The sequence below is a fragment of the Gorilla gorilla genome, chromosome 16 (genome assembly GCF_029281585.2).
Source record: "Gorilla gorilla gorilla isolate KB3781 chromosome 16, NHGRI_mGorGor1-v2.1_pri, whole genome shotgun sequence".
Lineage (NCBI taxonomy): Eukaryota > Metazoa > Chordata > Mammalia > Primates > Hominidae > Gorilla > Gorilla gorilla.
In genome coordinates, this window is record NC_073240.2 from 74872502 (window position 1) to 75013410 (window position 140909).

Below are 140909 nucleotides of genomic sequence, written 5' to 3' on the forward strand. Positions count from 1 at the left end.
TTTCAATTATTTTATTTTTACTTTTAAAACCTTATTGTTAAAAACTAAGACACAAATACACACATTAGCCTAAACCTACAGAGGGTCAGGACCATCAATATCACTGTCTTGCACCTCTACACCTTGTCCCACTGGAAGTTCTTCATAGGCAACAACACGCATGGAGCTGTCACCTGCTATTGCAACAACGCTTGTTTTCTTTTTTTTCTTTCTTTCTTTCTTTCTTTTTTTTTTTTTTTTTTTGAGATGGAGTCTTACTCTGTCGCCCAGGCTGGAGTGCAGTGGCACGATCTCAGCTCACTGCAGCCTCCACCTCCAAGGTTCAAGGGATCCTCAAGCCTCAGCCTCCCAAGTAGCCGGGAGTACAGGCACGCGCTACCATGCCCAGCGACGGGGTTTCGCCGTATTGGCCAAGCTGGTCTCGAACTCCTGACCTCAGGTGATCCACCTGCCTCGGCCTCCCAAAGTGCTGGGATTACAGGCGTGAGCCACCACACCCAGCGGACAATGCTTTCTTCTGCAATCTCTCCTAAAGGACCTGCCTGAGGCACTTCTTGAAGAAGTGTCCGTCTTTTCAGAAGTATGTCCATGGTGGTTTGCCAAGTTTGTTTCTTTCTTCCGTCATAGATTTGCATGAGTAATGCTTTGTGTCAGCTAAAATGTTAGATCGGCTATGACGTCACTAGGTGATAGGAATTTGTCAGCTCCATTATAATCTTATGGGACCGCCATCGGATACGCAGCCCATCACTGACCTGAGACGTCGTTATTTAGGGTGTGACTGTACTTTAAGAATGCAAATGAATACCCAGGGAGGGCTGAGAACGCGTAGGTAATTACACCATAAATGAATTACTCTTAGCCAAGTAATTTTCAAGGCAAACATACAAAAATCACCTCGTGTTACCTTACAGTGCTATGTTATATTTAACGTAGGAAATCTGTGTATTTTAATATTTAATAAGGTGTGGGAAGGAACTTCCAAAGGTAATAACATCTGGTCCTAGGAAGGTCTTAAAACGCCGTTTGATTTCAGAATGCCTCATTTTGAAGATTTAATCCAGAATCTGCAGTTTCTGGCGACGCAGTAGTCCGTCTCCCCCAGTTTCTCCTGGCCAAAGCCTCCCACTTTCCTCTCTACCCCCACAACCCTGTCAAGCGCACCTGGACCAGGTACAACAGGGGTGTGTGCGTGAGTGTGAGTGTGTGTGTGAATGCATTTGGGAAAGGCTAGGCAGGGTGAATATTCCCTAGACCCCGCTCTTCACCGTCACTCTACCACAGCAGCTCACTGCCCTGCCCCACCCCTCCCCGGCCCTGGAAAGCAGCCTCCGGAAAGAGAAAACCAGCTATCTCCCGTGTCGCCACAAGATGGCACCACAAGCTCGGGACTGGCTTTCTTTGCGTTCCCGTCAGAAAAAAACGAGAGCTCTGACCTAGGAGCCGAGGCTCCCGGGGAGACCTCTGGACGCCACTCCCCGGGCTGCTTCTCCTCCTCGGGGTGACTCGGGCCCTCTGGAGTGACCTGCATAGCTTTGTGGTTCGGGCTCCCATGGGGCCCAGAAGCCAGCATGGAGACTTAGGGCTTCTCTTGGGCCACTTTTCTCCTCATACCCAGCATGCAGACCAAGGTTGGGGATGAATTCTGAACGTGGGGCAGAGTCCCTGTCCCCAGAGCAACTCTGAGAGCACCTTGCCCTTCTTCCCACGGCACAGGCACCAGCCTTCCTCACCAGCTCAGTCCCTGCTTCTTTCTAAGACAGCTTCTTGCTCTGTTGCCCAGGCTGGAGTGCAGTGGTGCAATTATGGCTCACTGCAGCCTCGACCTCCTCCTGGTGAGAGGTGACAGCGCGCCTGCAGCCCTCGCTCTCGGCGCCTCCTCGGCCTTGGTGCCCACTCTGGCCGCGCTTGAGGAGCCCTTCAGCCCACCGCTGCACTGTGGGAGCCCCTTTCTGGGCTGGCCAAGGCCGGAGCCGGCTCCCTTAGCTTGCGGGGAGGTGTGGAGGGAGAGCCGCGGGCGGGAACCGGGGCTGCGCGCGGCGCTTGCTGGCCAGCGCGAGTTCCGGGTGGGCGTGGGCTCCGCGGGCCCCGCATTCGGTGCGGCCGGCCGGCCGGCCCGCAAGCCCCGGGCAGTGAGGGGCTTAGCACCTGGGCCAGCAGCTGCTGTGCTCGATTTCTCGCCAGGCCTTAGCTGCCTTCCCGCGGGGCAGGGCTCAGGACCTGCAGCCCGCCATGCCTGAGCCTCCCCCCAGCTCCGTGGGCTCCTGTGCAGCCCAAGCCTCCGCGATGAGCACCGCCCCCTGCTCCATGGAGCCCAGTCCCATCAACCACCCAAGGACTGAGGAGTGCAGGCACACAGCGTGGGACTGGCAGGCAGTTCCACCTGCAGCCCCCGTGTGGGATCCACTGGGTGAAGCCAGCTGGGCTCCTGAGTCTGTTGGGGACTTGGAGAACCTTTATGTCTAGCTAAGGGATTGTAAATACACCAATCGGCACTCTGTATCTAGCTCAAGGTTTGTAAACACACCAATCAGCACCCTGTGTCTAGCTCAGGGTTTGTGAATGCACCAACTGACACTCTGTATCTACCTGCTCTGCTGGGGACTTGGAGAACTTTTGTGTCTACACTCTGTCTCTAACTAATCTAGTGGGGACATGGAGAACTTTCCTGCCTAGCTCAGGGATTGTAAACGCACCAATCAGCACCCTGTCAAAACGGACCAATCAGCTCTCTGTAAAATGGGCCAATCGGCTCTCTGTAAAATGGACCAATCAGCAGGATGTGGGTGGGGCCAGATAAGAGAATAAAAGCAGGCTTGCCCAAGCTGGCACCGACAACCCGCTGGGGTCCAGGTTCACGTTGGGGGAAGCTTTGTTCTTTCACTGTTTGAGATAAATCTTGTTGTTGCTGGTTGTTTGGGTCCATGCTGCCCTTATGAGCTGTAATACCCAACCGCGAAAGTCTGCAGCTTCACTCCTGAAGCTAACGAGACCACGAACCCACCGGGAAGAAGAAAAAACTCCAGACGCGCCGCTTTAAGAACTGTAACACTCACTAAGAAGGTTTGTGGTTTCAGTCCTGAGCCCGTGAGACCGCAAACCGAGCAGTGGAAAGAAACTCCGCACACATTTGAACATCAAAAGGAACAGACTGTGGACAGGCCGCGTTTAAAAACTATAACACTTACCACGAGGGTCCGCGGCTTCATTCTTGAAGTTAGTGAGACCAAGAACCCATCAATTCCCGAAACACTGGGCGCAAATCTTCCCTTCTCAGCTTTCCAAGTAGCTGGTACTACAGGCGCCAACCACCACGCCTGGCTATTTTTTTTTGTATTTTTAGTAGAGATGGGGTTTCACTGTGTTAACCAAGATGGTCTCAAACTGACCTCGTGATCCACCCGCCTCGGATTCCCAAAGTGCTGAGCTTACAAGCGTGAGCCCGCGCACCTGGCCGCCAGTTATTTTTCAATTGTTCTGTTTCCCTGTTCTTGCCTTACTAAGAAAGTAATTTTGAAATGAGCGATCCGTTCTTTGTTTTTTGTTTCTGGTTTTTTCAGCTTATTTTGTCTGTAAAACCTGTGTCCTCTGCTCGGCTCCGTAAAGACGCTCATTCTGTTTTATAGAAGTAAGTGTGATATATCTATTCTTTGTTTTTGTCTATAGTTCCTGGCTGACAGCCCATATAACCATTGTAATTTCGTAGGAGACTAGAGTGTGTTAAGAGTATCTTTCCTTAAAATATTTGGCCTTTCATCCTTTGTTCTTGAAACAGCTCTGGAGCAGCTCCAGAGTAAGCATAAAGGTGAAAGATGGGCCGGGCGGAGTGGCTCACGTTTGTAATCCCAGCACTTTGGGAGGCCAAGGTGGCAGATCACGAGGTCAGGAGTTCGAGACCAGCCTGACCAACATGGTGAAACCCTGTCTCTGCTAAAAATACAAAAATTAGGTGGGCGTGGTGGTGCATACCTGTAATCCCAGCTGCTCAGGAGGCTGAGGAGGAGAATTGCATGAACTCGGGAGGGAGAGGTTGCAGTGAGCTGAGATCGCCACTGCACTCCAGCCTGGGCAACAGAGCGAAACTCCATCTCAAAAAAAAAAAAAAAAAAAAAAAAAAAAAGTGAAAGTCGGGCTTGTTGTTTGGAGCCACAACTGAGCTTAACGTTTATAACCACAGGATGGATGGCTGCTTGCCTGGGGAACCAACCATCTGCTCAAAGCCCCAGCCTCCACCTTCGGGGAGGAGAGAGGAACCGAAGGTTGATCACCAATGGCCAATGATGTAATTGATCATGCCTACATAATGAAATCGCCATAAAAACCCGTAACGACTGAGTTCAGGGGTTTCCCAGGAAGGTGGTCTTGTATGGAAGATTTTGTATTCGGGGATGGAAGCTTTTGTATTTGAGGCCCTTCCAGAGTGTGCCCCGTTTATCTCTTCATCTGGCTTTTCATTTGTATCCTTTAAAATATGCTTTATGATAAACTGCTAAACGTAAGCAAATGCTTCCCTGCATTCTGTGAGGTGCTCTAGCAAATTAATCAAACCCAAGAAGAGGGTCATGAGAATCCTGATTTATAGCCAGTTGGCCGGAAGTACAGGTAACACAACCTGGGGCTTGTAATTGGCACTGGAAGTGGGGGACGGTCTTGTGGGAGTGGGATCTGACGCTATCTCCAGGTAGATAGTGTTGGAATTGAATTAAGAACACCCAGCTGGTGGCCACTGCAGAACTGGCTCCTTGCTTGATATGGGTGGGTGGGGGAACCCCACACATGTGGTATCAGAAGTGTGTTTCTGGAGTATAGTAGGAGAAATTGAGTTTGTTTTCTACTCATACACAGAGAAACAAAATCACTAAAGAGCAACAAATTGTATTCTGTTCAGATAATATAGTGGAAGAAATATTCCATTTATAGTAGTACCAAAAAGGATAAAGTACCTAAGAATAAATGTTCAGACGATATAAAGGACATTTCAAAACTTCTAAAGGACACAAAAGACATCAAAACACACCATGTTCAAGGATAGGAAGACTCAATATCATAAAGATTGTCATTTTCTTTTTTTTTTTTTTGAGATGGAGGCTCGCTCTGTTGCCAGGCTGGGTGGAGTGCAGTGACTCAATCTCGGCTCACTGCAACCTCCAACTCCCGGATGCAAGCGATTCTCCTGCCTCAGCCTCTCAAGTAGCTGGGACTACAGGTGCATGCCACCACGCCCAGCTAATTTTCGTATTTTTAGTAAAGACGGAGTTTTACCCATGTTGGCCAGAATGGTCTCAATCTCTTAACCTCGTGATCCACCTGCCTCAGCCTCCCAAAGTGCTGGGATTACAGGCCTGGGCCACCATGCTTGGCCAAAGATTGCAATTTTCTATGAGTTACTTGACACATTTAATATAATCCCAATAAAGATACTGACAATATTCTTTTTAAAAAACTACACCAGGTCATTCTAAAGTTCATTGAAAAACAAACACTAGTCAGATAAAGACACTGACAATATTCTTTTTTAAAAACTACACCAGGTAATTCTAAAGTTCATTGAAAAAACAAACACTAGTCAGCCATGGTAAGTGGCTTGCATCTGTAGTCCCAGCTACTTGGGAGGCCAAGGTAGGAGGATCACTTGAACCCAGGAATTTGAGGCTGCAGTAAGCTATGATCACACCTGTGAATAGCCACTACACTCCAGCCTGGGCAACATAGCAAGACTCTGTCTCTTAAAAAAAGGCAGAAGGTCTTTCTTAAGAAGCATTAAAAAGAATTACTCCTATAGATATTTAACATTTTATGGCACCCCAATAATTAAAGTGGTCCTAGAGAATGGATAAACATTAGCCCAATGGAACTGAGCAGAAAGCCCCACTATAGACCTCAACACAAAAAATTCATGGTGTTGAAAAAAGGGGATCAATATTTTATACTTTATACTTATTTAAATTCCAAATGAGTTTACAATTTTACAAGTAAAAAATAGAGATTACATTAAATTCTGTTATGATCTCAGAATGGAGGTTTTTTTTACTTATGACTCAAAATCCAGAAGTCATAAAATATTAATTCAAATACATTTTTAAAATTTCATGAGAAAACATAAGCAAAGACAAAATGCAAACCAACAAATTGGGTGAAAAATTTACAGCTCATATCAAAAATGGCTAATCTTCCTAATATTGAAAGAGCTCCCAAATGTCAAAAACAGAAATAGAAACAACCAGCACTGGAAAAATGAACATAGTAGATAAAATAACAGTTTGTAGCAAAGGAGACACATGGCTCTTAAACATATTAGAAGATGCTCAACCTCACTCAAAATAACACAAAAGCAAATGAAAAGGTTTCTAGGTAATTCAATGGGGAAAAGATACCTTTAAACAAAAAGTGCTGGAACGATTGGATATCACCATGAAAAAAAAGAATGTCAACTTTTACTTCACACCATATACAAAAATTAATTCAAAAATGGATCACAGGTCAGGCAAGGTGTCTCATGCCTATAATTCCAGCACTTTGAGAGGCCAAGGCAGGTATATAACTTGAGCTCAGGTGTTTAAGACCAGCCTGGGCAATGTGGCAAAACCCTGTTTCTACAAAAAATATAAAAATTAGCCAGGTTTGGTAATGTATACCTATAATGCCAACTACTTGGGAGGCTGAGTGGGGAGGATTGCTTGAGCCCAGGAGGTTGAGGCTGCAGTGAGCCAGGATTGTGCCACTGCACTCAGCCTAGGCAACATATCAAGAGTCTCTCTCTCTCTCTTTTCTTTCTTTCTTCTTCTTTTAAGAGATCAGGTCTTGCTATGTTGTCCAGGCTGGCCTCGAACTTCTGGGCTCAACTGATCCTCCCTTAGCCTCCCAAGTACCTGGGAATACAGGCATGTGTCACTGCATCCAGCTATACTAAGAACCTTTAAAGCTCAACAATATTAATAGCCCATTTCTTAAATAAGCAAAATATTGAACAGATAGTTCACAAAAGAAGACACGTGCCCAATAAGCAAATTAAAAGTGGCTCAACATTGTCAGTCACACCTGTTAGAGTGGCTAAAGTTTAAAAGACTGACTATACCGCATGTTGACAGGACCACTTTGGAAATGTTTGACAGTTTTTCAATCCAGCAATTCTACTTCTAGGTATTTACCCAGATGAAAATGTATGTCCAAACAAAGACTTGTACACAGATGTCTGGAGGAGCTTTATTTAATAACCAAACCTGAAAACTACTCAAATGTTCATCAATGGATGAATGAATACATTGTGCCTCTATCTAGACAATGGAATGTGTTGGCAATACAACAAACTACAGATACACAGAATAACATGTATTACTCTCAAAACCATTACAGTGAGGGGGAAAAAGCTAGACACAGAAGAGTACTGTGTACTCATTTCATTCATATGAAATGCTAGAAAAGTGAAATGTGATCAGCGGTTATGGAAAGGCCGAGGCAGGTGGATCACCTGAGGTCAGGAGTTTGAGACCAGCCTGACCGATATGGTGAAACCCCATCTCTACTAAAAATACAAAATTTAGCCAGGCATGGTGGTACACGGCTGTAGTCCCAGCTACTCGGGAGGCTGAGACAGGAGAATTGCTTGAACCCGGGAGGTGGAAGTTGCAGTGAGTTGAGATCATGCCACTGCACTTTAGCCTGGGCAACAGAGACTCCATCTCAAAATTAAATAAATAAAGATAAAATAAAAATAAAATGTGTCATTTGAGGTGCTTTGACAAATGTGAACACCTGAGTAACCACCACCCCGTACAATGAAATACAAAACATTCCCATCCACTCACAAAGTTCTCCACGTCACTTCCCGTCAGTGCTCGCCACCTCCAGCTTTGAGCACATTTTAAAAGGGTGTTTGTTGTATGTAAATTACACCTTTAAAAAATATGTAAATGCTAGGGGAAGAGAAACCAAACCAAACCAAACCCTGTTCTTTGCTGGAGCTAGAAATCCAAGACTTACAAAGCAATAAACAATTGGACAATAAACAGGCTGGGCTAGATGGCTCATGCCTGTAATCCTAGCAGTTAGCAGGCCGGGGCCAGGTGGGAGGATCACTTGAGGCCAGGAGTTAGAGACCAGCTTGAGAAGGCCCTGTCTCTACAAAAAAAAAAAAAAAAAAAAAAAAAAAAAGCCAGGCATGGTGATCCTTTAAGCCTGGGAGGTTGAGGCTGCAGTGAGCCACAATCACTGCACTGCACTCCAGCCTGGGTGACAGAGTGAGACCCTGTCTCAAAACAAACAAAAAACAAAAACATAACTTGAACAATAAAAAAATTACACTGAGATACAAATTTTCACTTTCCAGAATGTCAAAAGACCCAAAAGTTTAATAACACAGTGTATTGACATGACTATGAGAAAAAAACACCACTGACAATGGGAGTGTAAATTGGTATAATCCCCAGAGAAGGTATTCTGGCAATATTTACTAAATTATAAATGCTTTGATTTAGCAATTCCACTTCTAGGATTTTATCTTATAGATAAACTCGACCACAAATAGCACATGTTAAAGGTTATTCATTGCAAAAGTATTTAAAATAGGAAAACACAAGAAATAATCGAAATGTCTATCAGTCCACGACAGGTTGAATAATTTATGATACATCCATACTATGGAATCCTATGTAAGTACAAGAAAGCACAGGGAAAGGCTGTCTGTGGTAACATGGAAAGATCCTCAGTGGGTGATGTTAAGTGAAAAGGCAACATTGTGTTTCTGTGTTGCCATTTGTATAAAAACAGGAACAACAAAAACCCAGAAGATACATATTTGGATTTTCTTGCATATATTTTTTTTTAAAAAAACAAAACCTTCAGGAAGAATTACCAAGAAACTAATCGCAGGGGATGGGGGAAGGCATGGGAAATATGTGTGGAGGGAGAATTTTCATAATATGCTTTCCTATCTTTTTAAATGTTTAGCCAACCAAAATTTAAATATTGGCTTGGTACAGTGGCTCACACCTATAATCCCAGCACTTTGGGAGGCTGTGGTGGGAGGATCCTGCGAGCCCAGGAGTTCAAGACCAGCCTGAGCAACATGGGGAGACATCCTTATTTCTACAAAAGAGATTTTAAAAATTAGCCGGTTGTGGTGGCACAACCTGTGGTCCCAGCTACTCAGGAAGCTGAGGCAAGAGGATCGCTTGAGCCCCAGAGTTCAAGGCTACAGTGAGCTATGATCATGCCACTGCACTCCAGCCTGGGTGATAGAGCAAGACGGTCTAAAAAAAATTTTTTTAAATGCTTAAAAATAAGGCCAGGTGCGGTGGCTCACACCTATAATCCCAGCACTTTGGGAGGCCTAGGCAGGCAGATCACTTGAGGTCAGGAGTTCGAGACCAGCCTGGTCAACATGGTGAAATCCCATCTCTACTAAAAATACAAAAATTAACCAGGTGTGGTGGTATGCGCCTATAACCCTGGCTACTCAGGTGTCTGAGGCAGGAGAATCACTTGAATCCGGGAGGTAGAGGTTGCAGTGAGCTGAGATTGTACTGTACTCTAACATGGGCGACAGAGTAAGACTCTTGTTTCAAAAATAAAATAAAATACTTTTCAATAACATCAAAATAACACATTATATATTAATATATTAACTAGGATACTTAAACTATTATCATTATTCACCAGGTTATCTGGAAGAAAAATATAATAAGTGTCTAGTCCGGTATAAGGACATATTTGGCACACAGTAATGGTTACTATTTCTATACCCTGCCCCTCAAATGCCCACACACAACCTGTCTCGTACTTCAGGTTCTAGTTCCCCGAAGCCCAGTTGCCTGACTGCCTCATCCAGCTGTGCCCTTGCAAGGACTTCTCCTCTGCTGAATGATTTTCCCCGTCTCTTCTTATTGTCCACCTACTTGGTAGCTGGGATGTGGAGGACATCACCTCCTCAGGAAAGCCTTCTCTGATTGACACACACCCTCCTCCTCCCTCTTCACACCGACCCTTTAGGTGGCCCTTGTCCTTCCTCCCCCGTGGACTGCAGGGTCTGCTCAGTCCTCTGTAGTCCTGGAGTGCTGGCCAAGGATCGAGCTCCCCTCCACAGGGTGGGGATTCATGGCAGGGGCAGGCCTTACTCTCCACCCACACAGACATCCAGAAAAGTTTCGGTTTCCCCTAAACGTTATGTTGATCTTCCCATGCTCACAAAGAAGAGTTTGGGTTTCCCCTAAGTTGTGATCTCATTTTTCCTGTCTTCCCTACCCTCCAGCCCTACCCCAGCCAAGGGGCCATGCCAGCTTTCATGGTGAAGATGCCTGGGGTTTCCTGGGCAGCCCTTCATATACTGTGTAATAGCAATGGAAGGAATCCACAGGTGAATGCTGATGCGGGAAGCTCCCAGTCCAGCAGGGAGGGCAGCCATATATGCAAGGAGCAGAAACACACAATGTGGAATGGGTGCAGAGAGCCAGGCAAGGGCACAGAGGACAAGTCTCACTGGGCCTCAAAGGGTGGCCACAGTGTGGCTGCGGGGATTGGAGGGCAGGCTTTGGAACAGACAGCCTCAGCTAGAAAGCCCTGGGAGGGCCCATGAGAGGCCTCCAAGTAGGCAAAGGGGCAACAGCAGGTGCAGCAGCCTGGGACTCTAGGAAGGGGCCCTGGAAACCTGAACCTCAATGGCCATGGCAGTGACAGAGGGGTATGTGCTGGGCTTTAGGGAGGTGCCTCAGGCAATGTGGAGGACCTCCAGGAGGCGGGACAAGGCAGTGTCTGGCAAAGGCAGGGACAGACAGCAAACAAGACAGAGCCAGGCACCCAGGAAGGGCAGAGACCCCTTGGGGGAGAGGGAAGTTACGGTGCCACAGGACAGGCTGGGGGCTGTTCTTAAGGGGAGGCTTTGATTTTTGTGGTTTTGTTTTTCCCAGAAGTCTCTCCAAGGAGTAAGATTCCTTTCTTAGGACTCAAGAAGTCAGAGGCCCCCTTCTCTGGGGCCCCTGGGGTTTGGGCGAGAGTACTGGAGCAGAAAGCAGGGCTGGGCTGGGCCTGGGGCCAGACCTCGATGACTGTTTCCTTCCCGTCAGCCAGCGGAGAAGCAGTGACAGAGTGTACCAGGAGGGGAAGCTGATGGTGGCCCCAACTCCTCTCTTGAATGGGATATGACCACCCCGCCTGCCCCTCAGTGTTTGCAGGACACTCTGGCACACTCATGCCTTCCTTTCCTGGTGAACCTGTATCCCACTACAAAGAGGAACAGAACTCCCCACCCAGCCCCACCCCTGCTTCCAGGGGCTTTGAGACACTCAGGAGAAGGAGCTTCAAATATTGTGAGGGTCTGTCTGTGTCAGCCACCAGGATGTCAATCCCTGCCTGGGCTGGCAGCAGGGACCTTGTGGACCCTCCTAGCCCACCCCATGCCCCCAGGAGCCCCGCTTGGCTTCTTCTCTTTTATACATTGTAAACACCACATTTATTTGTCTGAGGCTTGCAAACCTCTGGTAAGAAGCACAGAACGCAGGGCTCTCCTTCATGCTGCCCTGGGCCCCAGCTCGCCAGGCATGCAGGACAGAGCTGGCAGATGAGTCAGAAATCTTTGGGAGCAGCGCCAGGGAAGCAGCAGGCCCTGATCCTTCCCATGCCCAATCCCGCCAGCACGGGCCTGGACTGCAGCCAGGAAGGCGGGCCAGCCAGGATCCCCAGGTAACTTCGCCACAGGGACCTCTTCTTGGAGCTACCTTCCCTTCCCTCCCCATCCCTCTCCAATCCCCGCAGAGCTTAGAGCCTGGGCCACATGCTTGGTCCCTCACACAAGGACCAAACCAGCTGCTGTCAGGCTGTTTCTGTGGGTCCTGTCTCTCCAGTCAGGAAGCCAGCAGGGCAGGGCAGGGCAGGCCTGGCTCTCCTCCTGGAATCACAGCGTGTACCCAGCTCAGCGCTGGGCACTCAGCTGGGGGCCGGGATGGACAAAGGCTTGTCCAGAGAACCACTGTAGGGGAGACATGCATGGCAGCCGGACTCAGCCTCCCGCAGCCTCCATTCATGGGCTTTGGCTGGGCCTGAAACTTGTTAGGGCCTCAACTCTCCGTGGTGCAGATGAACACCTCCTCCTCCAAGAGGCCCCTCGGGCTTGGTGCCAGGCTTGGGACTGGGCTCTGGAAAGTCAGCCAAGGCTGCTACTTCAAGGCCCTGAGGACAGCCTCCAGCTTCATGGCCATAGCCAGGTCACCTTTCACCTTCAGCCGTCCGCTCATGTAGGCCCCCAGAGGCCGCAGCTCTCTGCATAGCAGGGCCCGCAGGTCTGCCTCGGCCATCTCCACCACCACATCAGGTATGCCATCAGGCACCCCGTGTCCCACTCTTCCTCGTCCTGTGGGGCAAAAGAAAACCGAGTGTCAGTAGGGGAATGGAGGAACGTGAAGGAGAGCTATGGGGGTGGGAGGGGCTGGCATTTCCCATTGGGAGGGGAGTACTGGTTAAGAGTTTGGGTTCTAATACCCTGGGTTTGAGTCTTATTGGCTGTGTGAACTCTTGGATCCTCAGTTTCCAAATCTGTGATGATAATTCCTTTAGAGATGACAATTCCTAAAGCATAGGCTCATGGTGAGAAGTGGGTGAGATAATGTACAAAAAGTACTTGGCACAGAGCCTGACAGGCAGCAGGCCTGTAACACGGGCAGGCCTCTTGGTATTGGAAGCCTGGCTGCATTGTCCTGTGGATGGCGGGGAGACCAGGGCATAGTTAATGCCTGGAAATGGTGTCTGAGCCCCTGCCTGCCATGGGTTCACCCCAAATTATTGGCAGGAGCAGGGGGCAGTCTACGAGAGCACCACTGGGGTAGGTAACAAGAAACCTAGCAAGCTGGATGGGAAGGAGAGGCAAGGAGGGCAGCGGCACCTGTAGTGAGGTCCAGGAAGTAGGCGCTTTGGGTGCCGCTGGGCAGGACGACATTGAACTGGTAGCAGGCCCCGACTTGGCTGACCAGGGCCTCAGACAGGAAGGGCTGTAGAGCAGTCAGTAGCCCCTCCGCCAGAGGCTGCTTCGGACTGGACCTGGCACCAACTTGAGGGGCAGGTGGCTCAACTTCACTCACCATCTCCACAGTGTCTGCTGGGGGTGGCCAACAGGGTTGGGGAAGGAGGCAGAGAGGAGGTCATCGTGTTGCCAAGGTCAGGACCACTCACTGTGGCCTCTGCACCTTTTGTGGCAGTTTCCTCTTAGATCCCCTTCAGGCCTCTGTTCAACTTCCTCCTCTACCAGAAAGGTGCCCCTGAGTTTTCAGCCTAAACTGCAAACTCAGTTTCTAAACTTCTCCAGCCTCAGATATAAAATTCTTTCCAGCTGCCCTTCTGGTGATGTCGCCTCCTCCCATGGAGGCTGCCAATGGCCTCTACACACTCAGACACCTGGCCTCCTCTCACTGCCTTGGCTGTGGTCATTGTGGGCTGAACATCTGTGCAGGGTGTGTACTGCACAGAGCTGCTGGGATAGCGAGCAAAGTCTATGCTGGCACCAAGCTGGTAAACACCCCCGCTCTCCTCCCCAGGGCTCCTCACCTGGCCTCGGGGATGGGGCACCTCCTGCCACTGAGTTCATGCTTCCTCCCAGGAAGTGCAGGGCCAGCTGCTGGAGGGTGCTGTCCAGGTTGGGCCCAGCTGGGCTGTCCTGGGGCGGCTGGAGCACAGCCTCCACCGCCAGCTCCATGCGGTCTACCTCCAGCCCCCAGGCCCTGGTCACATCGTTGATCTCCAGCTGGAGGACCGTGTGGGGAGAAATGTAATTAATTCAACAAACCTTTCCTGAGCACCTTCTTTGGGCAGACTGTGTGGCCGTGCATGGACATGGAGGCACCACACCGCCCTTGAGATGCTCCTAGCCTGGGAACACAGGCAGAGGGCAATGACCTTTCAGCTGTGGTAAGTGCCAAGACAGAAGCAAGGCCTGTGGTGAGCCCCCAGCAGAGGAGGGTGGTGCCAGCAGGAGGGAGTCCTCAGGTGGAGGAGGACCCTTCCAGGCAACAGGAACAGCATGTGCAAAACCCCAGACAAGAAAACCTGGCATGTTCGTGGAGCTGCGAGGAACCAGAGTTCCATTTAGCTGGACCCTCACATGTTGGCTGAGGACTGGAGACAGCTGAGGGGTCAGAGTTGGGGTGTTTCTGCTTACTTTGATTTATTCTGAGGCAACAAAGAGCCCCAGGGAGGAGTTTGAGCAGGGAGGTGACACAGCAGACTTGCTTTAAGGCAAGATCCTCCTGGCTGCTGTGGATGCTGGATTATAGGGGGCTGAGGGGAGGGATGGAGACCAAGGAAGACATGGTTTCAAAATACAGCCAAGGAATGATGCAGCTCTGGCAAGGGTGGAGGGGAGCTGTGAAGCCAAGATCCACTGAGGGAGGCATGCCTCTATCAACTGTACTGAGCCACAACAGGGCACTAGAGAAGTGCAAGCACCAGGCTCGGGGCTGCCTCGATGTGTGCAATGATATGAGAGGGGGCGGGAGTGGGGAGGAGTCAGGTTCCTGAATGGATGAGTGTGGCATTCACTAGAGAGGACACACGGGGGTGGGAAGGGAGGGATGGCAACTTTTTTTTTTTTTTTTTTTTTTTTACTACTGTAAGCTTGAGGTGTCTGTGGCGCAGTCAACTGTCCAGTAGGCAGCTGGAGAAATGGCCCAGGGTACAGAAGCATCAGGGCTAGGGCAGGACATTGTGAATAATCAGCATCCACAGGCAGCAGACAGCCCAGATGGATGAGCTCTCCCAGGGAGGTCACAGATGAGAAGAGGCCAGTGATGAAACCCTGGAAACTCAAGGGCAGGAGAATAAGTGGCAGTAACCAGGGGTGACAGGGAAGGAGGAAGTGCAGGGGGTTCTGGGGGCTGGGGGCTGGGTCGACCATGTCAAATGCTGCCACCAGGTGATGTAAGGGAAGGGCTGAGAGGTGCCCACTGGGCTGGCATGTGGGAGGTCACTGTGATGTTGGCCAGCGCTGTCTTGGGAGCCCAAGGAGGCCAGGATGAAGGATGTAGGGGCAGGGGCTGGGAGCATGGATGAAAGTCTTGCAGAAGACAAGGGGAGAAAGGGAGTGGGAGCTAGAGGGCACTGGGGCAAAGGGAGGGCACATTTCTACACAGAAAGGAGAGGTGACAGAGAGAGAGTGCATGGAGTGGAGGGAAGGCATCCTGGGATAGCAGGGGGCCCACAGCACTGCGCAGTACAGGGATGAGCCTCAGAGAGGGGAGGCAGAAAGGCAAGGAGGCAGGAAAGCAGCACAGAGGCAGGTGGGTTTGAAGGGGTGAAACTGGAGGAAGCAGAGTGCTCATCCTAGAGTTTTTCTCCTGAGTGTTAGGAGGCAAGGCCTGCTGCAGAGAGCAATGGGTAGTGGTGGGGCTGGAGGAGGGCAGTGAAGGGCTAAGGCAGCTGGCCTGGAGCACTGGCAGGTAAGGAGTGGTAACTGGCTAAGGAGGGTCCAGCAGGTGAGAGATGGGGACTCTGATTTCTCTAGAAGAAAATCAGGCAAAAAGGGGCATGTGAATAAGTGTACGCCTGAACCAGGGCCTGAGGGCGGTGTGCTGGACTTCCTGAGGTTCTGTCTCAACCACAGGCACAGCTCTCACTCTACCAGGTGCTCACTCAGTCTGGGAAATGGGACTTAAAGGACTCTCACATCCTGGTGTGGGACTGACCTCCCCAAACTGCCTGTCTCACATCAAAACAATGTGCAACAAGACCGAGATCAGTTTTCTCTTCCTAAAGGTGAATTAACACGGGACATGGTTTTATGAATAAAAGTTGTTATCCACTTGCTATCTGAGTTGTGTTAGATCAAGCACTGGATTGAGGGGGGATGGTGGGATGGAGGCAGGTGGTCTAGCTATGGCTCAGCTCTGCCCTTGACCATAGCTCTCAGAGGCAAGTCAAATTATTTCTTAGCCTTAGTTTCCTCCCTCCAAAATAAAACAGTAGTACCGACTTGCAGCAAAAAATGTGAAGCTCAGAAATGCTGGGCCAGACAAAAGGACTTTGTAAACCATAAACTGCTAAGCACGTAAGAGCTACTGTTAGGATCTCAAATAGTATTTCCTCAGGAATTTCCCCTCGCTGCTTCCAGTGGGACCTCCAGGACTGGCATTTATCCCATTCCCCCGCCTGTCCTCTAACCTTGATTCCCCAGGGCAAAGCAGAGCCAAGAGGAATGGGGAGAAACATCACCTACATTCCCCTGTCAGGACACAAGAGGAAGCACAAGTTGAGTGTGGCTGCAGGGGACACAACTCTGCATGTGTATTTATTTCTACCCCATCTTATAGCAGAAGAGATTTAGGGCAAACTCCAATATACACATGGAGAAGAGGCAGGAAAAAGATCCAAATGTCCTCATGTGCCTTTGTTCTGTTCCAAACAAGGAAACAAAAGTCACAGGCATGCACACGCTGCATGGTGAGCCTGGAATTCCCCAGAAGGTGACTGGGCTGGGAGGGTCCCTGCTCCGTCACCCACCTGCCTGCCCCATGAGTCAGGCCCGGAATGAGAGCTGTAGAGGCCAGTGTCATCATGGCAGAGCAGTGAGGGGTAAAAACTAAGGGGCAGACCCCAAGAATGTCTGCCAAGGCCACTTCCTCTTCTCAGGGACAAGTTTGCCCAAGATCGTTATGGTCTACGCCCACCTGCCATTCCTCAACTCATGGCCCCACTCAGGCACTGGCTCTTCAAAGGTGGTTACACTATTGGGACATATGGTAAACTGAGGCCCAGAGTGGTCTGACTCTTTGCTCAAAGTGACCTGGCAGGTGGAGCCAGGCTGGTGCCACCCCTCAAGCTCCGTCTTGTGAGGGGCTGCCTACCAGAAGCTGGTCGCTGATCTTGAGCTTCTCCATCTGGATCTCCCGCAGCGGCCTCTTGAGCAGGGCCTTGGTCATGGCGTTCTGGGCTGTCATGCGTGTGGCTGTGTTCAGGTCTTTCACAGTCATCACCGACAGCACCGGGTCCCAGATGCGAAACTGGACATCGGCTCCCACGGACAGCACAGCCCCGTCCTTAGAGGCCAGCTGTTGGGGGAGGCCATGAGAGAGAGACACTCAAGGGGCTGGGGGTGCAGGGAGGTCAGGCCCACTGGGGCCACCCAGCTTGACCCATCTGCTTGGCAGCTAGCTCCTCAAGGGCAAATGGTGTCACCAAGTATGTAGGGTTAGCTGTATGAAGCAAGGATGTCCTCCTAGCTTCCATCAATTTTCTGATCTCTTCTTCCCCCTTCCCCCCTCAGATGGTGACTCACAGGCTGAGGTCCTGGCACCACAGTACATTCTGGACAGGCCCCCAATTCCTCTGTCAAGGTAGCTGAGAAGCCCCTCACCTTGCAGGGAGGGACGTTGAAGGCTCGTGTCCTCAGATCCACCCTCTGAAAGGAGTCAATGAAGGGCAAGAGCAGAACCATGCCAGGTCCCTGGGGGGTGCGGATCCGGCCCAGGCGGAACACAATCATCCGCTCGTAGGTGGGCACAATCTGTCCACGATGGCAAGGGAAAGAGTTCAAAGTGGTCAGCCTAGGTTGGCCAATGCCGTCTGCCTAGGTCCCTTCCTCACTTCTCTCCTCCTCACCTGGGTCACAGTTAGGTATCCCTAGCTCTGTTTCCAGATGAGAAAACCAAGGCTCAGGGAGGCTAAGTGACTTGCTCAAAAATTGCATAGCCCTAAGTGAAATAGTGAAGATTTGAATGCAGTTCCGAATAACTCCAAAGGCCATGTGTCTTAACCACTGCACTGTATTGACTTGATCCTTAGAGAAACTTTTCATCTCTGTGGTCTGAAGTTAGACATGATTCATACCAGGAAACTGTCTGTCCTTGGACTAGTTAGGAGAAAAGGCTGGGCTGCCCTAACAGCACCCCCGGGGAAAGGGCTTTGTCAACTTTAGGTCCCTGGACCTCCTAGAGAAGTAGTGATGTCCAAATTGAGAAATGAAGGCCCAGAGAGGCAAAGAAACCTGTTCAAGGTCACATGGCATTTGTTTCTGTGGCAGTTTTAGAACTAGGATATAAGGCCATTTAAGGACTCCCTTGCAGACCACACCAAACCCAGAGGTTTTCTAGAGAGGGACTGTTGCCTAGGGCTACACAAAGGGCAAGGCCTCCTTGGGCTTCCACCTTCCCCCAGCTTTCACGTGCGATGCTGAACTATAGTTCCATGGTTCATCCTTTTCCCACTGTACCACCCCTTATGGAATAATGAGGCCTGAATTCCTATTATGCATTACCAGCTGGGCTAAGTTGGGTGTTTTCATTTCTAATTTATTCTAACCCAAAGAGAAGATAATTTGGCAAAGACATCTGCGTGCACCTTAAAGCCAGTGTCCAGATCCCAGGACTTAGGAGTTTGGGACTTGCTTCTACCCCTTACTGGCTCCCAGTATGACTTTAGACAAGCCCAAGCCTTAGTTTCCTCCCCTGAACAATGTGAATGAATGGTTCTTGCCTAGCCCATTACACAAAGGGGTAATAATATTTAGGGAAAGGGGACAGAGGATAGGCAAATTTATTCATCAATGCCAAAGCTCTCAGTGTGGCCCAACCACCCTGGGGGCTGACCCAGCCAGCCTTACCTTCAGGGCAAACCAGCCGGAAATGGGGAAGGTGACCAACAGCAGCAAGAACCCCAGGAAACTGATGAGGCCATGACAGAGGCAGGAGGGCCAGCTCTGGGGTGCATCTGCAGGTGAGAGCAGAGGTGGTCAACTGGACCTACCACGACAGCTGCCAAGCGGAGTGAACTTGGGCAAGTGTACCTTACGCCCACCTTCCCCTCGAGAGGCTCCTTCCTTCTCAGGGCTCTCAATCTGGCTCCTTGCCTAATATTCCCGTATCTTTGGGCAGCTGCAAATTAGGGTCTGTTCCCTCCTCCCATACATCAACACTCATTTGTCCCAAGTCCAACAACCCTCACAAGGCCTTATTCTCTGCTAGGCAACAGCCATTCGATCTCAGAATCCAGTCCGGGTGATGATGCTCTCCTCACTGGACTGAGTAGGGGTCAATCCTCTCGTTTAATTTATATTGCCTACCCATACCTGGCATGGAGCCAGGAGCACCTGGGCATCTGTAAACATGCACTGAATACTGCTGGCAAAACACATTCCTCCTATACCATCAGCCCCAGAAGTGTGCTTTCCAGGAGTCCTTATGAAGATGATGCCTTAGCCTACAGGGATAAAGCATAAATAGCTTATCAACGGGAGCCATAGATGAGGAATTAGATTATTATTTTCTATTCCGCACCCAACTTTAATGCCTTAATGACCATTAAAAAATGCCTATTTCACGAGATGGCGCCACTGCACTCCAGCCTGGGGGACAGAGCGAGACTCCATCTCAAAAAAACAACAAACAACAAAAAACAAAAACAAAAAAACCCCTGCCTATTTCAATTCAAGAAAATTGTTAGGGGTCGGGGTCAGGGGCAGGGCTAGAAAGATGAGGCTTATCCAAGCCAAATGTCCTGGCCCCTGGAGAATCAGGAGCCCAAGTTGGGAGCAAAGCCGAGACAGCTCCAGAATCTGGGATGAGGTTATTTGCCGCTTTCCTCCCAACCCTGGACAGGAAGCAGTCGGGAGCCCTGCTCCATTCTTCCAGGAAGCCCTGCCCTCTGGGCTAAGCCCCAGAGCACTGAGGCTCCACTTTGTGCCTGGCTCTGATCCAACAGGCCTCTCAAGAGACTTCTGGATAGGGAGAGCTTTCAGGACAGGAAGGCCAGGGAGGGATCAAATCCAAGGTTAGGCGGTTAGGCTGAACAGCGTGGGATCTGGCCTGTAGGCCAAAGGAGCCACAGAAGACTTTGAGGGCAAGACAGAAGCAGGGCAGATCCAACAGGCAGCTGAGGACCTGTCATTTTGGCCTGCACATCCAGGAGATGCCTAGTTCCCGGGCTTCTAGAGGTGCCCCCTAGGGCGAAAATTCTTCCATTTCCCTGCAGCAGGTGCCTTTAGGGTGCTGGTGGCCTCCTCTGCCTAGACCTCGGTTTCTTCTATGCGAAATAGAAACCTGAAACGTCTTCCCAGGCCTAAAGGGCTGATAAGAGCCGAGGACAAATGTGGTGAGGTGAGGTTTTGGAAGATAGGAGCAACGCTGGCTGGCTCTGGGGCCAAAGCCCCATGACGCTAGGGAGGGCGGATCGGCGCTAGCACCAGGCGCCGGGTCCAGCCCCCTCTCCACATCGTATCCCTTTCTCAGTCCCCCCTCGTAGGGTGCGACGGCACCGGGCCGGCCGACTCCTCGGAGGCAGAGATTCGGGCCTGGGGGTTGCCGGCCGGTCCCCCCCGGGTCCGCCGTGCCAGGCGGCCACTCACCGGCCCCTGTCCCCACGCCGCCCCGCTCCGGGGACAAGCAGCCCTTCTGCGAGCCCAGAAAGCCGAAGCTCGACTGCTGGAAGCGGTCAAAATCTCCCAGGGGCAGCGCCCGGTACCCAGACCTGCCGAGCATGGCTTTTGACAGGAGACACGCCCCGCGCCTCCGCGCGGCGCCCTCCCTGGCCAGTGGGCCCTACGCGGCCCCGCCCTCCTGGCTGCTGCTTCCGGCTTCACCCGCGCGGCCACCCGCGGCGGCGCGGGCGCAGGAAGAGGAGGCCGGCCGGGGCCCGCTTCCGCCGTCGCATGGCTCCCCCTGCGCTTGGAGGACCGAACTGCAGCCGAGGGCTAGTGGGTGTGATCGGCGTTCCTGGGAGCCCGCTGGGGTCATCGCCTCCTCCCCTCTTCTCCTACTCAGCCCTAGAAAAGCTGGAGGGGAAGCTGGGCACGGTGGCTCACGCCTATAATCCATCAATTTGGGAGACTCAGGCAGGAGGATCGCTTGAGGCCAGGAATTCAGGACCAGCCTGAGCAACATAGTGAGAGCCCATCTCTACAAAAAACTTTTAAAAATTAGCCTGGCGTGGGATGCCTGCCTGTGGTCCCAGCCACTTGGGAGGCTGAGGCGGGAGGATCTCTTGAGTCCAGGAGTTTGAGGCTGCAGTGAGCTATGATCGTGCCACTGCACTGCAGTCGGAGCGAGAGAGCAAGATCTCATCAGGGTTTACAGGAAGCGAATCTTCTCCAGGATCAAGGACATGCTATATCAGCCTTCTCAGCACTCCTTCTCTCACACTGGAGGCAGGACATGCCATATCTGGACTTTGGGTTTCTCTGGGACATAGTCTGCAAATTATTCCTCTTTGTGAACCCACAGCCCAGCAAGCAGGGACTGGCATAGGGCAGGTCTCAGTACTTATTTGTTAAGTAATGGCCTAGCCAGGTCACCGTGATCAAGGTGGAGTAGGAAGGCCTGAACTTTGGCACAAAAAGAAAGAAGTTTCACATGCAGACCTCGGGGAGCATGGGAGTGTAAGGAAGAAGGGGATAGCACAGAGCTACATGAGGGCAGGGGCCCCAGAGCACCACAGAGGTGAGGCCCTCAGTCCTGCAGGTCCAGAAAGAGCATGCCCCTTGATCCAGGTACCTGGAATTAACTTGCCTCTCCAGGGCTTGAGAAAACCTGAATGCAACTCGTGAATTTCCTTTGAGAAGTGTTAACTTCCAACAGGACTTTGGGGTAGTCTGGGAGCAGGCTATCTTCCAAAGCAAGCAAAGAAATGAATAAAGCTTCCCCAGCTCTGCCTCCTCAGCCAATCGCCTCTGGCCTCCGAAGCCCCATCCTGCCATAGCCCACTTCCAGGTCCCTTGTGCAGATGGCTGCCCACCATATTTGGCTTTCATGGACTGATTCTCTAAAGGCCTGGGAGTACTGACTAGGCTGGAGGGAAGGGCAGGCTCCTGAGGCCTTACAGTCCCTAGGAAGTTGCGTATCTGCCCCAACCCCTGCTCTCCACCCTGCAGACTGTAAGGTTTACAAGAGCCAGGCCCTATCATCATCCTTTCTAGTCTGTTTCTAAGTTGGAACAGAGTACGGAATGGGTACACAGGAGCCAGCACAGTGGTTGCGATGGTTTAAGTTTGAAGCCGGGGCGCTGACCCAGTGAGGTCACCTGGAGCTGTGCCCCTTTCCCCTTACCAGCTGGGAGTCTGACATGCTTTTCCATTGGCGAAGACCTAGCTGGCTCTCCCCTCACCCTCTTCATACCCGCTCTCCAGCTCTCCCCCTCCCTCCTGCCCCCACCACCTCAGATCCACCAGCCTTTCCAGCTGTCACTCAAGGCATCATCCTGCTCCCTCACCTCCAGTCACTGGCTTCCCAGGATCTCTGAATCAAGTCCCTCCTCTGCATCCCACAACCACTGTCCTAGACCAGGGCACCTGCTCCTAGGTTGTCAGAGTGACTGTCCCATCATGCACAGCTGACAGTGTTGTTCCCTGGTTCCAAATCCTTCACCAACTTCCCATCACTCACAGAACTGGTTCAATCTCCTTAGCTAGGATCTTGTCCCAGCACACTCCTTGGGTATCATTTCTCATGAATTCCGTCTTAAATCTGAAAATGGCCAAAATTAGTTCCCAAACAGGCTTTTGCAAGAGCTATCTTTTCTGTTTCAAGTGTCCCCTGTACCCCACCACCTACAACCCTAAATCCCTGGTGAATTTCCACTGCTTTTTCAGGTCCCAGCTGAGGGCTCCCCTTTCCAGAATGTCTCCGTTTGCAGGCTTGCTCTTCCATTACATCTACGGCTCTTAGAAAGCAGGGTCTGCGTGTGGCTCATCTTTGTACGCCCAGCTCGCGGCAGGAGGTGGCACGAAGCAGTGCCAGTGTGAACGGATGAATGGATCAAAGCCGGGAGCAGGGCTGCCCCCCTGCAGCTCTGCCCTACCTCTCCCGCTTTACCGTAAGTCAGCGGTAGGTCTGCAGCTCCCCGCCTCTACCTCCTCCCCGCTCTGGGCGTGTCTTTAAAACCCACAGTCGGCCTCTCTGCCCCCTAGAACCGCCCCCAGCTTCTGTCTCACTTCCTCTCCAGAGGCGGGCCCTGAGCCGGCACCTCCCCTTTCGGACAGCTCAAGGGGCTCAGCCAACTGGCTCACGCCTCCCCTTCAGCTTCTCTTCACGCACTCCAAGATCTAAACCGAGAATCGAAACTAAGCTGGGGTCCATGGAGCCTGCACCCGCCCGATCTCCGAGGCCCCAGCAGGACCCCGCCCGGCCCCAGGAGCCCACCATGCCTCCCCCCGAGACCCCCTCTGAAGGCCGCCAGCCCAGCCCCAGCCCCAGCCCTACAGAGGTACTATTGGGTTAGGGGATGATGGGGTTAAGCTTTGTTGGTTTGCTGTGGTGGGGAGAGGGGGGAAGAGAGGGTCTAACGGAGGATTTGGTCAAGTACCCTAGAGAGTGACACAAAGCGGGAAGACCAGACACCAGGGTCCTGACCGTCTCGGCTGGGGCAGGGAAGGGAGGGTAGGATAGAGTAGAAAAGAGGACACGGAGGAGTTGGGGCGGCCTCGCTGGGCTGCGGTTTCTCCACTGAGCAGTTGGGCAAGGTGAGAAGGGTCAGTGGCCTCCGGGCCTGGGCCCTTCCGCCCACCCTCGAGCCCTGCCTCAGCTTTGCCTCAGATGCAAGACTTCAGATTAGGGAGGATGGAGGTAGTACCCCTGTTGCGCTGGCCTGAAGCCAGGGGCATGTCCCAGGCACGGCAAAACTAAAACCAACTTCCCAGATCCGAGGTGAGAAACTGGCTCAGACTGAAGAGGTATCTTTGCCAAGGCCTCCCAGCTCATGTGGTTTCTGCTTAAGGAAGCCTCCCCAACGAACCCTTCTCTTGCCACACCTTTCCTGCCCGCCTCCCACCTCCCCCGACAAAGGAACTACTTGGGTTTCTTGCTCTGCTGCCTTTCAGGCCCTTTTACTCCCCTTCATGAAAGTACAGAGGACACCGTATTACAGTAACTTTTATAAACATTATTACAACTAAGAATAACATTACTTAACAATACTAGGTAACATTTATGAGCACTTCAAATGTGCCAGGTACTGTATTAAGCACTTTGTTTTTTTGTTGTTGTTGTTTGTTTTGCTTTGTTTTTTGTTTGTTTATCTGTTTGTTTTTGAGACGGAGTCTCACACTGTCGCCCAGGCTGGAGTGCAATGGTGCGATCTCGGCTCACTGCAACCTCCTCCTTCCGGGTTCACGCCATTCTCCTGCCTCAGCCTCCCGAGTAGCTGGGATTACAGGCCACGCCACCATACCTGGCTATTTTTTATATTTTTAGTAGAGATGGGGTTTCACTATGTTGGCCAGATTGGTCTCTAACTCCTGACCTCGTGATCCACTCACCTCGGCCTCCCAAAGTGCTGGGATTACAGGCATGAGCCACCATGCCCGGCCTGTTTTTGTATTTTACAAAATGTGGTAAAATATACCTAATGGATAAGTTCCTATGTTAGCCATTTCTAAGTGTACCATTCAGTGGCATTAAGTAGATTCACAATATTGTGTAACCATCACCACCATCTATTTCCAGAACTTTTTCATTACTCCAGAAACTCTGTACTCTTTAAACCATAGGGGAGGGAAAGATGGCTTCCCTCCACCCGTCTAGTTTCCTTGGCTGGGCTATGAATTAAATAGCCTATGAATTAAATAGTCATAAAATAGATTACCAGCGGAAAACCCATATTTAATTACATATGTATACTCAGGAGTCCCACAATATATGAGACTCAAAGAAAGGTCAGATGATTGAAGCCTGTATAACATCCTGAGCTACGGAAAAGAGCCTGGAGCTTCTGGGTGATGGTGATAACACAAGTTATGGGAGGGTGAGGAGGGGAGCTGTTTGGTGAATAGAGGTTGTCTTGCTATGTAGATAAAAAGTTCTTAGATAATAAAAGTTGTCTGGAGCAGCCCTCTTTTAATATAGATCATTTTACTAATGTAGATTTTCTTTTAAGATATAAATGCCTTTCTTTTTTACAAAAGGAGAGCTTTTCAGAGCTATTCCTGTATCAGCAGTTTCTCAGAATAACCAGCTTAAAATATGCCAAAGAAGTATATTTCAAGAGCCTCCTGCAGTCATACTTTGAAGTGGTGTGTCCTGAGCCCCAGTCATGCAATAGCTCCTCATTTTCTCCTTCCCCTAGCCCTTGGTAACTTCTAATCTACCTTCTGTCCCTATGAACTTACTTATTCTAGACATTTCATGTAAGTGGAATTGTTACCAGTAGAGGATCTTGACTGCAAATTGTTCAGGTTCTTGGCATTTTGAACAAAGAATTGGACAAAATGTACAGCAAAGCAAGGAAAGAGTGAAGCAATGAAAGCAGAGATTTATTGAAAATGAAAGTACACCCCACAGGGTGGGAGCAGCTGGAGCAGGGCTCAAGGACCCCAGTTACAGAATCTTCTGGGTTCCAAATACCCCCTAGAGGTTTCCCATTGGCCACTTGGTGTTCACCCCATTGGTTGCAGAAAGCAACCAACCAGACGTACTTTCAATTTTCCATCTGCCCTGCAGGAAATGGGGTGGTTTGCAAAGAGAGTAGCCTCTCTTCCTTTTGTTACTGAGGCATGGAGAGTTGCGGTTTTCCTTTCGATTTAGTTCTAGGAAGTCAGAGGGAATCGGCCTTAGGTTCCCTGCCTCCAGACCCTATTCTCCTGCCTCAGAATCATACAGTATTTGACCTTTTGTGACTGGCTTATTTCACTTAGCATAATGTCATTGAGGTCTATCTATGTTGTAGCATGTATCAGAATTTCATTTCTTTCTAACACTGAGTAATATTCCATTATATGTGTAGACCACATTTTGTTTATCTATTCATCTGTTGATGGATACTTGGATTGTTTCTACATTTTGTCTATTGTGAATAGTGTTGCTGTGGACATTGTTGTACAAGTATCTGTTTGGGCCTTGTTTTTACATCTTTTGGTTATATATCTAAGAGTGGAATTGCTGGGTCATATTGTTGTTCCATGCTTACCTCTTTAATGAACCCCCAAACTGTGCATTAAGCACTTTATATGAGGTTGGTACTTAGTGTATCTACCTTCCAAACTGAGTTCCTTGAAGGCAGAATGTATCCTACACCTCTTATATCTCAGAGCCTATTACTGTGGGTGATGAGAAGTAGATGCTCAATAAATGGTGCAGTGAGAGCTGGAGGGCCTGAATAAATGGGAGTATTGGGGTGCTGATAAGCCAGGGTTTTGCATCATCCAATGACTGGCTGGAATGGAATATGAGGTCCTACTCCAGGGTCCAGCTGTAAGGGTGGTTGGCCGGTAGGTGGGGGCTTTTGGGACTTCTCCAGGCCTCACCTGCCTCTCTGGTCCCCCAGCGAGCCCCCGCTTCGGAGGAGGAGTTCCAGTTTCTGCGCTGCCAGCAATGCCAGGCGGAAGCCAAGTGCCCGAAGCTGCTGCCTTGTCTGCACACGCTGTGCTCAGGATGCCTGGAGGCGTCGGGCATGCAGTGCCCCATCTGCCAGGCGCCCTGGCCCCTAGGTGCAGACACACCCGCCCTGGATAACGTCTTTTTCGAGAGTCTGCAGCGGCGCCTGTCGGTGTACCGGCAGATTGTGGACGCGCAGGCTGTGTGCACCCGCTGCAAAGAGTCGGCCGACTTCTGGTGCTTTGAGTGCGAGCAGCTCCTCTGCGCCAAGTGCTTCGAGGCACACCAGTGGTTCCTCAAGCACGAGGCCCGGCCCCTAGCAGAGCTGCGCAACCAGTCGGTGCGTGAGTTCCTGGACGGCACCCGCAAGACCAACAACATCTTCTGCTCCAACCCCAACCACCGCACCCCTACGCTGACCAGGTGAGTAGGCCGGCACAGGGTGGGGTGGTGCATCCAAGTACCAGGTAGAGGGCGAGAGGAGCAAAGATCCAAAGAGTCACACAGCTGAGGACAAGGAGCTTCTGGGGCCTTGCAACTCTAAATGTGGTCTGCAGATATGCAGCGTCCGTGTTGATGACCACAATTTATGCTGCCAGTCCCCACGCAGGTGGATAGTAAGTTTCCAATTTCCTCCTGTAATAAATAATGCTGCAGAATCATCTTTGCATCTTTATCCAGTAACTTCTTTAGGATAAATTTTTAGAAGTGCCACTGCTGGGTGTAGGGGGACGGGAATTCTACATTTGATACATGTTACCAAACTGCCCTTTAGAATTTAGTGGAATTTTCCGAGAGCACTGACACGGAATCTCAGTAAGGCTGGATTCTAGGATCAGAGACAGGTAGTTTCTGTCTGAAAAGTTGAAACCATTAACACCAGGCAGCGCTATCTGAGAATGTCTGTATGGGGAAAAAAAATCACATCCAGTTGTAATTATTTTTATTAAACAGATTTTAACTCAGTTTTTTAATAGGTAATACATTCGTACAGTTCACGAACAAAATTTGTAAAGAGGAGAGAGAGAGTGCAATCTTCTGTCCGTGCCCAACTGCCTAATTCCCACCACTTCTCCCTCTTCCCATCCACAGGTAGCCATTGTTACTAGTTTTGAATGTTTCTTCTGAGAGTTTCTTTATGAATATATATGCAGGTAGGAGCAGTCTTATCAGGTCCTATTTTCCCTCTTTTAGCCAAAAAGGCAGCATAACTATGTGAACTTTTCACCATTAGAAATAGATTGTTCATAGAAGGCGCTTCTTGGTTCTTAGAGATCCACTTGCAAAATGAAAACATTATTCGCTGGTTTTTGACAACTCAGAACTATATATGGCTAAACCACATATCTGCTAAACTACATATCTGCTAAACTGACTGTGATTTGTTTCCTGCTTTAGGATAAACTTCCCACACTATCAGAATAAGCTTTCCCCTCCGACTCCTCAACAGCTGGTATCACCACGTTTCTTAGCTTATTGTAAAGGTTGAGTGGCTTTCCACTTGTTTATTGGCCATTGTGTTTCTGCATTTGCGAATGGCGTGTTTAGGTCCTTTGCCTGTTGTTGTTGTTGTTTCCTTTGAGGAATTAAGGGACTAATTAAAGAATTCGGGAACAAATTCCTCGAAAGAAAAAAATTTATGCATTTCTTTTGCTCTTACAATTTATGCAGTTTTAAAACTTACATATTTATTGGATTTTGATTGAAATTGCAATGAATTAGGAGAAATTGGCTTTATCTCTGGTTATATCTTTTGGATTTAAAAAATTTTTTTAATTTTTTTTTTTTTTTTTGAGATGGAGTCTCGCTGTGTCACCCAGGCTGGAGTGCAGTGGCGCGAACTCGGCTCACTGCAACCTCCACCTCCCGGGTTCACGCCATTTTCCTGCCTCAGCCTCTCAAGTAGCTGCGATTACAGGTGCACATCATCATGCCTGGCTAATTTTTTGGCATTTTTAGTAGAGAAGGGTTTCACTATAATGGTCAGGCTGGTCTCCTGACCTCAGGTGATCCACCTGCCTCGGCCTCCCAAAGTTCTGGGATTACAGGCATGAGCCACCATGCCCAGCCTTATACTAATTTCTTAATGAATTTGTAAGCTTTCAAGTTTTGAACATAATGCAGCCATCCCTCGGGATCCATGGGAGTCTGTTTCAAATTCATAGATGCTCAAGTCTCTGATATAAAATGGCATAGTATTTGTATATAACCTCTACACATCCTCCTGTATACTTTATTTTTTATTTTATTTTTATTTTTTGAGACGGGGTCTTGCTCTGTTGCCCAGGCTGGAGTGCAGTGCTGCACTCGTGGCTCACTGCAGCCTCAATCTCTTGGGTTCAAACAATCCTCCCACCTCAGCCACCAGATTATACAGGACTGCAGGTGTGCACCACCACGCTCAGCTAATTTTTAAATTTTTTGTAGAGACAGGGTTTCACGACATTGCCCAGACTGGTCTTGAGAACTCTTGGGCTCAGGCAGCAACCCTCCCTAGGCCTCTCAAAGTGCTGGGATTACAGGTGTGAGCCACTGTACCCATCTCCTCCTGTATACTTTAAATCATCTCTAGATTACTTATAATGCCTAATACAATGTAAATACTATGTAAAGAGTTGTTTTACTATATTTTTGAATTTGTATATTTTTTTATTGTGGTACTTTTTTAATTGATTTTTTTTCGCCTGAATATTTTTGATCCAAGATTTGTTGAATCCACGGGTGCGTAACCTGCAGATACTGAGGGCCAACTGTACATATAAATTGTTTAGCGTAGTGCCTGGCACATATTAAATACTCAGTGAATGTTAAAATTCTATTATAATTTCTCTGCTCTACAACAGTTTGAAGAATATAAGAAATTTAGGCTTATAAAAGTTTTTTGAAAAACCATCTTGGAACTGGTGCCTTTTTTATAGTAGATTTTTGGGAACTTTTCCCATTTTTGCCATGGCATTAATCTGTTTTGGCTCTTGTGTCAGATTTTTGGAAGATTTTCCAGTTCATCCTGAGTTATCTTTCATTATTTAAAAATCTCCTATATGCCTGTAACTATACCCCCTTTTTTTATTTCTGATGTTGTATATTTGTGGTTTAGCGGTCTTTTCAAAGTACTGTACTTTTAGTCTTTCCTTAGATTGCTTACTGATTTTAATGTTTTCCTTCTTTCTGTTTGATCATTTTATTTTTGTCATTTTCTTCCTTCTAACTTTTGTCATTATTCATTTTCTAGCTTCTTGAACTTATAATTCATTTATTTGCAATCTTTATTGTTTAATAATAATAACTTTTTTTTTTTGAGAATCTCCCTCTGTCACCCAGACTGGAGTGCAGTGGTAGATCTTGGCTCACTGCAACCTGTGCCTCCTGGGTTCAAGTGATTCTTCTGCCTCAGCCTCCCCAGTAGCTGAGACTACAGGTGCCCACCACCACGCCTGGCTAATTTTTTTTATTTTTAGTAGAGACGGGGTTTCCCCATGTTAACCAGGCTGGTCTCGAACTCCTGGCCTCAAGTGATCCACCCGCCTTCTGGGATTACAGGCGTGAGCTACAATGCCCTGCCTAATAATAACTCTTTTAAGGCATAAGTTCTCTGTATATGGTTTTGGCTGTATGCCATAACTTTGATAACTTCATTAGTGTTCTCATAGTCAATCATTTCTCAAATTTCATTTCAGTCTTTTCTGAAAAGTGTTCTCTTGCTTAAGGTCAAGAGTTCGAGATCAGCCTGGGCAACATAGCAAGACCTCATCTTTACAAAAAATAAAAAAAATTAGCCAGGCATGGTCGGTGGTACATGCTTGTAGTCCCAGTTATTTGGGAGGTTGAGGCAGGAGGGTTGCTTGAACCTAAGAATTTGAGCCTGCAGTGAGCTGTGATGGTGCCACTTCACTCCAACCGGAGCATCAGAACCGGACCCTGACTCGAAAAAAAAAAAAAAAGAAATTTTTTTCTCTTGAAAAGTTTTAGAGAATAGTGTTTTCTAAAATTTTCAAGTGGTTTTGATGTTTGGTTTCTTGTTCTGTCACCCAGGCTGGAATGTGATGGTGCGATTTCATACTTGTTAATTTCTGCACTATGGCCAGTTTATACAGTTTGTATGAGTTCTACATCTAAGACTATATTGAGATTTTCTTAGCGGCCTAGGATATTCCTTGGACTCACATATTCCTAGCAATAATCCTTAGAGTTGAAAAGTTGTATTTGTTGTACACACATATATATACATACACAAATATATGTATATAATATATGTATATATAATGTATATATGCATATATCTATATGTATATATCCATATATATGTAAGTTCTAGTGCTTGTGTGTGTGTGTGTATCTCCACGCTATTGAAACTTTCTACCTTTCTTTCTTTTCTTTTTTTTTTTTTTTTTTTTTTGATGGAGTCTTGCTCTGTCATCCAGGTTGGAGTGCAGTGGCATGATCTCGGCTCACTGCAACCTCCTCCTCCCGGGTTCAAGTGATTCTCCTGCCTCAGCCTCCTGAGTAGCTGGGATTACAGGCGTGTGCCACCATGCCCGGCTAAGTTTTTTTTTTTTTTTGTATTTTTAGTAGAGACGGGGTTTCATTATGTTGGCCAGGATGGTCTTGATCTCCTGACCTTGTGATCCACCCGCCTCAGCCTCCCAAAGTGCTGGGATTACAGGCGTGAGCCAACACGTCTGGCTGAAACTTTCTACCTTTCCTTCCATTCTGTTTCACCAGTTCTCTAAATGATAATTACAGAGTGGTAACTTCCCCATCAAAACATATATATAGGCCAGATGTGGTGGCTTCCACCTGTAATCCCAACACTTTGGGAGGCCAAGGCTGGTGGATCTTTTGAGCCCAGGAGTTTGAGGCCAGCCTGGGCAATATGGTGAAACCCCGTCTCTACAAAAAAATACAAAATTAGCTGGACATGGTGGCACATGCCTCTCGTCCCAGCTATTCGGGAGGTGGAGGTATTCCTCAGAGAGGATCACCTGAGCCTGGCAGTTCAAGGATGCAGTGAGCCATGATCACGCCACTGCACTCCAGCCTGGGTGACACAATGAGACTCTGTCTTAAAAAAAGAAAAAAAGTGGGCCAGGCGCAGTGGCTCACGCTTGTAATCCCAGCACTTTGGGAGGCTGAGGCGGGCGGATCATGAGGTCAGGAGTTCAATACCAGCCTCACCAACATGGTGAAACCTCATCTCTATTAAAAATACAAAAATTAGCCGGGCGTGGTGGCGGGCGCCTGTAATCCCAGCTACTCGGGAGGCTGAGGTAGGAGAATTGCTTGAAACTGGAAGGCGGAGGTTGCAGTGAGCTGAGATTGTGCCACTGCACTCCAGCCTGGGCAACAAGAGTGAAACTCCATCTCAGAAAAAAAAAGTGTATACACACACCAACACACACACACATGCACACTCTAGAACCTATCTCATCTATCACCACAAAGAGTAGAATATAACTATTCTTTCAGAGAAAATAAAACATTTAGCACACTTTTATAGTTTTTCTTCTTCCCTCTTCCTTCTCACTTTCAGATTTAGTTGAAATAATGTGAACTTTTAGTTCCAGATTACTACCAAATTATTAATTTTTTTTCTATTGTAAACATCCTTTCTGAACAGGTATTAAGCTTCATGGTCATATTACAACGCACTTGTTAGCCATACCTTATACTTTAATTGGTTTCATTGCTCATGATAATTTTTCCTATAGCTTTTCTTCTCCTTTCTTGAATTATTTAAGGTGATTAATTTTCCATTTGGCAGGAATACTCCATCAAGTAATTAAAAAAATTATTCCAGAGTTTACTTTCTGAGACCTTAAGTGTCTTTACTTGTATGTCCTTCTTTTGCTGTCACATATGAGGGAAAGTTTAGCTAGGTGTAAAATTCTGAGGTCATAATCACAGTGCTTTCACCTCAGAATGTATAAACCTTGCTTCATAAATTTCTAGTCTCTGGTGTTGTAGATGAGAAGTCCACTAATGGTCTATTTTTTCTCTGTGAGTAGTCTGTTTTTGTTTGTTAAGGATCTTTATTTATTTTTATTTATTTTACTTTTTAGAGATGGGGTCTCACTCTGTCACCCAGGATGGAACGCAGTGGTGCAATCAGAGTTCACTGCAGCCTCAAACTCCTGGGCTCAAGCAATCCTCCCACCTTGACCTCCCAAGTAGCCAGGACTACAGGCACCTGCCACCGCGCCTGGCTAATAAATATAGTTGGATGGTTTTCATTTGTTTATTTGTTTGTTTAGAGATAAGGTCTTGCTCTGTTGCCCAGGCTGGTGTGCAGTGGTGTGATCATAGCTCAATGTAACCTCGAACTCCTAGACTCAAGAGGTCTGCTAGCCTTAGTCTCTGAGTAGCTAGGACTATAGGTGCCTGCCACCATGCCTGGCTAATTTTTAAAATTTTATGTAGAGATAGGGTCTCACTATATTGCCCAGGCTGGTCTAAACTCCTGGCTTCAAGTGATCCTCCTGCCTTAGCCGCCCAAAGCACTGGGATTACAGGCTTGAGCCCATGCCCAGCCTGCTAAAGATCTTTATATAATTTTTTCTTTTTTCAATAATCTTCTATCGCCATTGTTGATCTGAAAAACTCAAGTCTTTCTTCAGCTTTTCATCTCAGGGAAATTGTATTCTGCTTTTTAATTTTTTTTTTTTTTTTTGAGATAGAGTCTTGCTCTTGGAATATAGTGGCATGATCTTGGCTCATTGCAACCTTTGCCTCCCAGGCTCAAGCAGTTCTCATGCCTCAGCCTCCCAAGTAGCTGGAACTACAGGAATGCGCCACTACACCTGGCTAATTTTTGCATTTTCTTTTTAGTAGAGACAAGGTTTTGCCATATTGGCCAGGCTGGTCTTGAATTCCTGGCCTCAAGTGATCTGCCCGCCTTGGCCTCCCAAAGTGCTGGGATTATAGGCGTGAGCCACTGTGCCTGGCCATACTTTTTAATGTACTGATAGCCTTTCATTTGTTTATTTTATTTTTTATTTTTTTTTTTGAGACAGGGTCTCACTCTCACCCAGGCTGGAGTGCAATGGCACGATCTCGGCTCACTGCAACCTCCGCCTCCCGGGCTCAAGTGATTCTCCTGCCTCAGCCTTCCGAGTAGCTGGGACTACAGGTGCGCACCACCATGCCCAGCTAATTTTTGTATTATTAGTAGAGACGGGGTTTCACCATATTGGCCAGGCTGGTCTCGAACTCCTGACCTCGTGATCCACCCGCCTCAGCCTCCCAAAGTGCTGGGATTACAGGTGTGAGCCACTGCACCCGGCCCATTTGTTTATTTTTAAAATTTTTACTACTGTTGTTATATGGATATTGGAACTCCAAGAACATATTTTACATCTTTTAAATTTTTTCCCCATTAATTCTGTTGCCTTGCTTTTTTCCCCGAGATTCTCAGAGAGCTCCTCGAATTGTTTTTCTAACTCGCCAGCTCATCTTTTCGCCGCTGACTCCATTCTTCTATCTGCTACCCCTGTAGAGTTGTTGTGGGTTTTTTTCCCCCCAGCAATCTTTTTTTTTTTTTTTAATTTCCAAAAGAGCTTAATGCTCTCAGGATGCTTTTTCTTGGCAGCCTGCTCTTGTTTTCTCATTGTAGTGTGTTCTTAAGTCTCCCTGAAAAACACAGTTGGCATTTACAGAGGTGTATGTTTCCTACATGATCCCCTTTTCAATGGGTACTTGCTCAGTTTGGCTGCTGATTCTCTTCATAGATCCTGCGGTCTGTGCTATCTGCTCCCATGTAAAGGTTGACATCTAGATTGTTCAGTGTTTGTAGCTAGCGTGGGCTGGCAGCAATTGTGTAAAGCACAATTTATACCCCACATTCAATCCCTGCAGTGGAACAGGGCTGCTCCCCACAAGCCCCAGATGGTGCCAGCTTGTAAGTAGTCCCACCTCTGCTGTGGGGGTCAGAGGTGGATTTCTCTCCATTAGGGATGGAAAAAAACCTTTTGTCTGTACCCATTTTAGATGTCCAGCTAGGTCCCTGTAAATTAGACTAACAAGATATAGATTAACACGAGAAAAGCAGGCTGGGCTCTGCAGCTCACACCTGTAGTCCCAGCGCTTTGGGAGGCCAAGGTGGGTGGATCACCTGAGGTCAGGAGTTCGAGACCAGCCTGGCCAACATGGTGAAACCCCATCTCTACCAAAAATATAAAAACTCGCCAGGCGTGGTGTCACACACCTGTAATCCCAGCTACTCAGGAGGCTGAGGCAGGAGAATTGCATGAACCCTGGAGGTGGAGGCTGCAGTGAGCCGAGATCACACCACTGCACTCCAGCCTGGGTGAAAGAGCGAGACTCTGTCTCAAAAAAAAAAAAAAAAAAAAAAAAAGAGAGAAAAACAGGAGCTTTTTAGCATGTGCATCTAGCATGGGTATCACATCTAGCATGGGAATCGTGCATATACCTGGGAGTATCCAGAGATGAGTAACTCAAAGCGTTGGTTAGAACTTCAGCTTACACAGCATCTTAATGAAAGAAAAAGAAATGTTTAGAGAAGTGGCAGGGTAAAAGAAAGGGGTTTTAGGCTTGCAAAGGTGGCAAACTGTTGGAAGTTGTGTTTCTGTTTTGCATTGCTAGAAGGAATACCTGAGGCTGGGTAATTTGTAAAGAAAAGAGGTTTATTTGGCTCATGTTCTGCATGCTGTACAATCATGGCACCAGAAACCTGCTTGGCCTCAGGTGAGGCTGCAGGTAGGTTTTACTCATGGCGGAAGGTGAAGGGGGAATAGGCGTGTCGCATGGCAAGAGAGGGAGCAAGAGAGAGAGAAGGAGAAAGCAAGAGAAGGAGGTGCCAGGTGCCTTTAAATAACCAGCTCTCCCTTGAACTACCAAAGAGAGGATTTACTCTTTACCATGGGATGGCCCCAAGCCATTCATAAGGCATCCACCCTCATGACCCAAACACCTCCCACTAGACCCCACCTTCAACATTGGAGGTCACACTTCAACATGAGATTTGGTAAATATATGGGAACTCTAATGGAGTAAGGTTTGTTTGTGCGGGCCTACTTGGTGCCAGCTTTCCATCTTCGCGGCTGTAAAACTTCCCTGAGAGAGGAGATTTATGGTAGTTCTTGTTTCTCAGAAGTTTCTGTTTTTAGTCATAAGAGCAAAGAGCGTAAGAGTCAAAAGAGTTTCTGTTTTTAGTCATGAGAGAAGCTCTTAGAAGGCTCCTTTCTGTGTCTGTTGGTTTTCATTTGCCTGCAGCTCAAAACAATCATATGCCAAAGTGGCATATTTTGGAGTGGCATATTTTTATCCCTTATGTCAGGTACAATGGGCAGGGAAGGTTCAGCCAGCAAGAGGGCAGGATTCCTGTTCCTTGAGCACGGTGCATGGCCTTAACAAACCTGAAAAATCATGTGCTCCCACTCCCATTTCACATTGTTTCACAATTTACCAGTGGTTACTGGACAAACTCAACTTATTTTTTCTGCACAAAACTTCAATGCCATAAATAAGAGCTCACAACTTTCCTCTGGTCACAAGTCAGTTAGCAGCCACCTCGCTCTTTGACACTGGGCTGATTTAGAGCTCACACTGGGGAGCAGCCCCAGAGGTGGCTTTAAACCTGGGACTTGGGGTGTCTGCCCTGGGATGGCTGCCCTGGGGCCATTGGTATTTGCTCCACATGCCTGTGGAGCCCATTTTTTCATGTTCATGTCACACCTACTGTGTTGCATGTTCTTTACTAGGGGGTGGGGTAGAAATATGAATGGACATAGCCCCTCCTTGAGATCACAGCCTGGTAAACAGATCAGCCATTAACAATTGAGGCAGCAGGGTTCCGTGCAGAAGGCTGCATGACTTTGCTGTCTATTGTGACTGCGTTTTGATAGTTACCTTTGTCACACTGTGTTCTGTATTATGTTTGCCCTCAGCAACATGTCATATCTGGCACAGGGCTGACATCCTGTTTGTGCTCAGTCATTTGTGGAAGGAAGAAGTTAGGCAGGCACAAAGGTGGCTGAGCTCAGAAAAGGCCACTTACCCTGCTGGGATCAGCTGGGGAAGGTGGCTTCCAAGAGGCCATCACACTTAGTGTGATGTATAAGGAAATAGAAAGGCCACAGACAGGAGGGACTGCACGTGCAAGGAAGGGGCACTAGTGAGTTTGCAGCATCTCAGGAACTGCAATAGAAGGTTGATGTGAGGGCAGGCACTAGAAGGGTGAGTTGGGGTCAGATGTGGCAGGCTTGGAAGGAGTCATGACTCTATGCTACAATTTCCAGAACACTCAGTGTTCTCAGCTTTCTCCTTTGTCATGCCTTCATACCACCTAATCTTCTCACCAATGACTGTCCTCTGGAAGACAATGGCAATGGGACCCTGTGGAGGGCTCTGTTGAAAACCCATTGATGGGGCCGGGCGTGGTGGCTCACGCCTGGAATCCCAGCACTTTGGGAGGCCGAGGTGGGCAGATCACGAGGTCAGGAGATCGAGACCATCCTGGCTAACATGGTGAAACCCCGTGTCTACTAAAAATACAAAAAAATTAGCCAGGCGTGGTGGCGGGTGCCTGTAGTCCCAGCTACTTAGGAGGCTGAGGCGGGAGAATGGCGTGAACCCAGGAGGTGGAGCTTGCAGTGAGCCAAGATTGCGCCGATGCACTCCAGCCTGGGTGACAGAGCGAGACTCTGTCTCAAAAAAAAAAAAAGGAAAACCCATTGATGGGCATTGAGGAGTGGTGGGATGATCAGAGCCTCTCTCTGCACTCTGGTACTTTGACAAGAGTGGGCAAGTTTGGGAACAGGGAGATCAGTATTTCTTTGGCTGCATACTTATTTATATTTCACCCCATTCCACGGAGAATTTGAGGGGATTTATCACCAGATGTGGGATACTTATCCAATAGAAACTGAAGCAAAGAATCTGGACAAGGGAAAGGGAGCCTCATGAGTACACTAGGTCTTAGGTCCAGGTGGGGGTGAGGCCTGCAAGAATGCAGAGATGGAGGGGTGTGGAGACGGCTGTGGTCCCACACTGCCAGCACTTGCCTGACCGGACATTCTCAGGACTGCTTCCACCCAAGCATGGTGTGGGTCTAGGGCTGCAGGTGGAGCTAAGTCCTGTCTGTGTCTGGGTGTCAGATCCTAAAATTTGCTGGATGGAGTGGGGCAATTAATCCAGCTGAAAGAGCTTGAATTATCATTGAATGGAGGAAACAAAAGGCCTATTAATCAAGTTTAAGAGGTGTGATTGAAGGATTGGCACCTATCCCTGCTTGGTGCTCTCTTGGTGCCCTCTGTGAAGTTAGCGGTAAATTGCATTTTATTGGGGATTGATATTATTGGGATTGCTTCCTGGCCTGCAAGGAGCATTACATGGGCAGAAGAAAGGCTGCTGCCAGGAGTTGGGCAACATGATGAAAGATGTGGACAATAAATGACCCATTTCCTAGTTTTTCTACGAACTTATCTTGAAGGTAGATTTATAGAATAATATGTGGATAAAAGGGGTTTTCCTCCTGGTCTCCTTTGATGTTTTGGAGAAAGAAGCAAGGACTTTATTTATTTATTTGTTTATTTTTGAGACAGTGTCTTGATCTGACACCCAGGCTGGAGTGCAGTGGCACAGTCATGGCTTGCGGCAGCCTCAACCTCCCAGGTTCAAGTGATCCTCCTATCTTAGCCTTGCTAGTTTGCAGAGACGAGTTTTCACCATGTTGCCCAGGTTGGTCTCGAACTCCTGGGTTCCACCCACCTCGGCTTCTCAAAGTGCTGCGATTACAGGCTTGAGCCACCACGCCCAGCCAGAAGCAGGGAATTTAAAGCAGCGCAAGCCAAGATCAGGATTAGGGCTGGTGCTCCAGTCTCACTTCTCCTGAAGGCCAATCTCCTCTACTTTCTGCAGCTATGGGAGTGGGCTTTGCTATTCAGGGATGGAGGCCTGGGACATTTTAGAACAATTTGGGTTTTTTAGTTTTGTTTTTTTGAGACAGGGGCTTGCTCTGTCACCCAGGCTGGAGTGCAGTGTGCGATGATAGCTTACTGAAGCCCTGACCTCCCAGGCCCAAGTTATCCTCCCACCTCAGACCCCCAAGTATAATAGCTGGGACTACAGACATGCACCACCATGCCCAGCTAATTTTTTTTTTTTTTTTTTTTTTGTAGAGATGGGCTTTCACTATGTTCTCTAGGCTGGTCTCAAACTACTGAGCTCGGGCAATCCACCTGCCTGGGCCTCCCAAAGTGCTGGGATTACAGGCGTGAACCACTGTGCCCAGCCTTTAGAACAATTTTTAACAAGACTTGAAATTAACAAGCTTTTGGCATAGTGGTGCACGCCTGTAGTCCCAGCTACTAGGGAGACTGAGGTGGGAGGATCACTTGAGCCTCAGAGGTTGAGGCTGCAGTAAGCCATAATCATGCCATTGCACTCCAGCCTGGGCAACAGAGCGAGGCCTTGTCTCTAAAAAAAAAAGAAAGAAATTAACAAGCTTTTCTCATTGATTGCTAACTGATGAAATTAAAAACTATTAATAGAACCATGGCCAGCCAGCCAGACAGCCATTGAGCAATCACTTATTGAGCATTTATTTCATGACTGGTGTTATGATAGCTATTGCCAGATGAAAAAGAATGCCTGCCTTCAAAGCTTGAATTTGTGGAGAGTTTCAGTCTATGGATAAGTTGCATGTGTGTGCAGCCTTGTACTCTATGGCAAGAACCCAGAGGTCCCAGAAGACACATTCAGATGAAGTGCTGTGGCAGTTTTAAGAAGAGAAAACTTGTATTTATGTGGGAGGGTCAGGGAAACCCTGATATTTTAGCATTTGGGCTACACCTTGAAGGGTTTATTTGTCTCTATAAGTTGCATCTAAAACAAACTGTATAAATCAGTGACTTTTTTTTAGTTAGTAGCTTAAGCAAAAGCTGGATTGATGGCTGATGTAAGTGAATAGGGGTCAAGCTGGCCTCTGACCTGACCAATTAGATATTCAGATTGTGTCACCAGGAGGTACTTTCTCTGTATTTCTTGTGACCTGGCTTTCTTCCAAGACTGGTCCATTCACGGAAGGGTTTACTCCTCATGGGTGCCAGATGATTGCAACAACTCCAGAGGTTACACCCTCAGCCCCAAATTCAAGGGGAAAAGAGTGTGAATCTCTCCCAGCATTCCAAGCTAAATCTCAGTGTGTCTTTGATTGGGTCAGGTTCCTCTCCCTGCAAAGGTGGCTCAGGCTAGGGGGGGTTCTCAGATTAGCTTAAGCCTGAGTCATATGCTCCCCCAAAGCTCATGGACTGAGAACAGGAATGTGTGGCTACCTAAAGGCAAAGTCCAGTTTCATATTGGTACAAGAAGAAAGAAGAATGTGCCTTTAATACATCTTAGAAAAAATGTCCAATAGCCACCGTAAATGACAGCAAAGAAGAAAAAAACACTCCAGGTATATGGAAGGCAGTGGAACAGAAACTGAAGTGCAGGGGACAGGTTTGAAGCCAGCCTCAAGTGAAACACCCTGACCCCTTGGTGCCTGGGTAAACTCTTTTCAATAGAAAGCCATCCTTTTCCAGCCAGGTTAGGGAATGGGCTGTTCAGGCTGCATGCAACCTTTCCTGTTGACAAAGTAGAGCACTATCCTGCCATTTGAGATGTTTTTCCTGTGCTATTCTCCTAATTCCCACACCCTCCTGTAAGATTATCAGGAAGAGAGAACTGTTCCCTTTGTACAAACAAGGCGAGAGGCCAGAGAGTTAACAGGAGCTTCCCAAAAGGGAGAGCTTGCCAGAGCCGGGGCCAGAACAGGATGCAGGGTTTCCTGATTGCAGAATGGGTGCCCCTTTCCTACTCCTGCTGGACTCTACATTCAGGCAGCCCACAGCTAATGACTGCACTGAGTTGCAAAAAGAATTCTAAAAGTTGTTTCTTAAGAATTTAGAGTGTATCTTAAGTAAGCATGCAATTTAAGCAATGTTGAACTTAATTTTCCCTTTTACAGAAGATAAAGAAACTAAAGTGAAATTAGACTTGCTGAACTTCAAAGAAATAATTCTTCATCTTAAAATATTTTCCTAAAAGGTCCCTCTAAGATTAAGAAAAAAACCCCCAAGACATTAAGTGGTTGGACTCATTTTGTTTTTTGAAACAGAGTCTCGCTCTGTTGCCCAGGCTGGAGTGCAATGGCGCAATCTTAGCTCACTGCAACCTCCGCCTCCCGGGTTCAAGCAATTTGCCTGCCTCAGCATCCCGAGTAGCTGGGATTACAAGCGCCTGCCACCACTCCTGGCTAATTTTTGTGTTTTTAGTAGAGACAGGGTTTCACCATCTTGGCCAGGCTGGTCTTGAACTCCTGACCTCGTGATCCACCCACCTTGGCCTCCCAAAGTGCTGGGATTACAGGCGTGAGCCACCGTGCCTGGCCATTTTTTTGTATTTTTAGTAGAGATGGGGTTTCGCCATGTTGGCCAGGCTGGTCTCGAACTCCTGATTTCAGGTAATCCACCCACCTCGGCCTCCCAAAGTGCTTGGATTACAGGCAGAAGCCACCATGCCCAGCCTCATATCGTTTGTTTTTAATGAAATGCTTCTATTTTACATGGTAGTAACTGAGTCTCTGCAATGAAAGATCAAGATGGTTGGCTTCCATCCTTCTAGTTTTGGTTCTATGTCAATAGGACTGTAAAGTTCACCACTGGTCTTTTTACTTTAACATCACTTTTCCCAAGTTTTGTATTTTGATTGAGCTCTTAATTGGATAGATATTATCAATAAGCAATTTTTTTTTTCCAAGAAGGACTTTTTTGTTCTGAATTCCTTGAGTCTCTTGGTGTTGAGAATGTCTTTGGGTTACTCTGATACTTGAATAATATCTCGGCTGGGTATAATATTCTTAGGTCACAATCACTTTCACAATTTTGTAGACACTGCTGCATTATCTTCCAGCATCAAATGTTCATTAGGACAGCTCTGGGGTCAAACTGACTTGCTTTTTCTGTCTTTATGCCTAAAGATATTTTTTATTCTTGAAATTTATTAATTTAACCAAGCTGTCTTGGTGTTTAACATTTTGTATCAAATTATTCTGGAACCTAGCATGCTCCTTCAATCTAAAAATTATCTTTATTTCAATTGCTTAAATTACTTCTCCTCCATCTTCCTTTTCTTCCTTCTCATTTTCTTCTTTTTCTTGCTCTATTACCAATAGTATCACAATTTGTAATTTATTAACTTTAGGTGTGTTCAGTTTAGTAATATAATAGTACTACTACCATTTAGGGTGGGGGAACTTATTTACTTAATGACTTAATGAATGAGTAACAAAGATTAGAACCACCATATACATTCACTTGATACATATTTTTATAAAAGTGCTTGAGAATATCAGAATTATTTATGTCACACAAGGAGTTACTGCCTGTTTTCTGTGTCACCAGATTCTATTAACATTTAATGATTACCTTTACTCTTTGAATTTTGAATTTTGTAACAAATTCCTGCTGTGGCATATTTTGCAATTTGGTTATGTTCTGCCAAAGCTGTAACAGTAGGTGAGGTGTTTCAAATTTGGCATGACTGAATAGAAGAGCTGCCCGTTCTCACCATATGTTACTCAACTCATATATTGCTATGTTATTTTTACCTTACTCATCAAATTATCTTTTCTCTTATACATGGCTTTAATTAATTGATTATTTTAGGTATTTCCATCTCTGGACATTTCATGTACTGAAAATAGATCAGATTTAAATAAAATAGCTTTATAATCAGTATTTATGTGATAAACTCTGTCTTATTTCTTGCAACATTTACCGGCATGTAAATCCAAATTGAATATTGGTTAATGTTCAGCAATATTCAATACTATATAATTGTAGTGTATTGTTATGAAAGTCAATGAATTTCCCCCCATGATGTACTTTGTTCCAAAATTTGAATCTCCTTTAATAACATATAACACATAAGATGCTTAACAAATTTCTCACTGCTGACACTATTTGGATTGTACTTATGACAGGCATACTGGCCATCACCTCAGCATATGAGGATAACCATATTTTAGAAATACCATGCTGGTGGCACTGGGGAGAGCTGATTGGAGCTGGAGAGACCAGAGGCAGGGAGGCCTCTTAGGACATCGTGCTCAAGGAGATAAGCAATAATTGAGGCAAGAACAGAGGCAGTAGCAGTGGGAACTGCTGGGACAGGTTTAGGAGCCAGCATTCTGCCTTAATCATCTTTACACCCTTGCCGCATGCCTAGACCTAGTTGGTACTTAGTAATTTTGGGGGGGGGCAGGTTTTGAGATGGAGTCTCACTCTGTCTCCCAGGCGGGAGCGCAGTGGCGTGATCTCAGCTCACTGCAACCTCTGCCTCCTGGGTTCAAGTGACTCTGTTACCCTCAGCCTCCCGAGTAGCTGGGATTACAGGTGCCCGCCACCACACTCAGCTAATTTTTGTATTTTTATTAAAGACGGGAGGCCGAGGCGGGTGGATCACAAGGTCAGGAGTTCGAGACGAGCCTGACCAATATGGTGAAAACGCGTCTCTACTAAAAATACAAAAATTAGCTGGGCGTGGTGGCGGGTGCCTATAGTCCCAGCTACTCAGTAGGCTGAGGCAGGAGAATCGCTTGAACCTGGAAGGCAGAGGTTGCAGTGAGCCGAGATCATGCCACTGCACTCTAGCCTGGGTGGCAGAGCGAGACTCTTTCTCAAAAAAAAAAAAAAAAAAAAAAGAAAAGAAAAGAAATCGTTGAAGCCATAGAGGACAGGGAGGCATCCAGGAGTGGCCATTGAATGGTGGTGCCATTCCCCACCATAAAGATGGCAGGAGAAACAGGGAACCCACGTGGCAGTGTACCCGCCGCCTATTGAATGAGTGACATGATCCAGGGGAACACTGCCCACTATGGATACACCAGCCATATGCCTCGGGAGCAGGTACCTGTGTAGAAAAGAGTGGAGAAGAAAAAGCACAAACTTTCTCCTCCCCATTCCTGGGTGTGGCACCAGCATCAGACAGGAGTTCAAACAGTGCTTCCTTTCACTGCTTTCCTTGCTGCTTTTCTATTCTGGTATCTTCTTCTCCAAGACCTCAGGCTTTCCCCTCTCCAACACTACCTTCTCAGCCAATAAATCACTGGAGGGGAGGTCCATAGGAATAATGCATTCACTCTCTTCAAATATCCCTGGCTCTAGAATTACCCATCTCCTCTCCTGGTTTCAGAAATCTTGTTTTTTCAATGGTGAGATAGCAGGAAACTGATCTGGTAAAATGCATTCATACTACTGTATAAATGATTGATGGATCCTTTTAACTGTAGTTACTTGAATTTCCAAAAGAGCTCTCTTTTACCACTCTACCAAAGTGAAAGTGCCAAGTTGCTGCATGGAAATGGGACCGGTAGAGGAGAGTTTTTGGTCACCATTCAGGCAAGCCAGGTGGTACCAGCTCTCCTTCACTGGTCCTATTTCATAACATTTTTTGCTTCTTGCATTTTAGAGCTACCAGTTTCCTAGAACAGCAGAAGTAGCATGCTCCCCTGGCCCAACCAACAGGTGCGGCTATAGTGGCCTATCTGTACTGGGGAGGGGACACCCCAAATCTGACACTGACAGGTTCACCCAACAGCAGGGATGTCCTGTGCCATGTGTAATACCCCCTCTTCTTTCATAGCTCCAGAATGTCCAATGACTACATAGCACTGTGCTGAGTCCTTCACATACACCAGCCTGTCTTTGTGCTTGTAACAGTCTATAAGGGAAGCATTATTACTCCCATTCTACAGGTGGGGAAATTAAGACTCAGAGAGAAAAGGTAATTTGCTCAAGGCCTTGTAGCTAGAAATTTGGAAGAGCTAACACATACCACTCTTGGCATGGCAGTTTAGACATGGACAGCTTTAGGATGGGGAGACTGAGAACCCAGGAAACATGTTGAGGCTTCTATTAAAATACACTACTCGGCCAGGTGAGGTGACTCATGCCTGTAATCCCAGCAATTTGGGAGGCCGAGGTGGGCAGATCACGAGGTCAAGAGATTGAGACCATCCTGGCCAACATGGTGAAACCCTGTCTCTACTAAAAATACAAAAATTAGCTGAGTGTGGTGGTGCACGCCTATAGTCCCAGCTACTCAGGAGGCTGAGGCAGGAGAATCGCTTGAACCCAGGAGGCAGAGGTTGCAATGAGCCGAGATTGCCCCACTTTACTCCAGCCTGGCAACAGAGCGAGACTCCATCTCAAAATAAATAAATAAATAATAAAAATAAATAAATAAAATAAAATACACTACTCAGGAGGCTGAGGTGAGAAGATCACATGAGCCCAGGAATTCAAGTCCAGCCTGGGCAACATAGCAAGACCCTGTCTCTGAAAAAAAAATTAACAGTGTGGCTATTTCACTGAAGAATCATAAAGGGATAAATGAAACAATACATTCCAGAGACGAGAAAGAGCTTTGTTGTAATACCTAGATGGGATGTTCTTTGAGTGTTCCCCATTGCTTCCTATTTAAAGTCCAAACTCCTTTACTTAGAATTGATTATAGAAAGTTTAGGAAAATCTAAATAGGTGAAAAGGAGGGACGAGAGAAAGAGGAAACTACTATCACTCCAGACCTTTTCCTTTCTTTTTTGCTATCTCTGTGATCATCTAAAACAAAATGAACAATATTTAGTGTTGTATAACTTGCTTTTCTTATAAATAGTCATGAAGATCTTTCAAAAAATATATAGTTTTGAATTTTTTAGGCAGTGGCATCTTTTTTTTTTTTTTTTTTTTTTGAGATGGAGTCTCGCCTGTCGCCCAGGCTGGAGTGCAGTGGCACGATCTCGGCTCACCGCAAGCTCCACCTCCCGGGTTCATGCCATTCTCCTGCCTCAGCCTCCTGAGTAGCTGGGACTACAGGCACGTGCCACCACGCCCGGCCAATTTTTTGTATTTTTTAGTAGAGACGGGGTTTCACCATGTTAGCCAGGATGGTCTCGATCTCCTGACCTCGTGATCCACCCGCCTCAGCCTCCCAAAGTGCTGGGATTACAGGCGTGAGCCGCCGCGCCCGGCCAGGCAGTGGCATCTATTGATTGTATGGTTTCTTTCATTTCTTCAGTAATTATAGTGTCTTTACTATGGTGAGAGTAAATAGTCCACTATGTTTTCTCCTTCGAGATGTAATTTTACACATTTGACTTTGCGATTCATTGGAAGCATATCTGGGTATGAAACAAGAAGCAAGGCTCTAACTTCATTCCTGCCCCCTACCCTCCTCCCTAGCCAATTTCTCTGATTCCAATTGTTGAAAACCCCTTTAATGTCCATCAGTTTGGGCTGCTGGCTGGGTGCAGTGGCTCACGCCTGTGATCCCAGCACTTTGGGAGGCAGGGGCTGACGGATCACCTGAGGTCAGGAGATCGAGACCAGCCTGGCCGGCATGGTGAAACCCCGTCTCTACTGAAAATACAAAAGAATTAGCCAGGTGTGGTGGCGTACACCTGTAGTTCTGGCTGCTTGGGAGGCTGAGGCAGGAGAATCGCTTGAACCCAGGAGGTGGAAGTTGCAATGAGTTGAGATCACTCCACTGCACTCCAGCCTGGGTGACATAGTGAGACTCTCTAAAAAAGAAAAAAGAGAAAAAGATGGGTTGCTTTCTTTGTTATATAAAATATTACATTTCTATAGATGCCAGGGACTACATCAGGCCTATCTGGTCTGTTCTACTGATCCTTCTCTTGACTCTTGAACTAGTACCATATTCTCTTAATAATGGCATTTCTATAATGTGTTATCCCTTCCTTACACTGATTCCTCAAACATTTCTTAGCAGCTGGTCATAGTGGCTTAGGCCTGAAATCCCAGCACTTTGGAGGCCAAGGTGGAAGGATCACTTGAGCCCAGGAGTTTGAGACCAGCCTGGGCAAAATGTTGAGACTCTGTCTCTATAAAATTAAAAATTTTTTTCTTAGCTATTTTATCTGTTTGTTCCTTTATATGAAATTTAGAAACCTAGCCAGGCGTGGTGGCTCACGCCTGTAATCCCAGCACTTCTGGGAGGCCGAGGTGGGTGGATCACCTGAGATCAGGAGTTCGAGACCAGCCTGGCCAACATGGTGAAACCCCATCTCTACTAAAAATACAAAAAAAATTAGCCAGGCATGGTGGCTCACACCTGTAGTCCCAGCTACTTGGGAGGCTGAGGCACAAGAATCACTTGAACCAGGGAGGCAGAGATTGCAGTGAGCCAAGATTGTGCCACTGCACTCCAGCCTGGGCAACAGAGTGAGATTCAGTCTCAAAAAAAAAAAAAAGAAAGAAAGAAAGAAAAGAAATTTAGAATACTTTGGTTAAGTTTCAAAAATAATTTAAATTGCCTTAAACCTGTTTATTAACTCGAGGAGAATTAATGATCTTATAATATTTAGTCTCTCTTTTTGGGACCTTGAAACAGTCTTCTGTTTTTTTTAGACTTTATCTCTTAGTAGGTTTTTGTCATTTTCTAGGTATTTTGTACCTTTTTTTTTTAATTTAAAAAAAGTTTTTTAGAGATGGAGTTCTTGCTAAGTTGCCCAGGCTGGCCTGGAACTCCTGGGTGTAAGCAGTCCTCTCACCACAGCCTCCTTAGTAGCTGGGACTATAGGCACACAATCATGGCTTTGTAGAATTTTTTAAATAGCTGCTGTGAATGGGAAGATGGATTTTTTCCCATTTTTTTTTCATTTGCTTTGCTAAGATAGAGTTATGCTATTTTTCTTTCTTAATTATTATGTAATCTAGCCACTTTGGTGAGCAATTTCTTAAGTTAGTGGTGTTTTTGCTCATTGTTTTGAGTATTCCAGAAGCAAATAGATGTTATTTTGCCTTTCTGAAGATACAGTTAAGTCTGGGTTCTTGTCATGGAGCCCTTCTGGGCAGTTTCCCACTTCACCTCTGCCTCCTCCAAAGTGCCAAGCACGCAGCAGGTACTCAGTGAGTGTCCTCTGAATGAAGGTAAAGGAACCGCTTGGCTAAGAAGGTCATTCCTGGCCCTGGGTGGCAGCCCTTTGATTCAGGGTCTGCACCTCAGTCTTACCAGAGGGCTGGGGGCTTTTAGACCCAAGTGTCTGATTCAGGCTAGCCACCTCACAGACACTTGCTGCCCATTTCCATCTGGAGGGACAGCAGGGGCCAGTCACCCTAGGGAGACCCCATTCAGGACAAAAGAAGCTTAGAAAAAGGACCCAGTGGAGGCTATGGCCATCCAGAACGTCTTGCTCTCTATCTAGCCAGGCTGCCTGAGGCGTGCCCTTCCAGGCTTGGAGCCCTGTCTCCAAGGAAGGGGATCCAACATCAGACACAGCCCCTCTCCCCAAGTGTCCAAGATCCAAAGGGGGAAAATAACAACTGTTTCTTATTCTCTTCCCTTTATTCCTATACCCTGTAGAATTGCCCACATTTATTAGTATTCTGTTTTTTAATTTCAAAAAAAGGAATACATTCATACATTCACAAGGCTCAAACATAATCTAAAAAGGTATACAGTGAATGACTTACTCTAACCTCATTCCACCCATCCCATAGCCACTTTTATTAATTTGCATGTCCTTTTAATATTTATTTATTCAAATACAATCAACTATGAAGATATTCTTATTTTTCCCCATTCTTACACAAAAGGTAGCATCTGATACACACATTTCTGCACCTTGATTTCTAACTTAAAATATATATCATAATAATACAAATAGTTAGCATTTATTGAACACTCATTGTATGCCAGTCATTTTTCAAACTTTTATCCATATATTAACTCATTTAATCTTTCCAGTACTCCTATTATTAACCTCATTTCTCCATGGAGAATTTTCCTTATCAGTATATAAAGAGCTTCCTCAATGGCTTACAGCTACATAGTATTCCGTTGTATGGGTGGATCATAATTTATGTAACTAATTGCCTTGTGAGGGACACGTGGGTGGCTTCTAATTCTTTGCTATTGTGGACTGTGCTGCAGTGAATATATTGTATGGATATCATCTTGTTATGTGTAGAGATAGAGCTGCAGAGCAGATCCAAAGAAAGAGGATTGCTGGGTTAAATGCATTTGTAATTCTGATGGGTATTGCCAAATTGCCTTCTGTAGAGTTATTAGTTCTTTTCATAATTGCTTAGTATTTCTAATGAAATGTAGCATTGATGAGCACTATGTATCAGTCTGGCTGGCTAGTAGGCTCTCTGTTGGTGGTTCCAGAACAAGTTGATCTCAACGTAGTCCCAGATGAGACCCTTTCTTCTGGCCTCAGGTGGGCTGACTTATTCCTTTTTTTTTTTTTTTTTTTTTTTGAGATGGAGTCTTGCTCTGTTGGCCAGGCTGGAGTACAGTGGTGCAATTTTGGCTTACTGTAACCTCCACCCCCTGGGTTCAAGCAGTTCTCCCACCTCAGCCTCCCAAGTAGCTGGGATTACAGGCGCACACCACCAAGACTTATTCTTATCACTGCTGGTGAGAGTAAATTACAGCAATATTTCTGGGGAACTAACAGTATTTTCCCTGGTAATATTTGAAGAAGCAGCCTTATAATGGTTAAGAACATGGACTCTAAGCTGGACTGCCTGGGTTTTTATATTTTCTTTTGCTGCTGTAACAAATTACCACAAATTTAGGGGCTTAAAACAATGTAAATGTATTCTCCTATGGTTCTGGAGGTAAGAAGTCTGAAACAGGTCTCACTGAGGTATATAAAGGTGTCAGCAGGCTTTGCTCCTTTGGGAGGCTCTCAGGGAGAATGTTTTCTTGCCTTTCCCAGCTTCTAGAGGCTGCCCACATTCCTTGGTGCATGGCTCCTTTCTGTCTTCAAAGCCGGCAACATCACAACATTCCCACCTCTGCATTCATCACATCTCCTCTCATTCTCCTGCCTCCCTGCCCTTTCCTTTGTAAGGATTCACGTGATTACGTTGAACCCACCCAGATAATCTAGAATAATCTCTTTATCTCAAGGTCCTTAATTGAATAACACCTGCAAAGACCCTTTTGCCATAGTAAGGTGACATATTCACAGGTCTCAGGAATTTGCACGTGGACATCTTTAGAGGCCACTATTCTGCTACTACAGTTTGCATCTAGACTCTACCACTTACTAATCGTGTGATCTTGAACAAATTATTTTGCCTCTTGCACCAGTTTTCTCATCCTTAAAATGGGGATAATAATGGTATCTATTCCACTGGATTGTCAGGAGGACTGAATGAGTAAATATTTGCCAATGCTTATAATAGTGTCTGAGACACAATAAATGCTATGGAAGTATCTGCTAGCTAAAATATATTAACAAGGCCAGGCACGGTGGCTCACACCTGTAATCCCAGCACTTTGGGAGGCCAAGGCGGGTGGATCACCTGAGGTCGGGAGTTCAAGACCAGCCTGACCAACATGGAGAAACCTCGTCTCTACTAAAAATACAAAATTAGCCGGGGTGGTGGCGCATGCTTGTAATCCCAGCTACTCGGGAGGCTGAGGCAGGAGAATTGCTTGAACCCGGGAGGCAGAGGTTGCGGTGAGCTGAGATGGTGCCATTGCACTCCAGCCTGGGCAACAAGAGCGAAACTCCATCTCAAAAAAAAAAAACCAAATAAAAATATTAAAATACAAACACTTTGATCTAGCAAGCCTATATTTATAATCTATTTCATAGGAACAAAAGCTTCCATGATTAGGCTATATAACTTGGATATTACTAAAGTGTTGTCCATATTGGCACCAAAAGAAAAAAAAGGAAAGGAAAATGAAAGAAAGAAAATGCACAAACAGGAAATTACCTGAATGCCAGCAAAACGACAGTGATTGAATCAATTGTGGCCCATCTGGGATATACCAGAGCTATTAAAGAGAATACATCTGATCTGTGCCTATGCACCTAGAGGAATGCTCTGAGTGAAAGTTCGTTGAGAGGAGGAAGTTCAAAGTAATTATATGACTTGATTTATTTCTTTCTTTTTTTTGAGACGGAGTTTTGCTCTTGTTGCCCAGGCTGGAGTGCAATGGCACCATCTGGGCTCACCGCAACCTCCGCCTCCCGGGTTCAAGCAATTCTCCTGCCTCAGCCTCCTGAGTAGCTGGGATTACAGGCATGCGGCACCACACCCGGCTAATTTTGTATTTTTAGTAGAGACGGGGTTTCTCCATGTTGGTCAGGCAGGTCTTGAACTCCCGACCTCAGTTGATCCACCCGCCCCGGCCTCCCAAAGTGCTGGGATTACAGGCGTGAGCCACCGCGCCCGGCCGATTTCTTTCTTTCTTTTTTTTTTTTTTTTTGAACAAACATCAGCCCCCAAAATTGTTGTAGATATCTAGGTCAATCATTTAACATGTTCTGTTTCTTCCTCTGGGAAATATGTATAACGATAATTCTCACTCAAGGGGCTCTTGCAAAGGTTAAGTGGCATGGCTGACATGTGTCAAGTCTGTACCATCCTGCAAGCAGCAGCCCAATCTGGCATTTGTGTAAGGCGGTTTCAGTGGAGAGATGTGTGGAAGGGTGCACCCCACGATGCTCACCTGGTGCTTCCTCGGTGGGGAAGGGAAATTCAGAAGTGGTGGAAAGAGATGATTGTCGTTTCGTATATCTTTGTATTGTTTCCCGGATGTTGAAATTGTTACTGTAGTAACTTTTTATACTCATGTGTTATTGGTAGTTTGGATACTATCACCATAACCACAAACACTGAATTAGGAAAAGCAGAAACCTAGAAACATGCCATGATTCAAAGTCTGGTATTTTTGGAAGAGGAATTTAATAACGAACGTTTTAAGAGGAAAAAGTCAGGAGAGTCCTAACCCAGGCCAACCTTGTGTGTCCACAGCATCTACTGCCGAGGATGTTCCAAGCCGCTGTGCTGCTCGTGCGCGCTCCTTGACAGCAGCCACAGTGAGCTCAAGTGCGACATCAGCGCAGAGATCCAGCAGCGACAGGAGGAGCTGGACGCCATGACGCAGGCGCTGCAGGAGCAGGATAGTGCCTTTGGCGCGGTTCACGCGCAGATGCACGCGGCCGTCGGCCAGCTGGGCCGCGCGCGTGCCGAGACCGAGGAGCTGATCCGCGAGCGCGTGCGCCAGGTGGTAGCTCACGTGCGGGCTCAGGAGCGCGAGCTGCTGGAGGCGGTGGACGCGCGGTACCAGCGCGACTACGAGGAGATGGCCAGTCGGCTGGGCCGCCTGGATGCTGTGCTGCAGCGCATCCGCACGGGCAGCGCGCTGGTGCAGAGGATGAAGTGCTACGCCTCGGACCAGGAGGTGCTGGACATGCACGGTTTCCTGCGCCAGGCGCTCTGCCGCCTGCGCCAGGAGGAGCCCCAGAGCCTGCAAGCTGCCGTGCGCACCGACGGCTTCGACGAGTTCAAGGTGCGCCTGCAGGACCTCAGCTCTTGCATCACCCAGGGGAAAGGTAAGCACGCACGCCACCTTCCTGGGCGGCCTGTGCCTCTGCTGCACCCTAGGGAAGGCGAGTCAGAAGAGATCATCTCCATTTGACAGAAAAGAAAACTGGGTGTTTATTCAGTCTTTGGGGGTTGGTAAGGTCTTAGGTTCCAGGACAAGGGGGAGATGAGGCCCTGACAAAGGGCTGCAGCCACCCAGAGGGGACACGTTTTACTAATTTACAAGACTCTGTGGATTGACCTAGCGATGACTCATGGGGAACACGTGAAAGTTGAAAAACTGCAAAGCTGAGAATCAGACCCAGTATCATTTTGGCGCCAGAGGGACCAACCACTTCAGGAGGTTCTCTTAAGCCACCAGTGTCTCGGAACAGAGAAGTCAATTGGGACCTGGGGTTACGGTAGAAGGGGGCTAAGAAAACCTCCTGGGGATGGTTGGATGCTTACCCAAAACCATACAGTGGCTCAGTGGAGGAGATCCCTTGTCTGCAGGATGACCTGCTGTCTGCCAACCTTTGTGCACCCTGCCTAGTGTTGGACACTTGAGAGGTAAGGAGACACAGACTAGTTTCTGATCTCAAGGAGCCAGAGCCACTTCACGTAGCTGGAGAATGAGACAGTGCTCAGCTCTGCAATCCAAATCCGGGAGATGTAGCAGCTGTGTATTAGCTGGAACAGGGGGGCTTTCAAAATAAGGGGTAGGGGGAGTGCGCCGGAGAGTCTCCAGGACCCTTAGACTAAATCTCCAAGCTGGAATGTGAGCTCTGAGCAGCTAGTATAGGATGCCCTTACTGGGAAAGGGGAGGGAGGCTACGGAATCTGAAGGCACCTGGGTAGGGTGCCAGTGACAAAGAGCTTATTTACTTCTCCTGGAGCTGGACATGGGTCATGAAGGATAATCTTAGAGGGCCTGGACCTGTGCCTTCTCCACCTAGGCAGTGAATGTCACCCATATTAAGGAAATGACCCCACAGAGTTTACACAGCTTGCCTTGGGTGTTATAACTGGGCAATAGCAGAGAGAAGGGTTATTTTATTCTGAAGCATAAGAGATTTAGATTTAATAAAAACCAGGCTGCAGATAAGGAAGATCATGGAGCTCTCACTATATGTAGAGAGTCAGTGAGCCGGTAGTGATGGCTTTATGATTGTGCACACTTAGCCTTGCTGTTGGCTCAGAGATGGAGAGAGGTGCACTTGGGGTTTGGAGCCAAAAGCAAGCACTCTAATGCCACCTCTCTTTCCCTTCTGGCTGGGTTCCTGCCCACTGCATTCGAGAGAGCGCTCCTTCCAGCTGCCGCTCCAGGGAGTTGTCCAGTGCTGTGGGATGCCCTGGAAAATAGGTATCCTGGAAAAGCAACAGGGACTTCCTCTCTATCACTGTCCCAGGTCAGGATGTCCTTTACCAGCATGTCCTTGACCTGCCTGTGACCTTCTTTGTGTTCTACAGATGCAGCTGTATCCAAGAAAGCCAGCCCAGAGGCTGCCAGCACTCCCAGGGACCCTATTGACGTTGACCTGGTGAGATGGGTTTGAGGTCTGAAGGGGTGGTGGTGGGGCCCAGCAGGTCAGGCAGGTTGTGAGTCCTGCTGTCCCTGTGTGTGCACAGGTGTGTCCCTGAGTGAGGGACAGCAAGTGGCTGGACTGGAAATTTCAGTGAGAGGAAGTAAAGGAAGACATTAACGAAGGGTTGGCTGGCTAGCTGGCTCTGACTCTAGGCTCCTAAATGCCAAAGTTGCTCTTGATGGGCCATGAGCCAGGTTCAGTGGGGGTTAGATGTGGGGTAGACAGTCGGCCACAGATCAGAGCTGCTGCAGAGGGAATTCCAGCATTAGATGGCATATTAGTGCCTTCCAGCCATGAGAAACTATGGTTGTCAGATGTATGGTTAGATATAGGGTCAGCAGCCCTGAGGGATGTGCAGATGTCCTCTCCCCTCCTACACCCTACCCCCAATGTGTGAGCCTTCTCTTGGAGTCAGAATAGGTGGGCCTTCTCCTGCTCTTTCCCCACAGATGGTTCTTGGAAAGGAATGGGGAATGGTGCCAGGAGTCAGATTTCGATCCCAGTTGCCCGGGTTCTGCTGGTGTGATTCCAGGGCCACCATACATGTAACAAAGCAGAGTGTCTCAGGGTTGGAAGGTATCCATGTCCCATCTAATGCTGGCATTCCTTCTGCAGCACCCCTGACCTGTGGCTGTCCAGCTTTCATGTACACATCTCCAGGGACAGGAAGCTTGCTCATTCTAGAGGCAGCTGCTCCCAACTCTGGACTGCTCTGACTTAGAAAGTGCTTTTCTGAGTGGAAATGCAGTGGTGTCCCTTTGACTTGCCCCCTTTGGCACTCACAAGTATGGCTCCTTTCCACCAGAATAAGCATCCTCGGTTTCTTCCTGGACTTGGCATCTGGTCTGTTCCCCAGCCTAGTCACTCAGGTTTGCATGCGCCTAGCCTATCAAGGATCTGGCCCAGGACTGGCCAGTCCTTCATGGACAGCAGGTCTTCTGGTGGTGGGTAGGGGCCTAGCTTTTGCCATGGCATGACCCATAGGAGAGAGAGAGTGCTGTAGGTTGAGGCAATCAGGAGAGGCTTCCTGGAAGAGACAGGACTTAAGAGTCTCAGAGTTTTAGAGCCAGGCAAGAGCATGGAGTCTAACCCCCTTTTTTTTACAGAGGACGAAGCTAAGACCCAGAAAGGATGTGACTTACCCAAGGCTACACACAGCAAATTAGGGGCAAGATTAAAAGCTGACTCTGTTTTTTGTTTGTTTGTTTGTTTGTTTAGACGAAGTCTTGCTCTGTTGTTCAGGCTGGAGTGTAGTGGCGTGATCTCGGCTCACTGCACCCTCCGCTTCCGGGGTTCAAGCCATTCTCCTGCCTCAGCCTCCCAAGTAGCTGGGACTACAGGCGCGCACCACTACGCCTGGCTAATTTTTGTATTTTTTAGTAGAGACGGGGTTTCATCATATTGGTCAGGCTGGTCTTGAACTCCTGACCTCATGATCTGCCCGCCTCGGCCTCCCAAAGTGCTGGGATTACAGGTGTGAGCCACTGTGCCCAGCCTAAAAGCTGACTCTTAACTGCCTTGGGTACTGCATTCCTATATACACAACCTCAAGTAAAAAGAGGAATTTTTTAATATATGTGTACATAATACAATCACATAGTCAGAAATAAAAACATAGAAAGTGATCAATAGTGTCTTACTCCCACTTTAGCCCCCAGTTCTTATGCCCATATAACTATCTTTTAAAAATTTCTTTTGAGACAGTCTTGCCCTGTCACCCAGGCTGGAGTGCAGTGACACAATCTCGGCTCACTGCAACTTCTGCCTCCTGGGTTCAAGCGATTCTCATGCCTCAGCCTCCTGAGTAGCTGAGATTATAGGCACGCACTACCACACCCAGCTAATTTTTTGCATTTTTAGGAGAGATGGGGTTTTGCTATGTTAGCCAGGATACTCTCAAACTCCTGGCCTCAAGTGATCCACCCACCTCAGCCTCCCAAAAGTGCTGGGATTACAGGCATAAGCCACCGTGCCCCACCACTTTTTTAAATTCTTATATATCCTTCCAGAATGTATGTAATTACAAGCAAATATTATTATAGATATTTGCCTTTTGCATTCTGTGTTTCACAAAGGTAGGATAATACCAGATACACATGGTATCATACCAGAATTCTTATCCTATCAATAGATAGAGAGCTTCCCGATACCTTTTTGCAGCTGCATAATGGACCATTAAATGGATATGGCAGGCTTTATTTAGCCAGTTCCTTGTTGCTGCATATTTAGGTTGTTTTGCTATTACAAACAATGCTACAATGGATGATGTTTGCAAATAAATAATATAAAATAATAAGGCCAGGTGTGGTGGCTCACACCTGTAAACCCAGGACCTTGGGACACTGACGCGGGCAGATTGCTTGAGCCCAGGAATTTGAGACCAGCCTCGGCAACATGGTGAGACCCTGTTTCTACAAAAAGTGTAAAAATCAGCCAGGTGTGGTGGCACGTGCCTATAATCCCAGGTACTCAGCAGGCTAAGGTAGGAGGATCACCTGAGCCCAGGGAGTTTGAGGTTGCAGTGAGCTGTGATCACACCACTGCATTGTAGCCTGAGTGACAGAGTGAGACCCTGTCTCAAAAAACAAACAAACAAATAAAATCAAAATAATAATAGGGAAATGCCCTTGGTCCACAGACTCAGCTGTCTTCCAGGTGCTAGTCATTGGTGAATGAACAACAAGAGAGCCTGCACTGTCTTGTGTGAAGGTCTAGGTATTTTGGGTCTTTGTCTTGATAAAATCAGAATAGACGTGGCCTCTCACTATCAGCTAGGAAGCAGTTTGAACTTGGAGTATCAGAGGGTTGCTCTTTTTGCCAAGCCTCTGGCTTCAGTCCTTGCCTGGGGTTGGCAGTGCTGCTGAGGGAAGGAAGTGGGGAACACTGTGAGTGCAAGGACAGGTGAGGCAGGCACAGACGGCTGTCCCAAGGGAAAGTGCTCCATCAGCTGTGCCAGGAGAGAAGCAGCTCTTGGGTCCGTGTTTCTGCCTTAGAAGGCAGGAGTTGGGCATCTAGCTCCAGCGCTCATCCCACTTGAAACTGCTGGTTTGTTTACTTTCATTGCAACTATATGCCTGGAAGAGATGAAGAGAAAGCTCAACAGGCTTCACTAGGATTGGGTGGGTGGCAGCAGCTCAGATATTTTCCCTCCTCTGTTTCTCATAGGCTTTTTGTAATCGTGTTATAATACTTTAATGGAAAAAAATAAATTTATTATTTTAAAGCTATAAAAATTATAAATCAGTCATTATGATGTGTTTTTCTCTACTGAGCCCTCTGGTGTGTTCCCTGTTTTATTAACGTGGATGGAGGGTGTGTCAGGGAGGTTTGGACAGAGGCAGAGAAGAGGCCAGCCCGGCCTTCAGGGAGTTCGTGGCCTGTCTGGAAAGAGGGTCTTTTACATACCAGCAGTTTGCAGAGCCAGACACAGAACGATAGAGCAGGACCTTTTAAACTCCTTTTTCAAAAAAAAAAAAAAAAGTTTAATTTTGGTAAAATACACATAATATAAAATACGTCATCTTAACCATTTCAAAATGTTCAGTTCAGTGTACACTAAGTGTACAGTTCTTTAGCATTGAGTACATTCACACTGCTGTGCAGCCATTACCACCACCCGTTCCAGAAGGATTTTCATCTTCCCAAGCTGGAACTCTGTCCCTGTAAAACAGTCACTCCCCATGCTGCCTCCCCTCAGCCCTGGTGACCCTTGTCTACTTTCTGTCTCTATGATTTTCAATACTCTAGGTACCTCCTATAAGTGGAATCACACAGTATTTGTCCTTTTGTGACTGGCCAGTTTCACTTAGTGCAGTGTTCTCAGGGTTCATCCATGTAGCATGTGTCAGAATTTCCTTTCTTTTTAAAGCTGAATAATAATATCCCATTATGTGTATATGCCACATTTTGTTGATCCATTCGTCTGTTGGACACTTGGCTTGTTTCCATTTTTTGGCTATTGTGAATCTGCTACTATGAACACGGGTGTACAGATATCTCCTTGAGACCTTGCTTTCAATTATTTTGCATGTTTACTCAGAAGTGGAATCGCTGGATCATATGGTAATTCTATTTTTAATTTTTTTTTGAGGAATCACCATGCTGTTTTCCATTTTTTATTGCACCATTTGACATTTCCACCAGCACCATGTAAAAGTTTCGACTTCTCTACAGCCTCACCAACATTTGTTATATTGTCTCTCTCTCTCTCTTTCTTAAATAATAGTCATTCTAATGTGTGTGAGGTGGGTTAAACTCTTTTTTGACCACTATCCTCTATTAAAAATATATATATATATTATATCTTAACTTATAGTATATACATATGCACACACATACTGTAGCTAAAGGAGTTTTATAAAATAGGCTGGGCTCAGTGGCTCACGCCTGTAATCCTAGCACTTTGGGAGGCGGAGGCAAGTGGATCACCTGAGGTCAGGGGTTCAAGACCAGCCTGGCCAACATGATGAAACCTCGTCTCTTCTAAAAATACAAACATTAGCCGGGCGTGGTGGCAGGCACCTGTAATCCCAACTACTCAGGAGGCTGAGGCAGGAGAATCACTTGAACCTGGGAGGCAGAGGTTGCAGTGAGCCAAGATTATGCCACTATACTCCAGCTGGAGCAACAAGAGCAAGACTCTGCCTCAAAAAAAAAAAAAAAAAGAAAGAAAGAAAGAAAGAAAATTTTACAGAATAAATTATGATTGTTACATGGGATGTACTCTGATAATTTCTATTCTATACTATTATTTTTGATATAAAAATGTTGGTCATGCCCCACTAAATTGCTTTCATGGTTGGATCCACTAATGGGTCACAAGCTGCAGTTTGAAAACCACTGGCCTTAAGAGTGACTTTCCTAGAGGCCTGGCAGAGACAGATCCTGGGAGATAATCTGTTCTCTCTCCTTCCCGAGACAGGCTCACACTCTCTAATCCAGAGAGGTCATCCTCCTTCTTTTTAAAGATTTGGAGAAAAAGAAAGGAAGGAAGGAAGGGAGGAGGGAAGGAGGTCAATCCATCATGGCCAATGGTGTGGAGCCCATGAGAAGGACCCACCGCGGGGTTCTGGTACCTGGCACACCCAGGAGCCAGCACTGTGCTGGGGCCATCCCTGCCTTAACTCACATGCCCAGCAGCCTCTGTGGGGAGCCTCCTTGCCCAGCCCCAGCTTGCCTGGGTGGTTCTTAGAAGGCCCACACAGGAGGGACAGAGCTTGTCCCCGTGAGGAAGGTGTATCCCTGCCACTCACTCATTTTCAATAATCGGTCCAGTGGACGCTTAAAGTTCACAAAAGAGAGGAAGATGGTGGGGAGGGACATAAAAGACTCATCAAGTAAAGAAAATGAAGAGCACGCCGGGGCAGGAAGAGGCCTCCATTTCAAGACACTGGATTTGGCCAGGTATGGTGGCTCATGCCTGTAATCCCAGCACTTTGGGAGGCCGAGGCGGGTGGATCACCTGAGGTCAGGAGTTTGAGACCAGCCTGGCCAACATGGTGAAACCCCATCTCTACTAAAAATACAAAAATTAGCTGGGCGTGGGGGTGTGCACCTGTAATCCTAGCTACTTGGGAGGCTAAGGCAGGAGAATCGCTTGAACCCAGAAAGCCGAGGTTGCAGTGAGCCGAGATAGTGCCACTGCACTCCATCTCCTGGGCAACAGAGCAAGACTCTGTCTCAAAACAAACAAACAAACAAACGAACAAAAAACACTAGATTCAAGTCAGGCCAGGGGTCCCGAGGTATGTGACCTTGGGAAATCACTTCACCTCTCTCTGCCTCCGTTTCCTTCTCTGAAGATTGGCAATAATCATAGTACGGTACCTACTTTTTTTTTAACTATAATGTTTATGGCGATAAAATTCATATAAAATTCACCATTTTAACTCTTGAAGTGTGCAATTTAGTGGTATTTATTACATTCATAATATTTTTTAAATTTTTTAATTTTTTTTTTCTTTGCAGCTCCAGCTCAAATGATTAATTTTTTTTCTTTTTAATTTTCAGAGATGAGGTCTCGCTATGTTGCCTAGGTGGGAGGCTCAGGCGATTCTCCCACCTCAGCCTCCTGTACTTTCATAATCTTGCACAGCCATTGCCACCTATCTAGCCCCAGAATATTTTTATGCCCCCAAAAGGAAACTCCTTACCCATGAAGCAGTCAGTCCCATTTTCCCCTCCCCCATCTCCTGGCAACTACCAATCTGCTTTCTGTGTCTATGGATTTATCCATTCTGGGCATTGCATGTAAATAGGATCATACAATGTGTATTTTGTGTCTGGTTTCTTTTTTTAAAAAAATTAATTATTATTATTAGTGTTTGAGACAGAGTCTCACTCTGTGCCCCAGGCTGGAGTGCAGTGACACAATCTCGGCTCACTGCAATGTCTGCCTTGGGGCTCAAGCGATTCTCGTGCCTCAGCCTCCCAAGTAGCTGGGACTACAGTGTGCACCACCACGTCTGGCTGGTGTCTTTCATTTAATGTAATACATTCAAGGCTCATCCATGTTGTACATCTCAGTCCTCATTGCTTTTTATGGCTGAATAATATTCCATCACGTGGCTATACCACATTTTGTTTATTCAGTCATCAGTTGATGCACATTTAGTTTGTTTTACCTTTTGGCTATTGTGAGTAGTGCTGCTCTGAACATTCACGTGCAAGCTTTTGTTTAACCATCTGTTTTCCCTTCTTTTGGGTGCACACCTGGGGTAGAATTGCTAGGTCATATGGTAATTCTACATTTAATTTTTTAAGAAACTGCCTCTATTTCATTTTGAGATAGGTACATGAAGCACTTAGCACTGTGCCTGGCACAGAGTAGTAATAAGAACAATATTTATCATCATCAATGGCATTTTCTAAGTGCCAGGTATTTTATATTTTACTTGTATTAACACATTTCATCCACATTACCATATGAGGTAGATGTTATTATTGCCACTTTATAGAGGGGGACTGAGGCCTGAGGAGTTTTAAGCAATTCATCCAACTTGTGTAGTAGCTGACCCAGGTAGAGTTAAGGCTGAGAGGGCAGAGGCCAGGTCCCAGGGAGGCCAGTTTCAGCTCAATGGGAGGATTTTCTCACTGTTAAAGGAGCCGCTTTCGCCAGTAGTGAGCACTTTGTCCCTGGAGGTGTGTGTATAAGTAGGGCTAATTATTGAGCATGTCCTGAGTTGGGCAGTGTGATTCCTGGGGTATCTTCCAGCCCTGTTAGGACACACAACAACCAAAGTGGTCCCTGGGCTCCAGTAACTCAGAGTCAGAAGGAGGTGATGCCAGGTGCGGTGGCTCATGCCTGTAATCCCAGCACTCTGGGAGACTGAAACAGGAGAATTGCTCAAGCCCAGGAGTTCAAGACCAGCGTGGGCAACATAGTGAGACCCTGTCTCTACAAAAAATTTTTTTTAAAAAAAGGAGGTGATGTGATGGAGAGTTTGGAGGACTTCTTGTCCCCAGTGAGCTCGGAGCTTTGAGTCAGGGAGCCTGGACCTGTGACTTGGTGAGGCCCCAGGGATTAGGCCAACCACAGGTCTGGGGTACCTGGCCCTGGGGCTGCTGCCTAGTCATTTCTGACTCAATTTTCCCAACTTTGCAGCCCGAGGAGGCAGAGAGAGTGAAGGCCCAGGTTCAGGCCCTGGGGCTGGCTGAAGCCCAGCCTATGGCTGTGGTACAGTCAGTGCCCGGGGCACACCCCGTGCCAGTGTACGCCTTCTCCATCAAAGGCCCTTCCTATGGAGAGGTAAGGTTCTCCCCAGCCCCAGCCTTCCCTCCTGAAGGCCTGAGTTCCACCAGGAAAGTGAGCTGGCACTGGGGTGGGAATCCAGGCCTTCATCAGATCAGCTCTTTGTGGGAAAGTGTTTGCTCGACGCCTTCTCTGTGCTCTCCCCTGTTCTTGGCTGCATGGTCAGGGAGCTTCCCATAAGCATGGCCCACTCCCAGCCCAGCAGGGGTGCTGAGACACCCAGGGTTGTCAGAGGCCAGCAGAGACTGGTGGACAGCAGATAGTACCAGCTTGGGAAGGCTTCCTGTCTGAAGAGAGACGTAATCTGCGTGGTTGAGAGCAGAGGAGAGGGGACAGCAGGAGCAAAAGGGTGGCCACAAGTCCCTGGCAGTCAGGGCAGGCTCTGCCCACTCACCCCTGGAGGCACCTGACCTGGCTCTGTGACTCCCTCTATGCAGGATGTCTCCAATACAACCACAGCCCAGAAGAGGAAGTGCAGCCAGACCCAGTGCCCCAGGAAGGTCATCAAGATGGAGTCTGAGGAGGGAAAGGAGGCAAGGTTGGCTCGGAGCTCCCCGGAGCAGCCCAGGCCCAGCACCTCCAAGGCAGTCTCACCACCCCACCTGGATGGACCGCCTAGCCCCAGGAGCCCCGTCATAGGAAGTGAGGTCTTCCTGCCCAACAGCAACCACGTGGCCAGTGGCGCCGGGGAGGCAGGTAGGGAGGTGGGTAGGGCAGTGGCCTGGGTGCTGCCCACCAGGGTCTGGGCGGTGCCCCTCTTCTGTATTTTGGCCCCATCCAGAAAGCCCAAAGCCAACAGGAGTCCCTTATTCCCACTGAATAAGATAGAGAAAGTTCACAGTGTGCGTGGGGGTGAGAGTGGACACAGTTTACCATGTGTTTTGCCATGATTGAGGTGTGGGGAGCCTGACAGGCTAAAATGCACAGTTCTATGAGTCCTTTCTCCCAAACACTACTGTGCCTTTGCACAGGGCAGGTCTCCACAAGAAGTTTGTTGGCTGATGCCTAGCATACTCCCAGAGAGGGCTTGGGCATACCATCACAGGAAACTGGACTCCCCATGACCTTAACTCTGCTCTCGCAGTCTACACCCATCATTTCCCCAAGTGTTTCTGCAAAGGCCACCTACCTAAGTATCTCATTTGTCAGAGTTATCTTCTATGAACACTGCCAGGCAGGTAGTCAGTTGGGCAGGAGTTGAGGTCAACCCAGAGAAATCTGGAACAAGAGAGTTTTAAGGATCTGCTTCACCCAGAGTACAGCTTTGTTCTTCATTCTGACTGAGCCCTAGCCTTGGTCACACACTGAGCACTGACTGATATTCCTTACCCACAAATGCTATTGGTAATCGATGGGTTTTGATTAACTAAATGAAGCATCTTTTAACTCTAGACATCCCAGCTCATGGAGCTGAGAATGGGGACAGTGTGCTTCTTTAGGATTGCAGAAGGTTCCAGACCAGGTAGCGGTTGTCAGGCCTCCTGTACAGGGGGCAAATTCTGAATTCTGGGCAGATAACTTAATTGAATATTCATAGATAAGGCACAGTAAGAAATGATGGAAACCCATTTGTGAATTACTCAAATCCAAATGCAAAGCAGAGTCACATTGGCACACACAGTGGCTGTTCCCGTCCCCCTGCAGGGCATCCGTTGCCCCCAGCCGACTGGCCTGCAAGGATTCCCATAGGTGCACACCCACACCCCTCCCAGCATGCATCCTAGGCAGTTCATAATGCATCTCCCCTTCCCCGTTTCAGAGGAACGCGTTGTGGTGATCAGCAGCTCGGAAGACTCAGATGCCGAAAACTCGGTGAGTGGCCCAGAAGTTCAGCCCAGGACTCCTGCCTCCCCCCATTTCAGGTCCCAGGGGGCACAGCCACAGCAGGTGACTCTCAGACTTGCCTTGCGCCTGGGGAATTTTCCAGTGAGGCATTGAGTCCCAAGCTGTGCTGAGGACAGTCTCCAAATGCCAGCTGCATGCCTGGACCACCCCAGCCCTCCCACTACACCAGGGCCAGGAGCCTTCAGTAGCCATATGTACTCTTCTGAAATGCTGATAGCATGTGTCCAGAGCCCTGTCTCTTTTCTGGAATGTCCAAGGCCTTTGTCTGGAGCTTCCTTATGCATTTTCTGTCCTCTAAGTCCTCAGTGAGGAGGGCTGGACAAGAATCCATTCCTTGGTTTATTGCAGCCAGTGGGGGCCAGTGAAGGGGTGTGAGGCCACGGGGCAGCTATATAGGGGCCAAACAAGTGAGGTTTGACTCCATCCATGTAGAAAGATATATAAATCCATTCCACAGTGAAACAGGTGGCCTCGTGGGTAGTGACCCTTCTGTCCCTAGAGGTTTATTACTAGAGGCTGGACTATCACCTGTCCAGGGGAAAAGGGGATCTGAATAGAGTGAAAGGTTGGACTGGGTGGCCCCTGAGGTCTCTTCCAGCCCTCAGTCTGAGGTTCTGTATTGGAAAGTGCATGGAGCCCATGGAGACCGCCGAGCCACAGTCCTCGCCAGCCCACTCCTCGCCAGCCCACTCCTCGCCAGTCCAGTCTCTGCTGAGAGCACAAGGAGCCTCCAGCCTGCCCTGTGGCACATACCACCCCCCAGCTTGGCCTCCCCACCAGCCCGCTGAGCAGGCTGCCACCCCCGATGCTGAGCCTCACAGCCAGCCTCCTGATCACCAGGAGCGCCCTGCCGTCCACCGTGGGATCCGCTACCTGTTGTACAGAGCACAGAGAGCCATCCGCCTTCGCCATGCCCTCCGCTTGCACCCTCAATTGCATCGGGCCCCTATTCGGACTTGGTCTCCCCATGTGGTCCAAGCCAGCACTCCTGCCATCACAGGGCCCCTCAACCATCCTGCCAATGCCCAGGAACATCCTGCCCAGCTGCAAAGGGGCATCAGCCCACCCCACCGCATACGAGGGGCTGTGCGATCCCGCAGCCGCTCCCTCCGGGGCTCCTCCCATTTATCCCAGTGGCTCAACAACTTTTTTGCCTTCCCCTTCTCCTCCATGGCTTCCCAGCTTGACATGTCTTCCATGGTGGGGGCAGGGGAAGGCAGAGCCCAGACTCTTGGAGCAGGTGTTCCCCCTGGGGATTCTGTCAGAGGCTCCATGGAGGCCTCTCAAGTCCAAGTGCCTCTGGAAGCCTCTCCAATTACATTCCCACCACCCTGTGCCCCAGAAAGGCCCCCCATCAGCCCAGTCTCAGGCGCCCGTCAAGCAGGCCTCTGAGAGTGCTACCCTTCTCTTGTAACCTTGCAGCCAACGCCCCTGCCCAGCCCCTGAGCTGCCTCCTCCAGCCCATGCTCTTACAGGCCCTGCACAGAGTAGCACTCATTAATTCTTGGTTAAGGAATGAATCAACAAATGAATGGCTATGCATGGACCTCTGGGCAGGGAGACCTGGGTCTTCTCTGGCTGAGAGGGGAAGGCTAAGGCATGGCTGAGATTCAAGCCACCATTCCAGGCCTCTTTGCCCAAGAAAGAAACTTCTGTCAGCCTTGCACCCTCCTGTGTTCTGAGTCCCTGGCCAATAGCACAGCCTTCCATGCCCCGACCCCCACCTCAAGCCTCTCCACTAGGCCTCTGCCAGGATCTAAGCCCATGAGCACAGGGACTGGCTATCCCAAGACCTGGCAGATGTGGCTGCTCAATAAACACTTGTTGAACCATCACCCTTGCGAACCCTTATTCCACAACCATCGCGTTCTCCGATGGATCCAGCTCCTCCCTGCAGGCTGTTCTCTCTTCCCTATGCTGGAACTCGGTTCTCCTCTGGGGATACCATGTCCCCTCTTCCTCCCACACTCATGGGCATCAGAGGTGGGAGGTAGGGTCAAGGCCCCCTGCTTCCTGGACTGTTCCAGCCCCCTCCTGGCCGTCTGGTAAGATCCTCTGTCCCTCTCAGGGTGGGCCCCATTCTCCCCAGCTCATCTCAGACACCCACCTGCCCACCCTCACTGAGGGCAGACGTGAGCATTCACCTCCCAGATTTCTTCTCCCTGCTCAGGTCCTGCCTTCCTCCTGAGTGACTTCTACTTCCACCGACCTGCCCGCCACTCCTTAACCTCTCAGGGGTTGTCACCCCATTCCCCCAAACAGCTGCCTGCCCCGTGGCCATGCCCTGCACCTCGCCATCACCGAGCACTGTCGGTCCCTCAGCCGGTCCTCTCAGACTCTGACCGCAGCCTCCTGTTCCTTGAGCTCTCAGTCCTACCTTCGCCTCCCTCCAGCCCCGCGCACTCCCCATTTCATCCCATCTTTCATCAGAATTGCAGCTCCCTGCCCAGCAGAAAATCCTGGAAGGACTCAGGAGCTTGTCGCCTCTGTGCTGCCACCTGGAGACCGAGATCTGCAGGAGAAAGGCCTGGGAAAACTATGAGTGGTTGCCTGTGACTGCTAAGGGCTCCTTGGTGCTCCGCCCAGCATGTCCTTCCGCTCTGCAGGGCAGCCCCCGCCTGCCTTTCTTCACTGGGCCCTTGTCCCAGCCTCACCCTCAGCTGATGGCGGCACCTTCTGCTCCAGGGAGAAGACAGGAGCTCTCCAATGGCATAGGGACAGTTGACATCTTGCTATTTACAGATCCCCATCGCACCCCTTCCCTGCCCTCGTTAGGGTGGAAGGGATGTCCACCTGCCTCCAGGACTCACCCTGTGTCCTGGCCCCAGCCCTTGACCCCCTGGGAGCCTCACTCCTCCTCCTCCTCATCTCTCTTGCATCTTCTAATGTATCCACTGCCTTCTGAACTAAACACCCTGAATGAGGTCTTTCTCATCTCAGAAAACTCCACCCACTTCTCTCTCCAGCTGTCGGCTCCCCTTCCTCTGCTCTCCTTGTTTACACTTCAGCCCCCTCCTTGCCCCTTCTTCACCCCACCTCCTGCGCTTCCCCGCCAGTACCAGGGTGGCCTCTGTGCCTCTAGGTGCAGTGTCGCATTTAGTCGTTATTATTCTTGACCGGCGCCGGGCCCGGTCTTTCCTGGAAAGATCGCCTGCTCGGATGCAGCTCTGGGCACTCCTCCCTCTCCTCTGCAGGCTCTGTTTTTTCTTGGGTGTGGTGCTCCTGCAGGTTTGCTGCTGGGCCCTTTCCTCTTTTCAGTCTGTGTATTCTCCCAGGTGCTCTCAGCCACGCCCCTGACTTCAGTTACTGCCCAGGGGTAGCTGATACCCAACACTCGCACCTGCCTGCCAGACCAGCATGGCCAGTGACCTTCCAACAGCTCCGCATGGATGCCCATAGGTACCTCAAACTCAGCACCTTCTCCTCCCGTCTCACTGGCTCGCCCCACTCTCTGCCCGGTTGCACAAGCCAAGACCCCATAGCCACCCAGGGCACCCCCCTTTTGATTATTCCTCACATCCAACCAGTTATTGAGTCTTGTCTTTCTAGGGTGTAAATTCCTCTGAAATCTGGGCACTTCTTTCCATCCCATAATCTTGGTAAAATTAAAACTACCACTGACCCTGGGTAGAGGCAGAAGCCTGGGAAGGAAAGGTGGAGAACAGGTTTGGAGTGCCAACAGTGTCCCCAGATGTCATGGAGAATCAAGTAGAGGGACCCCAGCAATATTGGGGGTGGGGCGGGGAGTATGTAATGCTCAGCTATCAGCAAGGAGTCATTAGGGGCTATCCAGTGAATTAAGGGAGGGGGTAAAAGCACATTTCAGGTGATGATGAATTAAATACCTAGGAGCTCACATTAGAGAGCAGGCCTAGAGACATGGGGAGAGAGCCAGAGGACCGCTGCTTTTGTGTATGTAGCTTTAAGACACAGGTTTTAAAAATTGTTATAGGAGTCCCAAACTTTAGAAAATATATATTTTAAAACCCCAACAAATTAGGTCCCCCCTATGCATTTCTCACCCAACTTCTGGGCCCTTTCCAGACCCCTGGTGCCCCTAGAGTACACCCAGCACCACCACTGCAAATTCCTACTCCCCAGCTTGGAGGGGGTGGGGTGATATTCCCAAGGTGATCCCGGCTCCCACCTAACCCATCCTCCCCAGCTCTGCAGCTTGTATCCAGCCTTGCAGTGAGGAAAGTTGCAGAATACTGGTCTGCTACATTACTACTTTCCAAGTGTATCAGGGCATTTAGGAACCCCTCCCTTGAGCTTCACCTGTGTCCTAGGGATTCAGTGAGAGACTGTTTGTGCAAGAAGGAGCGAGAGGCAGCAGGGCATAGTCATGGGGTGGAGCAGTGAGTCCCCCAGGCCTGGTTGTGGAGTACCTGGGGTGAGGACTTTGCTTAAAAACTGCCAGAGTGGGTCAGCAGTGCGCCTGCCCTGGGGCCCCTGCTTTAGGATCCAAAGTAGAAAAGATAGGTGTTCTCACCCACTCTTGTGACAGTTTACTGGCTCCGGTGCCTTGGTGGCAGCAGCAACAGGAGGGGGCCAAGGTGAGGGGGCAGCCTGTGGCAGAAGTGGCAGTGGTGACGGCGGAGGAAGGGAGGCCTGTGGGGAATGGCTGATCCAGGGGAGGGGCTGTGGCACTGGTGAGTGTGCATCTGAGAAAATGAAACGGAGGTGCTGGCCAAGAGGCTGAAGCTAGGCAGAAGGGCAGCAGAGGCCACAGGCTGGCCGAGTTTATGGTCCAGTTCACTCATAACATGTGCAGTATTCCTGGGGTCTTTGAGGCTTTGCAAGAGCTGGGGTTTTGTGTCTGCAGAAAGATAGCAATGTATGTGTCTTGCCAAACTGATCCCAGCTGTAGCTGATGCTTAAGTGCTCAGAAAGTTCTTCAGGAGCTTGAGGGCTCTTGATAAGCATGAATGTCAGATGCTCTGTATCTTCCAGAGGCTGGATGCTGACTATCAGAGTTTGGCTTGTGTTTGGCTGATAAGCAAACCTGGAATGAATCAGTGATAAGGACAATTGTTCTCAAGCTGGCTGTACATTGGGGAGTTTTCCCAACTACAGATTCCTAGGTCCTACGCCCTGAGATTCTAATCGAATCAGTCTTGGGTGCAGCCTGGGCCTCAGTTTTTTCTTAAAGCTATGAATGCCTAACCAAAGTCAAGAACCACTGAATCGGGATTCATTGCATGTCTGTGGTAGAGGAATGCTGCTCATTTGTTTATAGATGTGGCAGTCTTGAATGCAGGTGACATTTTCATACCAGGGTGTAATACAGCAGAGGAGGGGAGAGGCTGGATCTTCCCTGATGTACCTCCTGGACTTTTGGAGTGTGATTACAATGCCAATCCAGCCACTTCCTCTGAGCATGCTTGGGACGACTGTTAGACCTGCTGTGTTGAGTTAGAATGCAGTTGACCTGCTCAGGCCGTGAGATCTATGAGGAAGGGGAGTGAGATGGATGTAGCTCATGAGCCAGATTGCAGGTGTATCCAAGTTGCATGTATATCCTGAAAAAATCCTGGCTCTCACGAGGCTCAGCCTGAACACAGTTTTGCATTCAAAGAAACAATGTCCATTAACCAAGTATAATAAAGAAATAAATCCCAGTATTTACTTGCATCTTTTGAAAGAACATTAAAGGGAATCCAGCTCATAACCCCAGCAGCACTTCTTCAGTCCTTCTTCCCCTTTTCTTTGGCGCCTGGCATCTCTCACTGCATAGCAAAGCTTTCCCCCTTCATTCCTGGTCCTCACACGCAGGCTCAAGGCTCTGTTTCCCATCTTCTTTCTTCTGTCCCCCTTCCTTTTCTCTTCCAAGCAAATCTAAGTCTTTTCCAGTGACTGTCCCTCTCTATGCTCCCCCGACACCCAGTTATCCTAATTTGCAGAATAAGGCCAAGGTGTGGGGCCTGGGGGCAGAATGGGAGAGTCTCCGCTAGTGAGCAGGGAGGGGAGTATGTTCCGCACCAGGCCACTATGTCTGATGGCCCTGCTGGCAAACCTGAGTCTTTCAGAAAGTCTTGTTTAAATGCGTCAGCACTCCCCAGCCGTGATGCTGGAGTTTAAGGCGGGGCAGGGGAGAATTCTGAGTTTACAGCTGGCTGGAGTTCCAGTGAGACCAGCTCCATGGGTGGCCATACTTTATGGAAGTCCCCAAGGGCAAGAGGAATTTTGGAGGAAGTGAGTCAGGGCTGAAAGATCCAGCCTCTCCTCCATTAACAAGCTTGGTGGAAAGGGGGTGTCCTTTTATTAAAGGAGACAGTAGAGGTTTCTTAGAGAAGGCAGCTCGAGTAAGTTTAGGACAAAGGACATTTCCCTGGCCCCGGGACAATGGAAGGCTCTAAAAACAAGGTTCTAGTGGCTGCCATAAATGACCCTGCTATAACGATGGGAGGGGTGGCCTAAAGAGACAGCACTGTGGCTCTCCAGGGAGCTCTCCTCTTGGAAGAGCAGATCTGAAGGTGGGAAGACTGGTTCTAAGGCCGAGGACATTGCCCCGAGCTTTGTGGAGGCACTCAGGAACACAAAGGGGCATTTGCAGTTGGGTTTGGAGCAGGAAGAAGAACGAAAAAGAGAAAGTCCTGTGTGCCATGTCAGTGGGTGGCAGCATGGACTCAGCCTCAGCTATTGGCACCAGGGATCTGAACCAGGGAGGACCCAGAAGGGGAGCCCAGCCCCTCCGCCAGCTTGTGGGAGAGCGCTGCTGCCCGGTGAAGCCTGGAGAGAGGAAACAACTGGATTCTCCCAAAGCAGGAGAAGGTGGAGTCTCCAGCCACCCAGCTACAAGCTAGGAAGACGCTTTGTAGAAGGCTCCTTACAGGGAGGAAACCGAGTTGGAAAGGCGAGACAGCAGTGTGGGCTCACCCGGAGCAAGACGTGTGAAATCAGCCTTTGACAGCGTGGCTGAATGAGGATCTGGAGATGCGAGGCGCTGGGCAGACTCTCTGACTAGATCCCTGGATATGAAGAGGCAAAGCCAGCTCTAGATGGATTCATAGTGAGTGTCTGCTTCTGACAATAACTGGCAGAAAGCTGATGAGCCTGGAGCAGGGCTGTGAAATGCAAATCCAGTGAAATCCAGCCACTCCTACGAAAACCCACCACATCTTAGGTTACTTGTGGGCGGAAACGCTTTTTCTCTCGGTTGAAGCTTGGTTGGAAGCAGATGTTTCACTTGGGCATTGGAAGGGTCTGGGGAAATGTGCTGCCTCCTAGGCCAGGGACATTAGCCAGAGGCCAGAATTAACTGAGGCTTCAGCACCAGGTGACACTAACTTCATTGAGAAGCCAGAGGCAATCCATAAAGAGGAAAAACCCAAGGCCTGCCCTGGACTCTGTCCCAGCCATGCTCCCAATTGGCCCTGTGATCCTGGCCATGTCTCTTCCTTGCTGGTCTCTGGCTAACGTCCACAGGTGGCATTCATGGGAGGTTCCAAGTTGGTCATCAAAGACTAAACATCTGGGCTTGGCAGCTGAGCAGATGATAAGCAATTAACTCTGTATTACCATCAGAGGCTCCACCTCCCTCTGTAGTCCCAGTCCCTTGGGAAAATCTCAGAGCTGGAGCCCTTCCCTCATCCTCTGACTCCCCACCCCATGGCTTCTCGAACAGTGTTCCCACCAGGACCTTGGGACAGGAGAGAACGCCTCACCTGAAGGACTCCCAAAACTCAGGTTTCTCTAAGCTGCTGGGGCAGATGCCAAGAGCCTCCACTGCTCTCTCACTGCCAAGGACCTGGGTGGCCACCTAGATGTGGCCTTCAGGAGGCCAAGCAGTCCTTCCCCTCGCCTTTGTGTAGGACACTGGCACCTCGGCTGACTTCGGGGACAAGAAAAGGCAGGCTCCCAACCCCTTCCAAAGAATCATCTGGGGTTCAAGATGAGGCTTCTTTCTCCCGTCCCAAGTTTTTGGTGTTTCTTCTGAGTCTGCTCAGAAAGATGAAATTAGGAGCAGACATCTCAGGTCCTGCCTGCCATAGCAGATGGCTCCTTCCCTGAGCCTCCATAAGCAGCACAGCACACTCATGCACACACCCACTGGCATTTTCTCTCACACTTCCATACACTTGTGTCAACACAGGTTCACAGCTCACACTTCACTGTGCATGCACACACAGACTTAGCACTTGGATTCATTCCCACACATGCACGTTCACAACCTGTGTGTGTCACCCTTCCTCCCCTACTCATGAGGGTGTATGCCCTGGTTCACACATGTAACCCTCACATGTGACACACCCAGTTCACATCCATTCATGCACACATACCTTCTCTTGTGCACACGTCCCCTTTCCCAGTGGTACACCCTCCTTCATGTGCACGCAGATGCCCCCAGCTATACCAGCTTGCTAGTGTTCTGCACAGGTGCTTGCCTTGGCCCTCTGAATCCCTGACACTTGGTTTTTCTGTGTTGCAGTCCTCCCGAGAGCTGGATGACAGCAGCAGTGAGTCCAGTGACCTCCAGCTGGAAGGCCCCAGCACCCTCAGGGTCCTGGACGAGAACCTTGCTGACCCCCAAGCAGAAGACAGACCTCTGGTTTTCTTTGACCTCAAGATTGACAATGAAAGTGGGTTCTCCTGGGGCTACCCCCACCCCTTTCTAATTTAGTCTCTGAGTCCCAAAAAGAAGTGCAGGCAGAGCCATCTGCCAGGCCCAGGAGAGCTCTGAGCTCTGGCCAACAACTGCAGCCAGGCTGGGCAGAGCACTCCGGCTCACCTGGGCTCCTGGCGTGTCATTTGCTGGCTTGAATAAAGATGTCCGCCTTATCCAGTGCCTGAGTGTGCGAGAGAGGCAGATGCCTCCACAAGTGCACCTCTGACCAGTTCTTCTCTTAGACAGAGAGCCTGGGGAACACACTCCTAGACAGAAACACAATGCGTGAGCTCATTGCCGTGAGCCCTGTCATCCAAGTAAGGCCTCTGGCTGTGCTACACGTTTCTGAGTAGAGGGCCAATCCCACAGGTGGCTGCACAGGGCTGCCCACAGATCCAAGGTCACAGAGGGATCAGACCCCTTATCCTGGAAGCCCCTCTACTTCCTCCAGTGCTTGCCCTGGCTCTGCAAATGCCCCTCCTTGAGCCAGAGCCCCAGGCCCTACCTTGTGGCGTGGACTCAACATTGGGGCTAGCCCAGCCAGACAGAAACAGCAAGTGTTTTCATGGTACAGAAAAGTCATTTGCAGACCTCAGTGGGAGGCTCTTGGCCTTGCTCTGAGTGGAGTGCTGTCTATGTCCCAGGGCTCTGACTGGGCTGGGGTCCTTGAGGGGATTGGAGGAAGGAGCATGGGATGGAGAGCTAAGTTCAAGCAGCCTGGGATCTCTAGTGTAGGTGGCTGAGGCTGATAGAAGACAGGAGGGACCTGTATCCATGGGGTTTGGCCAACTCTGGGGCCGGTAGTGGAGGAGGGGAGAGCTGGATCCCCAGCTGGTGAACAAAGTGTTTGGAGGGCAGCCGAGCCTCCCCTTCTGACTGCTATCCCATCACAACCAGGGTCAGAGCTGCATTTGGGGGCTGATGTGTGGCTACTGCCAGCAGACCCCAAGGTGAGGTCTCTAGATGGTGAGTCAGCAGCCCTAGAGGACCCCCTGCTCCCACCCCAGAGCTCTCTGTGACCCTGGGTCCTCACCCTGCCCTTCTCTCCTGCCCAGCCCAGAAGATTAGCCAGCTGGCTGCGGTGAACCGGGAAAGCAAGTTCCGCGTGGTCATCCAGCCTGAAGCCTTCTTCAGCATCTACTCCAAGGCCGTGTCCCTGGAGGTGGGGCTGCAGCACTTCCTCAGCTTTCTGAGCTCCATGCGCCGCCCTATCTTGGCCTGCTACAAGCTGTGGGGGCCTGGCCTCCCAAACTTCTTCCGGGCCCTGGAGGACATTAACAGGCTGTGGGAATTCCAGGAGGCCATCTCGGGCTTCCTGGCTGCCCTGCCTCTCATCCGGGAGCGTGTGCCCGGGGCCAGCAGCTTCAAACTCAAGAACCTGGCCCAGACCTACCTGGCGAGAAACATGAGCGAGCGCAGCGCCATGGCTGCCGTGCTGGCCATGCGTGACCTGTGCCGCCTCCTCGAGGTCTCCCCGGGCCCCCAGCTGGCCCAGCATGTCTACCCCTTCAGTAGCCTGCAGTGCTTTGCCTCCCTGCAGCCCCTGGTGCAGGCGGCTGTGCTGCCCCGGGCTGAGGCCCGCCTCCTGGCCCTACACAACGTGAGCTTCATGGAGCTGCTGAGTGCATACCGCCGTGACCGGCAGGGGGGCCTGAAGAAGTACAGCCGCTATCTAAGCCTGCAGACCACCACGTTGCCCCCTGCCCAGCCTGCTTTCAACCTGCAGGCTCTGGGCACCTACTTTGAAGGCCTGTTGGAGGGTCCGGCGCTGGCACGGGCAGAAGGAGTCTCCACCCCTCTTGCTGGCCATGGCTTGGCAGAGAGGGCCTCCCAGCAGAGCTGAGAGGAGGGGGTGACCAGCTTGGAGTCTCTGGTGGGCAGAGAGGGATGGGGTCCCTGAGCCAGGCCCCACCCATCACAGCATTCCCAGGTCCTGGTATCCAGCCCTCAGTTGTCATTTGGTTCAGAATCAGTTCCCTTTCTCTGGGACCAAATTTCCCTTCTCTAAACATCCTACAGAGAAGGTTCCAAAGCTGAGCACCCACCACCCTAGGTATGCACCAGACTCCTATTAGCCCCTCCTTCCAGGAGCTAGAACCAGGGAGGTCCTGAGTGAGGAAGGCATGACCTCTGGGCTCTCTAGGTGGCCCTGGTCTTGCCCCATCCATCCCACCTGCCACTACCTTGGGTGTCCTTACAGCTCTGCCCTGACCCCAGCCCCTGCCCCTGGACACCTGCTGACAGCTCCCACACAGAACAGTCTGAGGTGATGCTGGCTACAGCCCTGGCAGCCCATGGCGACTCAAAGTGCCTTCCAAACCAAACTGCCCCTCATGAGGTTAGGGTCCCCCACCCTCTACCTGCCCAGAGGCCAACTCTGTTCCCTTCTCCTTTCATCCCAGAGGGGCCTCATCAGCAAAGACAGAAACTGATGTTCCATGCATGTCCCTGCTTCCAAAGCCTGACCTTCCAAAGCTTGCTTCCTTCCTCCTGGCTGCACAGACACCTCTGCTTGGCCACAGCTTTGCTCTTTGGTCCTCAGGCCACCAGACCCCTCACAGCATGGCCCTTGGCTCTTCCTGCACTGCCCTCACCCTCAGCCGTCCCAAGGAGTGCCCAGCACTACTCAGCATGTAGTCCAGGACCTGCGGCATCAGCATCCCCTGGGAGCTTCTTAGAAATGCAGACCTGTGGGCTCTACCACAGGCCTCTGGAATCAGAATCTTCAGGGTGGGGCCCAGCAGTCTGTGTTTTAACAGGTTCTCCCGGTGATGCTGGTGCATGCTCAAGTTTGAGAACCGCTGCTCTCATAGACTGCTCCTCCAAGGGGAAGCAGTGTGGAACAGCAGAGAAAGTCCCGCCCCTATCTCTGACTGTGCAGTGAGTGTGGCCTAGGAACAGGTCCCTTCCTAAGCTCTAGTGTCCCCATCTGTAAAATGGGCTGATTGGCCTCCACGGTCAGAGCGGCCATCTGGCTGTGCCATCCTGCATTTTTAGGAATGGAAAGCAGGCCTCTGAGGCAGTGGACAGGAAGACTTCTCATCCTTGAATTCTAGCTCCCATTCCAAACTGTTAGTCCCCAACCTTGTGGTCACATCAGAGGTCAACAGCAGAACAGAGGCAGGTCAGGGTTGTCCGCTCTGATTAGCAGAACGACGGACCCTTCCTCCTCCTCCCTCCTTCCCATCCCTTCTCATTAGCTCCCTGCTCCTGGGATGCTTCCCAAGCAGCCCAGGCCTCTAGCCTCCATGGCTGATGACCTCAGCTTTCACACTGGTGAAATCTGTGTACCCATACTGCAGCCCCATCCCATGGGGCCCCTGAAGACCCACTGAGGAATTCCGTAGGGTCTTGTTCCCACGACCGGAGTGCTGGCTCTCACAGTGAATTTTGATGCATTTAAAATAAGATTCTGATGCCAGACTGTTAAAACAGGCGCTGGTTCTGAAGCACCGATGGAAACAGATTGATGCAGATGGAAGGAGGAAGGGAGACTGGGCCCACTGATTTCCAGCCCCACCACGTGTGCTGTTTTCAGATGTGATTGAGGGGTGTTCTGCCCTGCCTCCACTGTCACAGCCTTTAATAAAGATGTGAATCTTGAAAGCCTGATGCTCCAATCACAGACTCTGCTCAGCACCCCCAGAGGAACCACTGAAAAACCTTTTGCCTGGATAGGAGGGGGCTCTCCCAGGCATAGGCTTGTGGCCACTTGCCCAGCACAACTGTGTTTTGTGGGGCGTCTTTTAGGACTTAGCAGAGCTGAGAGCCCTTTGTTGCTCAATGCTGTGAGCCTTAAGCATGTGAATCCCCCCACATGACAAGTGGGGAGACCCAGGGTAGGCTTGCCTTTGGATCATCTCCAAATGGGAGTGCCACGTGGCGGGAAAGAAGCACCGATTTCAAGAATTACTTCCTAGAGAAAGTCAGGAACTAGAGACCAGAGTCTGCAGGAACTTTGCCACTGCCCTTCACTGGCTAATCCTGTACTTCTCTCTGTGTTCCTTGAGTGACAGGTGGTAAAACCCTTAAAAAGGGAGGTGTGGGAGGCCCAGGACTTTGGTAACAGGTGATGAATGTGTTGTCTTGGCCATCACAGGTGGAGCTTCAGTTAGTACCCGAGGGATTCCCCTGGCACAAGCATTATAGGAATTAGTCCACCACTGGCATGGGTGAGCAGCCAGGTAATGGGAATTGATCAGTGCCACCACCCTTGACCCCAACTACCATCCCAGATGCCCAGATTCCAGTCCTGGAGTTTTATTCTCTCAGCTTGATCCTTTGACCAAGAAGATCCAATCCCAATATGTCACCTGTGCTTCATCTTTGGACTATATCTCAGGTGTTTACGTGTCAACTAATGGGAGCTTACTGGGTTAGAAGTCAGGACACTGAGTTTCAATCCTCACTTAGTAGTCTGTGGCCCTCTTTGGCACATTAACCTCCCTCCTTGATCCTCAGGCTGCGCCTCTGTCAAACGGGAGAATGCGGCTCCTTTTGACTTCAAGGGATCTTTGTGGGAACCAATGAGAAAATGTGTGTGAAGATAGCTTTTTGGTATATTTTAAAAGTGCACAAATTTAAGATCTTACTGCTTTATAAAGTGCTTTATGAATTATAGGAAAATAAACACATTTTAGATCTTAGAAAAAAACAAAAAAACATGGGCTTGTCTTCAGGGTAGTAAAGAACAAGATCTGGGATGAACAAACAATTGTGGGGGTCCTGGGGTCTGAAGGAGCCAAGATCAAGGGGTCAACCATGGAGGGGCTGGGCAGGAGGTGGCACCGTGCTCCCAGCACACCCAGATGGGACATTTCACTCACTGGGGCCCGGAGTAGAGAACAAGCTTTCTGTGTGGCAGCTCAGCGAAGCCCTGCTCCAGGGTCTCCTTCTGAGGCCTGAAGTCATTTAAAAATCTGCTTTGCCCCCAACCCCAACCTGGCTCTTAGCTCCAGCAGCTGTCACAGAGCCTGGTCAGGCTGTTTTCCCACCCTCTACTTCCCCTTGTCCTGTCCCATGTCCACCCTTCTCCCTGCCCATGTCCACCGTTCTCCCTATCCCAGCCTCACTCTGACTCCTGGCCCCAACCCTGACCACTCTCCATGCCTCAGAGTCTCACCCTCAGCCTAGCCCTGCCAGCAGGCCCCATCTCCTCCTCTGACCTCAGCCTTGTCTCCGCCTCACACCCCAGGTGCCTCCAGCACCTAAGCCTAGAGTAAGGGGCTCCCTTCTCATCTTTCCTCACTCCTCACAATTAAGGAAACTCCATGGCTAGTGTGCATACCACCCGGGCTGGAATGCACCAAATGTCAAGTCAAAGGGGGTAGGACACTGGGGACCCTGCCTGGCGAGAAGGGGAGCTGAGCTAGGGCTGCTCCCGGACTCTGCCAGCAGAGGGCGCTGCAGCGCCCCCCCACGGTGCCTGGCAACGGGCGTGGGCCACGGTAGTGCTGGTGGTTTAAGCTCAGGCAGCTCAGTCCTTCCTAAAGTGCTGTGCGTGCTTCCTGTGGTATGGGAGATAACTGTAGATACGAGGCACGTGGAGAAACATTTGTTTTAAATGTTAAACCTTTTATATTTAGTTTAACATCTGTTAGAAACAATACAACCAGGCCATGCGCGGTGGCTCACACCTGTAATCCCAGCACTCACTTTGGGAGGCCGAGGCGGGTGGTTCACTTGAGGTCAGGAGTTCGAGACCAGCCTGGCCAACATGGTGAAACCTGTCTCTACTAAAAATACAAAAATTTGCTGGGTGTGGTGGCCCGTGCCTGCAATCCCAGCTATTCGGGAAGCTCTGAAGCAGGAGAATTGCTTGAACCTGGGAAGAGGAGGTTGCAGTGAGCCGCGATTGTGCCACTGCACTCCAGCCTAGATGACAAGAGTGAAATTCCGTCTCAAAAAAAACGAAAAAGGAAAAAAAGAAACAATACAACCAGCTCATCGAAAGTCTGATTTCTGGCTGGGTGTGATGGCTCACGCCGGTAATCCCAGCACTTTGGGAGGCCGAGACAGGTGGATCATGAGGTCGGGAGATCAAGATCATCCTGGCTAACACAGTGAAACCCTCTCTCTACTAAAAATACAAAAAATTAGCCGGGTGTGGTGGTGTGCACCTGTAGGCCAACCTACTCGGGAGGCTGAGGCAGGAGAATTGTTTGAACCCGGGAGGCAGAGGCTGCAGTGAGCTGAGATTGTGCCACTGCACTCCAGCCTGGGCAACAGAGTGAGACGCCATCTCAAAAAAAAAAAAAAAAAAAAAAATTGTGATTTCTGGGATCTAGTTGCTCAGAATGACGCCAAAGTGGAATTCTTTAAAGATCCACTTAGGACAAATAGTAAGTAACTCCACACTCGGAAGGGACACAGGTAGAGGAAAATTTATGACTGTGGAAGTGAACGGCCTGTTAATTTGGGGAAATACTGGGTTACCAGTGGACTTAGGGTGAGCTCTACAGCTAAGGATAGGGCCCAAGTTAGAACTGGGGTAAGGATGGGGTGGGCTTAGAATCGGGGTGAGGGTTAGAGCTAAAGTTCAGGGGAGGCCCCAGGTTAGGATTTGGGATTAGATCAGATGGAGGGGCACATTTGGTGCTTAAGGTTGAGAATAAACCTTAAGAATTAGGAATTGAGTTAGAATTGGGGTGAGTTAGGAATTTACTTAGAAATGGAGTTAAAGTCACTCTTCAGGCCACAAGTCTTTGTGACTTTAGTAACTGAAAAGTCCATGGAACTGTGAACAGATGGGCAGGAGCTTCTCGACCCCCTAATAGGCACCCCAAGTTCAATCTGCCTTTTCCCCCAAATCCTCTTCTAGAAGCACCTGGCAGGGGCTCTGCCTGAGCTCACAACTCCAATAAGGTCAATGTACACCAATCGGATTGGAGGGACCGAGGAGTGGGCAATCCTGCCCAGGAGGGAGAGCATGGGACAACCAGGTAAGACAACTGGGTACCAGACACGATTTCACCATTTAGCACAAGTAACCTTTAATCTTCCCAACTGTCCTATGTGGTTACAGCCCATCTTCCTCCTACAGAAGAGCACAGCAGGGCAGCAAGGCTGAGTACCTTGTCAGGGTCATTAAACTTGTATGTGGCAGAGCTGGGATTTGCCTGCGGGGAGCCTGTGTCTAGACTGGCACCATCTGTGGCCCACATCGTGGAGCGCATGGCCACGTGTTGGGGGACAGGCTGCCTGGTCTCTCCTTCTCTCCTTTCCGTGCTCTCCTGAGTTGTCAGTCTCAGGTGATGCAGAAGGCAGGTCTCTGGAAGCTACCCCCACCTTCTCATCCCTGTGCTTGAACTTTCATTTTAATTTTTTCGTTTAGGGCAGTGTTTCTGGACCTTTTCATAATTATTATTATTGTCCTCTTAAGGAGCATTTTTAGCATTTTTTCCCAATTGTGCCTCCCTGTATGAAATTTTAATACCATAGATACACTGTACATTCCATAGGATTTTCTAGATACAAGATCGCATCATCTGCAAATAGAGATGGTTTTACTTCTTCCTTACATGGACATATGTATGGACTGTGAGCCTTTGGAGGGTCAGAAACCATGGTAATAGCCAAGATGGTCAACTGCCCTTCCTCCCCTGCCTTTTCATCCTCTGTAGGGTGATAATGCCTCTGTTGAGAATGCATGATTTAGGGTAAGGCCCCACCCCGTTACAATGTAGGTAAGAAGTGGTCACGGGAAGGAGTGGGTGGGATGCGGGCTGCACCTCTATGTGGGTGGAGACTAGGTGGGCCAGGTGGAGGGAGATGGAAGGGAATGGAGATCCAGGTTTCTGAGAACACACTCGCCTGTAGTGGCCTTGGTCCTGGTCCCAGGCACAGGCACAGGCTGAGCCTGGGGCTAGGGGAGGAATGGGGCCAGTACCATCACTTATTTTTGTCTCTGAATCCAGATGTCAGCTCCAGACCCGCTGGACCTGAATAAAGCAAATACCTGTGGAGACTCTGTTGAGAGAAGAGTCTAGAATTTCAACAGATTCTCCCCATACTAAAAGCAAACAAACAAAAATAAAATGAAACAACCAAACAAACAAAAACAAAAAACAGGAAGTTTGGACGTCTCTGTTTACCCTTACAAAATGCATTTGCTGTCAAGTGAGGGGAAAATTCCTTCATTCTTGGCTCAAGGAACTTCCTTAAACTAAGACCAGCTGCCTGGACTGTGCTAAATTCAGTTTATAAATATTATAAATATCCCAAACTTGATAGCCAAGCAGATTACAAAAGCTAGCTAGCTAACCGCAGAAATTTTCCAAAACGCTAGCCAGTCAGACAAGTATGAGATATTGTGAAATCCTGTGTTGCTTGTCTGATTTCCTGAAATCATTCATCTCAGACTGAGTGCAGAAGGCCTGGGGGTGGAATTCAGGAGCACTGACTATCTCCTACAGTTCTAGAGCCTTAAAGCCCTGGCCGACCCCAGGGTGGATTGATTGCACAGTAAGTCAGACCAACCAGCTGGGCGCAGTGGCTCATGCCTGTAATCCCAGCACTTTGGGAGGCCGAGGCAAGTGGACCTAGGGTCATGAAGAAGGTGGAGGCACTGAGGCCCTGAGTGATTTTATAAAGAACACCTTAGCAAATATCCAGGACTATGGGTTCTTACCTTCACTCAGGACCCACAAAGCCCCACGTTCTGACAGATTTTGTTTATCAGACAAATTGCACTTAGTCATGCTTCATCCATTTTTCTCGGAGACTTCCCAGGTTACATAGACCTGAGATAATCTCCCCATCTCGCCGTCACCCCCCACGAAGACACTCCATGTTTCTGTTTGCAATACAGTCTTACATGGATCAATATTAGATTTTCATGGTGCTCTTTGCATTTTGCAACTATTGCTTAAGCTGGAGACCCAAAACGAGCACTAGCTTTAGAGTCAAAGACTCCTGGATTCCAGTTTCAGCTGAGAGACTGTGAGCACATCGCCAGCCCACTCTGATCCTGTATTCTAGTTGTACAATCACCTATTTCCCATCAATCGCAAGGCTGGAAAGAAAAGTGCCCACTCTGGCCAGTACACGGTAGGAGCTTAGTAAGCTTAAGCTCTCTTGCTTCCCCACTACCCTAAAGTGTTAGGGGAAAGACAGATGTGGGGAATGTCACCTGGGAGGCTCCAGCTGTATGCTTCACAATCCTACTGAGAGGTGACAGCCTGCTGGCAGCCCTGGCTCACTCTCGGGCCTCCTCTGCCTTGGCTCCCACTTTGGCGGCACTTGAGGAGCCCTTCAGCCCGCCGCTGCATGGTGGGAGCCCCTTCCTGGGCTGGCCGAGGCCGGAGCCGGCTCCCTCAGCTTGCGGGGAGGTGCGGAGGGAGAGGCGCAGGCAGGAACTGGGGCTGCGCGCGGCGCTTGCGGGCCAGCGCGAGTTCCGGGTGGGCGTGGTCCGCAGGCCCAGCACTGGGAGCGGCCAGCGGGCCCCGCCAGCCCCCCGCAGTGAGGGGCTTAGCACCTGGGCCAGCAGCTGCTGTGCTCGACTTCTCGCCAGGCCTTAGCTGCTTCCCCGCGGGGCAGGGATCTGGACCTGCAGCCCTCCATGCCTGAGCCTCCCCCCACCGCCCCGCTATGGGCTCCTGTGCGGCCAGAGCCTCCAGGACGAGCGCCACCCCCTGGTCCATGGCACCCAGTCCCATCGACCACCCAAGGGCTGAGGAGTGCCTGCGCACGGTGCGGGACTGGCAGGCAGCTCCACCTGCGGCCCCCGTGTGGGATCCACTGGGTGAAGCCAGCTGGGCTCCTAAGTCTGGTGGGGACTTGGAGAATCTTTATGTCTAGCTAAGGGATTGTAAATACACCAATCAGCACCCTGTCTCTAGCTCAAGGTTTGTAAACACACCAATCAGCACGCTGTGTCTAGCTCAGGGTTTGTGAATGCACCAATGGGCACTCTGTATCTAGTTACTCTGGTGGGGGCTTGGAGAACCTTTATGTCTAGCTAAGGGCTTGTGAATGCACCAGTCCGCACTCTGTATCTAGCTCAAGGTTTGTAAATGCACCAATCAGCACTCTGTGTCTAGCTGGGGGTTTGTAACTACACCAATCCACACTCTGTATCTAGCTAATCTAGTGGGGAGGTGGAGAACTTTTGTGTCTAACTCAGGGATTGTAAACGCACCAATCAGCACCCTGTCAAAACGGACCAATCAGCTCTCTGTAAAACAGACCAATCGGCTCTCTGTAAAATGGATCAATCAGCAGGATGTGGGTAGGGCCAGGTAAGAGAATAAAAGCAGGCTGCCCCAGGGAGCAGTGACAATGGTGCTTAGGTTGTTTTTGACGTTTTGGGGATTTGTTTTTTTTTTGCTCTTTGAAATAAATCTCGTTACTGCTTGTTTTTTCAGTCCATGGTGACTTTATGAGCTGTAACACTCACTGCGAAGGTCTGCAGCTTCACTTCTGAAGCCAGCGAGACCACGAACCCACCTGGAGAAAGGAACAACTCCAGAAGCACCACCTTAAGAGCTATAGCACTCACGGCAAATGTCTGCAGCTTCATTCCTGAGCCGGCAAGACCACGAACCCACCAGAAAGAGCAAACGCCCACCACCAGAAGGAACAAACTCTAGACACGCCGCGAGGCGTGTAACTGTAACACACACCGCGAGGGTCCGCGGCTTTATTCTTTAAGTCAGTGAGAGCAAGAACCCACCAATTCTGGACATGGTGCCAATGAAAATTCTGAATTAGGCTTCAGTTTACCATCTACAAAATGAGACAGGACAGGAGTGAGTAGGAAGAGGAGGAGCTTGGTTTTGTTAGTTTAAAGTGGGCTGGTCTGATTGTGTAACACGGGCTTTTATTGTTGGCTCCAGCCAACTCCCCAGGCAGGGCTTTACTTGCTCTGAATGTCTTTTGGCCAAGTCCATGGCTGTCCAGGGTTGGGGTGGGGAGGCGGGGTGGAGGAAAGTGGGGTGGGGGTGGGGTGGGGGTGGAGGGGGGGTGGGGTGGGGGTGGAGGAAAGTGGGGTGGGGTGGGGGTGGAGGGGGGTGGGGTGGGGGTGGAGGGGGGTGGGGTGGGGGTGGAGGGGGGTGGGGTGGGGGTGGAGGGGGGGTGGGGTGGGGGTGGAGGAAAGTGGGGTGGGGGTGGGGGTGGAGGGGGGGTGGGGGTGGAGGGGGGGTGGGGGTGGAGGGGGGGTGGGGGTGGAGGGGGGGGTGGGGGTGGGGTGGGGGTGGAGGGGGGGGTGGGGGTGGGGTGGGGGTGGAGGAAAGTGGGGTGGGGTGGGGGTGGAGGGGGGGTGGGGTGGGGGTGGAGGGGGGGTGGGGGTGGAGGGGGGGTGGGGGTGGAGGGGGGGTGGGGGTGGAGGGGGGGTGGGGGTGGAGGGGGGGTGGGCGTGGAGGGGGGGTGGGCGTGGAGGGGGGGTGGAGAAGCAGTTCCCCCATGTAACCTGCGGGTGGCACCAGAGCAGCGCGGGAGCCGAGGGTTCCGCTCCAGCCTTCCAGGAGACCCAGGCAGGGCGTGGTAGGGCGAAGCAGAGGTGGTGCAGAGCGCTCAGCTGGGCAGCAGCACAAGCGTGACTGCAGATCAGGCCGCACCGTTTAAAATGGACACATGGGTCTTCTGGCTAACTTCCTGTCTTTGGTAGGGTGATCATATGCTTTATCATCCAAATCCAGACACTTAAGAGAGTGAAAGGGGCACTATAATAATTGCACCAGGACAGCAGACATAACTTTAGCTGTACCTTGCAAACCAGAACGTATGGTCACCCTACCCTCCGGTCACTTTTTCTTCCTTGTTTCCATTCTTTTAATTTTTTTCCCTTTTAAACACACAGCATTATCTTTCCCTGAGCACCATTGTCTTTGCAAATGCTCTTGCAATCGGGATATTTTTGACCTGGCAACATGCATATTCAGTCTGAACAGTCTCTCTGAACCTACCCCAAAACCTGGTTTTAGCTTCCAGGCAGAAGACTCTGTTCCCTGGCTTGCAACCCCCATGACTCAAGAATGAAAGATGTCAGAAGATGTCACAGGTGGGACAGTGGCCCTTATCTCAATTTTGGTGCCTCTTTGCTAAATGTATTCCTGTAATTTTTTTTTTTTTTTTTTTTTTTGAGACGGAGTCTCGCTCTGTCGTGCAGGCTGGAGTGCAATGGTGCAATCTCGGCTCACTGCAAGCTCTGCCTCCCGGTTTTATGCCATTCTCCTGCCTCAGCCTCCCAAGTGTCTGGTACTGTAGGCACGCGCCACCATGCCTGGTTAATTTTTGTATTTTTAGTAGAGACGGGGCTTCACCACGTTGGCCAGGCTGGTCAGAAACTCCTGACCTCAGGTGATTTGCCCGCCTCAGCTTACTAAAGTGCTGGGATTACAGGCATGAGCCACTGTGCCTGGCCCTATTCCTGTAATTTTGTTCTGAGTGCTCATTTCCTTTGTCTCTTTTAATTTACGTATATTGGTTTATTGAATTGCAAGTAGACAAGTCCCATTAAGCAGGATTCTTGTATTTCCGAGATCATCTCATTACTCCATTCAACCCCAAATTAGCATGCCATTTATCCCCTTGTTTCTGAACTCTCTTCACTTAATAGTCTTGAAAACATCCATCCATTGCAAAAAGGACTCGAACTGTTCTCACTTCCATTTTTAGTTGATTCATTGATATCCAAGTAATGATTTGTCTAGGGGAGTCATTAGTAGAAAACTGTGCCCTTAAATTTAGTTTTATAGTTGGATTCTGCTAGTTAATATCTCTCTCTTGTCATTCTCACATTGCAACAAATGACTATGGTTCCTGTCTTAACCTAAAATCCAGGTTAGAAATTTGGTTTTATCTGAATAAGATATTAATAGATAATGTGAGAAAAATAATTTACTGAAACTTTTCTCAGCTAAGAATGACACTCATCGTCATTAAGCAAGTGGAAAATTGGGCTGTAAATATATAAACTCTTAAAATATTTAGAGACAAGATTTTCCTTTTTTTTTTTTTTTTTTTTTTTTTAGTAAAGCATATTTGCTATGGTTGGAATGATTGTGTCTCCTTTAAAATTCATACTGGAACTTAAACCCCAATGTGATAGAATTAAGAGGTGGAGTCTAGGAGATGACTAAGCTGTAAGGAGGAGCCCCCTCATGAATGGGATTAGTGACCTTATGAAAGGGCTTGAGGGAGCTACCTAGCTCGGTTTTCTTCTTTTGTTTTTCTGTCCTTTCCACCATGTTAGGACACAGTGTTAAAGGTGCCATCTTAGAAGCAGGAGCAGCCCTTGTGAGACTACAAACCTGCTGGCCCCTTGATCTTGGACTTCCCAGACACCAAAACTGTGAGAAACACATTTTTATTCTTTACCCGTTACCCAGTCTCAGATATTTTGTTATAACACCACAAATGGACTAAGACAGTATCTTACATACAGTGAGGTGCATATACCGTAAGTTACAACTTGGTACTATCGTTTTTTGGTTTGTTTTTTGTTTTTGAGATGGAGTCTTGCTCTGTTGCCCAGACTGGAGTGCAGTGGCAAGATCTTGGCTCACTGCAACCTCTGCCTCCCGGGTTCAAGCGATTCTCCAGCCTCAGCCTCCTGAGGAGCTGGGATTATAGGCGCCTGCCACCACGCCTGGCTAATTTTTGTATGGTAGTAGAGATGGGGTTTCACCATGTTTACCAGGCTGGTCTTGAACTCCTGACCTCAAGTGATCCACCTGCCTAGGCCTCCCAAAGTGCTGGGATTACAGGTGTGAGTCACCACACCCGGCCAACTCAATAGTATTTACATATGTGCACACTCATGTAACCACCACTCAGCTCAAGATACAGAATGTTCCCACGTCCCCTCAAAGTTAACCAGGATCCTGACCTCTGCAACCATGGATTAGTTTTGCCTGTTCTTGAACTTCATATAAATGGGATCATTCAGTATGTGCGCGTTTGTGGCTGGCTTCTTTCATTCAACAGAATCCTGTGAGATTTAGCCACGTTTTGGGTGCTGGTAGTTGTTTATTTTTCTGGTTGTGTAGTTTTCCATATTTCATTTATTACCCTGCTATTTTTGTCTCTGACTCAGTGTCTTTTGGGGCCTATTGGTCCTTTTTAGCTAGATTGATACTAAGCATCTTCTTATCAATGGAGCTTAGGACATTTTTAGAAGACGAAAGCCTAATAAACCCAAGCCCCCCAATCTTAAGCCAAGTTTCCTTCTCACGCCTGCTTCAGTTGCTCTTCTTCGTGTGGTATTTTTTCCCTCACAAAACTGATGGAAATTAAGAAACCCGAAAGCTCTTCATCATGTTATCAGCTTAGGGACGCTTGTCATCTGAATAACAGGATAGATATTTATCATCTGAAATGTTAGAATAACTAGAGCAAACACTTCCATAGCACTGACTGCTGTTCACAGTGCTTTACATATATTATTTTCCTCAAAACAACTCTGTGAAATAGACACTATTATTGTCATCCCCACATTTTAGATGGGGAAATGGAGGCACAGAGAGACCATGTAACTTTCCCAAGGTGGTAGGGCCAGGACTTGAACCTGTGTTTTCTGGTTTTAGAGCCTGCACCCTTCACCACCACACCATATTGTGTAGCATGATACTTCATGTGGTTAAAGTGTTTTCTTCTATTTACCTGGGAGCATTTTCTGAATAATTTGAATCTTATAAATTTGCTTCAAAGAATACAAGTAAATCAAAATGGAAGATCTGATATAGAATGTGTAGCATTCATGAATAAATTATAGAACTCTCTGGTTTTAAATAATAATCATTTGCTTCCCTTGTGACTTTTGTCAGGCAGGGCTGTAATGCGCTCACCTCATTTTCCTTCTCTTCAATGGGAGGAGATGGGCTCAGAGACAGGCACAATTTATCGTAAAATCTGATCACACTTTCCCTCACCATCTGGAAGCTGGAGGTAGGTTTGTGAAATCTTAATTGAGAAAGAGTTGAATGCTGCTTGTAGCATAGCGAGTTTAAAAAAGATGGTTTTTCTCCCCAATTCTGTTGCACAGGGCCCTGTGAGTTTTGGCAATTAACATATGTGGCCAACAGTTTTCTCACAAAGATTATCAGGGTTCTAGAGGAAATTATCTTCCAGTTTTAATCTGCTGCTTAAGTGCTATATTTCTTTATAGATGAACTAATTAATTCTTGGTCACTTGTTTTTATTAGACATTTCTCTGCCTCTGTACGCTGTGCTTTGTCTCTTTATGCCCAGCCCCGGGTTTTATCTTCTAACTGCAAGAAAAAGGTCATTGAAATTTTCTCTCTCTCTCAAACTCCTGGGTTCAAGTGATCTTCCCCTGTCTGCCTCCTGAGTAGCTGGCATTGCAGGTGTACACCACTGTACACACACACACAAACATGCATATATACACACAGACATCCAAATGTATACACACAGAGACATACACATATCCACACATACTCATTAGATATACATTTACACAAACACACGTGCACACACACATATACACACCTTGTTTCCATCATCTTCTCAGGACTCGGGGCTCTCAGAGAGTGGAAAGAGTCTCGTACCATGAGTCCAGGATCGACTGTGCAACCTTGCCCAAGCATCTTCCCTCTTGAGATCTTGTTTATAATAATAAACATCCTTACCCACCAATTAGGGTTATTTTGAAGATAGAAAGGATAACAGGGTGATGGCATGTTGTATAGTTTCAAATAAAAGTTAACATTGACCAAAAAAGAGGTCTGGCCTTTGTCCTAGACTCCTGGGACGTAACCATCAACATGTATGTAATACCTGATAGGAATATGTTTGCGTGGGGATCTTAACTCCTGATGGCTGGTCTAATAATAATATTTAGGGTGGGGACTAGCCAGGCCAGGAAAAGCAACTAAGTGATTTAGAGTCTGGGCTTTAGGTCATCCCTGGAAGGACAGGAGACTGGAAACTGAGAGCAGCCACATGGACAATCGAGCATGCCTCTGTGATGAAGTTCCAGTAAAAACCCTGAACACTGAGGCTTGAGGGAGCCTCACTGGCTGGGAATACTCCATGTGTATTGGCATATAGCAAAGCTGGGAAGGCAATGCACTCTGACTGCATGGGGAAGGGATAATGGACACTCCATGCATGGTACCCTCCTGGACTCAGCCCTATGCCCGGTGCCCTCCTGGACTCAGCCCGATGCCTGGTGCCCTCCTGGACTCAGCCCTATGCCTTTCTTCCCCTGGCTGATTTTAATCTGTATCCTTTCCAGGTAATCAAACCACAGCTATAAGTATAATAGATCTCTGTGAGTTGTAGCCAGTTCTTAGAGGTAACCAAGCAGAGTTGATCTACTGCCTGCTTGAAAAAGCTATTTAAAAATCCCGAAACCAAAGAAGACCAGATCCCTCATGAATCTGACCCAGCAGGTTTTGAAGCCAAAGCTGAGGGCATTTGAAGCCAAAGCCTGGCTAGACAGAGATAAGGCTCCTGGGAGGGAACAGGTGCAGTCCTGCTCAGGCTGCAGTGTCCCCGGGCTACAGCTGGACAAGGGCTCCCTCTGGGTCACAGCCTCTAGGGACAGAGTTTGGGGCAGGTCGACTGATGTGTAGGACTCTGGTGATGAACTCAACTGGGAAACTCTGTGGTAATGGGAAGAGAATGGTTTTGCTTTTCCAAATCATCTACCCGCTGTATGCTTGGATCCACATGGGAACTCAGTGTGGAAACTACATTTGAACAGCCTAAGCCTGAACTCTGGGCCATGTGTCCAGTTTCCTGGCCTCCAGCTTTGTTCACCCCTTATCCCCACCCATCACTGATGCCAGATCCATCCTCCCAAATGTCCTTTCATCATGTTACCCTCCTCACCACCTCATGGCATCTTCTACACAACAGGAAATGCCTCCCACCTCAGCCTGGCATTCAAGGTTCTTTTGATGTGGCCGCCTCTCACCACCACACCGTATCTCCCTGTGGGCCCTGCCAACTTGGATCAATTTTTCCTATCCATGAGCTGAACTTTCCCACCTCCATACTGTTGCTTACACTGTGACCTTCCTGTGCATATTCTTTTCCTCCCTCTTCCCAAGTCCAAATGCTATAGACTGAATTGTGTCTCCCGAAAGTTCATACTTGGAGCCCTAACCCACTATATGATTGTATTTGGAAACAGGGCTCTTGGGAGGTAAAGTTAAGTGAGGGAGGAGGGGCAGAGCAAGATGGCTGAACAGTAGTCTCTACCGATCATTCCCCCTGTGAGGTGGCTGGCTTCAGGTGAGACCCAGCACATTCCCAGCTATGGTGGCTGTGGTGAGAGATTTCTTCTGCTTGAGAAAAGCAGAGGGAAAGGTAAAAGGGACTTTGTTTTGCAGCTTAGGTACCTGTCTGGCCACAATGGGGTAGAAAGCACCAAATGGGCTCTTGTGGTCACTGATTCTTGGCCTTGGCTCTTAGACGGCATTTCTGGACCTGCCCTGAGACAGAGGGGAGCCCACTGCCCTGAAGGGTGAGCCCCAGGCCTGGAAGCATTCACAAGTGACTTAAGAGCCCATGGGCCTTAAGAGAACATCGACAGTAGCCTGGCAGCACTCCCTGTGCGCCTGTGGTGGTGGCCACAGGGTGAGGCTCCTCTGCCTGTGGAAAGGGAAAGGCAGAGTGGGAAGGACTTTGTCTTATGGTTTCAGTGTCAGCTCAGCCGCCTTAGAATAAAGCACCAGGTAAATTTCTAAGGTTTTTGACCCCAGACAGCATCTCTGGACCCGCCAGGGCCTGAGGAAACTCGTTGCCCTGAAGGGAAAGACAAGCCCCTGGCTGGCTTTGCCACATGCTGATGGTAGAGCCCCAGGGCCTTGAGTGAACATAGACGATAGCCAGGTAGTGTTGACAGTGGGCCCTGAGTGAGACCCAGTGCTTTGCTGGCTTTAGGTCTGACCCAGTGCAGTCCCAGTGGTGGTGGCCATAGGGAAGTTGTGTCAGCTCACCCCCAGCTCCAAGTGGCTCAGCAGAGAGAGAGGGAGGGAGGAAGACAGAGAGAGAGACAGAGACAGACTGTTTTTGGAGAGAAACTACAGGTAGAGAATAACAGTCTCTACTGCCTGGTAGCCCAGAGAATTCTTCCAGATCTTATCCGAGACTACCAAGGCAGTTCCTCTATAAGTCTGCAAGAACCATAGCATAACTGGGCTTGGAGTGTCCCCTAATAAAGATACAGTTGAGATCACAACACCCACATCCTTTCAAATACCTGGAAAGCCTTCCCAAGGGTGGGTACAAACAAGCCCAGGCTGAGAAGACGGTGGCAGTTTGAAATCAGCCATGGAATATTTGCACCACCAAAAATGGCAAACACTACAGAACAGACTTCTGTTCCCTCCCTGACAGAGAGCCCCTTGTGTAACAACAGCACACCACTGCCCCATCCCTGAGCAGAGCGCTGTGTGTTGCAGCAGAGTGGGGGCAGGTGTCTTCTCCCTTGGGCTACAGAATACACATTTTTTTCCTCAGCACATGGATCATTCTCAAGGATAGACCATATCTTAGGTCACACAACATATCTTAAAACATTAGAAAAGAGTGAAATAATATCAAATATCTTCTCTGATCACAATGGAATAAAACTAGAAGTTAGTAACAACAGAAATGTTGGAAACTACACAAACATGGAGATGAAATAATATGCTCTGGAATGACCAGTGGGTCAATGAAGAAATTAAGAAGGAAATTGAAACATTTCTTAAATAATAATGGAAACACAACATGCCAGAACCTATGGGATACGACAAAAGCAGTACTAAGAGGGAAATTTACGGCTATAAACACCTACTTTAAAAAAGTAGAAAAGCATCAGATAAACAACCTAACAATGCATCTTAAAGAAATAGAAAAGCAAGAGCAAACCAAACCCAAAATTAGTAGAAGAAAAGAAATAATAAAGATCAGAGCAGAAATAAATGGAATTGAAGTGAAGAAAACAAAAGCATCAATGAAATGAAAAGTTGGGTTTTGGAAGAGATAAATAATGTTGACAAACTTTTAGCCTAAGTAACACTAAGACAAAAAGAAGACACAAGTGAATAAAATCTAAGATGAAAAAGGAAAATTACAACTGATACCGCAAAAATTCACAGGCTCACTAGTGGCTGTTATAAGCAATGTATGCAAAGAAATAGGAAAACCTACTAAAAATGGATACATTTCTAGACACATCCAGCCTTCCAAGATTGAACCGTGATGAAATCCAAAACCTGAACAGACCAATAAGAAATAATGAGATTGAAGCGGTAATAAAAAGTCTCCCTGCGAAGAAAAGCCTGGGACCTGGTGCTTCACTGCTGAATTCTACCAAACATTTAAAGAAGAACTAATACCAACCTTACCCAAACTATTCCAAAACTAGAGGCCTTACCCAACTATTCCAAACCCATTCTACAAGGCTAGTATTACCCTGATACCAAAACCAAAGATACATCCAAAACAGAGAACTACAGGCCAATATCACTGATGAATATTGATGCAAAAATCCTCCACAAAATATTAGCAAATTGAATTCATCAACACATTAAAGTTGGGGTGCAGTGTCCCAGGTTCACTCAACCCTTCCCCTTTTCCTGCGTGTGTCTACTTTGGCTGTGCTCCCAGGTGGCAGTGGTGGCGGCAATGTTGGTGTGTGGGCCTCCCAGGACAAGGGGAAAGTGAGTGTGCCCTTCTCTTGCCTCCTGCCAGGCGTCTGTAACCTGGCACCAGCTCCGGCCAGGTCTTCAAGTAAGGGACCTGGAGATATTCTTTTCCAATTTCTGGATTGGGAAATGGAGACAAATTCTGGGTACTAGAGTCAGAACTAAGATAAGGCTGAATCGGGAGAGTCTGGGGTCCTGAGAGGCCAAGACCTGAAACCCTCTAGATCGTGTGGGGAGCTGGGTATGTGATCTGGCCAGTTGTTTCTCCCTGTGCCTCAATGTTCCAGGTACCCTTGGAGGGACTGAGATCCTGGGGATGCCTGGAGCCTGGCTGCATGGCCTGGCCTCCCTGATGCCCTCGTGCTCTCCATGGCAGGCCAGCAAGGCCGAGGAGAATGTCTCTAACAGCTTCATGCACTCCATGGACCCACAGCTGGAGCGGAAAATGGAGACCACTCAGAGCCTGGTGGACTCCTATGTGACCATTGTCAACAAGACCATGTGGGACCTCATGGTTGGTCTCGTGCCCAAGACCACCATGCACCTCGTGATCAACAACATGCATGCACCGCCTCATGGGGGCAGGAGGCTCCTGTAGCACTGGGGACACAGGTGGCCGTGTTGGCCTGGCAGAGATGACAACCAGCCCTATGGGACCAGGTCCAGGGAGAGGGGCACGGTCCAGACCAGAGCTGTCCCATAGAACTATAATGTGGGACTGGGCACAGTGGCCCATGCCTGTAATCCCAGCACTTTGGGAGGCCAAGGCAGAAGGATCGCTTGAGCCCAGGAGTTTGAGACCAGCCTGGGCAACATAGTGAGACCTGGTCTCTACAAAAAAAATTTAAAAATAGCTGGGCCTGGTGGTGGCATGTGCCTGTAGTCCTAGCTACTCAACAGGCTAGCCTTGGAGGATCACTTTGAGCCAAGGAGGTTGAGGCTGCAGTGAGCAGTGATCTCACCCACTGTACTCCAGCCTGGTGACAGAGCGAGATCCTATCTCCAAAAATTAAAAACTGAGTAGACAGGTGTCCTGGTGGCATGATAGGTCCTGGGTCCCCTCCCAGATCTGTGACCTTGGGCAGGTGACTTTTCCTCTGGACCTCAGTGTCCCCATCTGAGTGAGAAAAAGCGGTGGGGAGGTGGGTCTTCGAGTCTAAGTGGTGTAGAAGCCGCATCTGAAAAGCCATACTCGGGGCTCCAAGTCCAGCGTACAGCCCCAGCAGGGCCTGGCAGGGTGGCCAGGGTGGCACAGGCATCAGGTCCCAACCTCTTTCCCTCTTTGGCCACTCTCAGACCAAGGAGTTCATCTTCTCGGAGCTGCTGGCCAACCTGTACTTGCATGGGGACAAGAACATGCTGATGGAGGAGTCGGCAGAACAGGCACAGTGGTCATGAACACAATCAGCACGCCCACGGGGGCCCATGGACAACTCCTGACTGCAGGTGCAGAGCATCCTAGCTGGATGCAGGTACCAGGGCTGGCCCCCACGGCCCCAAAGCCCCCCAGCCTCCATGGCTAAGACTGTGGGCTCTTGGAACAGGCTCCATGCCCAAGTTGGCAGATGTGGGTGCTCTCTAGAGTCCTCGGAGAGGGCGGAGAACTCATGGTTTATGGTGTAGGGGCTGGGAATGTGGAGGGCGTTGTGTGTGGGGCTGGACTCTGAGGCGGTCAGAGGCCTAGGAACGTCACCTGGGCACAACATAACTGTCGTGCAGTCTGAGTCATGCTGCCAGGGCAGGGTATCCAGTTCCCAGTCTGGGAGTGCCGAGAGCCAAATCCACTGCAGAGCAGGGGTGATAGTCAGGGTCCCACCTCCTCTATCTATTGGCAATCCAGTGGTGATCTAGGATAAAATCTTGAGAGTCCCATACACATGGTCATCCCACAACACACCTCACAGGCCAGGCAGGAACACACAGCTCCCTTCCCTCCCTCCCAGGTACCACCATAGCTGCTAGCGTGTGACCGAAGGCAGGGTCCCTGGCCCCTGCTGAAACACTACCGCCAGCCAGCGGGCTCATGCACCTTGGCCTGTTGCTCCTAGGGGTCACCTGTGCTATTCAGCCAAGGGGACCACAGTCCCTGCTGGCCTAGCTGAGCTTCTCGTAGCAAGCCCACCCACCTCCCCTGCCACGGACTCTCCCTCTTCTGCTCTTCCCAGCAGGAAGGGCCCAGGCTCACCTATGCCACCTGCAGCCCCCCACAACCAGCTGAGGCTCCCCTCTTAGACTTATAAGTCTATGGCCAGTAGCATATGCCCTTCCTGCCTCCCCCAGGGTCCTTTCAGAGGGTCCTGGGCTTTCTGACCACCCAGAGGGCCCCTGGCACTCACTCCAGTCCAGCCATCCCTTTTAGCTTCACAATCCTGGGTCAAGCAGTGTTCCTTTTCTATCAGGCCTGGTGGCTGTTGGGTGGGGCTCCCCAAGGTGAGAGGTGGCCTTGGGCCAGTGGGTTGGAAGGGAGGGTGACCAGAGAAGAGGGAAGCCCGAGGGGGCTGAGCATTGGTCTGAACTGTGGGTGCACTGCCTGGGTGCCGTGGGAGAGGCCAGTGTGTGTGGGCTGGGGAGGGCCACCGCAGCCCCCAGGCACTACCTGTGAAGCTCCAGCTCCTCCCTCCATCTTCCTCCCCTTCTCCTTCCAGCCTCTCTTTTCCAGGAACCTTGCCACACCTGCACCTGCGTCCTCCCCTCCCCAGCCCTCCCACAGCTGCTGCAGCACGCCTGTGCTCTGTGCTTGCCTCACCAGCTCTCTGCTCACTTTTCTCTCTCCCGTTTTCTCTCTGCTTTCTCTCCAACTGCCAGCTGATCAGGTCAGGCAAGTCCATCCTGTCCTGAGAGCCCCAGCCCCACTCTGACCTCTAAACAGATCCTCCTCTTCTCAGAGGCCTCCCTTTCCAAGCCTGCCTGGGCAGGTGTCCTGTGACTTGACAGTGGCTCCCCAGCCCCAAAGCCAGCCCCCTTCATCTGTGACTTAGTCTGTCGTAGTGGTGAGCTGACACATCCAGGTGTGACCCTTGCTGAAAACTTGTGCCCCCTCTGTGGTATGCCCCTGCCCTGTTCTATAAATATCTATAAATTCTCTCTCTCTCTCTCTCTATATATATATATATATGTACACCTACACATGGCTGACCGCCTCACCTCTAGCACTGGGAATCTGTCACTGTGCTGTCCTTGTGGAGTCTTGTGGCCCAACAAGAGGAAGTTCTCCCCTGACACTGCCCCTCCAAAGTGTGCCACCTCCAGTGAGCCTCCCTGTCATGTCCGGCCTGTGGACAGCCAGCCCCCGCCATCCCTCCCACCCCCCACCAAGAATGGGGGTGCTGTGCAGGCAGCTGTGTGGCCTGACAGTCTCTACCAGTCCTGCTGTCCCTCGGCTGAGAATCAAACCCATTTCTGGATGATGGGGAATGTGTCCTCTGCTGGCTGTGTTCTCTGTGGAGCGCAGGGGAGGGAAAAGGCCAAGCCATTTCTAGGGTGCTGTTGGGAGGAGTGAAAAGGCCACACACCCTTTCCAAGGGACACTTCCTGGAAAGCCCCTGGAGCTTAGCTGGCTTTTATCCTGCGAAGCCGGCTCTGGCCACTAGGGGGCAGGGCCATGAACTCAGCCTGGAGGAGCCTGCGGGGCAGCCAGCACTAACAGGCCACCAGGTACACTGGAGGGACAGACAGAACAGGCCACCGGGTGCAGACAGGCGAGGGAGGCAGGGGGATGGAACGGAAGATGCCTGGGGTGGAAGTCAGTGCCCTTAGGTGCTGGTATCTGTCTTCCCGGCCACTGCTACATCAGGCTTCTGAGCCTGTTGGCTGTCAGGGCTGGACTGTGCCCCATAGGCGCCATGGCAGTCCCCGTGAAATCCACCAGGTGTCACCAGGCAGCATACAGGTAACAGGCCTGGAAGGTCCCCAAGAGCCCAGCTGGACATGCTCAGACACTCTAGGGCTCCTCGTTCAGTGGCACAAACTCCAGGACCCAGTGAGGGACACGGGAATCCACCAGGCTGAGCAGTATGGCTAAATCCATTTACTCCAAAATGAAAAGCAAAATAAACGGGAGTCACATCACCAGGGAGCCACAACCCCATCCCCGCCTCCTTCCTCTGTCCTATGCTATCAATAAATAAGTTTCCCAGCCACAAATAATGATTAGAACCTCCTCCTCATATGCCAGCTCCAACCTCCGCTAGGTACAATACAGGGGGTGGCCCTACCCCCTGGAATATACAAAATGTTACACAGATACTATATGTACACTGCAGAAGGGGGTCCACCCCAGCAGCCTGTGCCTTCGCCTGCTCTACAGTTAGCCCAACTGTCCCGCCTCAGCTGCCTCTCTGAATAAGAAGATGGGAGCCCCCGAGGGAAAAATTGCTTCGGTGAGAGTAGGGAGGCCATGAGGCCTCCTCCAAACAAACCAGCTCTACCAGCCTCTGGCTCTTAAATAATAATCATCATCATCCAGAAATTTAAGGACTCAGCCCTGGTCAAGGTGGCAAAGGGTCTGTTTTTCTCCCCCCATTAGACAGGGGTCTTGTCTTGCTACCCTAATGGTAAAGGCGTGACTGGGAGGGGGTGGTAGGAACATGGTAGGGACGGAGACTCCAGCCCCACTTCTCCAGGCTTATGCTGACAGGGGCCTGCTTTTATTTATTTTTATCCCATGACATTTTTTAATCCCATAATTTCTTTTTCATAATACTTTAAGCTTTTTTTTTTTTTTTGAGATGGAGTCTTGCTCAGTCACCCTGGCTGGAGTGCAGTGGCGTGATCTTGGCTCACTGCAAGCTCCGCCTCCCAGGTTCACGCCATTCTCTTGCCTCAGCCTCCCGAGTAGCTGGGACTACAGGCGCCCGCCACCACGCCCAGCTAATTTTTTTTTTTTTGTATTTTTAGTAGAGATGGGGTTTCACCATGTTAGCCAGGATGGTCTCGATCTCCTGACCTCATGATCCACCCGCCTCGGCCTCCCAAAGTGCTGGGATTACAGGCGTGAGCCAGCGAGCCCGGCCCTTTTTTTAAGCTTTTCATAAAACTTTTACGTTTTTTCCACCACTTTTTTTGCCACAACTTTTCCACAACATTTTTTATCCTGTAACTTTTTCATCCCACAACCTTTTTTATCCCATAACTTTGGTTTGTGTTCTTCAAATAAACACATTTCATGGTTACATTACAATTTTATAAAAATAAAAACCGATTATCTCATGCCAAGCGTGCCCAGCATTTGCACAGTCTCAATACCGTTAACACCACAGTTTTCAAGACACACAAAATTTTAAGGCAAAAACAGCACTTTGCAACAATTTAATAATTTATTACATTACAGTAGCATCACAGTAGCAGTGAATAATGCCACTTTAGGCAACAGTGTTTCAGTATTTCCATTATACATTCTGTTTACAAGAATTCATAAATTGGTAAAAGTCATTCTAAGAAAACTTGGCAAATAAAGCTTTGCATTGGAATTGGCATTTCTTTCTCTACTTTTCCTTTCCCCAGTTTCTTTCTTTTAAACTACAGTATTCATATTTTAAAATGTCTTAACTTATTTTAAAACTTAAGATAGCAGTTACATTTTTGAATAGTTACATTCTTTTAAAATGACTCTTTAAGATAAAGTTTTAGAGAAACTATTATGGATAGGACTGATTTACATTTTCACATTTTCTAAATATCAGCTTTGGTTTTAGAACTGACTTTTTTTCATTTCTGGAAAACCTATCAGATTTAATCAAATACTTTAAAAATGATTATATATTGCAATCTTTAAATCGGTTTTTAATTCTTTACTTCCTACAGAAATTCAAATTTATTCAGTTGAACCCACACTTTAAAATTCTATGTTTCTGATTAAACTCTACCCTTCTAATGTTGCCTTCTAAGCAAATTGAAAGCTGCCTTATACTGAATGAGGAAGAGAACAAATACTTGGCTGAATGAGGTATTGCAAAGGACCGCATGCACTTTGAAGAAAGACTTAAGTTGTTGTCATACGATTTACATGCTATTTAATTTTTCTTAAATATATGACAGAATACCTACACAAAGAGTGGTATTTCAGTTAATATAGTACATTCATTTTCCAGACTGACATTCAGCTTAAATATGCCAGTGTGTGATTTAACCCACAGGTACCTGATGAACACATTCTTGTCAGATTGGTTATAGGTGCTAAAGGCTATCTGAAGGTCATTCCTAGTCATTTATATTTATCAGGGTAAAAGTGAAGTGATTTGAACTATAAAAATACCTTTGAAATAATTTATCAATGTTTTAGGTAAACCCAGTTTCAGAATTATAAAGAAAAACTGTTAGACCAAATAAGGTGGCTAATTAACAGTGATATGATTTCTAGCCCGAGGGTCTAAATTGGACTCAAACTGTCTTTAAACTGAACTCAAAGAATGCAAAAGTGGCAAGTTCAGAAAATAAAAGGCAAGAACAGGTGTTTAAGTCCATTTTAAACCCTCGGGCTAGAAATCGTCCTACTGTTAATTAGCCACATTCGTTGGTCTAACAGTTTTTCTTTATAATTCTGAAACGGGGTTTATCTAATACATTGATAAATTCATACAATTTGGAAGAGTCAGTTGAAGTCACAAGGACTTAATATTTGCACTCTTTCAGTGAATGCAGGCACATCTGTTATTCCATCTGTAAAATCGTATTATTGCTCTCCTATTAATGTCATATGTATAAAAGTATCATGAAGATGCCAAATGCTAAAAATGGAGATGGTCTAGTCACTAGAAATGCCCACCCCAGGGAGTGCACACGCATCTCTCCCTGCATCCTAATAATGTGACATATTTTGGAACACAGACATTAGAACTTCATGAACTTTTAGCTGTTGATTCTTTCCCAAGCATCTTCAAGTTATGATTTAGGCAATGTATGACTGAAATAATTCACTCATCACATATAGGTACATTAACATAAATATGGCACAAAATATGCCTCTAACTGAAACTGAGAGGTATAAAAACATCTTTCACTCTTTGTGAAGAACTTTGTGAGGAAACATAACTCTGTGATTGTATACACACTTTTCCTCATAATACTTGGACATTCACAAACATTAGATTGCACTGCAGCTTGTAAACATTTTAAGTTGCATAAACTTCACCTTGATTTTCATGTGTAGTATAATACTGTGTACTAAAACTCCTTTTTGTTTCAACTAAGTACTCTCACATATATTGGTTTATAATAATGGTTGTTATTATTTTTAAAGTGTTTTCCATTCAAAGAAAAGAAGTAAATTCCTATGTCAGAGTAACTAATGTGGTTGAAGAATAGGTATTAGCCAGAGAGGTCTAGATGATAAAATCAATCTTCTAGCCTCAAAGAAGCTCCGTGAACATAGAGGAAGGCCAGGTGTCACACAGCTTTCCTTCACTCGAATTCATTCTTGACTAGAGCCCGTATGCCTCTTCCAGGGACATTTAAACTCTTAAAGGATTTCTTATGATCTTCACTAAATACCTTAAGAAGAATGCCAACCAGTGCCCTTTTGTGTACTGGGTACTCATGTGATTAAAACAGGTAGCATGAACTCTGACTTTAAAACGTATTGTAGATATAAATGCTCTAAGCTAGAAAAGGTTTTCCACATCCACAGTCAATGATGGGAGCCTTTCATTCCTCAGAAATAATCCCTTTTTAGGTCATCGAGAAAGGGTACAACTGCTGCAGCTCATGATGCAATATCTGCATGAGCCCAGAGCACATACAAATCCTAACGGAGCCACCATAGTACAGCGCTCATTCTTGGAACCAGAACAAATGAAACACACTGTATCCTGCACACACCTGCCAGAACAGGCCACTTTCCCCTTCTGTGAGATTTAAAAAGCTCCCCAAAATGTTATGACTCCCATCCCCAATACACAGAAAATAGGGGAAAGGCTGTTTCCAGTTCTCGGCCTTTAAACAACTCTAAATGTCAGTACTCACAGTGGCATATTACAAAGTAATAAACAGTGCGCACTTGAGGGCAAACCACATATTGAGCTAATGAAGAGCTCACTGTGGTTAGGATTCGATCAAACGTAATAGCAGAATATAAGCACATTTTATCTGAATTCTGTAAGGAATATACGTGCTGTAATAACATTAAAAAAGCGTGGCAGCCTGTTCCAAACCAGCCAGAATAGTTTTGTGCAAATAGTGGGTCTTTGTGTGTTTGAATTCCCACCACCTAAGGGCAAACTCGATATGCGTGCTAATGACCTACAATTATCAAGTAAAAAATAAAAATGCTAAAGGATGCCAGAGTGAACATCAGGGAAAGACCAACTCTCCCTTAACTTTTTACAAATAAATTTAAACGGTAAATTAGAAACACAAATAAATGTGAGTGGCTCTAGCATTCAAATGGAGTAAATGAATTGTGTAGGAGATGAACCCCGTAACTTTTTGTTGTTTTTTTTTTAAATTTCTTGACCAGCTCTTAGAAGATGATGATGTTTATCTCCCTGTTCTCAGCTGCCTGGTAAAAGAATGGCATGCAGGGTTTGCTGGGCAAGCCTGGGTGCTCCTGGGTGTCCTGCATTACAGGAGGCAGCTGCACGATCTGCTGTGCAGTGGGGTTGTCATGGGGAGAACCCTCCCTGGCCGCTCCTGGTGCAGGCTCCACGTTGTTTTCCAGGCTCACTTCATAAAAATCTTCAGAGAGAGGGAGGCCGGGGTCTGAGCACAGTGCGAGCCTCCCCTGCTCCTCCCTGCCCACCCCGCCTGAGAGCTCTACTCACCATCCTGCTCACTGGCAGCCCCAAGATCCTGGGGGGCTGGGGCCCCTGGAGCGGGTTCATCAGCAGGGTTCTGGGCAGCGGTGAGGAATTTGCCATGCCCCTCATGGTTGCCCACAAGGGGCAACACCAGCTCTTGCAGCTCCAGCAGATTCACCTGAAGGGAGGGTGATCAGCTCCCACCCTGGAGCCTGCGCCAGCGCCCATGCCCACCCCCACCCCCATAGAGATGTTGCACGCCCTACCTTCATCTCCTCCTCCTTCTGGGCCAGCCTGATGACATCCTCCATCTCCTGGTGCCGCGTGTTTGGCACTGCCCCCTGGCTTTCATATACAGTGAAGGACTCTCCTGCAAGAGGACACGGCTCAGACACTAGGGTCCCTCCGATGGCCCTGCAGCTTCCCGTGCCCGTGCCCTGGCCTCCTGCTCACTCATGCCATCTGTCACTCCAGAAGGCTGGACAAATCCAAGCTCTCGTCTCTCCACCTGCTCCGTCCCATCCGCCTTCTCCTTCGGGAGGTCCGTAAAGCTGCTCTGGAGCCAAAATAATGGGGTCACAACTCGGGAGTGACCTGTTCTGCCCCCCCCCCCCCCCACTTTTCTTGGCCCATGCCAGGACTCACTCACTTTCAGCTTCACCATGGCCTCCTTCAGGGCCCGGTAGCTCTCCCCACACACAAACTCATCTCCAGTCCTCCCTGGGGCTGGGGCCTCTGCCTCTGGCTCCTTCCAGGCCGAGGCCACCAGATGAGCCAGGTGCAGGCAGCACAGCCTTCACACCTTCCGCTGCCCACATAGCCGTGCCTGCTCCTCCTGGGAACTGGCTCCGGCGGAGTTGAAAAATGCCACTTGAAGGCAAGAGATGAGTATTCTTGTAGGGGCACAGACAGAGCAAATGAGGCAGGAAGTTGGAGCACAGTCCCTTCCCTTGGGGCCTCAGAGAGTGCACCTGTTGGTCACAGGTGACAAGGTGTCTGACCACTGCCTCCTGGAAGAGGTGAGGGGCCACAGAAATCAGAAGGCGGGAAAACCAAGAGCATAAGGGGCTCTGGGAGGGACCACAGAGGAAGGTGGCAAAGCGGGGCAGGGAAAGTCAGGCTCACCGTGGCCTCCCGGCTCTCCAGGTCCTCTGGGATGTTTGGCGTGGACTGAGGCGCCTCCTCCTCCTCACTGTCCAGATGTTCTCCTCCATCTCCTGTAGGGAGGTGGCCAGAGGGGTCCTCAGACAACCCAACAAGGGAGGTACTGTGGGCCCACCTCTGTCCTCACCCTCAATGTGTAACCCTGAGCCGGCCTCTCCCCAGAGGGGAATGAGCTGCTGTTCTTTATTTTTCCTTTTAAGAACAAGATCTTGCTATATTGCCCAGGCACAGTCCCACTACCAGTCAGTGCAGGAGTCCTGACCTGCTCCCTTTCTGATCTGGTCCAGTTCATTCATCCTTAGGCAACCTGGTGGCCCCCTGCTCCCAGGAGGTCACCATATTGATGCTGAACTTAGTGCGGACACCTGGTTGGCATAACGACCAGCTGTTCTAAAGGTCTCTTCCACCCCCTCAATCCTATGCTGCTAACAGTCCCCCATTCCTCCTGGGGCTCTCTCCTCTTCCTCTGAGTGGTCTCCTGTAGCTTCTCCAGGGAGAGCCATGAGGCTCAACTGGGCCTCCAGCTGTTGGTCCTGCTGGCTGGCAGCTTCTAGGTGCTCCTAAGGGGACGGGAAACAGAGTGAGAAGGCACAGAGGTTGCCAGGTCATCCCACTCGGGGCCCCATCCTCAGCAACTCCCTCCCCTGGGTCTCCTGCAACTTTTGGCGGGCCATCTCAGCCACCGCTTTGTCCCGAGCTTCCTGCTGCTGCAGCTGGTCCACGAGCTGGATGTGCAGCAGTAACTGCCTGTGCAGCACCTCCTTCTCAGAGGTCAGCTGCTGATAGGTGGCCACGTACTGCTGCAGGTGACCCAGGTACTAGTCTCGCTGCTGCTGCAGACTCTGAGACTCTTGGCTCTTCATCTCCACCTGCAGGAAGACCCTGGGCATGAGGGCACATGGTGGCTGGCTTCCAGGTTCTGGGCCCATTAATAGGGTAGCTAGGGCACTGTAGGGCTCTGTCACCTGCCTAGGACCCTGGTCCCTTGCTCCAGGCCTAAGAGACTTCCTCCCTTGCCTAGAACCCCATGCCTCCTTCCCCAGCCTCAAATCTCATGTCCTTCTTCCCACCATTTAAACTGTAGGCCACAGACTGGTGGAAAAGCAGAGGGAGCCAACCACCATCTGCCAAGTGTGCTACATGCCTAATGCTTTCCAGGTATTCTCTCATTCAACCCTCAGCACCTCTGCAAGGAAAATGCTAACTTCCTTTTGAAGTCACAGAAACAGAGACTTAGAGATGAACAGTAGTTGAACGGTGACCAGTGGAACCCAGGCCAGAATCCAGTTTGAATCTAAGGAGGCTTTTTTGTTTTGTTTTGAGACAGTGTCACTCTGTGGCCCAGGCTGGAGTGCAGTGGTGCAATCTCAGCTCACTGCAACCTCCACCACGTGGGCTCAAGCGATTCTCGTGCCTCAGCCTCCTGAGTAGCTGGGATTACGGGCATGCGCCACCATGCCTGGCTAATTTTTTGTTGTTGTTGTAATTTTAGTAGAGGTGAGGTTTCGCCACGTTGGCCAGGCTGGTCTCAAACTCCTGACATCAAGTGATTCTCCTGCCTCAGCCTCCCAAAGTGCTGGGATTACAGGTTCGAGCCACCGTGCCTGGATAAGGAGCCTCTTGTACCACTGTCTGTTCCCCTGTGACTGGGGGCTCCATGCCTCTAGCTGGGATGATGATGTCCCGATCTGGGAGGAGCCCAGGGCTACCCACCTCTAAAAGTCAGAGGGCAGGAAGCAAGAAACAGTCATAGAGCTGCACTGGAGGGTGCTGGGGTCACCTGCCTCCCAGCTGGAGCTGCCTTTGGCCTGGCACCTCCCCTCCCCAGAGGCTGGTGCCCGCCTCCCAGCCCTTCTTGGATGGGGTGGAGGTTACCATCTCCTTCACCTCGTCTAGCTTCTCCTGCAGCTCCTTTACTTGCTGCTCCAACGGCAGTGCGCTCTTTTTCTCGTTGTTCTGGACAGAGAGAAGCAATCAGTGGCCATCCACTGCAGCTGGAGACACCAGACCTTGGTGTCTGCCTCCCATATCACCAGGAAGGGTGGAGGCAGGTTAGAAAAATCATCCCTTCTCCCCCACAGCCATCAGAGCAGAGCCTGATGAGCTGTAGCTCACAGGTGCCTTTAGAAGTACCATTTCATGTGAGGGCTACACTGGCCCATTTTACAGGTGGGGAAACAAAGGCCTGGAGGGATAGGGATGAGGGCAGGCTCCCCAGGTGGGGCAACCCACCAGATCCTCGAAGCCGCACTGTGGCTCGGCCAGCTGCTTGTCGAGCTTGTGGTTCCGGAAGAGTACGAGCCTCTCCTCCTGCTTTTGTAGCCTCTCCTCCTTCTTCCACAGCCTCTCCTCCTGGTCCCACAGCCTCTTTTCCTGCTTTTGCAGCCTCTCCTCCTCCTTTCGTAGCCTCTCCTCCTGCGTGCATAGCCTCTGCTCCTGCTTTCGCAGCCTCTCACCCTGCTCCCGTAGCGTCTTCTGCTGCTCCCGAAGCCTCTCGTTTTGTTCACACAGTCTCTCCAGCTCTCGCACCCTCTGCGCCTCCTGCTCTCGGAGCATCTCCTCCTGCTCCTGGAGTTTCTCCTCCTGCTCCTGGAGTCTCTGCTTTTGTTCCTTGCTCAGGACACTCAAGGCCTGATTGTTTTCCACCTGGGATTGGAGCTTTCCCTCCAGACCTTCCACCTCCTGCCTCAGGTGTTTGGCCTCATCTTGTAGCTGTTCCACCACAGAGGTCACTGCTGGGGGCACCAGGGATAGGGGCTCAGCTGAGAAACAAAGCAGACAATAAGGACCTCTGGATTCCCCAACCCCTCTACCCACCCCCACCTCAAAAAAAAAAAAAAACCTCCTCTTGATGCACAGCTCCTCTCAGGCTTCCCAAACTTGGCCTCACTGCTAATGATTCCTCGCACCCGATGGTAGCCAATTTCCAAGCCACTTTCACATAGAGAGCACTGTGGGTGGCTGACAACGGGCACTCCTCCCTCTTTGCTGATGGGGACCCTGAGGCTCATGGAGATGACAAAACTTGCTGTCTCCTGGCACAGACCCCTTTCCCTCTGCCTCAAAGCCCTTCCACCCACCCACCTCCCTGGGGCATTCTAAGCCACCCCCACAGACCTCTGATGCCAGTCCTGCTCCCAGGTCACACCAGCCCCATCTTACCCATCTGGTTTTTGAGTTCGGACAAGCTCCTCTCCAGCTCCTGTATCCGATGTATGTCACACTTCTTCTCTTCCTTCAATGTTCGAGCCTGCCCAAAGCACAGGGGAAAGGGCCCTGGAGAGAGGGGCTGGTGGCTGGATAGGCTACCATCTCACTCTCTGCCCCCATCTCCACAAAGCCCAGACCCATGACCACCTCTGGCTGTACTATTCCCATTTTACAGATGCCCAGAAAGATCCAGTGACCTATCTAAAGTGGGGGCTGAAGGGTCAGACCTCACCTCCACTGACATCTTCCACATCCTCTCCTGCCACCGGGCCCTCTCTCCTTTTATGCGTTTAGCATATTCGTCCTGCTCTAGCTGGACTTGTTTTAGTGACTCTGTCACCTGCAAGAAATGGGCAGAGAAGTTAGGAAGGGCTGTCACTGGTCCTCACCTGCTCCTGGCCACCTGGGGTCATCTTCCTTCCACATCCCTTCCTCTGCAAAGCCTCACCTGTGTCACGTGTGCATTCAGCAGTGCCTGCTCCTTTATGGTCTGCTGTAACTGCCACTGGAGGACCGCTTCTTTGCAGCTCAAGGACTGGATGGTGAAGAGTGAGAAGTTTTGATCTGGGGAGCTCAGGCAGTGCCCCTTAAAAGGGCTAGGGCTAGGCTCAATGTCCAACTCAGTTAGTAAAGATCAAGGCATTTCCAAGCCCGTGGCCTGGTTATTAAAAGAACTCAGTAAAGTTGGAAGGGAGAGGGAAAGAGATCGAATTTACAGCTGGCTAACAGAGGCCCAGAGAGATCAGATAATATTGCTATTGTTATTACTGTTATTACTACCACTGTTTGAACCATTATGGAGTGCTTCACCAGGTTCCATGCTAGCAATCCCATTTAATCCTCACAACCACCATATGAGACAGTTACTAGGATTACCTCTATTGTGTAGATGAAAAACATCGAGTGTTCGAGGTTAAGTGCTTGCCTAAGATCACTTAGACAGAGCTGGGATTTGAACACCCAGGTCTATCCTATTCTCTAAGCCCATTTTTCTTGCTGGGGGTGGGGACACAGATAGGAAGGGGGAGATTAATCTTTTGTTCACTTTTTGAAAGGATGATACATTCATATAGTCCAAAACTCAGAAGGTACAGAAGGGAGGTGTCTCCCAGGCACCCTGTTGCTCTCTCCTGAGTTTTTTATGAATGCTTGCAGACATGTTTTTGTATATTATCATAGTACACACACACACACACACCCCTTTCCTCTCTCTACAGAAATGGTAACATACTAAAGGTGCTCTTCTGTACCTTCACAGAACAACTATCCAATACCCCACCTAGGACTTGCCCAAGGCCACAGCCAGGAAAGGGCAGGGCAGGCACTTGGCCTCTGAGCTCTGCATCCAGTTGAGCACTGGGGATAGTGCCCCATAGTGCCCCCCAACTCACCCACAGCAGCTGACTCAGCCCCAGGCTGCCTCTAACAACCATACACAAAAGTAGTGAGAAATGACCATGCTGCCTTCTGGGCAGGACACTCCATCCTGCAGAAGGGACCTTTAGGCTCACTCCTCCATCTGGGAAGCCAGGCTGCCAGGGGATGGGGCAGCTGGTTGGACTCACCCTGTCCTCTTCCTGCTGCTGTGTAGACACAGCACAGAGAGCCCGCTCCAATTCTTGAATACGCTGTAAGGCGTATTGCAGGTGGCCAGCCAGATCCTTGGACTCTTCTGTAATGAGAGAGGTTGAGATGGGGCCCAAAAGACTCCCCCTAAAGACCTGTCAAAGTGCCAGGTTGAAGGATGACGGGATGCCCAGATTCCCACCTTCGAAGTGTCGGGCAGCATGTTTAGTATGGTAAAGGGTGATCTTCAAGTCTGCCTTTTCCAATGTGAGGATGTTGATTGTCTGGAATTGAACGTTTGGGAGAAAAGCCAAGCAAGTGCTGAAAGGGAAGGAAAGAAACATTCTCCAGAGGACAGGAGAAAGCTCCGCACCCTCCACTCACCTCTAACTGCTCCGTTTGTGCTTTGTGTATTTGTTTGCTTTCTTTGCCCATAGGAAGAGGAAGACAGAGCTCTTACCACAGGGAGGCCGAGATGGCACAGCAAGAGGCACGCCCCCAGAATGCCACCAATGTCCCAGGACAGGCCCACCCATGGGACCAGGTTATCAGGGACCCTATGGGGATGGGGTGGAATCTGAGGGGTGAGCCTTCTTCCCCAGGCTGGGAGTGGGCAAGATGAGACTGGCGCCTCTGCATCTGAGTGCCCCCCAAACCCAGCAGTCATGTTGTAAGCAAAGAAATCACATTACTTCTTCCAGCTGATGTTCCACTTGTTTCTTCTGCTGTTTCTGTGGGGAGAGTCAAATTCAGGTGACTGAGAGTGGCCCCCTCAACTCTATTCCCCAGACCTGGAAGCGGTAGGCAGGGACCAGGAATGGATTTTAAAGGCAACATTCTCAGACCCAATGGTGACACGAACTGGTCAACCCTCTTCAAGCACCCAAGAACAGAGGATTTGGGTCTTTGTTGGTTTTTGCCCACAGCCACAGAACTCAAAGTCTGAATCTGGATTCTCTCAAAAGGACAGTAACATAAACCTCTAGAGAGGGAGTCTCAGGAAGGTCCACCCTTCTGCCAGCTTGTGATTTAGAAAGGTGCCTTCTTCATTCAACAAACAGTTACTGAGCACATACGGGCCAGCTACGGTTCTTCACAGCAGATATAGGATGGAAAAGGACAGACAGGAGCCCTTGGCCCTCAGGTTTCCATTCTAGGGGCCTTTAAATCTCAGACTCTCAGAGCTAACAGAGAACTTTGATGCTCTACCTCCTCCGGAAACACGAGCCCAAGGAGGACAGGTGGCTTGTCCATACTCAAAGCAAATTAGGGACTGAGTCAGGGCAGAAATACAGGGCCCCTGACAACCAGTCAGGCTAGTGCTTCCCTGAGAGGTGACAACCCCAGGGCGTGTGTGGCAAGGACTGGAGCAGGGGTGTCTGGAGAAGAGAGAGTCGGCAAAGAGGGCAGTGACAGAAGAGCCATGCTGTGTGCTCCTTGCTCTGGGGTCCCTCCAGGTGAGGCCTGGGTGCTCCAGCTCCCCATTTGCCCTTGGCACCAGGGGCCCCCAGCCCCTTTCTTCAGGGCCCCAAGGGGAAACTAAAGCCCAGGATTGGCAGCATGGAATCAGGGGACCCCACTGGACTCTTACCAATGATTCTATGTTTTCATTGAGTTGATTGATTGTCACGGAGCTTGACTCAAGGGCTACTGCTAGTTCTTGGTACAGGCTCTGAGGCACATGCAGAGAGGAGGAGTTGGAAGAGGATTGTGGGGAGAGGTAGAGAGAACAATCATTAGGGCTGGGGTGTGTGTGGGCTGTCTCAGCTGGCAGAGGGTCACCCAGCCCCCACTGTGAGAGGAGGTTGGAGGGCTGGCCTGCAGAGTCACTGCACCTCGGCCCAGGGCCTCTTACTTCCAGATCCTTCAGGGTAACAGATGATGCAGGAGTAATAAAAATGAGAAATTAAAAAAAAAACTTACATGGGAAATAGTTATGTATATAGAGAAAGTATAAAAACAGCAAGGAGCCGGGCACAGTGGCTGACACAGGTAATCCCAACAGTTTGCGAGGCTGAGGGGAGTGAATCACTTGAGGTCAGGAGTTCAAGACCAGCCTGGCCAATATGGTGAAACAGCATCTCTACTAAAAATACGAAGATTAGCCAGGCGTGGTAGCAGGTGCCTGTAATCCCAGCTACTCAGGAGGCTAAGCCAAGAGAATTGCTTGAACCCAGGAGGCAGAGGTAGTGAGCCGAGATCACACCACTCCACTCCAGTCTGGGTGACAGAGTGAGACTCTGTCTCAAAAAAAAAAAAAAAAAAAAAATTAAAAAAAAGGGCCCAAATCCCATATGCCTGCTCTGTACGTTATTCCCAAATTACTTTTAAACTTTTAGGTCTCACCATTTCCAAGATGATAAAAGATGCGGGGAAGGAAAAAACCCAATCAATCAAGCAGGTGAAGAAGCAGACAGAAACAGGCTGAAGGTTAATGGCAGCAACATAAAACAAGGCAGAGGCCAAGTATTCCCCAAACCAGAGAAGCCTCAGGGCCATGCATAGCTGGAGACAGCAAGCCAGAGAAGGGTCTTGGCACTGCCTCACCTTCCACTTGTCCAATGGGGGAGTGCTACCCCATTGGAGTAGTTAAGGTTGGACACCAGCACCTGTAGAATGTCCTGAATCTACAGGAGGTGACAAGGGAAAAACAAGGGCAGGAGGTGAAAGACAGAAGTGGCTTAGAGAGAAGCAAGAAAGTCAGGGTAGGAGGAAGATGTGGGTTCAGGAAAAGGAAACACTGAAGAAGAGCAGAGGAGATTAAAACCATGGCCTGTGCCATTCTTCCAAATGGCCACCTGCTGCCTTGCCAGGGGCAGGAACAAATAGATGGAAAAGTCCCCTGAGTGAAGCAGTCACAGAGTGGAGTCAGCTGACCAATGCAGCTCTTAATATGCTCACTGGACCCCTCTCCTCAGGCCTAGGACATGGGCAATGAATCTGGTAGAGCTCCAGACCTCCACCTCCATTAAAAAAAAACAGACTTCTGAGTAAGAGCTCACTTGAACTAAGGGGACTCCAGCTAAAAAACAAGTTTGAAAGACACTGATCTTATCCAGTATCATCTTACAGAGGAAGAAACTGAGGCCCAGCAGAAGAAGTGATTTTTCTGTGGTCACCCAACAAGCTGGTGGCAAGTTAGATCTTCTCTTGCTCCTAGTGCCTGGGGCTCTCCTCACCACACCCTGGGCCCCCTTCAGTGACTCCTAAAGGGACAGCCTGATGGCAAGTGGCTGTACTCATTAGTCCAACTTCCCCTTGAGAGTGGGGATCAGGAAAATCAAACAACAATGATCGTTTCCTGGGTATCCTGGGTGTTTACAGCAGGCCACGTACTAGGGGTTAACATGAAAACAACAACAATAAGGAATCTCATTTAAACTTCACAAATGGAAGTCAAACAATACTACTCCTATTTCACAGATGTGAAAAGAGAGGCTCAAAGAGCTCAAGCAACTTGTCATAAATCAGATCGCTAGCAGATGGAGAAGCAGGATTCAAACCCAGAATTCTTAACCAGTACCCAGCAATCTCAACAATTACCCTCTACTGCCCCTTGGGCCCCCTGTCCCCAGGAGCCTGGCCAGCCAAGACTCACATCCCCAGGTGAGTGGCAACCACCAGAAGTGGTTGTCTTAGGGCTACTGCCAGTTTTTTTCTTTTTTGTCTTTGCTCCTGCTGGAACACCAGGGCTCTTCCTTTGCTGATATTCTTTTAGCTGTGGGAAAGAAGAGCAGTAATACTCATGAGAACTACCAGCCCCTACAGCCACACCCTCCTTACAGTTTTTGCAAAATACTCTTATACACCATCTGATTTAATGCCACCAACAACTGTACAAGGTGTTGTCACAATCACTTAGTGATTGAGAGGGATGGATATTATGGCTAAAAAAAAAAGTTGGGGGGGGCAATAATGGAACTTAAACTTGGTCTTCTGACTCCAAGCTCTGGGGTTTTGCCATGATCAGCAGCTGCTGGGGACCAAAACCAGACACAGAGGAAGAAAAGTAGACATTACATAGGCAGGAACTACATGCTGTGTGGTTCAGAGTCATACATCCTCACATGTCTGTTAGTGTGAAGAAGTGCACCAGTATCTCTCAAACTTTTATATCAATGTGTCCTCATGGCAGAAGGCAGCTTTTTTGTTAAACCTGGGAATTTATCAGAAAGAGGACAACCCAAGTCTCATTTCAGAGAGAAGTCTGGTATACTCTTAGAAACCTATGTGAGGGTCATCCCTAAGTATATTAATGTTTTTTCTCTCTCAAGAGAATCAAGGGAAACTGATGCTTCGGAAAGATCTCCCACATTTATCCTGTGGCACTCAATGTACCCCAAGTTAAGATGATATGAGGAAGATTAAAGCTGTCAAGTTCAGTTTCCCAAGATCTATTCCACAGAAGATGAGCAAATCTCACTTCAGAGACCACTGACTGAAGGGCAGTCTGGTCCCAGAACCGTGGAGAATTAGAATATGAGGTGGAGAACTCAGAAAAAAATGTTAAAGTCTCTCTGGAGAGTAGAAGCCTGGGAGAAAACCAAACCAAACCCATTCTCCCATTACCACCCAGAGATACTGTCAACGTTTGGAGCTCACAGGGGAAGTGTAGGCTTTTCACACTGTCGATGTCTACGTGAAGGGAGTAAGGCAGCCTGAAACCTCTTGCTCCTAGGTCCCATAGTCCCCATTTCCCTTCTAGCTGGAAATTTGTGCTGTGACCAGAGGAACCAGAAACGGGGTGAGAATGCTTAGGGGACTGGGTTGTAAGATCAAAGGCCAGTCTTGCAGCAGTAATGACAGTTCCTAGGGGGACTGTGACATCACTACATTCCACTCCTCCTGGGGGTGGGGGGAACCTCATCAGTGCAATGGCTGAGTTGCCGATCCACGACGGGGGAGGGGGGATGTGGGGCTGGGACCCAGGTCCTTGGAGATGTCAGTCCAGAGAGCCCAGGGAGGTCGGGCTTGGGTCAGCAGGAGGGGAGAGCAGAGTCTGCTCAGGGAACCCCAGGAGTCACCAGCCCAAAGTCACCCCGGGATGACTGGCGATGCTGGGGGGTTGGGGCTGGGGGACCCAGGTCCTTGGAGAGGTGAGCCCAAAGAACCCAGGGAGGTTGGGCTTGGGGCAGCAGTACCTGAGGGCTGAATATGGAGCAGGGAGCCCCAGCAGTCATCCGCCCAAAGTCACCGCAGGGTGATTGGCGAGGGCAGAGGCCGGGCTGCTTGCTGAAGGGGCGGGGCTGACTGACAAGACTTTGGTCGGGGGAGCCCAGAGGCGCCGGGGTAGGGGGGCCCAGCCCGGTGTGCCTCAAGAGTGGTATGGACTCTGAGAGTGGTCTTGTCGTCAGAGGGGATCTCTGGCTAGGTTGGGGGGCCATGACCTTTTTCTTGGCTTTTTACCTTTTTCTTGGCTGCTGCCAATTTGTTCCGTCGAGTTTCTTCTGGCATCATGGGGTCGGGAGGGAGGTAGGGTTGGGGCCACATCAGCGAACACCTCCAGTCACCTACAAGGCTGCTGTGTGACTGAGCCAGAGGAGGCGTAACCAGGGCCACACTAGAATGCAGAATAGGGGTGTGGCCTTAATGCTCTGATCCCACTGGTCAATGAGAAAGATGAAAAGGAAAGGAGGCGTGGCCAGGCAGCAGTGTGTCCAGAGGAACCTGTGACATCACAAGGAAAACTGCCCATGCGACTGCTGTCCCCGCCCACTCGGGGAGAGGGGCGGGGCCTGCCTACTCCGGGAGAGGGGAGGACCGGCTTTTGCTTTAAAATGTTAAAAATAAACTTTAAAAAATATATGTGTTTATACTTTATATATATGTGTGTCAGTGTGTGTGTGTCTACATGTTCCTCCAGAGCTGTCTTCATTATCCAGCTTCTATGCATGGTCTATGATTTTGGCCTACATTTTTCATCTTCAGATGGAGTATAAGAATTACCAGTATTACCCCAGTTAAGACACAAATCCTATAAAAATGGAAAATCCATAGCATGTTTGATGGTTAATGAATGAAGTGGACTATATTATCCAACATTCCAATAAGGTAAAATAATCACAATGATTTCTCGGTTTTGGAAAAAACATTTCTCTTATTCTCCTACATTATTAAGATTTTTTAAAAAACAAGAAACATGTCTAATATCTTAAAAAACACAAAGCTTTTGGGCCAGGTGTGGTGGCTCACACCTGTAATCCCAGCACTTTGGGAGGCCTAGGTGGGTGGATCAGCTTAGGTCAGGAGTTCAAGACCAGACTGGCCAACATGGTGAAACCCCGTCTCTACTCGAAATACAAAAACTAGCCAGGTGTGGTGGTGGGTACCTGTAATCCCAGCTACTCGGGAGGCTGAGGCAGGAGAATCACTTGAACCCGGGAGGCAGAAGTTGCAGTGAGCCAAGGTCACGCCACTGCACTCCAGCCTGGGCGACAGACTGAGACTCCATCTCAAAAAATAAAATAAAATAGTCAAAAATAAATAAAAACACAAAGCTTTCCATTTAATAAGCACTCAAAGCTCTTTACTGGTTTAAAGCAAATACAAGGCCTATTTTTCTAGAATCACCTGGCCTCTCTAAGCCTTGCAAATGAAACTGAATTTCTCACTTGATACTTGGCTATGACTTGCAATCATGATAACCAAGAATTGTGTTATGTCACTGTGTATTGATTGTTACCTGAATTCTACACGAGGCTGGGATCAACGGTTGAATCTTTCATGATTTGCTCCATAACCTGTGAGCTTCTTTTCCTACACCAAACTAAGCTTTGTTCTAGAGTTCTACAATTTACAGTTAGTAGACAAGAGTGGTTCTCAAAAATGTAGCCTCTGAACTAGCAGCACCAGCAGAACCTGAGAACTTTTTATAAGTGCAAATTCTCAGGCCCCACCCTGGACCTGGTGAATCGGAAGCTCTGGAGTAGGGCTCAGCAATCTGTGCTGCAGTCATCCCTCCAGGTGTTCAAGAACCTCTGGCATACAGCAGGTAGAAAAATATGTTTCCTCTGTAGGTCCAAAGCCAGGGATACCATATGTTCTGTCTTGATATGAAACAATGACATGCAACTAAAAGACATAAATCTCCTTCCTATTCCCACCCTCCATCCAATGTGTTTTATTTTTATGAGTTAAATAAGAAAACAAATGGCAATCAGAAATTCAGCCTAAAAAGTATGTTTACAAGTGTCAGTTCTCATCCAGCCTGATCTCACACAATACCATTTACACACTCTTACCGCTCAAGTTTTTTAAAAAGTGTCTTCACAATGTAAGTCTCGGGCACACTAGCAGTTCTATAATAAAACACCAAGTAGATCAGAATGTCCAAACTTACTAGAGAAGAAAAGTGGAATCACTGGCTGTGTTTTCAAATTGCATTCAACAGGAAATGTAAGTTTTGAATTCTTTTCACCTTCACACTTCCAAGTGAATAGCATTACATCAGAATACTCCATTCTTCCAAAGCCTCTAGCCAGGCAAAGTTTTACTGTATTACTTCTTGCTTTCGATAGATATAAAGCAGAGTCCTGGTAGGCACATTTTGTATGCCTGCAAAGATGCAGAAATAAACAGTTCCATCTATTCAATATTAAAACAAAAGTCCTGCAAACCTCGGATGGTGAGTGTAATACTTCAGCACTAGCACCAAAGCCTCAAATATAAAAAGATACCAATATCACCACTAGCAAACAAAATGAGCTCTCGGCCGGGAGCAGTAGTTCACGCCTGTAATCCCAACACTTTGGCAAGCCAAGGTGGGAGGATCACTTTAAGTCAGGAGTTCAAGACCAGCCTGGGCAGCATAGTGAATTTGCATCTCTACAAAAAATTTCAAAAATTAGCTGGGCGTGGTGGCACACACCTGTAGTCCTAGCTACTTGGGAGGCTGAGGTATGAAAATTGCTTCAGCTCAGGAGTACGAGGCTGTGGTAGCTATGATCATGCCACTGCACTCCAGCCTGGGTGACAGAGCAAGATCTAGATAATTACAGTCTGTCCTGCTCCTGTTTATGTTAAAATGCTTTCAATCAGCAGGATAAAAATTAAGTGAAATGTGACTTGGGAGCTTGGCCAGAAAATAGGCAATGGAGAAACAGGCACTTCCCACAAGAATAAAAATGGCCAATAAGCACATAAAAAAGATTCAAGGCCAGGGCCGTGGCTCACGCCTGTAATCCCAGCACTTTAGGAGGCCAAGGTGGGTGGATCACCTGAGGTCAGGAGTTTGAGACGGGCCTGACCAACATGGTGAAATCCCATCTCTACTAAAAAATACAAAAATTAGCCAGGCATGGTGGTGGGCACCTGTAATCCCAGCTACTCGGGAAGCTGAGGCAGGAGAATCGCTTGAACCCAGGAGGCAGAGGTTGCAGTTATCCGAGATTGCACTGTTGCACACCAGCCTGGGCCATAGAGCAAGACTCCATCTCAAAAAAAAAAAAAACAAAAAAGTTTCAAAAGCACTAGAAACCAAAGAAATACAATGAAAACAATGAGATTTTCTCCTTAAATATCAGCAAAGAGGACAAATGGAAGGGGGACACTGGAGCTCTGCCCCTGTTGGGAGTATAAACTGAACCAATTTTTCTGCAGGATAATTTGAAAATTTCTATTAAAAATCTTAAAACTATTTTATGTTATTTTCCTCCAGAAATTCTACTTCTATGACTTCAGCCCCAAAATGCTTGCTTGCGTCCATTAAAATATATATATAAGAAAATTTACTTCTGGGGTGGCAATGATTAACTTAATATACATCGAGCTTTTAAAAAGATGATGCCAAGGATATATTTACTGCCATAGAAATATGCCCAAAACATAGTGACAAAAGACTATATATTACGATTCTACTTTTTAAAATGTTCATATGCATAAAAAAATATAAAAAGCAACAAACCAGAATGCTTTCAGTGGCAAAATTAAAGACTTTTCTTCATATTTTGTCTTCCAAATTATTACAAAAAGAAAGCAATTTTCTTTATAATCAGGGAGAAGTAGTATTTTCATTTATTTACATATAAATTTCTTTTCTTTTCCTTACTTTTTCTCATGTATGTATCACATGTACCCTAGAGAGCTTGAATCCCTACCTCTTGAGGTAAATCAGACCATCTCCGTCTCTATCAACGTGCCTTTTTTGGACATTTCAAATCAATGGAATTATACAATATGTGGTCTCATGTCTGGCTTTTTTACTTAGCTAATGTTTTTGAGGTTGGTCCATGACATACAACAGGTTTTGGTAGTTTGTTCCTTTCATTACTGAGTAGAAGTCCATTGATGGATATATACCACATTTTGTCAGCAGAGAACATTTAAACTTTGCTTTCAACTTCCTGTGGTCTAAATGAAACCCCTGGAACACAGGACTTACAGCGAAAGCTGCTGTGCATGTCAAAATAACTACTTATCAGAACCAGCTTTGTCATCAGGAGCCTGAACTGCTGCAGAAATTTTTATCATTTTGCAACTTCCTTTTTACAAGCAGCTTTTGTGCTACTACACATCAGGACTTTTGAAGCATCTGATACATCCGTCTAATAAGTATGAGCATGTGTCTGAGTGGACAAGTAAAACCGTCTATGCTACATTGCATATTTTTTCCTCCCCCAAACTGGACCAGGGAATCTCTCCACTTCCTAGAGTATCCTGTCTCCATTGACAAAGCTGAACAGTATTAAAGATCCTGCTGCCTTTGTTAGGCAGATTTGGAAGGGAGGCCCAACAGCAAGGGTGGAGAGGAAAAAGAGAGGGGAGCTTGTGGAACAGGAAGCCCCCTGGGGTCTGCGCATGGCTCCCAGCTGTTGAGGATGTTGTGGATGGGGAAGTGCTGATGGTGTCCCGAGGCAAGCCTAGCACCTGCACTGGGCCCAGAAGGTCTTGACTTTGGCCCCTTACCCAAGTTCCAGAAGTGTTTACAAGCTGGTTTTGCTTTTCTTCTTTTCCTAAATAATCATTATTTGGTAGTTAGTTATTAACCTTTCTTTGGGAGAGGGATGGGGCTTTAAAACTGAAGAACATAATTTTCATTCAAATTTCAAAAATGGAAAAAAGTTACTTTGTAAGCAATTTTCTACACAAACCAAATGGCAGCTGTTGAGAATCTCAATAAAGTGTTAAATGCATTTGCTGCTGTTAGAAGAAATACAGTAAAAATATTTAAAATAAAGAAAAAAATTTGCTGGCAGTGGTACCATTTGCCCAAGGTTGGGTTGCTGTGTCATCATACTGTGGTGGGGGGTATATGTGGTGTATATGTGTGAAACTTTTCATCTCAGGATGGATCATAATGTGAGCTGCAGTTTTCCTTCCAAATAGGGTTACAAAGTAGTAAAACATGGGCTTGGAAGTGACAGACCTGAGTGAATCAGCCAAGCTTAAAGAAAAACCCAATAAAATTAACTTTTAATAATCCTGAGGTTGGTTTTTGAAATAATAGATACAATGATTTACTCTAAGCATCTGGTTATGATTTTGAATCAGTAATACATACTGTCTCGACCCTTTTCTTTTTTTATGGAAACAGAGGTTTCACCCAGAAAACCCCAAAACAGTGACTTTTTTTTTTTTTTAAGACAGGGTGTCACTCTGTCACCCAGGCTGCAGTGGAGTGGTGGATCTCAGCTCACTGCAGCCTTGACCTCCCACCTCAGCCTCCCGAGTAACTGGGACCACAGGCACCACCGTGCCTGGCTAATTATTATATTTTTTGTACAGATGAGGTTTTGCCATGTTGCCCAGGGTGGTCTCAGACTTCTAGGCTCCAGCCGTTCACCCACTTCAGCCTCCCAAGGTGCTGTGTGTACAGGTGCGAGCCACTGTGCCCAACCTGCATTGACTTTTTAAAACATAAGTTCAAGCATCTCTTCCTAACTCCTTTAATTGGAGGTATCTCTTCTCTCATTCTCCTCATCTTTGGTGTTCCCCCAGAGTTCACTGCTGTCTGGATGTACAACATATATTTCAAAGTCAAGGCTGCGCTGGGTGCAGTGGCTCACGCCTATAATTGCAGCACTTTGGGAGTCCAAGGCAGGCAGATCGCTTGAATTCAGGCAAGGTAAGGCAGGCTCCCAAGGCAGAGACTGAGGCTGACCCCTGCAGCCCCCTACTGCAGGGGGGGAACACCGGGATAGGCAAGGGTCTTAACCTAGAAAGCCCCAGCAGTTCCTGTGACCATCGAGACACCATTGAGGCTTGGCGGTGGTGGAACCCAGGAATGGTCTTTGAACCCACCACCTGGAAGGGGAGCCAAGGATAGTCCTGGCCCAAAGGCTCCCCTACCTGCAGGCAGTGTGGAGGCCCAGTGAGCAGACCCCAGGAGCCCAGACCATGAGCTTACCTGGCCAAAGACAGCAGCCAGCACCAAGACACCAAAGAGGGCGGGTAGAAAGATCATCACATAGGGGTTGACTGTGGCCGGCACCAGGTTCCTCTGTACTTCTGGAACACACAGGCCTCTCCTTCCTATCCCTGAAGTGCCCCTGCCCCTACCCCAGCACCCTGAAGACCAGCCCAATATATGCATTTGTCCTGGGTCAGCCCCACTGTCCAAGCAACTGCAATTTCTCACTAGAGAGCCAGGGCAGGGCAGGGTATAGGAGGGGTCCCTGGAAGATGCCCCCCAGAATGCCCTGATGCCTAAAACGTTCCCCATTGGGCCTTCTCAGGGAGGAAGGGTTAAGACAGCCTTGTTCTCTCCAGCTACCTCCATCACCACTGGAGCCCTTACAGGCGTCAGGGGAGAGAATTGGCTCACTGGAGCCAGGAACAGCATGGACACAGCCCTGGGGCTGAGGCTAAGTGGGCTCTGGGAGACCATCACTCTCTCTTCAAGCTTTGGTCTCCTGGCCCTCTACAAGCCAGGCTGTTTCAGGCTTTGCGTTAGGCCTTGCTCAGAGACAGAGTTGAAACACAGCTGGTGGATACAGTGGGCTTTAGGGAGGTGGCACATACCTGGGGGTGGGGGCTGGGTAACAGGGAACGGAGGCCCTGGGGCTAGCGTGGCCTGTCTGTTGGTGGCACAATGGGACCTGCACCACATGAGGACAGAGGTTCCACCTGGGAGAGTGGACCAGCCAGATGGCCACCAAGCTGGATGGCCACCGCCAGAGCCTGCAGGACAGCAGAGGGGGCTAGGAATGGACAGAGGACAGCTGAGGGGCAGGGAATGTGGGTTCCTCCATACAGACACATGAGTCTTCCCTAAGTGGGTCTTCCCCATGGGGGTAAGGGGGCATTCAAGACACACCTCCAGCCCACCTCAAACCATCTCAGGAGGCCACCACCAACTCACACAGGCCAGCTGCATTCTCACAGTGACCCCAGAACAGCACAGCCGTGTCCTTCAGATAAATAAATGGAGAGAGTGATGCATATCACAGCCAGGAGTTGGGACTCAGACCCAGGTCCAGCTGCAGTGCTGCCTCAATGGCTCCACCTGCACCTCCTCCGGGACTCAGTTCCTGCTAACAAGTGAACACTTGAGTATGGGTGAAATAGGTGCTATTATCCCTTCTGGCTGCTGGGGAAAGGGAAGCAAGGCACAGATGACTTGCCCAAGGCCAACATATCATGACTGGTTCAACCCCATCTGTCTCAGCCAGCACATCCCCATGGCAGAGGCTTTACTGTGATCCAAACCTGGAAGGTGGCACTCCTTCCAATGTCCCACCCAGGGCACAGAGCATGCAGCCCCATGTTTGGGGAGGTGACAGGGTGGGGAGGTGACAGTGTGGGAAACAATCTGGCTAGGCCAAGGCCTCATGGAGCCCAGGGTTCCCTAGGGCCAGGAGAGCTCTGGAGCCCACCCTGACACCCATTGGAAACCTGGAATCCACACCTGCAGGAGATCAGGAGAGGGGTTCGGCCTCCGATGCGCCTGCAGCAAGGTGAGACAGGCACAGGTGGGTGCCCTGCTTCCAACCAGTGTCAGGTGGGCAGGAAGCAGATCTCCTGCCTGACCTTCCTCTCCTGCCTCCCCCAAGCAGAGGAGAAGGGGCAGCCGCCCATCAGGCCATTGCCCAGATTGAAGCCGCTGAAGCTAGGTCCCACCAGGTGAGTGTGACCCCTGACTATCCCAGGCCCAGCCCAAGGCAGTCATGTCTCTGGTGAGGACCTGGTAGACAGATGTGATGTCCCCAAGTGGCTCTATAAACCTTTTGAGGATAATCAAGGAAATGGGCAAGAACATCATGCTCAGCCAAGAACCTGATAGGCACGAGGGTGACCAGGGCAGGTAAAAGTCAGTTTGGGTTCAGGCCTGGCCCCTGGAAGGATGGTGGATGAAGAGCCAGCCACGGTGAAAGGGAATGGATGGCCACAGGCTGGGTGGTCAGGACTGTCAGCTCCTGCAGCCCCTGCAGAACATCCGCCCAGGCCTGGCTCTGCGCTCAGCATTCTGCGTGGAGCCACAGGTGCCTGGACACCGACCTCAAGTAGGGATGGTGGTAAGAAAGGTACTTGTGGCCACATGTGGGCGCCTAAGCATGGGACAGAGGGGTGTCATGCCCCAAAGAGATCATAGAGGCCAAGAGCTTAAGCATATGTGACACCATCAATAAATCCCCTTGTCCTGGGTCACGTCAATTAAGTCAGAGCCTACCCTGACCCTGAAGCTGCAGCTCAGTCTGGTTGAGAATCACAAAGAGATGTTAGTGCTGGGCAGGGGGCCTGGCCCAGCCTGCGATGTCCAGCAAAGCTGTGGGCTGGACAAGAATCTCTGAAGATTAGTCCAGGACAAGGACAGCTGTGTCTGGGCAGGGAGTGGGGGCAATGCCCAGGGGGCAGGAGACCTGAGGACCTTTAGGTAGGATGCCAGGTCAGGACGTGCGGAAGAGAAGGTGGCATGGCAGCATCCTGCCCGAGGCCAGGCTATAAACCTCGGGGCCGCCCTCTCTAGCCTAAACCATGCTGCCACCCAGATGCCATCCTTCAAATGTTAGGCAGGGCTGGGAGAGCCCCCAGACCCCTCATCCCTCCCATCCCAAGCTGGTTCCCATCCCTTACCAGAAGGAAAGTGAACTCTTCAATGGGACACAGCCTGCCAGGTTCTCTATCACCTGGGGGAAGGGGCTAGGGGAAGGGGGAGCTGCAGCTGGGTGAGAAAGAACCCAGGTCCCACTCTTTCCCTATCTGACAGGTGACCTCCGGCAAGCTGCTTTCTTTGCCTGGGGCTAAGGAGAGTCACAGGGGAGGGGCCAGGTTAAGAGGGCTCCACCTTGGAGCCCAGAGCTACCCACAGAGAAAACCCCCCATCCTCCCAATTCTGCTCCCAGCTCATGCTGCTGGGATAACATCCCCCCCATCAGAGAGGCCGTGGGAGGCAGAGGCTGACCTTTGCTCCCTCAGGCCCCTCAGCGGGTTTGGGTCCACCTTCATCATGATCAGGGAGTGAGTCCCTGGGATTGCAAAGGTGAGGGGCAGCTTCTTGGGCTCCAGGTGCTCCAAGGTAGACCCTGCAGGGCACCAGAGCTAGAAGGGTGTTAGGGAGGCTGGGTGCAGTGGCTCAGGCCTGTAATCTCAACACTTTGAAAGGCTGAGGTGGGCGGATCACGGGGTCAGGAGATCAAGACCATCCTGGCTAACACAGTGAAACCCCATCTCTACTAAAACTACAAAAAATTAGCCGGATGTGGTGGCATGCGCCTGTAGTTCCACCTACTTGGGAGGCTGAGGCAGGAGAATCACTTGAACCCGGGAGGCAGGGCTGAACAGTGCTAGGACCTGAGCTCTGCCTGGCCATGGTGACTCTGAGCCACGTAACCCTACGTTAGTCTCAGTCTGTCACTGTGTCTCACGGGGGATGTCAGCATTACTTTTGGAGTCAAAGTAGGTAAGCCAGGGTAACCAGAGTTCCCTACAGGGACCAAGACCAAAGGATGCAGGGGCTGGGCCTATCCCAGAAGGTCAGGCTGGATGAGGGGCTCCATGAAGTTGGGGCAGCTGAGGGCCTGCCCTTCAGGTTACAGGCATCTGGGTCCTGGTCTAGACCCTCATATGCCATCCAGAGACCCAACCCTAGGGACCCTACCCAGGCTGGTAGCAGAGAGTCAATCCTTGTACTCACCCCACCAAAAGCTCTGAAATGAGGGGGCCTATGGGTGGGGGAAAGACTCTTCAGGAAAAGGTTCTCAGGGTCAGGGAAGGTTTGAGCTGGGCCTTCGGGCAGCCAGAGAGGCAGGTGACAGGTCTCCTCACAAAGCCTGCCAGAGAATGCAGGAGGAACACAGGTGTAGTGGTGGGAGTGTTCTGGAAGACAGCAGGAAGCCTCCTACTCACTGATGGGGCTGAGTGAGGTCAGGTCCACACACCAGGAGAAGCTGGAATCCACACACCATTGCACTTTGTTTCTTGTTTTAGAGACAGGGTCTTGCTCTGTTGCCCAGGCTGGATTGTGGTGGTGCAATCACACCTCACTGCAGCCTGGACCTCCTGGGTTCATGCAATCTTCCCACCTCAGCCTCCTGAGTAGCTGGGACTACAGGTGCATGCCACCATGCCTAATTTTATTTTTTTCAAGACAGGGTCTGACTATGTTGCCCAGGCTGGTCTGAAGCGATCTTTCCATCTCAGCCTCCCAAAACACTGAGACTACAGGGACAAGCCAGTGCTCCTGGCCATGCTGGTGCATTTTGGCTGCCATGGTGCACAGGAAGTATGAGCTGGGGGGCAGAATCTGCTCCTGGACCTCTACCCAGCCTGCACCCAGACTGACCCCTGGGCTGCAGGGAGCAGGTGTGGAGAGAATGCAGCGAGCAGTACGGGTTACCTAGTGATGGAGACCCAGGCTGGGACTAGGAGAGATAGGGCTGCAACGCTCGGCCTAGTGGCCCTGCCCAACCCCTTGGCACCAAGATGACTTCCTAGGAGCCAGACATGGAGGCCAGCATGCACCTGAACTGAAGACGGAAGACTCTGATGAGAGGGAGGGGGAGGCCTCTGACATAGTGTGGATACTTGTCCCATCCACATCTTGTATTGAAATGTGATCCCCAATGCTGGAGGTGGGGCCTGTAGTGTGAGGTGTTTGGGTCATGGTGGGGGATCCCTCATGAATGGCTTAGTGCCCTCCCCATGGTAATGAGTGAGTTTTCTTATTTTTTATTTTTTATTTTTTTATTTTTTGAGGCAGAGTCTCGCTCATAGCCCAGGCTGGAGTGCAGTGGCATGATCTTGGCTCACTGCAACCTCCACCTCCCAGGTTCAAGTGATTCAATGAGTGAGTTTTCTATTAGTTCACAGGAGAGCCTGATGCCTCCTCTCTCTTGCTTATTCTCTCACCATGCGACACGTCTGCTCCCTCTTTGCCTCCCACTAGAAGTAAAAGCTTCCTGAGGCTTCACCAGAAGCCTAGCAGATGCTTGTACAGCCTACAGAACTGTGAGGCAAATAAACCTCTTTTATAAATTACCCAGTCTCAGTGCCAGGAGTGGTGGCTCATGCCTGTAATCCCAATATTTTGGGAGGCTGAGGCGGGTGAATCACTTGAGGTCAGGAGTTCAAGGCCAGCCTGGCCAACCTGGTGAAACCCTGTCTACTAAAAATACAAAATTAGGCGGGCATGGTGGTATGTGCCTGTAATCCAAGCTACTTGGGAGGCTGAGGCATGAAAATTGCTTGAACTGGGAGGCAGAGGTTGCAATGAGTTGAGATCACACCATTGCACTCTAGCCTGGGCCACAACAGCGAAACTCCATCTCAAAACCCTGTCTCTACTAAAGATACAAAAAATTAGCCAGGCATGGTGGTGCATGGCTGTAATTCCACCTACTCAGGAGGCTGAGGCAGGAGAGTAGCCTGAACCCAGGAGGCAGAGGTTGCAGTGCCCTGAGATTGTGCCACTGTACTGTAGCCTGGGCGACAGAGCTAGACTTCATCTCAAAAATAAATAAATAAGCCAGTCTCAAGTATTCCTCTAGAGCAATGCAAAGCGGACTAATATAGTGTCTACTGGACCTGACACTCAGGGAAGGGCTGGTCTTGACTCTGCCATTAACAGCCAGACTATGACAGAGTTGTTCCCCTGCTCTGCCTCAGTTTGTCCTCTCTCAGCTGAGCAGAGCAGGGATAACTGCTTCTCATGTGGGCCACAGGACAAAACAAAGCCCTGAGTCCCACAGGAAGATAGGTGGGCTATGTCCAAGTGAAGACAGAAGTGGGGCAGTATTTTATGTCCCCAGGGTGGCAGAGGGACATGGAAAAGATGCCTCCTTTGTGGGCAAAGGAGAAAGGAAGATAAGCAGAGAGGCGCCAGGCACCCGCCTCACCCCCACCTCCCCCACCCCACACCAGGCCCATTCCCACTCAGCCCCCAACTCAGGCTGCACCATTCACCTTACAGTCAGCGTGACTTCCCAGCCAAGCTGACAGAAGCTGACAGCTTGGATTCATCAGGGACAGCACGTAGTGTAGGTGATGTGCAGGATGGAAGTGGAGAGGGGAGACGGGAGCCGTGGTGTCAGGTCTGGGGCTGCCAACATGGTACCTGCCCTGGCCGTGGGCAGACCATGCTGGTCCACCCTGCCAGATGTGGCCTCTAATTCTAAGGTCTCTGAGTTCCAGGCCAGGACTGGAGCCATACTCCCCTTGGGGACAGGGGACACAGTACACATAGACATTACCTGTGCTTTGGGCAAAGCCAGCTGGACAAATGAATGAAAGGGGCCCTGCTGGAGGGTAAAACTGGGCCTGGACTACTCAGACCTGCCTCTGTGACAGGACGGTCCCATCCTTCCAATCAGACTCCTGAGCTGGAAGCCCACCCAGCCAGGGAGTGGGGAAGGGGTGGCCTGCAGTCTCCCTTGAGTCTATAGCCCCTCCCACCCAAGTCAGCTCCATAAAAAAAGATGCAGAAACCCCAAGTGCTCCTCCCAGCTGCTGGCTGCTTCCTGGCATGGCCTGAAGGACCCTGGATGAATCAAGACAGGCCTGCCAGCAGCTGGGGGAAGGGGGAAAGCTGGGTCCCCAGGGCGGATGCCTAGCAGGAACGTGCAGGCATGGCGAGTGATGGGCCCTCAGGGCTGAGCCCCTTCTGCCCAGGGGACCTTGGTGACACACCTGCTGCTGAGCTCAGCCCAAGGAGTAAGAGCCTGGTGCCAAGTGGCCTCTCTGCTTATGAAGACAGTCCTGGGATCGTTACCCCTCTGCCCGGGGCTCAAGTATCCAGGCTGGGGAAGGGCCAGCAGTCAGAAAGAAGGAGGCTGTCGGTGTGGGTCCCCTAGCAGTCAGGGGCCTTGGTGGACTAAGCCCCTATGAGGGAGATGAGAGGGAAGGGAGACTGAGCTGTACCCCCTACCCTGAGATCTGTGGTACCAGGCTCCAGAGGGGGCCCCGGAGGGCGACCAGCATGACAGGAACTGCTAAAATGCCTTTGGGCACCTACTCTGCAGGGCTGGGGCCAGCCTGAGGTTGGCAGCAGAGGGGTGGGCCAGGGGCCACAAAGAATGAAGCTTTGTTTGGTAGAGCTGTGACCCTCTTCATCCTCTTCTGACCCCCCAGCTGACCCTCGTCCTCAGATCTCTGCAGAACTTTGATCAAGCGGTGGTGGAGGAATTCCAGTGGGTCCGGGGTGGCCCTGGGTGACCCAGGGCTCAGACCGGGGTTCTGGGGTTGAGGACAGGAGGCTGGAAGAGATGACCTCCCCTAGTCCCCCAAGGCTGCACAGACCCCTGAAGTCTGTGATAATCCTCTCAGCAGGCCGGACCCACTGACCGCCAGAGTGGGTGCCACCTTCTTCAGGGTGGCGCCAGCCCAGGCCGTCATGTGGGACTGTGCACGCCAGGGCCTGCACACCCTGCGGGAGGCAGAGGGCGTCTTGGTAGACACGGTCATCCTAGACCTCGGTCAGTACCTCCTTCCCTTTGCAAGCTGTCTCCCTCTGTCCCTCTGCCTCCTCCCTTGGGCTCGCTGCCTCCACATGCCCTGATCTGAAGCCTGCCTCCCCTCCTCATGGAGCCCTCTAAGGTGCTCCTAGCCCCAGCTCTCTGGTCCCGCAGCAACTTCTGGGCCCAGATTCTGTCTTCTCAGAAGTCTGAGAGGCAGAGCCCTGCCTGGCCATAGCCTTCTTGCTCTGCTCTAGGCAGTCCTAGCCCCAAAGCCTCCAGCCTGCTGGATGCCTTTATCTCCAGCTATGCCATGGCTCTCCTCATCCTGGGCCTCCTGCTCGTCACAGTTGCCCTTGTCCTGGTGAGTGTCTGGCTTGGCCAGGGCTCCTTCCTGAGTGGCAGGCTGAGCCTTCGACGCCTTGAGCCTTTGAGCCAAGCTGAGGGGTGAGCAGGCCCCTTTACGCCCCTGATTTCCCCATCCAAGCCCAGCGTCTCCTCATCCTCCAGCTGGGGCCGCGGGATTTGGGGCCAAAGAGTTGGGCCTGATCCCAGTGTCCCTGCCCTTCTTGTCAAGGTGCTAAACTTGAGGGCGTGCCTTAGGTGCTGATTTTCCCAGGAACTCAGAGCCAGAGAGGGCCAGGCACCAGCCTGAGGCCAAACAGCCAGGGGCTTCTTCCTTCCTAGACCCCCAAGGACTGGACTTGCAGGGCTGGGACAGAGGTGGGGTGGGGGAAAGCAATGCCTTGTCAACCCATGCAGGGAGCCCCACTCCCATCCCCAAGGTGCACAAAGTCGAGAAACACCCCCGCTCCCATGTCCATGCTCACTCAGGGCCCTGCTCCAAGTGCTTGGCACTCACACCAGCCTCCTACCCTCCATGCCACAGGTATTGGTCTCGTTCACAGAGGGGGAAATGGTGGCCAAGAGCCTCCCCCAGGACACACAGCTAGACCACACAGAGGTCTTAGGTGCAGCTGAGGGGTCCACAGTCTCTGTTGCCCCTTCTGCCACTCATGCTGCCAGGGACCACGCTTTGGAGAGGGAGGAATGAGAGTGAGCTGGGTGCTCACACATGGGGCACGGGGGACTAAGGAAGGGTCAGCCAGGAGGAAAGGGCAAGGTGTGATCCTGTACGTACACATCACAGAGCCCGCGGAGTCAGGAGACCCAGGGCCACGTCCCGGCTCTGTGGCTGCTCGGTATGTGACTGCGGTTAAATTGTCTCCCTGGACTCTCCATGCACTTTGTGTGCTGCGTGCACCTTCTAGGATGAGCCTGGACCCTGGCTGGCCTCATACTTACTGCGTAGGCTGCAGACCTGCAAGTACTTCTGCAAGGGGCTTTGCTTCTCCTCATAACAGCGGCACAGGCTGGCCGCGTGCTCTGGGGGTAGAATGGAGTAGCTCTGGAGGTAGCAGGTGGGGGCTGGGCTTGGGTACCTGGCCCAGACAGGGCAGGGTACACCTCAGGGTCACAGGGCCTGTCCCCTTCTCTAGCAGCCCTTGGCCCACAGGCTGCCCAGCTGCCCACCCACAACCCATACCTTTGGGGCAGCCCCAGCTGCTGCAGTTCACTGGCCAAGGATTTGCCATCGACACTGTGCTTGGCCGCATCGGAGAGGATGAAACTCAGCACTGCCACTGTGGCCTTCACATCGCCTGACTCTCAGGGACCCATGCATGGGACAGGGGGTGTCACTGTGGGCCCAGCCACCTCCCTGTTGCCCTATTAACTTCAGCTCAAAGCCCCCAGGCCTCCTGGAGCCACAGGCACTGCTACTGCTCCACCAGGAGCTGGCAAAGGACAGGAAGGTGGGACTGTCAATGTCTTTCTTTCCCTCATGCTCCTCCACTAGGGAAGGCAGGTTAAGGATACTGTTGGGATGTGTGTGTTGGGGGGGAGGGGAGCGGGCTCTGTACCAGGCACCAGGCCGAGGTCCCAGGGTTGCCTGGGGCCTATAGACTCAGCGGGATACTCACCAAACTTGGCGTCAGCCGTGAGCTTCAGGATCTTCTCATACTATGGGGAAAGGAGACCTTCAGGGGGTGCCAGGCCCCTGCTCACCAGCCCCTCACCCCCAGCCTGGATCCTGCGATAAGGAACAGACAGGCTGGAAAGAAGGAAGGGAGGTGCCCAGAGAGGTTGAGAGACTGGTTCACCCATTTCCCTGGGCCTAGTGCAGAGTTTCAGGGCACTGGGGGCCATAAGGTTATGGGACAATGGGGTGCTGGGTCTTGTTCTCACATCAATCCCGTCCCAGTAGCTCCTTTAGTACCTGGCTGCAGAGCAGCCGCAAGTTCACAGAGGACTGGAAGGGAAGTCCTTACATCAGCCAGGCTGGCAAACCTCACCCCTTCTTCCTGGGGACTGGCTCAGAGCAAGCCAGCCACTGATCAAGGTCACAAAGCATGGTAGCACAGGCTGAGAGCACTGAGGCCCTAGCCCCAGAGAAACCTCACCATCCTCTACAGCCACAATCCCCAGCCCAACACCCCTCCTCCACCCGGTGTAGACCCTGTGCACTTAACCATCTTGGCCAGCGTCCTGATCTCTGCCAGGACCCGGTCAGGACAGTCCACATCACCACAGAACCGAAACCTCTGCAAGGGAGGGAGGCAGGTAATCAGGCTGGAAAGAAGACTGAGGTGTGGCCAGGATCCCTGTGTCTCCCACACTGCTGCCCAGCAGGGACCCCTGGTCCCCGACATAGATGGATACCCTCTGGCCACTTGTTCTCCCCTATAACCAGGCTGTTGAGTAAACTCTACCTGACCCACCCTGCCACCAAACCCTGCTCTGAGGTCTACTCCAGGCATTCATCTGCTCAGCAAACATCAATTGAGCACCTTCTCTGTGCTAGCTCCCACTCTAAGTGCTGGGGGTACAGCAGGGGATAAAACAAAGTCCTGGGCCTCACAGAGACGAGTGAACTCTCTCCCTTCTTCCCCATACCCACACAACTCCAGCCACTCCAGCTTCCCTGCTGCAGCTCAGGGACACCAGCCTTGCTTCCGCTGCACTCTCTATGTGGCTTGCTATCCTTTATTTCATTCCACTCTCTGCTCAAGTGACACCTCATCAGACCAGCCCTTCTTTTTTTTTTTTTTTTTTTTTTAAAGACGGAGTCTCGCTCTGTTGCCCAGGCTGGAGTGCAATGGCACAATCTCGGCTCACTGCAACCTCCACCTCCCGGGTTCAACCAATTCTCCTGCCTCAGCCTCCCAAGTAGCTGGGACTACAGGCATGCGGCACCACACCCAGCTTTTTTGTATTTTTGGTAAAGACAGGGTTTCACCGTGTTGGCCATGCTAATCTCGAACTCCTGACCTCAGGTCATCTGCACACTTTGGCCTCTCAAAGTACTGGGATTACAGGCGTGAGCCACTGCACCCTGGCAGGCCGGCCCTTCTTGATCATACTTCCTAAAATAGCCCCTAACACAAGGAAATTTTGGGGGCCGGTGGATATATTCGTTATCTTGATTGTGGTGATCCAAGAGCCAGGAAGATTTGGTCTTTACTTGTCCAGACTCATCTTTCCCTAACCTCCAGATGATACTCTCCCAGCTATGGGAAATGCATTCATTCCTGGGGAGCCATGCTCTCTCTCACCTGAAGTCTCTGCACATGCTGTTCCCTGTCTGAAGACACACGCCTCCCACCGTTGCCTCCCAACCCCTGGTACACAAACTGTACTTCAGCCAGCCAACTCCTGCCATCGCCTTTAAGGTTGAAGGCATCCTCAGGAAGCCCCCTTAGCACTACACACAAGGCGCAGTTAGGTCTCTGCCCCTGGAGCCTTAACTATGACTCCAATTCAAGCCTCTGATTTCCCCTTCCCGCGGCAGCTCAAGTCCTCCCAGTGCCTAGTACAATTCATGGTATAGACTAGGCACTTTGAACCGATGGATGGATGGATTGGATGAATGGATGGATAAGTATCAGCCCCAAAACTACTACTTTCTGGATCTGAAAAGAGCGGAGTGGCTTCCTAACAGTGTGCAAGAGTGAGCCTGATTCTAGCACTTTCCTGTCCAAGTCCCACAGCAGGGCTGGGGAAGGGGGTGTCCTTGGGAGGTCCTTTTGGAGCTAGAGAAGACCTGAAATGCCTCCCAGCTCCAGACAAGCCCTAGTTCCTGCCCCAGGAGTCAGGGGCCCTTCCTTCCGCCAGGGAAGCAGGGGACTGTAAGCCGGCCGGCCTGCTCTGTCTTACCCGCCCCACTCGGGAGAGGGATGGCGGTGGACTTTTCTCTACCAGACCTGCTGCCCTGACGCCCGCACACACTGTGTTTGCGGAGCGGCCAGTGCAGACAACCTCAACCCGTTTCCGGAGCCACTGGCGCCCCCTCATTCCCGCTCCAGCAGCCCATGCCCGCTTCACCCCTGGTGCCTCATCATCGCGCGAGGAAGCCAGGGCCCGGGAATTTCTTTTTCCGGTGCCGCCAGGTCAGCTGAGTCGACGATCACGTGACTTGGATTAACGGCCTCTGGAGGGGCGGGACCTGCTCGAGTGAGGCCGGGAGCGGACCGCAGCCCGCTGGAGGTGCCGGGGGCGAAATGCTGGCGTCTGCTCCTCCGTCTCCCAGAATCCTGCCCTGGAAAAAACCAGCGCCAACCGCCAGTTTAACTGAGGACGGATTTAAGGCATTACGAAATACAGTGGAAGTTATTTCTTTTACTTTTATTTTCGTTAACTTAAGGGGGTAGGATCCCGGGAGCCAGGGAGATTCAGGTCATTGCCATGTTTTCCACTGTTAAGCGAATAGCATTATACACAGCTGCGGGCTGTGGCAAAAAACATTTTAAAAACTTTTCAAATATGTTACACATACAGAAAATTGTACCTATTAGAAATATAAAGCTTAATAAGTTTTCATCAACTGTAGACCTCACATAACCAGCACCCAGATAAGGAAATAACCAGGTAACTTCTTCAAGTGCATGGGTATTTTATTTCATTTTGATGAATCGTCTAGGTGCCTAGTAAAAAGGGCTGTCATAATTAACATGCTCAGGAAAACTCCCTACAGCTTCAACATCAATAGATGCTTATCTTAATTTTTGCCAGTCTGATGGGTAAAAAAAAATCGGTTGCTTAGATTGCAGTGGTAGTCTGATTACTGGTAGCTTTGAGCTAATGGGTAGTCTAGAACAACTAAGTTTCCGACGTTGACTTGAAGAGGCAAAAACAAAAAGACAAAACAACAACAAAAATACATTAAAGAATAAACTAATAACCAAAGAAGAAATTGAATACAGTCGTCCCTTAGTAACCTCAAGATACTGGTTCCAGGACCCCAGAGATACCAAAATTCACAGATGCTCAAGTTCCTGATATAATGTGGCATAGTATTTGCATATAACCTGTGCACATCCTTCCGTATACTTTAAATCATCTCTAGATTGCTATAATACCTAATACATCATAAATGCTTTGTAAATAGCTGATATAAAGTATTTTTTAATTTTTGTTTTTTTATTGTTTTACTTTTTCCAAATATTTTTGATGCACAGTTGGTTAAATCCAAGGACCCAGAACCCGAGGATACAGAAGGCTGACCATAGTTTGAGCTCTCTCCTCAATTCCATGCCTATCCCATGCACCAGGTGCAGCTGGTTTTATTGTTGCAGGCTTTCAAGTTTTCAAAAGACAGACCTCATGACAAGTAAACTGCTCTATAAAATAGAAATAGAAAGTGTCCCAATTCATGGTAAAATTGAACTCATTTCTGAAGAGTTATTTTACAAATCATAAGCACTATCCTGTTGAAAGCAACAGTATGTTAAGTTACTAGACTATCCTATACCATGTCAAAGAAAAATTTTAAGAACATAAGACCTGTAATCATAGCACTTTGGGAGGCCAAGGCCAGTGGATCACTTGAGCCCAGGAGTTCTAGACCAGCTTGGGCAACATAGGGAGACCCCAGTCTCTACAAAAAATTAGCTGCTTGTGCTGGTGCACACGTGTCATCCCATCTACCTAAGAGGCTGAGATGGGAGGATCTCTTGAGCATGGGAGGTGGAGGCTGCAGTGAGACATGATGGCGCCACTGTACTCCATCCAGCCTGAGCAACAGAATGAGACCATCTCAAAACAAAAAAAGGAAAAAAAAAAAGCTGGGTGGGGTGGCTCATGCCTGTAATCCTAGCACTTTGGGAGGCCGAGGCAGGCAGATCACCTGAGGTCAGGAGTTGGAGACCAGTGTGGCCAACATGGCAAAACCCATCTCTACTGTAAATAAATAAATAAATAAATAAATAAATAAAAATTAGCTGGGCATGGTGCTGGGTGCCTGTAATCCCAGCTACTTAGGAGACTGAGTCACAAGAATCGCTTGAACCCGGGAGGTGGAGGTTTCAGTGAGCCGAGATTGCACCACTGCATTTCAGTCAACTTGAGCAACAAGGTGAGAAAAAAAAAAAAAAGATGTAGGAATGGTTCAACTTTTATTTCATGCTGTCAGTAAGTTAAAGAAGAGAAAAATGGATAGTTTTGGGAAACCATTTTTTATTTAAAAAGAAAATTAGGAACAGATGAAAACTGTCTTGTCTTAAGAGTATTTGAAAAACAAAACAGCAAATTTAACATTAGACAGACAAAATATTTAAATTCAGAAATAAAGTTAAAAGGTGGGTGGTGGGCCCTTTTAATGTCATACTGAGCATTGTTTCATAGATACTTGTTTTACTATTAAAGATTGACTATTTAGAGCCGTGGTCCTCACACATTAGAGTGCATCCTAATCACTTGCAAGGCTTGTGAAATAGGCTGCTGGGCCCCACACCAGAGTTTCTAACTCAACAGGACTGAGGTGGGGCCTAAGCATTGCATGTCTGTGTTCCCAGGTGACGCTGGTGCTTCCAATTTGAGACCATGGTTTGAAAACCACTAATGTAGGGAAATATACTAGAGAATATGTTATGAATATATGTGAGAATATGTACATATGTTAACTTACAGATTTCAGTACAGTAGAAAAGATAACTCCCAAAGATGACAGTTTTATTTCCCAATAGGATTTTTTTTTTGAGTCAGAATCTTGCTCTGTTGTCCAGGCTGGAGTGCAGTGGCATGATCTTGGCTCACTACAGCCTTCACCTCCCAGGTTCAAGCAATTCTCCTGCCTCAGCCTTCTGAGTAGCTGGGACTACAAGCACCCACCACTGCGCCTGGCTAATTTTTGTATTTTTAGTAGAGACAGGGTTTCGCCATGTTGGCCAGGCTGGTCTTGAACTCCTGACGTCAGGTGATCTGCCCACCTCAGCCTCCCAAAGTGCTGGGATTACAGGCCTGAGCCACCACGCCCGGCCTCCCTTTAGGATATTAACAAATTTTGTCTCTATCTCAGAATGCATTTCGGAATGCCCTTCCTGGAGCACTACAGACACTGTCTCTCAAAACGCTCCTTGAACTAGCTTCACCGTGTTGCTGACTCCCTTGTAAATTAAAGAAAATATCTTATACGTATTCCTTCATTATTTGTATGAAAGTCAAGCTTTTCACATTGTGAAAATTATACTTCAGGCTGGGTGCAGTGGCTGACGCCTATAATCCCAGGACTTCTGGAGGCCGAAGTAGCTGGATCACTCGAGGCCAGGAGTTTGACACCAGCCTAGCCAACATGTCGAACCCCATGTGTACTAAAAACAAAATCAAAATTAGCTGGGCATTGGTGGCACACACCTGTAGTTCCAGCTACTCGGGAGGCTGAGGCACAAGAACTGCTTGAACCCGGGAGGCTGAGGCTGCAGTGAGCCAAGGTTGCCATGAGCTGATATTGTGCCACTGCACTCCAGCCAGAGCCAGAGTGAGACTCTGTCCCAAAGGAAAAAAAGAAAGAAAATTATACTTTGATACCGTATGCTAATATAAAGGATATGATATGGCTTGGTTCTGTGTCCCCATCCAAATCTCACCTTGAATTGCAATAATCCCCACATGTCAAGGGTGGGACCAGGTGGAGATAATTGAATCATGGGGGTGGTTTCTCCCATGCTGTTCTCATGATAGTAAGTGAGTTCTCACCAGATCTGATGATTTTATTACAGGCTTTCCCCTTTGCTCGGCTCTCCTTCTCTCTCCTGCTGCCCTGTGAAGAGGTGTCTTCTGCCATAATTGTAAGTTTCCTGAGGCCTCCCCAGCCATGCAGAACTGTGAGTCAACTTAAACCTCTTTTATTTATAAATTACCCAGTCTTGGGTATTTCTTCATAGCAGAGTGAGAATGGACTAATACAGTGTACTAATAACAGCCCAGACAGTAGTATACAGGTACTACTATACTTTGATGCTAGAGGTATTCCCATTAAGGTCAGGAGCAGTATGTGCTATCATTACCATGATCTAACATTGTTCCAGAGGGTTTTAGGTCAGCAGTTCTCAACTGGAGGTGATTTTGCCTCCCTGGGGATATTTGACAATATCTGAAATCATTTTGGCTGTCACACTGAGGAGTGCTACTGGCATGTAGCAGGCGGAGGCTGGGGATGCTGCTAAACATCCTGCGAGGCACAAACAGCTCCATAACAAAGAATTATCCAGCCCAAAGTGTTAGTGCTGCTGTTGAGAAACCCTAGTCTAGACAAATAAAACATGGGAAATCCATTAACATAAATGTGGGAAAATAATAAACTAGTATTTTCCAATGATAGTCTAGCTAGGAGGTCCAAAAGAAGCACCTGAAGAACAGTTAGATTTTGCAGGGGCTGCATGGTGGCTCATGCCTGTAACCCCAGTGCATTGTGAGGTCGCATTGGGAGGATCTCTTGAGGCCAGGAGTTCAAGACCAGCCTGGGCAACATAGTGAGACCGCATCTCTACTAAAAATTAAAACATCAGCCAGATGTGGTGCTGCACTCTGATAGTCCCAGCTGCTGAGGTGGGAGTATCGCTTGAGCCCAGGAGTTGGAGGCTATGGAGAGCTGTGATCATGCCACTGTACTCAAAAAAAAATTTTTTTTTCTCTGTTGCATATGGGGTCTTGCTATGTTGCCCAGGCTGTTCTCAAACTCCTGGCCTCAATCAGTCTTCCTGCCTCAGCCTCCGAAAGCGTTGAGATTACAGGAGTGAGCCACTGCCCCTGGCCTTACAAAATAAAAATTAAAAAAAGAAGTTACAGGTTGTTATGTGGCCCGTTGAAAGATGTTGGAAAACAGTTGTGCATGTGACCCAGCTGTAACCAGTTATAAAAGTATCAGGATTAAGAAATGTACTGCATCTGGCTTTCCCAAGTTTAGGATCCTGCTGAAAGAATGAGATGGATCTTTTCTTCCTCCACTCCTCACCTCCCTGCAAGAACCAGGACTGTGCATTTTGACGGGCAGGCTCTTTGCATGCCACAGGGGGCATGCAAAGCATTTCCGTGTGTGTTTTCTGGATACTCGGATAAAGACCCCTGTCCAGGCCTTTGTTTAGGATATTTGGCCCATGGAGGAATGAGGGTGGAATCACCTGGGAGGGGCAGAGGCTTCAAATGGAAGGAGGAGTGACCTGAGCTCCAGGTTCTGGGCCTACACTTTGTTCCCATGCAGCACCCCATTAGTGGTGACTGGGGCCTGGAAGTCAGGGGCCTTGGTGGCCAAGTGTTGGGTGGACAGGAGGAGCTGAGGGAGGTGAGGGGCATCTCTCCAGGACCACCCCCCGCCCCGTCCCTAAATCAATGCCCTCTGATGGCTCAGACATAGCCCCGGCCAGCAGCAGTGTGGGTCAGGAAGGGCGAATGCAGTCAGCACGGATCTGCACCATAGTCTCCACCTCACTTCATCTCAGTTTGGAAGGTGTGAGTCCCCGCAGCGCTGATAGGATATCCTGTCAGCTGAGAACATTCAGCTTGATTTAGAAAGATAAGGTGGGACATCTCTTGGGCATGGCATGTGGAGCAGTGCCATCCCTCTGTGGCAGCGAGCCAAGCAATAAACCAGAATGTGCAAAGCCTGCATCCCAGAATCACCATTCCTGGAGGAAAAGCCTGTATTGTCAAGATGCCCACTCCTAAATTAACCCAAACATTCCACCCAGCCTTGAAAAACCAGTAGAACTTTGACATTAATATACTAACCCTCAAGTCTATACAGAAATGTGTAAGAATAGCCACATACTGTAATGTGTGGTCATTGAGAGAGAGGAGGCCATCAGAACAAATGGAACCAAGTCCAGAAACATGTCTGTCTAGGCGCAAGATTCCAGCATGTGTGTCAGCCAGGGAAGCAGACCAGGAGGAGATATTTATTAAGATTTAAAACCGGGCTCCATAGCTCAGGCCTATAATTACAATACTTTGTGAGGCTGAGGTGGGAGGATCACTTGAGCCCAGGAGTTTGAGGCTGCAGTGAGCTATGATCATGCCACTGAATTGCAGCCTGGATGACAGAGCAAGATCCAGTCTCAAAAAAAGTGCTCAGATGCACCCTTACATGAAGCCACCTTGGGTACAGCTTCCAAGACTGGTGAGGCCTTACTCAGGACCAGGGGGCCCAGCCCTACCTCAGCTTCTACCACCTGAGTGGCACCTGGAGGTGGTCACTGTGTCCTCAGTCCAGTCTCTGTTGGGTTTCAGATCCCCTGATCATCATGCCTTTTTTGCCCAAGCTCTGCCTCATTATGGCCTTCAATGACCGCAGCCTCTTCCACCTCCCCAAAGGGACCCCTGCTCATGCTCTCCAGCCCACAGGAGTGCCTGCTTCTCCAGGAAGCCCATCCTGTTGGCTCTGGGCTCTATGTAGGAGAGCTGGGCAGGCTGGATCCCACCACTGAGTTCAGTCTTGGGGGTCTCCACCCATGCTAGGCTTCCACCGATGGGATATAAGTGGCCAGGGGGGTTCTTTACATCCACACAAGAGCTCCATGGTGACCAGGAATGGGGTTCTGAGAGGTTAAATGACTTGCCCCGGGCCCCAGAGCTGGCTAGAATTCCTGCATTGCCATATCCAAGGCCACGTTTGGGCCTCCCACCTGGGGGCCCGGACACCCCTCTGCATCTACTAGGCTGGGAAACACATGTCTGCTGCAGCTTCCTCCCAGTGACTTACAGCAGCTGCAGATTTCTGGGGGGCCTTCTACGGGGCCCACCACAGCAGAGAGCTGAGAATTCTTACAGAGCCCTTCATTCTCTCTCCGCCCCCTTCAGCTCCGAACTCGTACTAGTTGCTCTGATATAAGAACAGACCTTGGTGAGGGTGTTGGGGCTCTGGTCAATAGCCCAGGCCTTCAGGAATCAGGTGATGTCAATCTGGAGAGGAGGTGCCTGCTGGAGGGACTGGGGGAAGCAACCATGGGCCAGGGCCCTGGCCTCCTGCAGGGGCAGCCCCTCTTCCTTCCCAGGGTCCCCTGAGAATCCAAAGGCATCCAGGGTAAAGTGCACTGTTCAGCTGTGTCCTGGGGTCCAGGAAAGCCAAGGAGAAGTTGCTCCACCTGCTGTCCACCAGGCATCCCGGCAAAGAACAGTCTCAGCCCACCCCAGCCCAACACCAGATCCCAGGGACTGATCCACCTGTAAGAGGGCAGCATGAGACTGCCCCATTGTCCCCAGAGAGTCCCCTCAGTCATGGGCTGTGACCAGGGTGCAGGTGGGTCCAGCAGGCTGGCCCATTGTGGGTGTGGCTGCCCACTGGTCCTCTGAAGAGCCTCAGGGGCTTGTGGCAGATGATGTGTGTCTGGGCTTGGAAATAGAGGATGTCCCCCAGCCACAGGGCAGGGGACACTTGTTTTGAATTCCAGTCCTCTGCAAGGACAGGGACCCCAGGCTCTGGGCACTCCAGCTCTGCCTGCCCTACCCACAGCCTAGCACCATTTGGCCCAGGCAAATCGTCCCGGCTCCCACAGAGGGAGCCACCCTTCCCACCTCCTGATGTTTGCCCGCACCAGTCAAGTTCCATTCTGGAAAAACCCTCCACGTCCTTGGGAAGGCACCTCCTCCTTGACTCCTTTTCAGAGCTATCGTCCCCACTTTCATTTTCTACCTATCATTCGATGCAGAGACCAGCTTCTTCCCTGGGCCAGGGCTGCTCGGGAGGCAGGGAGGTCGTGGCCAGGCCGTGGGGTGTAGCAGAGCACCGGGTATGGATCAGGCTCTCCAGGTACACCTGGGCAGAGAAGTCAGAGACCCACAGGTGAATGCCCCTCCTTCCGGCCCCACCCACCTCACAGGCAGACAGAGGGAGGCTTCACAAGGAGGTTGAGGTAAACAGGAGAGCCCAGGTCACCTCTGTCTGATCTCCTGCCCTCTTAGGAGAAAGCCAGAGGTTGGAGCTGGGAGGTGTCGACAGCCCTGGCCCAGTCCAGGTTTCACTGATGAGGCTCAGGGAGGGGCGGGGTCAGCCCAAGTCACTGAGTCCATAAGGGAGGGTTCTGACCATAACCCAGGATGCTAGAGTTAACTGAGGCCGCATCCCTTTCCCACCTAGACCAAGGTAGGGCTTCTGGCTTCTAAGGCCGACGCCCAGCACACCTCTCCCTCCCCTTGCCTGCAGCTGTTGTCACACATCAAAAGTGAGCTTTTCCCCAAGGGGCTGGAGGCACAGCTCCTTGGACTGGACCAGGTGGCCAATCCAAACAAGTCCCTGTGTGTCCCCATCAGCCAGGAATTCTCACACCGCACAGCAGGTGGGGGCACCAGGATACCCTGGGAGATTCCAGGGATGAGCCCTCCCTGAGGCTCCCACAGCAGCAGTGCCGCCCCCAGACCCGCCAAAGCCCCATGTCCATGCAGCCTTCGAAAACCTGGCCCCTCACACACACCTGCCCCACTCCTCCCACCTGGCTTTCCTGTGAAAAGTGGAACTGGTTCCACCTGGGCCAGCTGGAGAAGGGCCTCAGGAAATCACCATTCTGGGGATTCATTCCAATCATCCATTCATTTATTCACCAAATACCCACTGTCCACCTTTCTGTACCAGGCCAGGGGTGATGGGTCAAGCAGAACACATGTCCCAAGGAGCTTTCCTCTCTTTAGAGACAGACAGGTGGACTCTCAGACTATGAGGTGCCCTCTGGTCTAGGGGGTGCCCAGGGCTGGATGCAATGGAGGGCCTCGCCCACAGGAGGTGCTGGTGGGTACAGATGTGGAGGCCACCATGGGGTGAGAGTGTCCAGACAGAGGACCTAGCATGTGCCCAGGCCCAGGGTGTGACCTGGGGCAGGTGCAGGGCTGCTCTATCTGGAAGGCTTCCTGACTCTGCCAACAATAGGCCATGGCTGGATCAGGCTTCATGTCAATTTTTAACATTTAATACCTTTTGATTATGTAACTAAACATTATTGTGTTAAAAATTAAGAAATATAGAAAAGTTAAAAACACAAAAGACCAGCAAACACCTTCTCTCCCTAAGTAACTGCTTCAACAGTATTTTCTGACTTTTTTTCCCACGTATATGTAGCTATAAACATAAGTTGCACAAGATAGTATCCTTCCCCATATTCTGTTTTGGAGCTGGATTTTTCACTCAGCAGTGAATAGAGGCAGGCTTTAAACAGGCCAGGCATTGTGAGGGCCCTGGGAAAGGAGACTGACCATGTTGCTGGGTGACCTTGGGCAAGTCTCGCCCTCCTCAGAGCCTGGATTTTCTCAGTCCAGTGAAGGGCAGGAAGGGCTGCAGTAGGACCACATCAGTGCTTCCCAAACTCAGAACCGCCACGTGGAGCTGTGTGAGCTGTCACTGCACAATCCCAGGGGCAGGAGCATTCTTGTCACGGCCTCTGTGAGTGGGGCTCCTGCCCGAAAGTGTGGTGTGCGAACCTGGGGCCCACAAGAGGATTTTAGGCGATATGCAGATGCATTTATTTTTACCATTTCCTTCTATTGGTAGTAAATGAGACCGATTCTCACCAGGAGGGCTTGTTAAACCACAGATCACTGAACCCACGCCTCAGAGGTTCTGATTCAGGAGGTCTGGGGTGGTGCCTGAGAATCTGCATTTCTAACAAGTTCTCAGGTGATGGGGATGCTGATACTGCTGGCTCAGGGACCACACTTTGAGAACTACTAATCACAAATTTCCTTTTATTCATTTATTTATTTAACGCAGGGTTTTGCTCTGTCTCCCAGGCTGGAGTATAATGGTGCAATCACAGCTCACGGCAGCCTCAACCTCCCAGGCTCAAGCAGTCCTCCTGCCTCACTTCCCAAGTAGCTGAAACCATAGACGCACGCCACCACGCCCGGATGTTTTTTTATTTTTTGTGGCGACAGAGTTTCACCATGTTGCTCAGGCTGGTCTTGAACTCCTTGGCTCGAGCAATTCACCTGCCTTGACCTCCTAAAGCAAAAGTTTCCTTTTTAAATACATGTATTTAGGTTTTAAAAATGAGTTGACTTAAAGCACATGAATAGATCTTCAACACTAACCACTGGGGAAATGCAAATTAAAACCACAGTAAGATATCACTACAGATCTATTAGAACAGCTCAAATCAAACATAGTGGTAATATCAAATAATGGCGAGGATGCAGACAAAACTAACTCATACATCGCTGGTGGGAATATAAAATGGTACAGACACTCTAGAAAATAGTTTGGCAGCTTCTTTAATCAAACATACACCTCAATATATGACCTAGCAATTGCTTCTGGGCATTTGTACCAGAAAATAAAACTGATGTCTGCATAAAAACTCATACATGATTGTTCGTGGCAGATTTATTTGTAATAGCCTCAAACTGGAAAGAACCAAATATCCCCCAATAGGCGAATGGTAAAGCAAACTGACATATCCATTCTATGAAATACTATTCAACAATAAAAAGGGGACCAGGCACGGTGGCTCACGCCTGTAATCCCAGCACTTTGGGAGGCCAAGGTGAGCAGATCATTTGAGGTCAGGAGTTCGAGACCAGCCTGGCCAACATGGTGAAACCCTGTCTCTACTTAAAAAAAAAAAAAAAGAGGCTGGGCATGGTGTCTCTCACCTGTAATCCCAGCACTTTAGGAGCCTGAGGTAGGCAGATCACCTGAGTTCAGGAGTTCGAGACCAGCCTGGCCAACATGGCGATACCGCATCTCTACTAAAAATACAAAAAAATTAGCTGGGCGTGGTGGCGGGCTCCTGTAATCCCAGCTGCTTGGGAGGCTGAGGCAGGAGAATCACTTGAATCCAGGAGGCAGAGGTTGCAGTAAGCCGAGATTGAGATCGTGCCATCGCACTCCAGCCTGGGCAATGAGAGGAAAACTTTGTTTCAAAAACAACACAAAAACAAAAAACAAAAGCCAGGTGTGTTGGTGGGTGCCTATAATCACAGCTACTCAGGAGGCTGAGGCAGGAGAATCACGTGAACCCAGGAGGTGGAGGTTGCAGTGAGCCGAGATCGTGCCACTGCACTCCAGCCTGGGCGACAGAGGGAGACTCCATCTCAAAAAAAAAAAAACAAAAAAACAGAAAAGCAATAAAAAGGAGCATGCACAACTTGGATGTATCTCAAAGGGCATTTGCTGAGTAGAAAAAAAAAGCCAATCTCAAAAGGCCACATACTGGGTGATTCCATTTATATAATGTTCTTTTTTTGTTTGGTTTTTGTTTGGTTTTTGAGACAAAGTCTCACTCTGGCCCTACTGGAGTGCAGTGGCATGATCTCGGCTCACTGCAGCCTCCACCTCCTGGGTTCAAGTGATTCTTGTGCCTCAGCCTCCTGAGTAGCTGGGAGTACAGGCGTGCACCATCATGCCTGGCTAATTTTTGTATTTTTAGTGTAGACAGGGCTTGCCATGTTGGCCAGGCTGGTCTCGAACTCCTGGCCTCAACTGATCCACCCGCCTCGTCCTCCCAAAGTGCTGGGATTATGGGTGTGAGCCACCATGCCAGGCCTCTATTCATTCATTCATTCATTCATTCATTCATTCATTCATTCATTCTTTGAGACAGAGTTTTGCCCTGTAGCCTCCATCTCCCAGGTTCATGCGATTCTCCTGCCTCAGCCTCCACGTAGCTGGAACTACAAGCCCGTGCCACCATGCCTGGCTAATTTTTCCATTTTATAATGTTCTTGAAGTGAGAAGATTATAAAGACAGCAGATTAGTGATTGTCAGGAGTAGGAATAGTGGAGGGGAAGAGCCTGGAATAAGTACAGAGGAATAGCAGGAGGGGGATTTTCGTGGTGGTAGAACAGTTCTGTATCTTGATTGTAGCGGTGGTTAAAGGAGTCTACATATGTGATAAAATGGCATAGACCTAGACATGTGACATTGTTAGATATTGTTCTACACTAATACAAAATAGAACCTTTGGAGGAAACTGAGTGAAGAGTACATGAAACCTCTCTGTACCATCTTTGAAATTTCCTCTGAATCTATATTTCCAAATAAAAGGTTAAAATTTTTAAAGTTGCTTTAGGCAAAAATATTAAATAAAAATAATATTGATTGTATGCAGGTCTGGAAAAACCTTTGACACATTGGATGACTGGCA

At 49.3% G+C, this 140909-nt stretch overlaps 6 protein-coding genes across 28 annotated transcripts in view; 3 read left to right on the forward strand and 3 right to left on the reverse strand.

The window, feature by feature from the left end:
- Nucleotides 1-11419: 11419 nt before the first annotated feature.
- STOML1 (stomatin like 1) lies at nt 11420-22818 on the reverse strand. Of its 7 annotated transcripts, none has more exons than XM_019010927.3 (7): nt 22773-22818; nt 18572-18678; nt 17327-17476; nt 16818-17021; nt 13528-13723; nt 12869-13081; nt 11420-12340 (listed from the first exon to the last, which is right to left on the reverse strand). In XM_019010927.3, exons 3-7 carry the CDS (start codon nt 17453-17455, stop codon nt 12147-12149), a joined length of 936 nt encoding a protein of 311 aa, XP_018866472.1. In that variant the 5' UTR covers nt 17456-17476; nt 18572-18678; nt 22773-22818; the 3' UTR covers nt 11420-12146. The 7 variants fall into 7 exon arrangements, with proteins under 7 accessions (XP_018866472.1, XP_004056519.1, XP_018866473.1 ...); XM_004056471.5 differs by lacking the exon at nt 22773-22818 and adding an exon at nt 20312-20558; XM_019010928.3 differs by lacking the exon at nt 22773-22818 and adding an exon at nt 20434-20557.
- A 53-nt stretch (nt 22819-22871) lies between these two features.
- On the forward strand, nt 22872-75014 carry PML (PML nuclear body scaffold). 15 transcript variants are annotated; one of them, NM_001279725.1, is given in 9 exon segments: nt 23035-23163; nt 26218-26690; nt 51068-51648; nt 53090-53160; nt 60809-60952; nt 61393-61651; nt 62715-62767; nt 71232-71382; nt 72464-73251. In NM_001279725.1, coding segments are annotated over 9 exon segments (2649 nt in total).
- A 16350-nt stretch (nt 75015-91364) lies between these two features.
- On the forward strand, nt 91365-92410 carry LOC109023367 (putative GED domain-containing protein DNM1P34). The gene is made up of 2 exons (XM_019010406.2): nt 91365-91577; nt 92315-92410. Exons 1-2 carry the CDS (start codon nt 91365-91367, stop codon nt 92408-92410), a joined length of 309 nt encoding a protein of 102 aa, XP_018865951.2.
- Nucleotides 92411-96308: 3898 nt separating this feature from the next.
- LOC115930772 (golgin subfamily A member 6C-like) lies at nt 96309-111343 on the reverse strand. Its single transcript, XM_055363740.1, has 18 exons — nt 111091-111343; nt 109283-109402; nt 107276-107356; nt 106372-106415; nt 106069-106105; nt 105887-105968; nt 105684-105790; nt 104567-104653; nt 104351-104458; nt 104071-104158; nt 103141-103670; nt 102796-102864; nt 101395-101468; nt 100870-100963; nt 100198-100300; nt 100011-100114; nt 99769-99922; nt 96309-99682 (listed from the first exon to the last, which is right to left on the reverse strand). Exons 1-18 carry the CDS (start codon nt 111172-111174, stop codon nt 99468-99470), a joined length of 2181 nt encoding a protein of 726 aa, XP_055219715.1. The 5' UTR covers nt 111175-111343; the 3' UTR covers nt 96309-99467.
- Nucleotides 111344-125775: 14432 nt separating this feature from the next.
- Nucleotides 125776-128861, reverse strand: LOC101147924 (COMM domain-containing protein 4). The gene is given in 7 exon segments (XM_019010398.3): nt 125776-125914; nt 126055-126175; nt 126491-126530; nt 126756-126765; nt 126767-126819; nt 127040-127111; nt 128724-128861. Coding segments are annotated over 7 exon segments (573 nt in total).
- Nucleotides 128862-129015: 154 nt separating this feature from the next.
- ISLR2 (immunoglobulin superfamily containing leucine rich repeat 2) overlaps nt 129016-140909 on the forward strand; it is a 40146-nt gene continuing 28252 nt past the window's right edge. For all 3 annotated transcript variants that reach the window (XR_010131030.1, XM_063698693.1, XM_055363742.2), the window contains exons 1-2: nt 129016-129169; nt 132563-132631. The gene's annotated coding sequence lies outside the window, so the exon portion shown is untranslated. The remainder of the gene's footprint in view (nt 129170-132562; nt 132632-140909) is intronic.

Excerpts from the sequence above, each read along its gene's own strand:
- PML (XM_019010262.4), top strand. The coding sequence starts at position 23,035 with ATGGAGCCTGCACCCGCCCGATCTCCGAGGCCCCAGCAGGACCCCGCC. Across the intron at positions 26,691-51,067 it reads CGCACCCCTACGCTGACCAG|CATCTACTGCCGAGGATGTT; the intron begins GTGAGTAGGCCG and ends GTGTGTCCACAG. Across the intron at positions 51,649-53,089 it reads TTGCATCACCCAGGGGAAAG|ATGCAGCTGTATCCAAGAAA; the intron begins GTAAGCACGCAC and ends TGTGTTCTACAG.
- STOML1 (XM_004056471.5), bottom strand. The coding sequence starts at position 20,444 with ATGCTCGGCAGGTCTGGGTACCGGGCGCTGCCCCTGGGAGATTTTGAC. Across the intron at positions 17,022-17,326 it reads TCAACGTCCCTCCCTGCAAG|CTGGCCTCTAAGGACGGGGC; the intron begins GTGAGGGGCTTC and ends CTCCCCCAACAG. Across the intron at positions 13,724-16,817 it reads AGATCAGCGACCAGCTTCTG|CTGGAGATCAACGATGTGAC; the intron begins GTAGGCAGCCCC and ends ACGGTCCTCCAG.
- LOC109023367 (XM_019010406.2), top strand. The coding sequence starts at position 91,365 with ATGCCCTCGTGCTCTCCATGGCAGGCCAGCAAGGCCGAGGAGAATGTC. Across the intron at positions 91,578-92,314 it reads TCGTGATCAACAACATGCAT|GAGTTCATCTTCTCGGAGCT; the intron begins GCACCGCCTCAT and ends TCTCAGACCAAG.
- LOC115930772 (XM_055363740.1), bottom strand. The coding sequence starts at position 111,174 with ATGTGGCCCCAACCCTACCTCCCTCCCGACCCCATGATGCCAGAAGAA. Across the intron at positions 106,416-107,275 it reads ATGAAAACATAGAATCATTG|AAACAGCAGAAGAAACAAGT; the intron begins GTAAGAGTCCAG and ends CTCTCCCCACAG. Across the intron at positions 99,683-99,768 it reads GGCTGCCAGTGAGCAGGATG|ATTTTTATGAAGTGAGCCTG; the intron begins GTGAGTAGAGCT and ends CTCTCTCTGAAG.